At 42.1% G+C, this 139,970-nt stretch overlaps 11 protein-coding genes and 2 pseudogenes across 30 annotated transcripts in view; 4 read left to right on the plus strand and 9 right to left on the minus strand.

The window, feature by feature from the left end:
- Nucleotides 1-962: 962 nt before the first annotated feature.
- Nucleotides 963-2,564, plus strand: LOC148103808 (tripartite motif-containing protein 16-like). 3 transcript variants are annotated; one of them, XM_087833541.1, is made up of 2 exons: nt 963-1,311; nt 1,417-2,564. In XM_087833541.1, exons 1-2 carry the CDS (start codon nt 963-965, stop codon nt 2,562-2,564), a joined length of 1,497 nt encoding a protein of 498 aa, XP_087689667.1. The 3 variants fall into 3 exon arrangements, with proteins under 3 accessions (XP_087689667.1, XP_087689673.1, XP_087689664.1); XM_087833547.1 differs by having other exon boundaries at nt 963-997; nt 1,133-2,564; XM_087833538.1 differs by having other exon boundaries at nt 963-2,564.
- Nucleotides 2,565-15,149: 12,585 nt separating this feature from the next.
- Nucleotides 15,150-16,649, plus strand: LOC148103809 (general transcription factor II-I repeat domain-containing protein 2B pseudogene; annotated as a pseudogene).
- Nucleotides 16,650-25,162: 8,513 nt separating this feature from the next.
- LOC148103810 (tripartite motif-containing protein 16-like) lies at nt 25,163-33,778 on the plus strand. 11 transcript variants are annotated; one of them, XM_087833869.1, is made up of 3 exons: nt 25,163-25,197; nt 25,333-26,443; nt 33,386-33,778. In XM_087833869.1, the coding sequence occupies exons 1-3, from the start codon at nt 25,163-25,165 to the stop codon at nt 33,776-33,778; spliced, it is 1,539 nt and encodes a 512-aa protein (XP_087689995.1). The 11 variants fall into 11 exon arrangements, with proteins under 11 accessions (XP_087689995.1, XP_087689980.1, XP_087689976.1 ...); XM_087833881.1 differs by lacking the exons at nt 25,163-25,197; nt 25,333-26,443 and adding exons at nt 32,105-32,846; nt 32,973-33,039 and having other exon boundaries at nt 33,157-33,778; XM_087833879.1 differs by lacking the exons at nt 25,163-25,197; nt 25,333-26,443 and adding exons at nt 32,105-32,139; nt 32,275-32,573 and having other exon boundaries at nt 32,646-33,778.
- Nucleotides 33,779-37,948: 4,170 nt separating this feature from the next.
- Nucleotides 37,949-39,031, minus strand: LOC102785939 (tripartite motif-containing protein 16-like protein). Its single transcript, XM_006806106.2, has one exon. The coding sequence runs from the start codon at nt 39,029-39,031 to the stop codon at nt 37,949-37,951; it is 1,083 nt and encodes a 360-aa protein (XP_006806169.2).
- A 2,797-nt stretch (nt 39,032-41,828) lies between these two features.
- LOC118455441 (tripartite motif-containing protein 16-like protein) lies at nt 41,829-43,425 on the minus strand. The gene has a single exon (XM_087833909.1). The coding sequence runs from the start codon at nt 43,423-43,425 to the stop codon at nt 42,343-42,345; it is 1,083 nt and encodes a 360-aa protein (XP_087690035.1). The 3' UTR covers nt 41,829-42,342.
- Nucleotides 43,426-54,789: 11,364 nt separating this feature from the next.
- LOC148103811 (tripartite motif-containing protein 16-like protein) lies at nt 54,790-55,974 on the minus strand (annotated as a pseudogene).
- Nucleotides 55,975-58,812: 2,838 nt separating this feature from the next.
- LOC148103812 (tripartite motif-containing protein 16-like) lies at nt 58,813-60,318 on the minus strand. The gene has a single exon (XM_087833890.1). The coding sequence runs from the start codon at nt 60,301-60,303 to the stop codon at nt 58,813-58,815; it is 1,491 nt and encodes a 496-aa protein (XP_087690016.1). The 5' UTR covers nt 60,304-60,318.
- A 4,884-nt stretch (nt 60,319-65,202) lies between these two features.
- Nucleotides 65,203-67,527, minus strand: LOC148103813 (tripartite motif-containing protein 16-like). Of its 2 annotated transcripts, XM_087833904.1 has the most exons (2): nt 67,512-67,527; nt 65,203-66,899 (listed from the first exon to the last, which is right to left on the minus strand). In XM_087833904.1, exons 1-2 carry the CDS (start codon nt 67,525-67,527, stop codon nt 65,254-65,256), a joined length of 1,662 nt encoding a protein of 553 aa, XP_087690030.1. In that variant the 3' UTR covers nt 65,203-65,253. The 2 variants fall into 2 exon arrangements, with proteins under 2 accessions (XP_087690030.1, XP_087690025.1); XM_087833899.1 differs by lacking the exon at nt 67,512-67,527 and having other exon boundaries at nt 65,203-66,954.
- Nucleotides 67,528-72,953: 5,426 nt separating this feature from the next.
- On the minus strand, nt 72,954-74,982 carry LOC102787419 (tripartite motif-containing protein 16-like). Of its 3 annotated transcripts, none has more exons than XM_087834266.1 (2): nt 74,682-74,982; nt 72,954-74,534 (listed from the first exon to the last, which is right to left on the minus strand). In XM_087834266.1, the coding sequence occupies exons 1-2, from the start codon at nt 74,976-74,978 to the stop codon at nt 73,374-73,376; spliced, it is 1,458 nt and encodes a 485-aa protein (XP_087690392.1). In that variant the 5' UTR covers nt 74,979-74,982; the 3' UTR covers nt 72,954-73,373. The 3 variants fall into 3 exon arrangements, with proteins under 3 accessions (XP_087690392.1, XP_087690390.1, XP_035770338.2); XM_087834264.1 differs by having other exon boundaries at nt 74,619-74,982; XM_035914445.2 differs by having other exon boundaries at nt 72,954-74,982.
- Nucleotides 74,983-76,491: 1,509 nt separating this feature from the next.
- anapc10 (anaphase promoting complex subunit 10) lies at nt 76,492-80,225 on the minus strand. Its single transcript, XM_006806090.3, has 6 exons — nt 80,071-80,225; nt 79,410-79,525; nt 79,071-79,161; nt 78,777-78,897; nt 78,607-78,660; nt 76,492-76,988 (listed from the first exon to the last, which is right to left on the minus strand). The coding sequence occupies exons 2-6, from the start codon at nt 79,522-79,524 to the stop codon at nt 76,809-76,811; spliced, it is 561 nt and encodes a 186-aa protein (XP_006806153.1). The 5' UTR covers nt 79,525; nt 80,071-80,225; the 3' UTR covers nt 76,492-76,808.
- Nucleotides 80,226-80,249: 24 nt separating this feature from the next.
- On the plus strand, nt 80,250-94,750 carry abce1 (ATP binding cassette subfamily E member 1). Its single transcript, XM_006806089.3, has 19 exons — nt 80,250-80,399; nt 81,472-81,613; nt 81,697-81,782; nt 81,903-82,000; nt 83,437-83,554; nt 84,383-84,520; nt 84,609-84,678; nt 85,078-85,174; nt 85,297-85,386; nt 85,460-85,581; nt 85,708-85,832; nt 86,214-86,310; nt 90,406-90,465; nt 90,538-90,596; nt 90,864-90,974; nt 91,265-91,407; nt 91,841-91,963; nt 92,043-92,154; nt 94,365-94,750. Exons 2-19 carry the CDS (start codon nt 81,511-81,513, stop codon nt 94,410-94,412), a joined length of 1,800 nt encoding a protein of 599 aa, XP_006806152.1. The 5' UTR covers nt 80,250-80,399; nt 81,472-81,510; the 3' UTR covers nt 94,413-94,750.
- A 1,373-nt stretch (nt 94,751-96,123) lies between these two features.
- Nucleotides 96,124-120,969, minus strand: otud4 (OTU deubiquitinase 4). The gene is made up of 21 exons (XM_087833925.1): nt 120,593-120,969; nt 120,109-120,192; nt 116,590-116,640; nt 116,461-116,507; nt 114,311-114,383; nt 113,954-114,035; nt 111,039-111,201; nt 110,650-110,701; nt 110,468-110,564; nt 107,295-107,359; nt 107,085-107,185; nt 106,900-107,000; nt 106,655-106,820; nt 106,304-106,436; nt 105,039-105,110; nt 102,504-103,179; nt 100,340-100,990; nt 99,816-99,856; nt 98,743-99,400; nt 98,559-98,635; nt 96,124-98,107 (listed from the first exon to the last, which is right to left on the minus strand). The coding sequence occupies exons 1-21, from the start codon at nt 120,731-120,733 to the stop codon at nt 97,682-97,684; spliced, it is 3,957 nt and encodes a 1,318-aa protein (XP_087690051.1). The 5' UTR covers nt 120,734-120,969; the 3' UTR covers nt 96,124-97,681.
- Nucleotides 120,970-131,359: 10,390 nt separating this feature from the next.
- The window catches only part of LOC102780375 (uncharacterized), a 20,260-nt gene continuing 11,649 nt past the window's right edge, over nt 131,360-139,970 (minus strand). For all 5 annotated transcript variants that reach the window (XM_087834025.1, XM_087834039.1, XM_087834030.1 and 2 more), the window contains 3 exons: nt 138,838-138,892; nt 135,951-136,136; nt 131,360-135,359 (listed from right to left, as the gene is read on the minus strand). In XM_087834025.1, the coding sequence (XP_087690151.1) occupies nt 134,678-135,359; nt 135,951-136,136; nt 138,838-138,892 (923 nt within the window). In that variant the 3' untranslated portion in view covers nt 131,360-134,677. The remainder of the gene's footprint in view (nt 135,360-135,950; nt 136,137-138,837; nt 138,893-139,970) is intronic.

A 139,970-nucleotide genomic window follows, 5' to 3' on the forward strand; every position in this document is an offset into this window, starting at 1 on the left:
CTATGCCCAGCACTTTGAGCTTCTAAGATCCTGGAATTACTAACACAACAAGGAGCAATTTCTCTCCACCTTTTGCAATAATAAGGAACCGAGGCTTTTCCTGTCGATCTGGTTAAAAACCCTCCCCAAATCAAAACAGCTCACAGTTCCAGATTATTTGCAGTCCCTCTCTTGGTTTGTTAAAGATTCCTGCATGTGTGAATCGCTGAACATCGCTGAAGCACACCTTCTTTTTTGAAAACAATTTTACCTCAGGATGGCCAATCACTGCGTGCCCGTGATTCAGCTAAACTTAACCGAGGAATCCTGTTCGACAACACCAAATTGTTATGGAAATGTTAACAATAACCTGCAACACACCCAGTGAGCATTTTGAAATGGTTTAATAACATATTGCAATATGGAGAGAAACATCCCAGCCAAAACCCTAGGGCGATCTCTGAATTGTGGCCGCCGCCCTTACATCTTATATACCCAGAGACAGACAAAGACATTCGACGGAAGATCATATATCCCTATAACTTCAGTCCAGCTCATCCTTGACCCCCTCTCACTCTAAGAAAAGTTACAACCACCTGAGAAAGTCATATTACTATTACTAATGTGATATGATTAAAATATATAATTAATACATCAGAAAAGAAATCTGCCACCACACTATAAAAGCAAACAAAATTAAATAAAAGATCACAGTATTGCTCTCAAACCGCTCCTCTTTATGGAATGAAGCACAGCCCGATAACCCTCCCTCTTCTTCCAACTCATAAACTCTCTGTCCACGTTTCCTTGTTCCCTCTCCTTCAGATCTTCACTTTGAAGATGGGTGTAACCAACATGTGGTGACAAGTAAGAGCTGACAGGCTCCATTCACTGCAGAAATACAGGTTGTTGAGATCAGAGCTCAGACTAATTTTTGTTATAAGGAAGAGAAACTCACACAGTCACTGACACTGAGAGGAGAAATGGCGCAGAAAGGAGTTCAGCTGGACCGAGAAACCTTCTCTTGTTCCATCTGTTTGGATCTACTGAAGGATCCGGTGACTACAACCTGTGGACACAGCTACTGCATGAACTGTATTAAAGGTTTCTGGGATGAAGAGGACAGGAAGGGAATCCACAGCTGCCCTCAGTGCAGGAAGACTTTCACACCGAGGCCTGTCCTGGAGAAAAACATCATGTTAGCAAATTTAGTGGAGCAGCTGAAGAAGACTGGACACCAAGCTGCTCCAGCTGATCACTGCTATGCTGGACCTGAAGATGTAGCCTGTGATGTCTGCACTGGGAGGAAACTGAAAGCCATCAAGTCCTGTTTATCTTGTCCAGCCTCTTACTGTGAGAAACACCTCCAACCTCACTATGATGCAGCTCCATTAAAGAAACACAAGCTGGTGGCCCCCTCCAAGAAGCTCCAGGAGAACATCTGCTCTCTTCATAAAGGCCATGAAACAGTCCCAGCTGCAGCAGAAAGGACTGAGAAGCAGAAGGAGCTCGAGGTGAGACGACTAAACATCCAGCACAGAATCCAGGAGCGAGAGAAAGATGTGAAGCTGCTTCAACAGGAGGTGGAGGCCATCAATGGCTCTGCTGATAAATCAGTGGAGGACAGTGAGAAGATGTTCACTGAGCTGATCCGTCTCCTCCAGAAAAGAAGCTCTGATGTGAAGCAGCAGGTCAGATCCCAGCAGGAAACTGAAGTGAGTCGAGTCAAAGAGCTTCAGGAGAAGCTGGAGCAGGAGATCGCTGAGCTGAAGAGGAAAGACGGCGAGCTGGAGCAGCTCTCACACACAGAGGATCACAACCAGTTTCTACACAACTACCCCTCACTGTCAGCACTCAGTGAGTCTACACACTCATCCAGCATCAATATTCGTCCTCTGAGCTACTTTGAGGATGTGACAGCAGCTGTGTCAGAGACCAGAGATAAACTACAGGACATTCTGAGAGAGGAATGGACAAACATCTCACTGACAGTCACTGAAGTGGATGTTTTACTGTCACCACCAGAGCCAAAGACCAGAGCTGGATTCTTAAAATATTCACGTGAAATCACACTGGATCCAAACACAGCAAACACACATCTGTTATTATCTGAGGGGAACAGAAAAACAACAAGAATTAATCAATCACAGTCTTATTCTGATCATCCAGACAGATTCACTGAGTATTCTCAGGTCCTGAGTAGAGAGAGTCTGACTGGACGTTGTTACTGGGAGGTGGAGTGGAGAGGGGGTGGAGTTGATGCAGCAGTTGCATACAAGACTATCAGCAGAGCAGGAGAGTCAGATGAATGTGGATTTGGATTCAATGACAACTCTTGGGCATTATATTGTGACACAAACAGTTTTCAATTCTTTCACAACAAAGTCCAAACTGTCCTCTCAGGTCCTCAGTCCTCCAGAGTAGGAGTGTACCTGGATCACAGAGCAGGTATTCTGTCTTTCTACAGCGTCTCTGAAACCATGACTCTCCTCCACAGAGTCCAGACCACATTCACTCAGCCGCTCTATGCTGGACTTTATCTTTATGGACTTGGATCCACTGCAGAGTTGATTAAAGTCAAATAGAGAAGACAGGTTCATGTTGATCTCTGACCATTATATGTACTTGTGTAGTTTCTAAATGAGGCTTTACATTTTAGAAGCTGAGAAGTTCAGTGGTCCATTGATGTGTGAAAATAATATTGCACTGATTCAAACTGTACTTACATTTATATACTGTTACAGCCCTAGCTGGGCCTCCTGATACTGCCCGTGTGTGGGCGTGGTGTTTTTCTCCGCCTCCTCCTCTCTTGCTCTTCTCTCTCCCCAGGACATAGCCGCTGCTCATTGGACTCATTTACCACCTGGGCCCAGTCAGCAATTACCTCTCTGAGGTCATATAAGCTGGGGATGAGCTGTGAGTAGTGTGTGGTTTCTCTGGTGTTCCCATATTGGGTGTTGAAGTTGTTGGGAGAGATCCTATAGTGTGGAAGCAGTGCAGTGTAACTGCTTCACGTGAGTAGTGTGGGCTTGTGGGCCTCGGCAGCAGTAAAGCTAGCTGCTGCTAGTGATAGGGTGAGCTTGTGGGGCCCTGGAAGTGCCTCCTCGTGGTGTGGAGTTTTTGTTTGGTTGTTGTGTTCTTTGTTGTTGCAACCTTTTTTCCTTTTTCCAAGTGTTATTGGTAAAACGGTGTTGCCGGCTCTTTATGTTAAGATTATCTATAATAAAGACTATTTTATTTACTAAAAACACCTGTCTGTTTTTCTTTCATTCTGTTCTGGACTCATTTGTTACTGATCCCCTCCCTCGCATGCCTAGACCCCTTCGGGGGGACGTAACATATACCTTACATCAATATAAATCTGAATTTGTTGTTATGGCTGATAATCATGTGAGTTTAAATGATACTACTCTTCATATTCAGCATGTTTGAAATCTGTCATCAGTCTAGTTAGTGGTTTTATTCTGTAGTTGCTGTAGTGGGTTGTCAAATGCAACAATATATTGGAGCTGCAGTGATTCATCAGTTAGTCAATGATTAGAGAATTGATTGTTTTATCATTATTTTAGTCACCTGTGCATCGAGCTGATGACAGCACCATGCAAAAGGATCTGGAGGAGGTTTGGACACTGCTTTAATGTTTTTTTGCTATTAAAAGATAACAGAATGAACGTTTTATTTATACTAATAGTTGTTAATAAATAGGTTTTGCTCAATCAAATTATGTTCTCATATTGTTTTATCATCATTGTTACATAACATTAATATCGACATTGTACACATGCAGTTATAGTGATGACAGACAGTGTAATTTGTGGCTCAGCTGCAGGGGAGGGGTTGAGCAGTGGGTTCAGGGTGTGGTTTCAGGGAAGCCTGGTTGTTCCACCCAACAAGTATCATCTAATCATACCTTCTCTGTTTCAATAAGTGAATCAAAAACAATGAAACAAATGAGATTCATGGTATAATCCAGAGGATTTCTGAAACAGGTTTGCAGCCTTAAGTTTCCAGTTTGAAATAATGACACATTCTCTGAATGTCCTTCATCAGCTTCCAGCTAAAGCAGAATAAAGTGTAACACAACTGTTATATGTGGTGCACAATTCCCTAGATCACAGCAAGTCTGTTGCACAAAGTCAGAAACTTTTGGTGTGGGAAGCAAACATTTAACAGGCGTGCACTGCTTAGTGTTTTTATGTGATGGGAATGAAATAAGATGTGTTAACACTTACAGTCTGACCATTTGTGTCTCATAGCAATCATGGAAAACACATGACATAAATGATATCATGACCCTGCTCACGTGGTGGGTTTGGGCAGTGTGAATAAGCTTCACATTGCTGCAGGGGAATCAACAGGTGTAATCCCGCCACTATAGGAGCTGAAACACTTTTTATGGGGGAGGATACTTACACACTTCATAAACCAACAAGAAGACTCCCCGGTACCAAATAAAGAAAGGGACAAGGACCAAATGGCTATCCCAAAATCTTTGAAAGAGTAGAGAAAACTAATTTCCAAAACTGATGAAGCATTGAACATGTCCAGAACATATGTAGAAGGGTGGCTGTAGCCTGCTCACATTTGTCACAGGTAGGATCCAGATCTGGTCTAAGTCTTGAAATTTAGTCTTTGACCAGTGTAGTCGATGTAGAATTTTAAACTGAATAACAGTATGACGTTGGCAAATTGAAGATGAATAAATCCTTCTTATAATTTTCAGCCAGTCTTCCCCTGAGATTTCAACGTGTAAATCCTTTTCCCACTTTACCTTTAGATGATTAAGAGTGGTTGAGCTAGTGTTGGATAAGTTTATTATACATGTTACCCATAATTTGTTTCTGATCGAATGCAACTTTTAAAAATATCACCACTTGGATGAGAGGGGAAGCAATCAGTACTCAAGGATACAAAGTTTTGTGGTTGTAAATATCTAAAAAAAGATTATATTTGGGTATTAAACACCTGTTTACCAGCTGCTTGAAAGAGGCAAATTTGTTGCTTATATAAAGGTCTTATATTGACAGAATGCCATTTTTACACCAAATCTGAAAGCCTCCACCTGACAAGGAGGGGGCAAACATATTGTTTCCAATAATTGTAGTCTAAATGATCAATGTCACACCTCCAATGGAGCAGTACTCTAATATTGGCTGACCAATAATAAAACTGAAGGTTAGGCAGAGCCAGCCCACCCTGTGGATGTGACCTTTGCAGGATGCTCTTTCTTATACGTGGGTTCTTCTTGTTCCAATTATGATATTAACTTGTCATAACTTGTCTAAAGGGCTGAAGAAATGTTTGTTACAAATATAGGGATAGGTAAAGGAGACTTGGCAACACATTCATTATAAATAAGTTAATCCTCCCACAGAGGGAAAGGGATAATAAATAAATGGATGTCCTTTTTCCAGATTCTCCAACATTTGCAGGTAGTTTGCTTTATAAAGATCTTTGTAACAGCTGGAGATCCCGATTCCAAGGGATTTAAACTTCTTATTATTGATTTTGAATTAGATGGGATATTTTTTTGCAGCTGTACTGATTGGGATGAATTCACTTTTCTGAGGATTTATTTTGTAGCCAGACATTGAACCAAACCTTTGCAGAGAGCTTAGTAGTTTTGAGGTGTTTAGTGTGGGGTCAGTTGTAAAGAGCAATAGATCGTCTGCGTAAAGTGAAACATTGTATTCTTGGCCTCCTCAGACGACTCCACTGATACTAGTATCTTGCTGTATGGCTGATGCTAAGGGCTCTATAGCGGTGACAAACAAATGTGGAGATAGGGCAACCCTGGCTAGTGCTCTTATAGAATTTAAAATAACAAGAGATCATATTATTAGTATGCACAGCTGCCATTGGTGAATTATAGAGAGTTTTAACCCATGATATGAATCTGGGGCCAAAGTATAGAAAAGGTAGTCCCACTCCATCCGATCAAAGGTCTTCTCATCAAGTGCATCAAGCATCAAGTGACCAGATCAGGTGTATCAGTTGAGGGAGAGTCAAGAATTATACTTAAGAAACGTCCAATGTTAAAGAAAGAGTATCTGCCCTTGATAAAGCCAGATTCATCTGTGGAAATGATTGTTGGTAACGCTACCTCTAAGCGCTGTGATAAAATGTTTGCAAGAATCTTCGCATCGGTGTTTAACAGTGAAACACATTCACATACCTTCATATGGTTATAGTCTGTTATTGTGTTGGGTTTCCTCTTTCTGCCGTCACCGATTGTCACGTCTTGGTGCATGGAACTTAGAACACACACAGTCTTGGTTTTTTTAGGTCCATAAATTGTCAAGGAGACATCGCCACTTCTAAGCACTGAAGTGGAGAATACCTCTCACTTTGCAGTATCTTTTGCAAGTTGAGGAAGTTCACGCCGGACTTTATTCACCGTGCCCAGTAACGTTGTTTTCGCTGCAGCAGTCTGTGCGACAGTAACAGTGAAGTAAAGAAATTGTCCGTTGTGACGTTTCTCCCATCATCCAAAAACGGCTCCATCAGTTTCATGACCACGTTCTCTGCCAGCCTCTCTCCCTTCTGATGACTGGGGTCCTTTCCCAAGTAAGGAGATGCACTGCAGACATATTTGGTGTCCAAATCCGTGGCCATCCAGAACTTGATCCCAAATTTGTCTGGCTTGGTTGCAATATATTGTGTGCATGGACAGTGAAGTGAAGCACGAACAATTTGCTACTGCACTGGGCATTCCAATGTCCTCCTCAACCCACACAGTGCCGTCTTTTGCCGTGTGGCTCTGGCAGGGCTTCCCCGAACCACGGGGCCTCTTCCGTGGAGGCATGTTGGGTTCTTGTTCCATCTCCTTTTCAGATTCTTCTGAGGAGGTATCAGTGGCCTGCTGGACAAATGAAACCTCTCCTCCATCGGAATCTGCTTCGTTCCTTTCCTGAAGCAAGGCCAAAGCCTGTTGCGCGGAGAGGTTCTTCCTGCGTGGCAGTGATACGGAGGCCATCCTGATGTGCGTTCTCAGAAATGCGAACAAGAAATCATTCTCCCGCCTTGGTCGGTCTGCTTTTATGCACAGCACTGTGCTGTAGTCAAGCAATGCCACTTCCTCACATACACAGTGACAATGGAACAATGGAAGATCTGTGCTGAGAGTCAAGGAAGGTGTGAATGTGTGTCTTTTATATTTGCAGGTCAGTCAATGTGTGAGATATTTTGTATAGGTACGGCAGGCATTTCTGAAAGTTGTAACACAGAGGTTTGGCCTGACTTGGATCTGAGCAACTCTGAGTGAGCAAATGCAAATGTACCAGGCCTCAAGGATTGTGGATGGTTTGCACAACAAAGGCTGGAGGAGAAACAAGCTGACAACCTGTGAAAATCTCAGCAGGGGTGCTTAACACCTCGGGACTTGCACCAGAAAATAAAAAAAACAGTAATTCTAGGGGGTGTTGGGTTTAGGGAAGTTACGCAAATTTGCGCAGGTTTAGTAAATCTAGTGTTAAAGAAACACAAGCTGGTGGCCCCCTCCAAGAAGCTCCAGGAGAACATATGCTCTCGTCATGATGAGGTGATGAAGATTTTGGATTGGCTTGTAAAGAGCGAGAAAGAGGAAGAGAGAGAGACAACGAGTGAAAGTAAGAGAGCGAGAGAGAGAGAGAGAACGACAGAGAGAAAGGCAGCGAGAGAGGTATGCTTCATGCACTTGATAACGTAATGCTGAATATTACTGCTAGCCACTCACAACTTTTACAAAACATTTTTTATCAAAAGTAGTATTTTGACCGACTGTTTTTGGATTTGAAGTTCACAGCTGTTGCACTGCAGATTCAAATCTGGATCTCTGATCATGTAAAAGAGGGCGTGGTCTGCATGTAAAAACAAAGGTCAAATGAGGACAAGTGAGTGTGCCTGCAGTTAAGCTTAATGTGCATTTCTGCTGCTTTGCGTAATAAATGAACAATGTAATGATGCTATTTCTGACACCTCCCACTGTCCTGTTTCAGTCACTGTGAGTGGGTCAGTGTTTATATCTTATTAATGTACATCATCTTCACCATCATCATCCTCGTGGAAAAGCCTGGTAAATAATAACCACAGGGAAAGAAACACACACAACTAATAGGTACTATCTAACGCCAGTGCAAAAGATGCATATTCATAGAAAATATCAATATGACTCATGTAATGTTCAGTAGAAAACCGGTGTGTCTCATGGAGTAGCCCCGAGAAAACATGAGTGAATGTTGTATATCAGTCAAACAGGAGATCTTCTGTCACCATCAGGTGACACAGTTATTAAACAGTTAATTAAATGTCATCAAAGTTGTTACTTTATCATTTCTATTAGTGTTCCCTTACCAATGTCTTTTTTTCTGAGTATTTCTACTATGTCTACTTCTAGTTGTTATATGGCTGTCTATGATGGTACTGCATACTGTTTTTGGTGCATATATCTGTGTTTCTCATGTCTGTTACCGGGATTTTGTTCACCTGGCTTTTATCCTGTATGTTTCAGTTGTTTGTATTAAATTACACTAGTATTCTTTTCCTCTTTAATAAACACGTGGAACTATTTTTTTAATAAGATAGCGCTGGAGTTTTCTTCCTTTTTGAATTTTTCAATGCATTTTTGTCATGTTACAATGCACAGCTTATGGTGGAACGGGAACATGTGATATCAGATGGCGTTGATTTGTGTTATTGTCCGACGAAGATCACGAGTGCTGGAAACATTTGCAAAACAACTAGTAAAGTTGGAAACTTGCAGTGTGCGAGCTGTTGATTTTTTTTTCATGTACATTGTTAACTATGTTTCAGCTCAGTAACTGCCTCATTTGTTTGTTTGTTTTGCGTAGATGTGCATGTATTTAGTTTATTGTTGCTCTGTTTTGACGTTGCTAGTTTGAGATGCTGTCATCTCTGAGATGACCATTTCTGTACCTGATCTCTGGGCAGGAACAATAAACACGACTAAACTGATATTAAAAACAATGATTTGTTCTAATCCAGATGTAGTAGCTTTATGATAGTTTCTGCAGGTTGAAGAACAGCTGGAATCATCATCTGAACATTTAACTCCTGTAAGAGCAAAACAAAGATGCAGAAACAGGCTCTCTCTCAGTGTCGTTTTACAAATGTTACAGCTGCAGTAAAAACAAGATGAAAATAATCAGGGTGAATTTAATTGTTACTGAAACAAAATGTGAGGTCTTCACTAAATGTCTCCCCATCTACAAAACACCACTGCAAGCATCACAGGGAAACATTAGTGCAGGCACACAGTGACTGTTTCACTTTCAGCTTCTGCAGCCAAGCAGAAAATATGCAAATGAGGAACAAAATCCAACAGATTTAACAGAAGTAATGACCTTTTCTTTCTGTCTTGCTAAAACACATCACTAATAGCAGAAACATTAGTCATGCTTGCTTAACTAAAGGTGAATCGCAGAAAGAATCAGGACACCAGCACTTAAGCAGCTAACACATAATAAAGGGAGCTGCAAAGGAAAAACAGGGAGAATAAAAACACCATAAACAACATCCTGACTCATCTGCATGAATCACAGCAGGTTCATCTGGAGTGTGTTTGTTTTAATTGTTGCTCTGAGTTCACACTTGAGCACCTGTGCACACAGAAGCATCTCTGTTGTTTTGTACCTCTGGTCACATTAAGATGGGCAGTGGGAGACTTTGGAGGGGCTTGCTCACAAAAAAACAAATACAGTTGAAATAATCTTCCAATAGCAGACTCTTTATTTCTGGATAAATTAAAATCAAAGAGTTGAACACCTACACAGCATCTGAACATGTACATACCGTCCTCACAACAGTCCCAAAGCTCATCATCTTGTTATGACTTATGGTTCCACAACAGGGTGTCAGTTCTGGAGTTTCCCCAAAATTACTGTTAACAGTACATATTCAGTCATAACCACACAGGCACTGCCTCTAAATAAAACTCAGTATCTGTACCCCAACTCTGACAGTGTATCTGCTCATTTCCTGTTGTTTACACAGAGAGCTGGATTCTTGGTTTCCCCCCCAAAAAACACCCCACGATGTGAAGATGATAGTAATGAGTTACACACACCATCAGAGGGGGCAGAAGTACAGGCGCTCTTTACTTAAGTAGAAGTACAGATGCCTGTGTTAAAAAATACTCCAGTAAAATCACTGAAGCAACTTCTTTGAGTAAAAGTGAAAAAGTACAGTTTACAGGTTACAAGGTAACTAAAGCTTGTGCTATATTAATATAAGAATATAATCATAAAATATTATTAGTTCACAAGAATACAAATATTATTCTAATCTAAATTCTAATTCTAATGAATGTGCTTATTTTGATTTGAAAGATTTCAAAACAATAACTGTTTCCTGTTTCCTACTTTGTAGAGGGTGACTTTGCCTCTAAACAGGAAAATGAGCAGTCAGGGGTTAAAGTGAATTCAGCAGCTGGAGGAACTCTTAAATTAGTAATGGCGCTCAGTGTGGGGAATAAATGATGGCCCACAATAATTTCTGATGTAAACTTCATAAAGTTTTCTTAGTGTAAAGGCTGCAATCAGCTGACCTGCTGCTCTTTGTGGATTTACACAACTGAACTTAACAACATGTACGCAGTTTCACCAGCTATCATATCAACGTTTCATCCCCTACACTCAAAAAATGTGGTTTACGCTGTGTTCACACTAGACAGTATACAGCTGGTACAAAGTTTCAATTCAGTTAAATAATCTAAGCATCATTATCTTAAATGCACATTCATTTCTGCCACACTTCATGTAATCATAAGCAGTCCAACAGTGTTTTATAGTGAATTCACCACATGAACGCAAACTAACCTGTTTTTCCAGCCCACTTTAATCCCTGAATATAAACGCTAGATGAACTTAAAGGAACACGTCTGTTTTGGAAATGTAAAGAGGAGAAAGTACAGATATTTGTTTAAAAATGTAGGCAGTAAAACTAAATACTCAAGTGAAGTACACATACATGAAAAATCTACTTAAGTATTTGTACTTTATTAACGTCCCACCTTTGCAAACCATACCAGCATCAGTAAAACTTTATTAACATCCATCTTTAAATATATAGTTGGTACATGGAAAAAAAATTTAAATGATGAAATGATTTTCATTGTTTTACTCTCATTAACACATTAAACTGGTCACAACAATTAATTTATTAATCATTTTTCTTTCTCCCTTTGTTTTTTAAAAGACAAAATCAGTGTGTTTTCATCAGAACACTCTCACATCTACAGGAAGGTTTTTCCCTTTCCAGAATGTTTCATTTGACTGTTTTTCTACACAAACACGACCAACTGATGAATTTTTTTTTATTTCTACAGGTCTACATATATTTCAACACTAATTTTCTCTTTGCATTAGCAAAGACAAACAGAGAAAACCACAAAAAAATCCACAAGTCAAGAATAAGTTTTCATAAAGAGGAAAAAGAAAATCACTCCAGACAATATAAACCACATATTGTGGGATTTCTATCAAACAACTAACTAACTAGTGAAGTCAGCAGGGTCTCCATGATTGATAAAAAGATGTCTGAGGTGGTAGTCTGTAGCACTGGGGCCCCACAAGGAACAATACTCGCCCCTTTCCTCTTCACCCTGTACACTGCAGACTTCAGTTATAACACGGACACTTGCCATCTCCAGAAGTTCTCAGATGACACCGCCATTGTGGGTCGGGTGTCGGAGGGAAACGATCTGGAATACAGAGGGGTCGTCAATGAATTTGTCAGCTGGTGTGAACAGAACCATTTTAGCATCAATGCAAGCAAGACCAAGGAGCTGGTGATTGACTTCAGCAAGAAGCCACACCGGTGAACATCCAGGGTTTGGACATTGAAACGGTGGAGGAGTATAAATACCTGGGTGTTCATCTCAATAACGAACTGGACTGGTCCACAAACACAGATGCACTTTAAAAAATGGGTCTAAGTCGTCTCCACCTGCTACGGCGGCTGAGATCCTTTGGGGTGAACAGGACACTCCTAAGGACATTTTATGACACTGTGGTGGCGTCTGCTATTTTCTATGCTGTGGTCTGCTGGAGTGGTGGAATGGCAGAGAGGGACGGGGGAAGCTCAACAAACTGGTCAGGAGGGCCAGATCTGTCCTAGTCCGCTGAAGTCCATCGAGCAGGTTGGGGAGGACAGGATGTTGTCTAAGCTGACATCCATCATGGACAACACCTCCCACCCTGCATGAGATTTTACGAGCATTGAGCAGCTCGTTCAGCAGTGGACTTTTACATCCACAGTGTAGGAAGGAGCGCTACCACAGGTCATTCTTACCAGCAGCTGTCAGACTCTTTAATGCAGCTTAACAATCTTTTGGTCATCTTACTCACCAACTCGTTTGTTTACTGTACATTTTATATATATCTCCATACAAATTTTTCAATGTTTCTATACATATTCTGTACATTGTTACCTGTATATACAAACTTTGGTTGTTTATGTTTATAGGACCACCTTGTGTTTTTCCCAAAATTTCTCATCCATGGGATAATGAAGGTTTATTCTATTCTATTCATTAATAGAGCAGCTGAGTGCATGTGAGCTGGACTCTGGAAAGTCATGGTTCAGCTGTAGAAAGACAGAATACCTGCCAAGTATTTCATGGATGTAACCATTTTGAGATATTATGTGAGAAAAGCATACTGATTCTTTATTCAATAATCATTAATCAATTCAATAAAAATTTCTAATTAGCAAATGAACACAACAGCAGTTGCCTCACGGCGCTTTACAGAGGCCCGGGGATCTGAAGACCATTTAAAGGTTCCTGGATAAATACTGCTTGTTTTTTAGGAATCTAACTGAATTTTCAGGATTTTACTGTACTAATAAATTCTGTTCGTGTGTTTTTGTAGATTTTTATTAAAACCTTTCAAACCTGTGGTGACTGTAGCAGACGAATGACAGTGAAATACTGCCTGTAACACTGTGTTTAAAGAAGAAATTTAAGAAAGTTCAACAAATCAACCAAGTGAAGTATTCCACTTTAATTACAACAAGTCAAAGTGGACACAATTCTTGGAAACTATCCCCAGAGACCAAACCAAGCGTTATATCAGACAGTAAGATGTTTATTTTTGCTGTAATATTTAATACAACATTTTCACACGAGAATCGCTTTAAGATTTAAGTAACTCAAAGAGAAAGGAAGTGGATCAAACCACTGTCAGCCATATGATGGCTGTTGTGAGTGAATTCAGTGCCTGAAGATGAACACTAACAGCTAATTGTGATTTAATTAAGACAAACGGCAACAGTCCCCCCCCTTTGCCTTTTGCCTGGTAATGTTGACTTCAAAACAGCTTCCCTGGCTCCCTCCGCAGGTTAAACTGTTGAACTGCCACATTAACAAGTTGATTCTGTGACCTGTGAGGTCAGTTCCTTCATCATTAATATGCATTAATACTAATAATACCAATAATAACAACTTTTTCTAATGATTTTTCTTATTTCTATATTTAAAATATAGATATAATATGTATAATACAATATATATTAAAAGTATACACTTTTCAGTCGAATTAGTAATTGTGTCTTTATTAAAATAAAAACATTTAAAGTAATTAAATATTTAGAATAATGATCATCTAAACCTTTGCATTAAGAAGTAAGAAGTCTTTTCTTTTTTGTTGAATACCCCCGATTTAAAGCAACACTTACTGTTGGCTTCATCAGAAATTCCAGGACAAAAGCTCACCACCAAACAAAAATGTCACAAAAAGCATTTCGATAATATCTTCCACTCACACGTGGCTTAGCAGATTTGGCTCAGTTTGTTCCCTGAATGCCTTTTTTGCTTGCTTCTGACCACTACTCATGCTATGGTCTTCATCTGGGTCAGAATTTTCTCCAGGACCCAGGTCAGACTGACTACTTTTTCTCTTCAAATATTTATCTATTGTTATTACGTGCTGTGTTGTCTCACCCACAGCATAACTATTATGTAATTTCTTCTTTGTCTTCCTCTGTTTTACTGGCAGTTGGCAACTCATATAATTAGAGCTGGTAATTGTACCGCCCTCTAGTGGAAGAGAATGTAATTGTTCTGCCCATTACTCACGCTGGTCGCTTAGAGTACCAATCAGGTACACCTATGTGTTTTGGCACAGTGGTTGGGAAACACTGGGTTAGGCATTAGGATAAGCAGCTAGTGAAAGCATTATGTCAATTAGATGTCCCCACAAGGATATGAAAACATGACTCTGTGTGTGTGCTGCATCTTCTACAAACCCTCACAGTTTAATGAGTCCCAGCCGGATGTTTTGATGTTGAGTTTTACTGTCTGCGAGTCAGGCTGAGAGCTTTTCCCTGACTTTATTAGATGTTTTAATCCCTCATACACACACACAGCAGCAGCCTCTGATATCGATAGCTTTCTGTTGAGTATGTGTGTGTAACCCATATTTTATTTTTGTAGCTTACACTGAGGGCTGATTGATTATGTACTGTGGTGTGTTTGTTGACCTTCTTATTGTAAGCGACACAGACAGGGAAGCACGAACTGGAATTACAGTTCGTTACGTCAATTCCAAATTCTCAGCCTAGCTGAGACATATAATCTCTCCAGCATGTCCTAGTTCTATCTCTAGCCCTCCTCCCTGTACAACAGGCATGTCCAAAGTCCGGCCCGCGGGCCAATCACGGCCCGCGGTCAGATTTCATGTGGCCCACAGCTTCAGTCTAATTATGTATAATTTATGGCTCACTTTCTAAGTCTGAATAAATAAATCCTGGCTTTAAATGTGTAATTCCTTTTTTAACCACATGGTGGCTGCACATTTTTTCTGCTACATGCACCTGTGCTGCGAGCCCGCCCTTTTCTGCTCATTTCTGCCATGGCGACTGTACGAAAAAAGAGAAAGGTTGATGGTGAGGGCCGCCGCTTTCAGGAGCGGTGGGAATTGCAGTATTTTTTTACTGAAATTCGAGGCAATTGTGTTTGCCTGATTTGTAAAGAGACTGTTGCCTTGTTTAAGGATTTTAACATTAGGAGACACTACGAGACTAAACATGCTGCAACATATAACAAGCTAACAGGGAGTGAGCGCGCTGAAAAAGTGAAGCAACTCCAAGCTGCTCTGGCTTCGCAACAGCGATTTTTCACGCGGGCCTGTGAGACACATGAAAATATCACGAAAGCCAGCTACGAAGTGGCTATGTTAATAGCTAAACATGGCAAACCTTTCACTGAAGGAACGTTTGTCAAAGACTGTGTCATGAAGATGGTGGAGAACATTTGCCCCGAGAAGAAGCAAGAATTTCTGAATGCTTGCTTGGCACGCAACACTGTGGCACGAAGAGTTGAGGATATATCGTCAGACATTCACAGACAGCTGCGGGACAGAGGAGTGGATTTTGATTATTTCTCATTAGCCTGCGATGAAAGTACCGATGCATCTGACACCGCGCAACTGCTGATTTATTTACGAGGAGTCGACGACAAGATGAACGTGACAGAGGAGCTGCTGGATCTCAAAAGCCTTAAGGGTCAAACCAGAGGAATGGATTTATTCATTTCTGTTTGTGAAGCTGTTGATGATATGAAGCTACCATGGAGTAAAGTTTCTGGGATCATTACTGATGGTGCACCTGCCATGGCTGGTGAGCGAAGCGGATTGTCCACACTGATCTGCAATAAAGTCAGCGAAGAAGCAGGTAACGCTGTTAAACTTCACTGTATCATTCATCAGCAGGCTCTCTGTGCCAAACATCTCAAATTTGATGATGTTATGAAACCAGTAGCAAAGACAATCAACTGTATTCGCTCTAAAGCTCTGTACCACCGACAGTTTCAGCAGTTTCTGCATGACATCCAGGCTGAATATGGTGACGTATATTATTACAATGATGTGAGGTGGCTAAGTCGGGGGTCTGCACTACAGCGATTTTTCTCTCTCAGAGAGGAAATCAGACAGTTTTTAGATGAGAAGGGACAACCAATGGAAGAACTGTCTGATCCTGCATGGCTGGCAAATCTGGCTTTTTTGGTTGACATTACGAAGCATCTGAATGCGCTGAATGTTAATCTTCAAGGAAAAGACGCAGTGGTGAGCCAACTATACGCTCACATCAAGGCCTTTGGAACCAAACTGCAACTTTTCCAAAGACACTTGTCCCGAACAGAGCCCTGTACCGCACATTTCCCAGCTTTGAAAGAGGTTATTGACAGTTTCCCAGTGGACATTAATGTCCAAATGAAGAGGTACGAAACAGCTATCGCGTCTCTTTCTGGAGAATTTAACAAACGCTTTCAGGACTTTGCAGCTATTGAAAAAGACATGCTGCTTTTCTCATCTCCCTTCTCCGTGGACCCTGATGATGCTCCTCCGCAGCTTCAGCTGGAGCTCATTGAGCTGCAGTGTGACGATGAGTGCCGCGGAAAACACCGGCAGTGTTCTCTTGTTGACTTTTATCGGCAGCTAGACAAAGACAGGTTTCCTGAAGTGCGATCTCTTGCTAAGAAAATGCTGAGCTTATTTGGTTCCACATATTTGTGTGAGCAAACATTCTCTGTCATGAACTTAAACAAGAACCGATTGAGATCAAGGATGAGTGACTCCCACTTGCGTGATATTTTGCGCATCTCAACCACTGCCCTCAAACCAGACCTAATTGCTTTATTAAAATCTAGATCTCAGTATCACCCCTCTCATTAGTCCAGGGATGCCCAAATTCTGTACTGGAGAGCTGCTTTGCATGTTTTAGTTCTTTCTGGTTTAGCACAGTTGAATCAAATGAAGAGCAGGCCTCCAGGAGTGACATCCCTGCATTACTCATGTGTTCCTGAACAGTAAAAAGCATAAAGCACGCTAATGCAATACACAAAAGGAAACGTATTTTGTTAAACTCTTAAGATTTGGTTTTAACTGTTGATGTTATGCTCTTAATTCATAGTTGAGTGTGTTGTGTACATATTGTGTAAATTTACAAATGTGTTTATTTCTTGCGGCAAGTGAACTTTCAGTTGTGCAATCTTCCAGTAGATGTGAAAAACTTTGGCTTCCTGAAAGGACTTGTAAAAGTCAAAGGGTGAAATTCACTTAAAAAAAAAAACTTTATTGATAACAGAACACTTTTCATTACTTATAACTCCTGTTTAAATGTTCATTAGGCAAAGATATTGCAAACGCATGGAAATTTAGGGTATTCTATACAGTTTGTTCAATGTTGTCTGACTCTCCAGATATAAATGAAAGGCGGAATTGTGTCTTTAGAGTTGTAAATGCTTGCCTGAGTGTCTTTTATTTAGGTACATTTTTATTTTAAAAATAAAGGTAATTGTGACTATTAAAATTGTTCTTCATTATATTTTCATGTAACTTTGTTATGGAAAAAAAAGTCAAAAGGAACCATTGGCCCCCAGACATCTTCACTTTATAAAATTTGGCCCTCTTTGCAAAAAGTTTGGACACCCCTGCTGTACAACATGCATGGAGTTTCTCGTGAGGCATTCTAGTCAGATGGCCAAACCTGTTATGGTCCTGGAACTTTCGACCCAGTGTTTTGAGTTTTTGTGCATGTTTTTGTTAAGTCCATTTGTTCTTAGGTTATTCTGTTCAGTCTTGTTTATTGGATTTTTTCCCGTGTGTCTTTGGCCTCTGCGTCTTCCTTTGTGTGTCTGTGTTTAGTTAATTGTGTGGGTTCTTGTGCCTTTTCCCCCCTGATGTTTTATTCCTTTACGTTTATCTATGTTTCCCCAGACCGTCAAGATTGTCCTCATCCCGTGTTCCCTTGCTCCCTCTTGTCTGCCTCTCCTCCTCTTGCGCATCACGTTTCCTGTTTTGCGCATCAAGTCCCATGTTTCTTTGTTCGTTCTGTTCAGTTTAGCTTCCCCTGTTTTGTTATGGTTATTCATGTTAGCTGTGTTCCTCGTCTGGTCTCACTTCCTTGTTATCCCTCTGTGTATTTAGGTCAGCGTCTCCCTCAGTCCTTTGTCGCGTCCTCCCTCATGGTTGTGTGTGATTCTCTGTGTGCCTTCCCGAGGGTTCAGTTCGTTAGGTTTCCCAGTTTAGTTTTGTGTTGTTTATTTCCCCTTTGTGCAAATAAAGCCATTTTTGTGTTTAAGTCACCTTTCCATGAGTCTGTATCTGGGTCCTCTCCTGTCTGCACACAGCTGGATTATGACAAAACCACCTCAACTGGCTCCTTTTAGTGTGGAGGTGTAGCAGCTATACTCTGAATAGAAAAGAATAGAGTAAACCTTTATTATCCCACGGATGAGAAATTTGGGTGTTACACAGCTCTTGTAGCAAGGACAATATGAAATATAAAAGGAAGACACAAAGTGTCCCTATATACATAAGAAACTAAAGTTCGTATATTCAGGTAACAATGTACAGAAATATGTACAGAAATATTGTACGGAGATGTGTGTAAAGTGTATAGTGAAGCCCTCTTGAATTACTGCACTCTTCACCCGATCTCTACGAGAGAGGAAGGCCACCCCTTGATGAAAGCTTTATAGTCCCTATAAACAGTCAATAGAAATGTGCAAATCTCAGAAATCACTGGAGCAGTGTCCTGGTAGTGTGCTTGCCTTCAGTCAGCACTTGTCGGACATTTTTCAGCAATGAACCCTGGAAATTTCACTATAAATGTGAAACTCACATTTTTCCTGCTTGACAAAGAAATGGTTGTTGTGTAATACCTGGTGGATGTGACATTAGTGGTTGGTGAGGGTCTTTGAAAGATCAGTATGTTGTCCTGAGAGAAGGCTGTCTTCTATTCCCGAGATAAACATTCAAAAGACAACAGAGGCAACAACAGAGCAAGATAAGCATATAATACCTGCTTTTAGGGAGTAACAGATAGGGCTTTGGAGCGTAATGTCACGGGAGTTGGCGTGGCCAGGATTTTTGTTTGAGGCGCCATATTTCTGGGCCAAACAAAGCACTAGCGAAAGAGGAGCGATAGCACGATAACACCAGCTATGGTTCGTTCTTGCTGTGTTAGATTGCACGACCAGCAAAGGAATAAGCTTGAAAATGGGCTATCTTGTCATTGTTTCTCCACCTGGAAGCAACATGAGGAAGCTTATCTTTCGGATGTTACCAAAAGAAGGCGTCAAGCCTGGATAGCAACTGTGAGACGAGCTGATATCCAGTACTCAAACAATCTCCAAATATCTCTTGGTGTGCTCCAGACATTTTCATTCCAGTTCAGCCCTTTGGATTTGGTATAACGTGGATATCCTTTGTTCCAGCTCGATCACTTTTTGGCTCAGGTTGATGCAGCTTTCACAACTGGATGTTGAGGTAAGTGGTGCCATTCCGAAATCTCGTAACGGCGACAGCGTCCAGAATGTGGGGCCTCCCTGCTGCTGCGGAGTCGGGGCGGTCTGCTTCTCCCCACCGCAGGGAAAAGGGTAGCACCACCTGGGTCTGGGTGCAGTTCCCCCCTCCAGGGGCAAGGGTACCTAGACCCGGTTCGTAGAGTACGTTTGGGGAGTGTGATTGTATGTACAGCGTCTCTTTATATCTGTCTCCACGTTGGTTGAGTGTTGAGTAATTGCATATGAGAGCATGAGGGTGGGAATGGATGTTTGTATCTGTGTGTGCCTGTATGTCTGTGTCTATATGTCAGGTTGGGTATCAGACGCCACCTCTCTGAGGACATCTCAGGCCCTCCAAGGTTTGGAGGCCTATCTCACCCCACCACTTCCCCTGCCAGTGGCAGACGCCCTCAGACATCGGTGCGTTGGTGGTTCTTTGTGTCTGGGGATGGGCGTCCAGGTACACACCAGCTCACTCCTTGGCGGCTGCTTATCGGGGCCTGGAGCCTGGGGCTCGCTTGGGCCACTTCGGAGGTGGGGTGCCCCCGGCCTCTCGGCCTGGGGCTCGGCCACTCAGGCACAGCTGGCTGCCGGCGGAGCTCACGGGCACGTCACTGCAACCCCCCCTGGCTTCTGCTCCGTGGCTGCTGAGTGACCCCTCATCTGGGACTCTCCTCAGCTCTTTCTGGGACAGTGGCGCAGCTGCCCCTCTGTTGGTCTTCCTTGGTCTCTTGTGTTCTGGGGGCCTCTGGATGTCTGGAGTTTTGATCTCCTCCATACCTGCTTCATGCCCTGGAGGACGGGGCTGTGGCTCCCCACACCCTCTAGCACAGACGTTCCCAAAGTGTGGGGCCCGTCCCCTAGGGGGGGCGCAGAGCCATTGCAGGGGGGGCGCAGCATGAAAAGGGAAAAAAAAAACAAAAAACAACGTTTGGACACTGCTAGCACGGGCGCGAACATTTTTCTTGTAAAACAAGGGGGGCCCAGCAAAAAAAGTTTGGGAACCACTGCTCTAGCAGATCATTACATGAAGGAACCTTTTAAAAAAACAAGCGCGTCCATGCTCACAAGTGTACACACAGGTGCTCACACACACAAACGATTTTTGCCCTTTTTGGCTCCTACCTAAAAGCACACTGTGCGCTGTCGATCTTACGTGCTGCACAATAATGTTTAATATTTAGTATTTACTGTTATATTCCCATATATCATCGTGATGTTGTTTATTGTATTACTCTCGTTTTCTTGTGCTTGTTTTCTTTTTTTCTTTCTCAACAAGTGATCCAGGTGATCGATATATTTATTTATTTATTTATTTTTTTTGTCTGCTTATTTTGTTGGTTTTTGTTTTTTGCCCTTCTCCCCCGTCACTCTTCTCAACTGTTTTTCTTTCCCTCTTTCTTTCTCCCTTTTCTTTCCCCCAGTCAAGTCTGTCCCGTATTCAGCAAGTGAAAATAAAATAAATAATAACTCCTCCGTGAATCGCAACCTTATCGTGGTGGAGGGGTTTGTGTGTCCCAGGGATCCCAGGGGCTATGTTGTCTGGGGGCTTTTGCCCCCTGGTAGGGTCTCCCATGGCAAATTGGTCCTGGGTGAGGGACCAGACAAAGAGCGATTCAGAAGACCCTTATGAAAAGAACACCGAGGGAACAGTTTACCCTGCCCGGGATAGGGTTACCGGGGCCCCGCCCTGGAGCCAGGCCCGGGGAGGGTGCCCGAGGGCGAGCATCTGGTGGCCGGGCCTTAGTCCATGGGGCCCGGCCGGGCACAGCCCGAAGAGGAGACATGGGCCCATCCTCCCGCAGGCCCACCACCTGCAGGAGGCGCCATAGGGGTCGGGTGCATTGTGTGCCGGGTGGCGGCCAGGAGCGGAGGCCCTGGCAGACTGACCCCCGGCTGCCAAGACTGGCAATAGGGACATGGAATGTCACCTCTCTGGTGGGGAAGGAGCCTGAGTTAGTGCGTGAGGTTGAGAGGTACCGGCTAGATATAGTCGGGCTCACCTCTATGCATGGCTTGGGCTCTGGAACCAGTCTCCTGGAGAGGGGCTGGACTCTGTCTCAGTCTGAAGTTGCCCCTGGTGAGAGGCGGCGGGCTGGGGTGGGTATTCTAATATCCCCTCGGCTTGCTGCCGGTACGTTGGGGTTGTTCCCGGTAGACGAGAGGGTTTGTTCCCTGCGCCTTAGGGTCGGGGAACGGGTCCTGACTGTCATCTGCGCTTATGCGCCGAGTGGCAGTTCGGAGTACCCAGCCTTCTTAGAGTCCCTGGGGGGGGTGCTGGAAGGTGCTCCACCTGGAGACTCTGTTGTCCTGCTGGGAGACTTCAATGCTCACGTGGGTAACGACAGCGAGACCTGGAGGGGCGTGATTGGGAGGAACGGCCTCCCTGATCTGAACCCGAGCGGTGCTTTGTTATTGGACTTCTGTGCTAATCACAGTTTGGCCATAACGAACACCTTGTTCGAACATAAGAGTGTCCATAAGTGCACGTGGCACCAGGACGCTCTAGGCTGTAGGTCAATGATCGATTTTGTAATCGTATCACCAGACCTGCGACCATATGTTCTGGACATTCGGGTAAAGAGAGGGGCTGAGCTGTCAACTGATCACCACCTGGTGGTGAGTTGGATCAGGTGGCGGGGGAGGACGCTGGACAGACCTGGTGCACCTAAACGCGTAGTGAGGGTGTGCTGGGAACGACTAGCAGAGGCCCCAGTCCGCGAGATCTTCAACGCACACCTCCAGCAGAGCTTCAACAGCATTCCGAGGGAGGCGGGGGACATTGAGTCCGAATGGACCATGTTCAGCGTCGCCATTGCCGAAGCTGCTGCATTGAGCTGCGGCCGCAAGGTGGTTGGTGCCTGCCGTGGTGGTAATCCCCGAACCAAATGGTGGACACCAGAGGTGAAGGGAGCCACCAGGCTGAAGAAGGAGTCCTATCGGGCTTGGTTAGCCTGTGGGACTCCGGAGGCAGCCGACAGGTATCGACAGGCCAAGCGGAACGCGGCTCGGGCAGTGGCTGAAGCAAAAACTCGGGTGTGGGAGGAGTTCGGAGAGGCCATGGAAAAAGACTTTCGGACTGCCTCGAAGAGATTCTGGCAAACCGTCAGGCATCTCAGGAGGGGAAAGCGATGCTCTACCTGCACTGTGTACAGTGCTGGTGGAGCGCTGCTGACGTCGACTGGGAAAATTGTCAGGCGGTGGAAGGAATACTTCGAGGACCTCCTTAATCCCACTGACGCGTCTTCCGAGGAGGAAGCAGAGTCTGGGGATGAGGGGAATGACCCGCCAATTTCTGGGGGCGAGGTCACTGAGGCAGTTAAACAACTCCTTGGTGGCAGAGCCCCTGGTGTTTATGAGGTCCGCCCCGAGTTCCTGAAGGCTCTGGACGTTGTAGGGCTGTCTTGGTTGACACGCCTCTGCAATGTTGCGTGGAGATCAGGGGCAGTACCCCTGGACTGGCAGACCGGGGTGGTGGTCCCCATCTTTAAGAAGGGGGACCGGAGGGTGTGTTCCAACTACAGGGGGATCACACTCCTCAGCCTCCCCGGGAAAGTCTATGCCAGGGTGCTGGAAAGGAGAGTTCGTCCGCTAGTCGAACCTCGGATACAGGAGGAACAATGCGGTTTTCGTCCTGGTCGCGGAACACTGGACCAGCTCTTCATCCTCTCGAGGATACTTGAGGGTGCATGGGAGTTTGCCCAACCAGTCTACATGTGTTTTGTGGACTTGGAGAAGGCATTCGACCGTGTCCCTCGGGGTGTCCTGTGGGAGGTGTTGCGGGAGTATGGGGTGTCTGGCCCATTGCTACGGGCCATTCGATCCCTATTCAACCGTTGCAAGAGCTTGGTTCGCATTGCTGGCAATAAGTCGGACTCGTTCCCGGTGGGTGATGGGCTCCGCCAGGGCTGCCCTTTGTCACCGGTTCTGTTCATAATTTTTATGGACAGGATTTCTAGGCGCAGCCAAGTGGCAGAGGGCTTTCGCTTTGGTGGCCTCAGAATCTCATCTCTGATTTTTGCGGATGATGTGGTTCTCTTGGCTTCATCGGGTGAGGGCCTCCAGCTCGCACTGGAGCGGTTCGCAGCCGAGTGTGAAGCAGCAGGAATGAGGATCAACACCTCCAAATCTGAGGCCATGGTTCTCAGCCGGAAAAGGGTGGAGTGCCCACTCCGGGTCGGGGATGAGTTCCTGCCCCAAGTGGAGGAGTTCAAGTATCTCGGGGTCTTGTTCGCGAGTGATGGGAGAAGGGAGCCGGAGATCGACAGACGGATTGGGGCTGCAGCTGCAGTAATGCAGACGCTGCACCGGTCCGTCGTGGTGAAGAGGGAGCTGAGTGTAAAAGCGAAGCTCTCAATTTACCGGTCGATCTACGTCCCTACCCTCACCTATGGCCACGAGCTGTGGGTAGTGGCCGAAAGGACGAGATCGCGGACACAAGCGGCGGAAATGAGCTTCCTCCGAAGGGTGGCTGGCCTCTCCCTTAGAGATAGGGTGAGAAGTTCGGCCATCCGGGAGGGGCTCAGAGTAGAGCCGCTGCTGCTCCACATCGAAAGGAGCCAGCTGAGGTGGTTTGGGCATCTGACAAGGATGCCCCCTGGGCGCCTCCTGGGTGAGGTGTTCCAGGCATGTCCCACCGGGAGGAGGCCCCGGGGCAGACCCAGGACACGCTGGAGAGATTATATCTCTCGGCTGGCCTGGGAACGCCTTGGTGTTCCCCTGGATAAGCTGGAGGAGGTGGCTGGGGAGATGGAGGTCTGGGCCTCTTTGCTTAGGCTGCTGCCCCCGCGACCCGGCCTCGGATAAAGCGGATGAAGATGGATGGATGGATAAAAGGTGAATCAAATGGACCATTACGGCAAAGCTGGGATGGTCAATTTGGTAAAGAAAATCCGTTGGGCATCTTTCTTCGCCTTTAGACAATAATTCTGATGGCAAAAGAGCCAAACGGGACAGGCAAAAAAAAAAAAAAAAAAAAAAAAAAAAAAAAAAAAACTGCCACTTTAGCTTACGTTAGCTAGTTGTGGCAGTTGCTAGCATGCGTGCATGCAGTCCTGCATTGACTAAAACTTAAGGAGTGTTTGTTAACTTCAGTGATAACTCTGACATTTATAAAGGGTTTTATATAGAAGAAAGTGTTAACACGTTTAAAAGTTGGGGTGAGAAGTAAATAAAAAAGGTTAAACACACAGTATGGTTCTCAAACTGCTCCTCTGTGAACCACAGCCTGATAACCCTCCCTCTTCTTCCTGCTCTTAAACACAGCACCTCCTCTCTGTCCACGTGTTTCCTCGTTCCCTCCACTTCAGATCTTCACTTTGAACATTGGTGTAGGGTAATTTCCAATAAACCAAGTTCAAAAAAGGGGAGTCTATGGCTGACGCGTGTTCCTGGTTTCCAAAAGAAATGCTTCCAGTTGCATTATGATTTGAAGACTGTTTATTTATTACAAACTGAAGATGTAACAATGAACTACTTCCTAAATAAGCATAAAAGTTCCAAAAAATAGCAGTTATCCAGAACTACCTGTGCACACGGTCAGAAAACCGTGAGACTCCTAACCTCTCTGTCCATGCTCCTCCCCTTCCCTCTTTTAGGTTCCAATCCCAAAACAGTGACTTAAAATTACTTTATGTAAACACATATATTTTCACATTTATTAATCCTGAAAAGATGACTTATGTAATGAATCTATGAGTTATAAAACAAACATTAACTCAATCGTAAATAAAAAATATAAAGCAGACGTCTGGCGCTTACAATTGGTGTAACTAACATGTGGTGACATGTAGGATCTGATAGGCTCCATTTACTGAAGATTTTGTTCAGATCAGAGCTCAGACTAGTCTGAGTTATACGGAAGAGAAACTCACACAGTCACTGACACTGAGAGGAGAAATGGCGCAGAAAGGAGTTCAGCTGGACCGAGAAACCTTCTCTTGTTCCATCTGTTTGGATCTACTGATAAATCCGGTGACTATAGCCTGTGGACACAGCTACTGCATGAACTGTATTGAAACCCACTTTGACGAAGAGGACAAGAAGGGAATCCACAGCTGCCCTCAGTGCAGGAAGACTTTCATACCGAGGCCTGTCCTGGAGAAAAACACCATGTTAGCTGAGTTGGTGGAGGAGCTGAAGAAGACTGGACTCCAAGCTGCTCCAGCTGATCACTGCTATGCTGGACCTGAAGATGTGGCCTGTGATGTCTGCACTGGGAGGAAGCTGAAAGCCATCAAGTCCTGTTTGATCTGTCCAGCCTCTTACTGTGAGAAACACCTCCAACCTCACTATGATGCAGCTCCATTAAAGAAACACAAGCTGGTGGCCCCCTCCAAGAAGCTCCAGGAGAACATCTGCTCTCGTCATGATGAAGTGATGAAGATTTTCTGTCGTACTGATCAGCAGAGTATCTGTTATCTCTGCACAATGGATGAACATAAAGGCCATGAAACAGTCCCAGCTGCAGCAGAAAGGACTGAGAAGCAGAAGGAGCTCGAGGTGAGACGACTAAACATCCAGCAGAGAATCCAGGAGCGAGAGAAAGATGTGAAGCTGCTTCAACAGGAGGTGGAGGCCATCAATGGCTCTGCTGATAAAGCAGTGGAGGACAGTGAGAAGATGTTCACTGAGCTGATCCGTCTCCTCCAGAAAAGAAGCTCTGATGTGAAGCAGCAGGTCAGATCCCAGCAGGAAACTGAAGTGAGTCGAGTCAAAGAGCTTCAGGAGAAGCTGGAGCAGGAGATCGCTGAGCTGAAGAGGAAAGACGGCGAGCTGGAGCAGCTCTCACACACAGAGGATCACAACCAGTTTCTACACAACTACCCCTCACTGTCAGCACTCAGTGAGTCTACACACTCATCCAGCATCAATATTCGTCCTCTGAGGTACTTTGAGGATGTGACAGCAGCTGTGTCAGAGACCAGAGATAAACTACAGGACATTCTGAGAGAGGAATGGACAAACATCTCACTGACAGTCACTGAAGAGGATGTTTTGCTGTCACCACCAGAGCCAAAGACCAGAGCTGGATTCTTAAAATATTCACATGAAATCACACTGGATCCAAACACAGCACATACGAAACTGTTACTATCCAAGGGGAACAGAAAAGTGACAAAAATGAACCAACAACAGTCTTATTCTGATCATCCAGACAGATTCACTGGATGTTTACAGGTCCTGAGTAGAGAGAGTCTGACTGGACGTTGTTACTGGGAGGTGGAGTGGAGAGGGGGAGGGTTTATGTAGCAGTCGCATACAAGAATATCAGCAGAGCAGGGTTTGGCAATGAATGTTTTTTTGGATATAATGACAAATCTTGGGCATTAGATTGTGACACAAGCAGTTATACATTTTGGCACAACAATCTCCAAACTGTCCTCTCAGGTCCTCGGTCCTCCAGAGTAGGAGTGTACCTGGATCACAGAGCAGGTATTCTGTCTTTCTACAGCGTCTCTGAAACCATGACTCTCCTCCACAGAGTCCAGACCACATTCACTCAGCCGCTCTATGCTGGACTTTGTTTTTATCCTTCTGCTGGAGCCACTGCAGAGTTGATTAAAGTCAAATAGAGAAGACAGGTTCATGTTGATCTCTGACCATTATATGTACTTGTGTAGTTTCTAAATGAGGCTTTACATTTTAGAAGCTGAGAAGTTCAGTGGTCCATTGATGTGTGAAAATAATATTGCACTGATTCAAACTGTACTTACATTTATATACCTTACATCAATATAAATCTGAATTTGTTCTTATGGCTGATAATCATGTGAGTTTAGATGATACTACTCTTCATATTCAGCATGTTTGAAATCTGTCATCAGTCTGGTTAGTGGTTTTATTCTGTAGTTGCTGTAGTGGGTTGTCAAATGCAACAATATATTGGAGCTGCAGTGATTCATCAGTTAGTCAATGATTAGAGAATTGATTGTTTTATCATTATTTTAGTCACATTTAAAGGTGGTTCCAGTTTCTGAAATGTGAAGATTGTTGATTTTCTTGATCAGATATGACTGTAAACTTAATGTCTTTGAGGTTTGAACCTTTAAAATGTAACAAAAATTAAATACTTAATGTTTGACATTTAATGTCATTTTTTCAGATGTAAGTTTGATCACTCTCGATCATTTATGAATGTAAGTATAAAAAGTAAATAACACAGGCCTGTATATTGTGGAGGATAGATATGTTTCTTTGCCCTGAGCTGTGTCTGGCAGGCAGAGCGTCTCCACAAATCTGATGCTTCTGATTTGGAGAAAATGAGCTGAGGGAGACACCTGGTGGACAAACACAGACATGACAGGAAGAAAGACTAAAGTGCAGAGGGGAGACAAACAACTGGAAATACTTGTTGGAAAGGATTGTCATGCTTCAGAAAAACACACAGCACACACTCTAACAGTCCTTTATTTGCACTGAAGGAGACACGTGAAGAAACCAAATCACACAATAATGAAGTGAACACATTTATAGTCAGTGTTCAAGATGATGGATAGAAATGAAAATCATGGAGCATTTATGCATTTTTATGTCTGTCTTACAGCAGAAGCAGCATTTACGTGAACTCACTGGCCTTTTTCCACTGAACACTCTCTTCTTCATCACTTCATCTTCCTCTTCTGACTGATGCTGAGCTCCAACCCTTTTTGCTTCCTGGAGATGATTCATATTCACTGAAATTTCAATCATGACACAGAAACTGAGCAGCTATTCCCCATTTATTAGTCCATTTATTACGAACCTCTGTTGATTTTATATGTAAAGGATTTTTCCTTCTGCCACTGAACCATTTAACGTTTTTCTCATCGTAATTTTGGAGAGTTTTTAATGAGATTTACAGCTTCAGAAACTGCTCACATCTTTTTAATATCAGATCAGAGCGTCTGTCCAACCCTGGTGTTTGATTAGAGTTGTTTAGTGCATTACTACATGTTATGTAGTGGTGAAAACTTGGTGGTGAAAATGTTTTCTTTATGGTCTCTAAACATCAACCACATCATGGACTCACCATCTAAGCCAGACCTTCCCAAAGTGTGGGGCCCGCCCCCTAGGGGGGGCACAGAGCCATGACAGGGGGGGCGCGGTATGAAAAGGGGGGCAAAAAAACAAAACGCTTGGCCACTGCTAGCACGGGGCGCCTACACAAACGCAAAGCAGGAGATGAAGCATCACTGAATATGTTTCCAAGCCAACTTCATTCTAAGCCAAAGACTAGAAAATATGGTGAAGCAAATCTGCCCTTTGGCTTCACCTGCACAAGTGCCGAGGTAGGTCTCCCCTGGAGAATTGGTTTTCCCTTTGTCGGGAGCAGCGCTGGGCTGTTCAAATCACGGACAAACAGTATCCCACAGTTGTTCATGTTTTTAAACCCATTTTGCACTAAGAGGCATTTTTTGATTTGATTGTTGAATATTATTACACAAGGAAAAAAAACCCAACTACACTTAAAATAATCACACCGTGACGCCTCTGCCTTTGTAAATGGAGCAACAGTAACTGCGTGTGTATGTAAACTGTAAAAACTGAAGATAGTCAGATTAACAGTATTTTGTCTCTATCTGCCCTTCTGCAATTCATCTCATGTAAACAATAACGTGGCGCACAGTGTGACGTGAAAAAAGGCACAGACCTTTGACGTTGCGTGACAAACTCTGTATTCCTCATCCACACGTAAACGCAACCCGTTTACCCACCTACCCGTGTAGGTGTGGGTGGGTGTGGTTGGAGGATGTGTGCGTGCGTGTGGGGCAAAGGGGGGCCTAGCAAAAAAAGTTTGGGAACCACTGATCTAAGCAATCGTGAAGAAAACAAAACCAGGCAGATTCTTGTTCAGTTCTTCTTCATAATAAACAGACACACTCTGGAAGCGGACCAAGACCAAGAAATGGCCATTGGCTTTATAGAAGATCTCTTCAGCACTGGCAGGTAATTGTGAGCTTTGCTTTGGCCAAAGATTCAACCAACAAGTGCAGCTGGGAAATGGGCTGACCCCAGATGTGTTGTCAGATACACTGGTGGATAAACAATAACCTAGTGAGGAGGCTCAAGGTATTGCTTGATATCTAATCTGGGCCTCTGGAATCCATCCTGTCCTCCCTTTCAGAGGAAGCAAAAGTACAGACTTTTTTTTATACTTAAGTACAGATACCTGTGTTAAACGCTATTGCGGTAAAAGTACCGAAGCAACTTCTTTTCTTAAGTAAAAGCGAAAAAGTACAGGCTCTGAAATGTATTCAAAGTAAGAAAGCAAAAAGTAGCTCCTTGAAGGAAAATTCTACTAATCTTTTTTGTAATTAAACCTTGTTCTATATTAATACTATAATCAAATGATAGTAGCACATGAGAATACAAATCTAAATTCAAATTCTATTGAATGTACTGTTGAGTTAGGGCATGGTGGTTAGCACTGTTGCCTCACAGCAAGAAGGTCCTGAGTTCAATTTGACCATCAGGGTCTTTCTGTGTTGAGTTTGCATGTTCTCCCTGTGTTTCCGTGGGTTCTTCCAGGGTACTCCAGCTTCCTTCCACAGTCCAAAGACATCCACTTTTACAGCTGTCTTGGGTTAATTGCAGTTTCTTCATTCTTATACTTATTTAAAATTTCTTTTTTGAGTTTTATTTTAAACTGGTTTATATCATTACTGACCTTTATTTCTTCATTTAACTCATTCCAGAATTTAACTTTGCTAGTGAAATAGACATCCTTTTTCATGTTGTTCTTACTCTTTGTATTTTTAAATTCCACTTCCCTCAAAAATTATACCTCCCTTCCCTCTCTAAGAACCATTTACTTATTTCGATTGGGAGCATCCCTTTCCTTGCCTTATATATTATTTGCACTGTTTTAAACTTCACCAGATCCTGGAATTTTATAGCTTGTGGCTTAATAAAGAGTGCATTTGTGTGAGCTCTATACTCCTCCTGATTTATTAGTCTAATAGCGCTTTTCTGCATTATGATTATAGTCTAGGGTGACCATATTTTGATTTCCAAAAAAGAGGACACTTGGCTCAGTCATGAAGAACTTGCTTAAAGAAACATTTAACATATTTAAACGATGCCTTCTCTGTGCGGTTAATGAATTATGAAATAAAATATGTCATATATGCTTTTACAAGTCAACAAGTGCAAAAAACAAACAAACTTAAAAACCTCTGGAATTAAATAATGGTACAGAAATAATGCCTCATCTGCATAAGAAAAATTACCAGTACTGGGTCAGTATGAGGGCTGAACTGGGACAAAAAATTGACCAGGGCATTTTGACTAGAGACCGGCCCACCAGGTATTATAGGAAAAGCCAAAAAAGCCTTTGAATGAAAACAAACGCTGTTGTGACAGTGATGTACACTGTCTTGTTGGTATATGTATGATTTCTATACATTTTACATCAGATGGAAACGTTGGTTGTAAGATTCAGGAAATTATTTATTAAAAGCGAGACATTTTAAATGAGAATAAGAAAGAAAAGGATTTCTTTGAGCCCCCTTTTCCCTGTTAAAATATTTCAGTCTCTAGATTTTGACTCAGGGGGCTGAATAATTGCACACACCCCACTTTGCAGTTATTTATTTGTAAAAAATGTTTGGAATCAGGTATGATTTTCGTTCCACTTCTCACGTGTACACCACTTTGTGTTGGTCTTTCATATCCGTGTCGAGCCGAGTGTAAATCCCGAGGCTGAACGGCCTTTGTATAAGCACACACGCTTCTTAGCAGGGCGAAGCTATGAGCTAGGAAAATCCAGGCTGGCAGACAGCCTGTGTCAGACCAACCAATCAGAGAGCTCCTTACATCCCACGGTGTGGCTAATTTGAATAGCAGCAGGATTATTAAAATGAAGTTGTTAATCCAACTGCTAATCCACATGTTAATCCCTGAGCGAACAGGAAAGGGAAATGGATTTTGAAATGAGGAGTGGAATCACCATTTTAAAAAGCATTTTGAAAATCACTTTATTAAATTCATTATTTAAGCACAGAATTCTTTATTTTGATACGCGTGGCCACAAGCCAAAATGTGTTGGTCACTTAATAAAACTGTTCCTTAATACTTTAAGTGTCGCTGGAGTCTTCAAGTCATCAGATCTTTGATTTCTCTATGAACTTTGGAAGTAGGTGAAGTTGTGCCAGTAAAGTGTGTTGTTATTTTTATATAAAGAACATGGTTATTTCTCTTGCAGCAGGTATTATAAATGCAAAACCAAAAGATAATGCAAGATTCTTTTGACTTTTTGCAGAAATATCTGTAATTATATGTGCAGACTCTGCTGACTTTATACTGTTCAAAGCAATGCAGTGGCATTTATCAGCCCTCATCTTGTTACAGAAACATGAAAAAAAAACCTTGGACAACAACAATATGTCTGCTAACATATCCATGCTATATATATGCTTTCATTAATGCAGCAGACTCTGACAGTTACACGTTTAGAATCTGGTCATGTGACTATAACCATGGGACATTTATGTCCAGAGTTCACTAATGTTGGACTTTTCATTTATTTATATAGAAGAAAGGGTTAACAAGTTTAAACGTTGAGGTGAGCAGTAAATAAAATGGTTAAACAAACTGCTCCTCTTCCTGGAGTGAAGCACAGCCTGATAACCCTCCCTCTTCTTCCTGCTCTTAAACACAGCACCTCCTCTCTGTCCACGTGTTTCCTCGTTCCCTCCCCTTCAGATCTGCACTTTGAAGATGGGTGTAACCAACATGTGGTGACGTGTAAGAGCTGACAGGCTCCATTCACTGCAGAAACATGTTGTTGAGATCAGAGCTCAGACTAGTTTCAGTTATAAGGAACTGAAACTCACACAGTCACTGACACTGAGAGGAGAAATGGCGCAGAAAGGAGTTCAGCTGGACCGAGAAACCTTCTCTTGTTCCATCTGTTTGGATCTACTGAAGGATCCGGTGACTATTCCCTGTGGACACAGCTACTGCATGAACTGTATTAAAACCTACTTTGATGAAGAGGACAGGAAGGGAATCCACAGCTGCCCTCAATGCAGGAAGACTTTCATACCGAGGCCTGTCCTGGAGAAAAACACCATGTTAGCAGCTTTAGTGGAGCAGCTGAAGAAGACTGGACTCCAAGCTGCTCCAGCTGATCACTGCTATGCTGGACCTGAAGATGTGGCCTGTGATGTCTGCACTGGGAGGAAGCTGAAAGCCATCAAGTCCTGTTTATCTTGTCCAGCCTCTTACTGTGAGAAACACCTCCAACCTCACTATGATACAGCTCCATTAAAGAAACACAAGCTGGTGGCCCCCTCCAAGAAGCTCCAGGAGAACATCTGCTCTCGTCATGATGAGGTGATGAAGATTTTCTGTCGTACTGATCAGCAGAGTATCTGTTATCTCTGCACAGTGGATGAACATAAAGGCCATGAAACAGTCCCAGCTGCAGCAGAAAGGACTGAGAAGCAGAAGGAGCTCGAGGTGAGACGACTAAACATCCAGCAGAGAATCCAGGAGCGAGAGAAAGATGTGAAGCTGCTTCAACAGGAGGTGGAGGCCATCAATGGCTCTGCTGATAAAGCAGTGGAGGACAGTGAGAAGATGTTCACTGAGCTGATCCGTCTCCTCCAGAAAAGAAGCTCTGATGTGAAGCAGCAGGTCAGATCCCAGCAGGAAACTGAAGTGAGTCGAGTCAAAGAGCTTCAGGAGAAGCTGGAGCAGGAGATCGCTGAGCTGAAGAGGAAAGACGGCGAGCTGGAGCAGCTCTCACACACAGAGGATCACAACCAGTTTCTACACAACTACCCCTCACTGTCAGCACTCAGTGAGTCTACACACTCATCCAGCATCAATATTCGTCCTCTGAGCTACTTTGAGGATGTGACAGCAGCTGTGTCAGAGACCAGAGATAAACTACAGGACATTCTGAGAGAGGAATGGACAAACATCTCACTGACAGTCACTGAAGTGGATGTTTTACTGTCACCACCAGAGCCAAAGACCAGAGCTGAATTCTTAAAATATTCATGTGAAATCACACTGGATCCAAACACAGCAAACACACGTCTGTTATTATCTGAGGGGAACAGAAAAGTAACTAGAATGAAAGAACAACAGTTTTATTCTGATCATCCAGACAGATTCACTGAATATTGTCAGGTCCTGAGTAGAGAGAGTCTGACTGGACGTTGTTACTGGGAGGTGGAGTGGAGAGGGGGAGGAGTTTTAGTAGCAGTCGCATACAAGAATATCAGCAGAGCAGGGAGCATCGATGAATGTGTATTTGGATTCAATGACAAATCTTGGGCATTACATTGTGACACTAACAGTTATACATTCTTTTACAACAAAGTCCAAACTGTCCTCTCAGGTCCTCGGTCCTCCAGAGTAGGAGTGTACCTGGATCACAGAGCAGGTATTCTGTCTTTCTACAGCGTCTCTGAAACCATGACTCTCCTCCACAGAGTCCAGACCACATTCACTCAGCCGCTCTATGCTGGACTTTGTCTTTTAGCTGATGGAGCCACTGCAGAGTTGATTAAAGTCAAATAGAGAAGACAGGTTCATGTTGATCCCTGACCATTATATGTACTTGTGTAGTTTCTAAATGAGGCTTTACATTTTAGAAGCTGAGAAGTTCAGTGGTCCATTGATGTGTGAAAATAATATTGCACTGATTCAAACTGTACTTACATTTATATACCTTACATCAATATAAATCTGAATTTGTTCTTATGGCTGATAATCATGTGAGTTTAAATGATACTACTCTTCATATTCAGCATGTTTGAAATCTGTCATCAGTCTGGTTAGTGGTTTTATTCTGTAGTTGCTGTAGTGGGTTGTCAAATGCAACAATATATTGGAGCTGCAGTGATTCATCAGTTAATGCTGCGGTCGAGGTACTGCAACTACATGACTTGGATGTGTGTGAAAAAGTACTCTGGAAATCTTCAGAGATACCTGACTCTTGAACGATGGGGGGATTATGAAAAGATTGTAGTGACTTAAATGTGCCTGATGGAGTTAGTCAGGATGCAGCTGTGCCTCGAGCTGATGACAGCACCATAGAAACGGATGTGTTAGTGGAGGTTTGGACACACGTCTGCTTTAATGTGTTTTGCTATTAAAAGATGACAGAATGTTTTATTTGTACTAATAGTTGTTAATAAATCGATTTTGCTGAATCAAATTATGTTCTGATATTGTTTTTTGTATCATCGTTACATAACATCAATATCCACATTGTACACATGCAGCTATAGTGATGACAGACAGAAACAGGGTGTATGTTGTTAACAAAATGACAAACCAAAGCATCATTACCAAGAAGATCAGTCCCATAAACATTAATCAGGTGTCTATAAGATACACCTTTTTGTATCTGGGACAAAAAAAGCACAAATTTGTCTGCAGGTTGTTGAGAAATCACTCTGAACCTGTCTTTCAGAAAACAACATGGATGTGCAGTTTTTCACTAGAACATGTTTTTATCTCAGATGTAAATTTATCCAGTGAATCGTTGAAACTGTGAAACAAACAAACAAACAAACAAACAAACAAACAAACAAACAAACAAACAAACAAACAAACAAACAAACAAACAAAAAACGTTGTTTGTGTTTAGTGATACAAAACACAACCCAGTGTTTCCAGGTAAAGTAGAGAGATCTGTGTTCACAACACTCATGTGTGGAAATGTATCAATAGTGTGTGTTAGGAGCTGATAACAAGCAAATACAGCCAGGAAATGAGTTTCCTTGATAACTGTTCTTTTATCAGTGCAGGGGAGGGTGGAGCAGTGGGTTCAAGGTGTGCTGTCAGGAGAGGCTCCTGACAGCAAGCATGTGCACTGCTTAGTTTTTGTGTGTGATGGGAATGAAATAAGAAGATGTGTTAACACTTACAGTCTGTGTCTCATAGTGATCGTGGAAAACACATGACATAAATGATATCATGACCCTGCTCACTTGGTGGGTTTGGGCAGTGTGAATAAACTTTACATTGCTGCAGGGGAATCAGCAGGTGTAACGCCGCCAAACCGGAAGTGAAACATTGTTTAAAGGGGGGGACGTAGACTCTTCATAACCAGCAAGAAGACTTTTTCCCAGAAATAGAGTTTTGATTAGTGGACTCGACAAACAGTTTGAGGCTGATTTGGCTGATATGGGTGAATATTGTGCAGATAATGATAATGTGAGACACTTACTGACATGTACAGATGGATTTTCTAAGTATGCATGCAGGTGTCTTCAAACCAAGGCAGGAGCATCTGTTGCATCTGCTTTTGAGGATGAGTGAGGGACGTGTACCTGTTAAACTTCCAACAGATGAAGGCGAGGAGTTTAATAATAAACATTTCCATCAACTGATGGTTCAGTTTAATATCACACATTGATTAAACCAAGTTTTGTGGAACATTTTAACAGAAGCTTTAAGGACCGTATGTGAAAATACTTCACATCTGTTGACTTATGAAGACATGTAAACGTGGTCCAGGACCTTGTGCTGTCAAGGCCAAGCGGCTGGTGTACAAAGGTTGGAGCCAAAAGCTGACTCAGCACACGTCTCTGTTTGATTTGAAGGAAAACTTTAGTTATCACATGGATCAGAAAGGCTGAGGTGGAGGAAATTCCACGGAGCAGGACTCACTGTAACAGAAGGAGAAGGTGAGTTATTTCCTGATGAGGTTTAAGGTGAGTACGACGTGAGGTGAGTGAAAGGAGATTTTGCTTCCTTGTATTACAGGCTGAAGCAAAGCTACAGAGACGGGAGTTTCTCTGGGTGTGTGGTGGAGTAAGGAGAAGAACAACATGTCTGACCCTTCCTTTTTTAGAGCAGAGGTGTGTTGTGGCAAGCAGGAGGGCAGGCAGGTGACTTTTCAGATTTACTCTGGGAACCAGAGAGCAAGAGCAGCAGCTGCAAGCAGGTAAGTTTCCAGCAGGCAGTGAACAGACGAAGAGGATCAGCATCAAAATGCCCCCTCAGAGGTGAACAAAGATCATCTTCAGAGGACATTTCTACCAGTTATTTTTGTGTGAAGCTAACTGAACAGATTGTGCTACAGGTATGTAATAATAAAATAATATTAGTAGATGTCACAGCTGGGGTGGCAGTTGTGTGGGGTTGAAGGGAAAAGGACCCAATAACAGGCACTGATGATGCAATGAGTGAGCTTTATTTAAATGAGGTGATAATACAGACAGAGCAGAGATGGGGATAGAAACTAAAAACAAACCTAAACTGGGACAACTTAACCAACAAATCTGAGACCATAACTCACAGGGTGGAACACAGGTTGACATGTGGAGGTAACACAGACAGACCAGTAACAGGCAGAAGAAAACACAGGGCTTATGTACACACAGGAGCAATCGGGGAATGGGAGACAGGAGGGAAACACAGCTGGGAGAAATCAGAGCTGATGAGACAAGGGGAAGCAAAACCAGACACACTACACACAGGACAGGGACTATCAAAGTAAAACAGGAAATACAACAGGTATGCACAGACATTAGCTTAACACAAGACATCATACTTGGCAACAGGAGGAAACACAGAGATGTGGGACCAGGACATGCACAGAGACACAGAACATAAGGAGCTCAAAATACAAACAGAAGCCAAACCTAAGAACAAGAAAATCCTAACAAGAATTAACCTGAAACATAAGATAATAATCAAAACCAAAACCACTGAGTCCACAGGCTCAGGACCATGACAGTAGATGGGAATACAAACTTTATTTTTGTCGTCACAGCCGTGTGGAGGGGTGAGAGGAAGGACCCAAGTCCAGGCACTGACGAAATACTTATTGCAAGTGAGCTTTATTTACAGTGGTGAGATACAAACAGAAGCAGGGCAGGGACAAAACTAAGAAATACCTAAACTAGGAAAACTAAATATGACACAAAGGAACAAAATCCTGGAACCAGAAACACGAAGTATGAAACATAACAAACATAAAAACCCGAGGCGGGGAACATCGAGCATGAAAACTGGTGAGCATGAGCAGAGAAATTTCTTTTAAACGGCTCTATTTTCTTTTGCCTACACTGTAGAAGGGGACTTTGCCTCTAAAGAGGAAAATGTGTGGAGTCAGGGTTAAAGTGGATTCAGCAGGTGGAGGAACCCTTAAAATGGTTGTAATGGCTGTAAGAGTCTAGAAAAGAGTCGCAACTCACAATAATTTCTACTGAGAGCTCACATAGGTTTTCTTAGTGTACAGGCTGTGATCAGTAGATTGAAACAACAAATTATTTCATCATCTGTTTTAATTTCCTTCTGCACCATTTCTCTTCTTAGTAACAATGACGTGTGGGTTTGTCTTTATAGAAGTAAAACTAGTCTGAGCTGAATGGGAGGGAATGAGGAGTCGTGGACAAAGAGGAGGCGCTGTCTTTCAGGAAAAAGGGGAGGAGTTACCACTCTGATGTATTCCAGGAAGAGGAAGGATTTGAAGCAGACACTGTGTTTAACCTTTTTAATATATCGACAACACACGGTATAAAAATATGAGTGATGAGTTACATGTACCACACCAGCATCAACAAAACCCTGTTAACATCTGTCCAAAAGACTCAAATGTAAAATGACTTTATTTGCAGATCTGGCAGGTTAAGAAACAGCACATCAATGACGTCTGAGCAACAACAATGTAGACCAAAGAAAGTGGAAACTAGAAAAACCTGTTTTAACCAAGTGTCCTTCAATCATTTCTGTCTATTTCAGTTTAATGAACTCTGCAGTGTCACTGTCATAATAAAAGAACCGAAGTCCAGCATAGAGCGGCTGAGTGAATGTGGTCTGGACTCTGTGGAGGAGAGTCATGGTTTCAGAGACGCTGTAGAAAGACAGAATACCTGCTCTGTGATCCAGGTACACTCCTACTCTGGAGGACCGAGGACCTGAGAGGTCAGTTTGGACTTTGTTGTGCCAAAACTGAAAACCATTTGAATCGTAACGTAAAGACCAAGATTTGTCATTGAATCCAAATTTGCATTCATCAGAGCTCCCTGCTCTGCTGATAGTCTTGTATGCCACTGCAACACCAACTCCTCTCCCTCTCCACTCCACCTCCCAGTAACAACGTCCAGTCAGACTCTCACTATTCAGGACCTGAAGCCATCCAGTGAATCTGTCTGGATGATCAGATGTTGTTGGATGTCTTTTCACTGTTGTTACTTTTCTGTTCCCCTCAGATAATAACAGATGTGTGTTTGCTGTGTTTGGATCCAGTGTGATTTCATGTGAATATTTTAAGAATCCAGCTCTGGTCTTTGGCTCTGGTGGTGACAGTAAAACATCCTCTTCAGCAACTCTTGATGAGATGTCTGTCACTTCCTCTTGTATATCTGAAACCATGCAGATGTTCTCCTGGAGCTTCTTGGAGGGGGCCACCAGCTTGTGTTTCTTTAATGGAGCTGCATCATAGTGAGGTTGGAGGTGTTTCTCACAGTAAGAGGCCAGACACACCAAACAGGACTTGATGGCTTTCAGCTTCCTCCCAGTGCAGACATCACAGGCCACATCTTCAGGTCCAGCATAGCAGTGATCAGCTGGAGCAGCTTGGAGTCCAGTCTTCTTCAGCTGCTCCACTAAAGCTGCTAACATGATGTTTTTCTCCAGGACAGGCCTCACTGTGAAAGTCTTCCTGCACTGAGGGCAGCTGTGGATTCCCTTCCTGTCCTCTTCATCAAAGTGGGTTTTAATACAGTTCATGCAGTAGCTGTGTCCACAGGGAATAGTCACCGGATCCTTCAGTAGATCCAAACAGATGGAGCAAGAAATGTTTTCTTCATCCATTCTCTTTTCTTAGCAACAATGACTTGCTGGTTTGTCTTTTGCAGAAGTGAAACTATTCTGAGCTGTGATCTAATCAACAGGTGTTTACGTGGGAAATGGAGGCTGTCTGCTCTTACACGTCAACAGATGCTGGTTATGCCCATCTTCAAAGTATAGACTGAATGGGAGGGAATGAGGAAACAGACAAAGAGGAGGTGCTGTCAGGTAGAAGGGGAGGAGTTATCAGTATCTGGTGTATTCCAGGATGAGGAGTAAGTTTGAAGTAAATACCTTTAAAAAATGTTAGTGAGCTCAGTTTTTAGGTGGTAAATTCAGTCATCACACAATCATTGGAAAACCCGTAAAATTGTTACTAAATGGAATCAGAATGGGCTCTCTGATAGGAGCAACACTTAAATGAGGTAAACAAACCCATCACTGCAACATTTACAGTAACATCTTTAAATATATAAATGACTTCTGAATGAAACTAGAGAAATATCTACAACCACTGTAACAGACACTTATCAGAAAAACTGCAATTGCAACTAAGTTTGTTACTGAGATTGCAAAAACTACAAAAAAAACCCCTCATGTTTACAACAATGGCTACAGCTACACAAGGCAACTCCCACAACTAATCAGACACTATAGCTAAACTAACCTGTGACAATAATGCAACACCTACAATGAAGAAAGTGACCACTGACAGTACACCTGCAACTAACAATGCCAATGTCAACAATAGCAACAATAGCACAACAACAAGGATCACTTTGGCAACTTTTGCAACTTTATTTGAGTTGCAGCAACCTTAAAAACATGTGACTAAAGATTCCAACTTGGATAACAAATGTAAAACAAGCACAAAAAAACTGTAAGTAAGCATAGCTACTGCAACCCAACAAACACACTGAAGCAATGGCAACATCTGCAACTAATTCAATGACTGAAACTACAAGCAATATCATCAGAAAAGTATAGTAACAGTTTTAACCAAAAAACCTGCAAACTACAGCAGCATCTTCTACAAAACATGGTAACTTCTGCAATTAAACTAGCATCTGAAACTACATATAGCAACTGCAGCAAACCAATTTCATTATCAGGCCGGGGTCTTTCTGTTTAGAGTTCTCTTCTCCTCGTGTTTGTGTGGTTCTCCCCGGGTACTACGGCTTCCTCCCACAGTCCAAAGACATGCAATTAGTGGGGACAGGTTAACTGAAAACTCTAAATTGCCCATAGGTGTGAATGCAGGAGTGAATGTGAGTGTGAATGGTTGTCTGTGTATGTGGGTTATCCCTGGGACAGATTGGCGACATGTCCAAGGTGTACCCTGCCTCTTGTCTTAAGACAGCTGGAACAGGCTCCAGTGCCCCCTCGACCTTGAAAAAAGATAAGCGGAAATGAATGAAAGGATATGATTATGATTATCAGTTTTACTAGCAGTGATGTAATAGCAGTGATAGCTGTGCATGGTGTAACAGTAACAGATGGATAAACATAACTGTATTTATAAATGGCATAGTAAGAATGAAGCACCTGCCAATACCTCACTAATACTTACTAGTGGGGCATTATTATAAAGTGCTACCCAAGTATTGAACTGTTATTTGTTGTTCATAATCCATATGCCTCGTTGATGTGAGCGTACATTACCAGTCAAAAGTTTGGACACACCGTCTCATTTAATGTTTTTTCTTGTTTTCATGAGCAAAACTATGAATTAACACATATTGAATTATGCAGTAAGCAATAAAATGTGAAATTACTCAAAACATATTTTAGATTTTAGATTCTTCAAAATAGCCACTCTTTGCTTTGATTACTGCTTTGTACACTCTTGGCATTCTCTCGATGAGCTTCGATGTGTAATCACCTGAAATGTTCTTCCAACAGTCTTGAAGGTATTCCCAGAGATGCTGAGCACTTGTTGGCCCTTTGCTTTCACTCTGCTTTTCACTTTCCCAGTTCATACTTGAATGTTTCAGGCATAACTTGTCCTGCCATGATATGTTGCCGAGATCCTTATGCCATATTTAAATAGCATCCTTGGCCATATACTGTGTAAAAGGGCAGCATCCCCTAAAAGTGACTAGATGCTCATCAACTGTGATGTTTGGATTGGGTTAAAAATGAGGGGCAGGCACGCCATCCACTGGCTGCCAGCTTGTCTTGTTGATGATGTTGATGGTCTTGAATCACAGTTGTTAAAGTGAATCACGCATGGCAACGTGTGAAATTCCTTGAGTGATATGTTGGCCCAAAAGATTGTCCAGCCAGACTCCGCATGAACTTCTGGTAGATTCATTTCTAGATCTGTACAAATCAAATGACTCGTGTATGGTTTCGTGTCTGTCTGGGTTACCTCCTTCCAAATGTCTTTGTAAATCCATTTCACATCCAAGTTATTTGTGTTTACCACTATGACTTCAATAGACTCAGTCAGGAATAGTTCAGTGCAGGATGTGATGTGATTAATCCAGGATACAACATATTTTTTAGGTCCTGGGGCAGAAGTGTGCCAGATTAGGCACCGTGGCAGCTTCCACTGCTGTCGGGGGTGGCTGAGATGGCGGCCCTGATTTTCCCGCCAACCTCGCGGGTCAGATTCACAGACGTCTGCAGAGCTGTGCTGGACTAAATGGGCCTCACTCCAGACGATCATCACCGGCACTTCCGGCCCTGAACTATTGAACTATTATATCAGTCTGATCAAGTTAACAATATTTTTCAGAGATAAAACTTTTAACTCAGTCAAATTTGACTGGAACACAATACAACGATTAACTGAGGAAGTTTTATATAAGGTGTCATTTTATTCCATACAAAGTTGTTTGAGTGCATATTACTTCTTCTTTTCACAGGGTTGCACATATTTCAATGGTTATTTTTCTTAAACAAAAGAAAAAGGAACCAATGAGATAATAACACAAAAACACCCAACCAAACTGACCACTTCTCTAAATTAAAACATGACAGTGCACATAAATGAAAAATAGTTTCCCATAAAGAATAACTTTTGTGTAGAAGATATAACAAACTAGAAATTGGATGTTTTACATTAAATACCTTAATTAGAACAACATACAACATTTACAAAGATATATGAGGCTGTATTGTTTCTGCAGAGTGAAACACTTTTCCTTCATTAAAACAAAGCCAATCATTAACTAGACAACAAATAATGCAATGTCAAAGTCGTACCAATAAAGTGTTACTGACAGGTTAAGCAACAGCACATCAATGATGTCTGAGCAACAATGAAAGAGACCAAAGAAAGTGGAAACCAAAAAACCTGTTTTAACCAAGTGTCCTTCAATCATTTCTGTCTATTTCAGTTTAATGAACTCTGCAGTGTCACTGTCATAATAAAAGAACCGAATTCCAGCATAGAGCGGCTGAGTGAATGTGGTCTGGACTCTGTGGAGGAGAGTCATGGTTTCAGAGACGCTGTAGAAAGACAGAATACCTGCTCTGTGATCCAGGTACACTCCTACTCTGGAGGACCGAGGACCTGAGAGGACAGTTTGGACTTTGTTGTGCCAAAACTGAAAACCATTTGAATCGTAACGTAAAGACCAAGATTTGTCATTGAATCCAAATTTGCATTCATCAGAGCTCCCTGCTCTGCTGATATTCTTGTATGCCACTGCAACGCCAACTCCTCTCCCTCTCCACTCCACCTCCCAGTAACAACGTCCAGTCAGACTCTCACTATTCAGGACCTGAAGCCATCCAGTGAATCTGTCTGGATGATCAGATGTTGTTGGATGTTTTTTCACTGTTGTTGCTTTTCTGTTCCCCTCAGATAATAACAGATGTGTGTTTGCTGTGTTTGGATCCAGTGTGATTTCATGTGAATATTTTAAGAATCCAGCTCTGGTCTTTCGCTCTGCTGGTGACAGTAAAACATCCTCTTCAGCAACTCTTGATGAGATGTCTGTCACTTTCTCTTGTATATCTGAAGCCATGCAGATGTTCTCCTGGAGCTTCTTGGAGGGGGCCACCAGCTTGTGTTTCTTTAATGGAGCTGCATCATAGTGAGGTTGGAGGTGTTTCTCACAGTAAGAGGCTGGACAAGATAAACAGGACTTGATGGCTTTCAGCTTCCTCCCAGTGCAGACATCACAGGCCACATCTTCAGGTCCAGCATAGCAGTGATCAGCTGGAGCAGCTTGGAGTCCAGTCTTCTTCAGCTGCTCCACTAAAGCTGCAAACATGACGTTTTTCTCCAGGACAGGCCTCGGTGTGAAAGTCTTCCTGCACTGAGGGCAGCTGTGGATTCCCTTCCTGTCCTCTTCATCCCAGAAACTCTTAATACAGTTCATGCAGTAGCTGTGTCCACAGGCTGTAGTCACCGGATCCTTCAGTAGATCCAAACAGATGGAGCAAGAAATGTTTTCTTCATCCATTCTCTTTTCTTAGTAACAATGACTTGCTGGTTTGTCTTTTGCAGAAGTGAAACTATTCTGAGCTGTGATCTAATCAACAGGTGTTTACGTGGGAAATGGAGGCTGTCTGCTCTTACACGTCAACAGATGCTGGTTATGCCCATCTTCAAAGTATAGACTGAATGGGAGGGAATGAGGAAACAGACAAAGAGGAGGTGCTGTCAGATAGAAGGGGAGGAGTTATCAGTATCTGGTGTATTCCAGGATGAGGAGTAAGTTTGAAGTAAATACCTTTAAAAAATGTTAGTGAGCTCAGTTTTTAGGTGGTAAATTCAGTCATTACACAATCATTGGAAAACCCGTAAAATTGTTACTAAATGGAATCAGAATGGGCTCTCTGATAGGAGCAACACTTAAATGAGGTAAACAAACCCATCACTGCAACATTTACAGTAACATCTTTAAATATATAAATGACATAAATAACATTGCAAGCACACTAATCCTGTAATGACGACTTCTGCATTGTAATTCTTTAGCTGGCCCACATTCTCATTTAGATTTGAAAGCATTTCACATACGTAAAGGCAGATGGCATAAGCATGAATTAAGACAAATGTTTGGGGAAGGCCTCAGAGCAGAATAGCAGTGGTGGCTCCCAGCCCAGGCAGATTCGCATATAGTAATGAGAGGAGAGTGAATTGAAATATAGTCCCCTGTAGCTTCTGCACCGTGGCTGCTGGGTCACCCCGAGTCTGAGGCTCTCCTCAGCTCTTTCCAAGGGAGTGGCACCTGCTAATTAATGTGACTTCTGTATGAAACTACAGCAATGCCTGGAAATCAGTCATATGTTTGCATCACTGTAGGGTCTTTATAGTATAAAGCACCTTGAGACAACAGTTGTTGTGATTTGGCGCTATATAGATAAAACTGAGTTTAATTGAGTAGCTTGTGTAACATTTTCATATGTCTTTGAGCATTGGCTAAAACCTCGGAAAACAGTGAATATAGGAGCCGCAGTTTGTATTAAACAGAATACACATAGAATACATGTAACAATGTTGGTCACCTCAGGTCTTAGTTTGTAATTTCTGATCAATGATCATGCAATCATTGAAAATCTGTCAAACTTAGAATGAGGAAAAGAGGAAGACCACATACAAGATTCTTATTTGTCGTTAAGGATGTGACAGAGGAGGATGCTAGGGACTGGATGAGATGGTGGCAGAGGATCTGCTGTGGTGATTCCCTAAAGGGAGCAGCCAAAAGAAAAAGATGTGCTGACGTCATGAGTCGGTGAGTATGCTTAAAATACCAGTTTTCTAACTGACTGTCAGCTTTCACTGTGCAAAATGTAAATATTTTGATTCCGCACTAGGAGGAAAACATTTAGGAGTAATGGTCATGTGCACTCTGCACCTCCCGACCTAAACACTATGAGAAGCTTTTAAAGATTACATGTGTCCAACTCCAGTGTTGTCAGAGTTCCTAAACAGACTCAGGCGCAGACGAGGGATCCTTGCAGAAAAGACAGTGAATGTATTTACAGTGACAACACCAAGTGATTATATATACAATGTGCTAGAGGGGCTCCAGGGACCGTGGGGGAAAAGGAAGGGATCAAACATGCTCCACTCCTCTCCAAATCACACTCCACTCTCCTCAGCTGGCTCTCACGCTTCCACACACTCGCTTGCAGGATTTCAGGTAGGCAGGGACGGGTCTAGGAAAGATCTACACAAAGAAGCGTCAGTTAGTAACAGACTCAAAGACGACTCAAGGATTCTAGTTTTCATATTAAAGGGTGACTGACACAGATTGCTCAACGATGAGTAGCGAAGCACTACTGTCTTAAGAAGGGCTCAAGATTAGTGGAGATCAGCAGCAGGTGGGGAGATTGAACGCAGGTGCGTGGGCCAAGGGCGGGAGCCCGTAATAAGCACCGCCCTGGCAGAGGAGAGAGAGAGCAGAAAACAAAACATGTTGCCTAACAAGGGGTCAGCTGGAGAGGCACGGGGACCATGACAAATGTGCAGTTGTCCTGTCATTCACAAGTTAATAGATTAACTCAGAAATAAATAGGAATACTCACTGCATGAAGATCACGAGTGCTGGAAACATTAGCAAAACAACTGGTAAAGTTGGAGACTTGCAGTGTGCGAGCTGTTTTCATGTACATTGTTAGCTATGTTTCAGCTCAGTAACTGCCTCATTTGTTTGTTTTGCGTAGATGTGCATGTATTTATTTTATTGTTGCTCTGTTTTGACGTTGCTAGTTTGAGATCCTGTCATCTCTGAGATGACTGTTTTTGTACCTGATCTCTGGGCAGGAACAATAAACACGACTAAACTGATATTAAAAACAATGATTTGTTCTAATCCAGCTGTAGTAGCTTTATGATGGTTTCTGCAGGTTGAAGAACAGCTGGAATCATCATCTGAACATTTAACCTTTGTAAGAGCAGCACAAAGACGCAGAAACAGGCTCTCTCTCAGTGTCATTTTACAAATACTGTAATGTTACAGCTGCAGTAAAAATAAGGTGAAAATAATCAGGGTGAGTTTAATTGTTACTGCAACAAAATGTGAGGTCTTCACTAAATGCCTCCCCATCTACAATCCCTCTCTAATCAGTCGTGTTGATAGGCTGTAAAGCTGTAAAACCATAAAAGTCCACAAAAACACCACTGCAAGCATCACAGGGAAACATTAGTGCAGGCACACAGTGACTGTTTCGCTTTCAGCTTCTGCAGCCAAGCAGAAAATATGCAAATGAGGAACAAAATCGAAGAGATTTAACAGAAGTAATGACCTTTTCTTTCTGTCCTGCTAAAACACATCACTAATAGCAGAAACATTAGACATGCTTGCTTAACTAAAGGTGAATCACAGAAAGAATCAGGACACCAGCACTTAAGCAGCTAACACATAATAAAGGGAGCTGCAAAGGAAAAACAGGGAGAATAAAAACACCATAAACAACATCCTGACTCATCTGCATGAATCACAGCAGGTTCATCTGGAGTGTGTTTGTTTTAATTGTTGCTCTGAGTTCACACTTGAGCACCTGTGCACACCAGGGTTTTAATAGTTTTGCAATTTTCATTAGTTTTTATTTAGTTTTGACTTCAGATTTTCAATTTTATATCAGTTTTAATTAGTTTTTACCAATTGTTTGCTAGTTTAGTTTAGTTTTTATTTTTTGAAAATCCTTAGTTTCAGTTTAGTTTTGATTAGTTTCAGTTATAGTTTTAGTTGTGTTTGCAATAATTAAGTGTAACAAAAATCCCAGTTTCATCATATCAGTCATTCTGCTCATCCTTGGGTATGTTGCTATTCCAGCTACCCTGCACCCTGGACAGGTCGCCTGTCTGTCGCAGGGCTAACATGCAGAGACAGACAACTCACATTCCCACCTATGGGTTCTTTAAATAAATAAATAAAGGCAGATGAACAACCATTGATACCAGGCAACTATAAAACGTATATCTTGGCCCCAATGAGACTATTAACTCTCGCAGCACCGGGTGTTCGTAATTGTGGTTCAAGTGAATTGATAAACTTTTTGAAGGTAATTGACTCACACAGTTGTGTAGATATCCCCGTCCTGTTGTCTCGGGATGCATCACGCTGCCTTGCCTGGGGTTAGCTTCTGTTTTCTGGGGATGAGGGTTGAGTGTGCTCCCTTACCTTCTCAAGGTAAGCTAGGTTAGCCTTGTTGTGTGAGCTTTTCAAGTGCACTTTAAGGTTTGTGGGATTTTTTTCCCTTTAGAAATGTCCCTCATAATTTGTCTCTTTCCACTACAAGACACTTGCTTTATCCAAAACACAGTCATATTCAAAGTAATCCCAAATTGGACTCTGGCGCTTTCTTCCGAGCGTGGACGGAGCAGCAACACAGACGACTCGACTAACGTACTGCCACCTGCTGGCATAATGAGACACAGCAAGAAAAAAATCTGGAAACTAAACTTCATTTTCACCCTTGACTCTTGTATGACACGCACACATCAATGAAAACTAAACACATTTTTGCTATAAATTAAGGTAATTTTAGTTAGTTTTGTGAACACTCATTCCAGTTTTAGTTAGTGTTCCTTTTTTTGTTTTTATTTTTATTTCCGTTAACGAAAATGTTTTTTCACTTCTAGTTTTCGTTATTTCGTTAGTTTTCGTTAACGATAATAACCTTGGTGCACACAGAAGCATCTCTGTTGTTTTGTACCTCTGGTCACATTAAGATGGGCAGTGGGAGACTTTGGAGAGGATTGCCCGCAAAAACTCAAATACAGTTGACATAATCTTCCAATAGCAGACTCTTTATTTCAGGATAAATCAAAATCAAAGACTTGAACACCTACACAGCATCTGAACATGTACATACCGTCCTCACAACAGTCCCAAAGCTCATCATCTTGTTATGACTTATGGTTCCACAACAGGGTGTCAGCTCTGGAGTTTCCCCAAAATTACTGTTAACAGTACATATTCAGTCATAACCACACAGGCACTGCCTCTAAATAAAACTCAGTATCTGTACCCCAACTCTGACAGTGTATCTGCTCATTTCCTGTTGTTTTCACAGAGAGCTGGATTCTTGGTTTCCCCCCCAAAAAAACACCCCATGATGTGAAGATGATAGTAATGAGTTACACACACCATCAGAGGGGGCAGAAGTACAGGCGTTCTTTACTTAAGTAGAAGCACAGATACCTGTGTTTTTAAAACATATTCTCCTGTAAAATCACTGAAGCAACTTCTTTGAGTAAAAGTGAAAAAGTACAGTTTACAGGTTACAAGGTAACTAAAGCTTGTGCTATATTAATATAAGAATATAATCATAAAATATTATTAGTTCACAAGAATACAAATATTATTCTAATCTAAATTCTAATTCTAATGAATGTGCTTATTTTGATTTGAAATATTTCAAAACAAAAACTGTTTCCTGTTTCCTACATTGTAGAGGGTGATTTTGCCTCTAAACAGGAAAATGAGCAGTCAGGGGTTAAAGTGAATTCAGCAGTTAGAGGAGCTCTAAAATTAGTAATGGTGCTCAGTGTGGGGAATAAATGATGGCCCACAATAATTTCTGATGTAAGCTTCATAAAGTGTTCTTAGTGTAAAGGCTGCAGTCAGCTGAGCTGCTGCTCTTTGTGGATTTACACAACTGAACTTAACAACATGTACGCAGTTTCACCAGCTATTTGTTTATTTTGTTTATTTATAAGGAACCCCATTAGCTTCCACAACAGTGGTTGCTAGCTATCATATCTGATGTCCATCCCCTACACTCAAAAAATGTGGTTTATGCTGTCTTCACACTAGACAGTATACAGCTGGTACAACTTTTCAATTCAGTTAAATAATCTAAGCATCATTATCTTAAATGCACATTCATTTCTGCCACACTTGATGTAATCATAAGCAGTCCAACAGTGTTTTATAGTGAATTCACCACATGAATGCAAACTAACCTGTTTTTCCTGGGCACAACAACACACTAGCTGCTTTGAAGTTCCACAACCATAACTCCAGCCCACTTTAATCCCTGAGTATAAACACTAGATGAACTTAAAGGAACAAGTCTGCTTTGGAAATGTAAGGAGTAGAAAGTACAGATATTTATACACAGTTTAATAATGTAGGGAGTAAAACTAAAAATAAATACGCAAGTGAAGTATTTGTACTATGTTAACTTTCCACCTTTGTAAACCAAACCAGCATCAATAAACCTTATTAACATCCATCCGTAAATATAGTTGGTACATGGAAAAATAATCAAATGATGAAATGATTTTATGTGCAGATTTTTCATTGTTTTAGTCTCATTAACATGGACTCACAGCAGCTCATAAACTGGTCGCAACTATCGATCTATTAATCATTTTTCTCTCTCCCTTTGTTGTTTAGGCTTAAATAATTAAAAGACAAAATCGGTGTGTTTTCATCAGACTGCTCTCACATCTACAGGATAAAGTGTTTCCCCTTTTTAAATGGTAAAAGTCCAGACTGTTTCATTTGACTGTTTTTCTACACGAACGAGTACTTTTTAAAATTTCTACAGGTCTACATATATTTCAACACTAATTTTCTCTTTGCATCTCTTTGCAAGACAAACAGACAAAACCACAAATAAATCCACAAGTCAAGAAGTTTTCATTAAGAGGAAAAAGAAAATCACACCAGACAATATAAACCACATATTGTGGAATTTCTATCAAACAACTAACAAACTAATGAAGTTAGCAGGGTCTCCATGATTGATAAAAAAGTCCAGCACAGAGCAGCTGAGTGCATGTGGTCTGAACTCTGAAGAGTCATGGTTCAGCTGTAGAAAGACAAAATACCTGCCAAGTATTTTATGAATGTAACCAGTTTGAGAGATTATGTGAGAAAAGCATAATAATTATCCATCCATCTGCTTCTCCTTTCCACGGTCGCAGGGGGCACTGGAGCCTATCCCAGCTGTCATAGGGCAAGAGACGGGCTAACACATAGAGACAAAGACAACCATTCACACTCACATTCACACCTATGGGCAATTTAGATTGGCCAATTAACCTATCCCCACTATTGCATGTTTTTGGACTGTGGGAGGAAGCCGGAGTATCCGGGGAGAACATGCAAAGTCCACACAGAAAGACCCCGGCCTGATGGTGGAATTGAACTCAGGACTTTCTTGCTGTGCAGCAACAGTGCTAACCACCGTGCCACCGTGCTGACCGCATAATAATTGTTTATTTAATAATCATTAATCAATTTAATTCAATTTTTTAATAAGCAAATGAACACAACAATGGTGCTTTATGCAGGCCTGGGGATCTGAAGACCATTTAAAGGTTTCTGGATGAACACTTCTTGTTTTTTAGGAATTTAACTCAAGTTTTAGGATTATACTGTACTAATAAATTATGTTCGTGTGTTTTTGTAGATTTTTATTATTTCTATTAAAAAAAAAACTTGTGGTGAAAGCACCATGAGGCTCCTCGGTAGCAGAGTGTGAAATGCTTCCTGTTTCCCAGTCATTGATTGTAAATCTCTAAAATGGTCAGTAAATACAATCAGATGACACTGTGTTTAAAGAAGAGATTTAAGAAAGTTCAACAAATCAACCAAGTGAAAAATTCCACTTTAATTACCACAAGTCAAAGTGGACACAATTCTATCCCCAGAGACGAAACCAAGTGTTATACCAGGCAGTAAACATGTTTATTTAACCTTCAGACCGTTTTATCATCAAACATTATATAGTGTTATTTACAGTGATTCATTTCCATGTACATTGTTTTCCAGTCCCCTTCAGCCTCACCACCGTTGTTATGGAGGAGCAGTGGTGATGAGCTTCTGGGTCTGCTGAGCTCTAAAACTAAAACTGGTACTCGGAACCTGAAGTTTGAACAGTGGGGCAGCCACACAGCTTGTTATGTCCAGGTTAACAGTCCTCACAGCTGCAGAAAAACCAGCGAACATGTTCCCCTTTTGTGAATCTGTTGGACTGTTGCTAGTAAGTGAATTAAGTGCCTGAAGATGAACACTAACAGCTAAGTGTGATTTAATTAAGACAAACACTTACTGACTTCAGTAGATTCAGTTACTACGGCAACAGTCCCTCCTCCTCCCCCTCTGCCTGTTAGTGTTGAATTCAAAACAGCTTCTCTGGCTCCCTCTGCTGGTTAAACTGTTGAACTGCCACATTAACGTGTTACCAAAAAGTTGATTCTGTGACCTGTGAGGTCAGTTCCTTCATCATTAATATGCAATAATACTAATAATACCAATAATAACAACTTTTTCTAATGATTTTTCTTATCTCTATATTTAAAATATAGATATAATATGTATAATACAATATATATTAAAAGTAAATGAAATAAATAAAATAAAATCATTTAAAGTAATTAAATATTTAGAATAATGATCATTTGAACCTTTGCATTAAGAAGTAAGAAGTCTTTTCATTTTTGTTGAATACCCCCGATTTAAAGCAACACTCACTGTTGGCTTCATCAGAAATTCCAGGGCATTCCTAATATTTTGGCCAGTCTATCACCATACATGAAGGGGAAATCATGTTAGTAACTCATTTCAACAAGAACCTGGCACAGGGGCACGTTTATCACCTCTTTCTTTAACAGTTGCTGTAGTTTTGAAAGCATGATTGGAGTGCTCCATATCATTTATTTCATTTAAGGTACGAGTTTCTGTTGGCCAGCAAGGTGTTGGTGGAAACTGTGCTACTGTAGGCCAAAGATGAAGCGAGATGAGAGGGGGAAGGTTTGTTAGGAGGCAGAGAGAGATGTTAAAGGAGCCTCCAGGCAGGCGGAAAGGAAGATGAGTCAATCAACATGCTTAAGTTATCAGTTTTAAAACAACAATCAGTGATCGTTCTTTTTAAAAGCATTTGACAATAATTAAATGCTACACTTTAAAAATTAGAAGTGGCTCATGGTGAAAGCAGCCAATCATTTGACCTTAATCCTTGATTTGCTTTGTGACTGTAAGGTCTGGCTAATAGTTGTAGTTTCTGTTTATTGTTTTCGCTCAGCTTTTCAGCTCAATCTTTTCACCACACACTGAACCTTTCCTACAAGCTGGGGATGGGCTGGTCAAGTTAAGAGATTTGATTGGGCAATCCAGTGTCAGTAATGAAAATGAATGAATGGGCTGCTGTGAGTGGTTGTACAGCTGGTGCAAGCCTTTCAGGCCTCCTCTGATAATTTCAATGACAGATGACGAATTAAATGAGACATCAAACATCAATGTCCTTTAATAATTACCACTGTCACTGGTTTAAAGGATTTCTCAAACCAGTTAATGAAGGTTTATATACACAACAGGTTACAATTGCACAAGTGCTGCTGATTGGCTGAGGAAGAATAAAGTAGTCATGGTAAACTTATCACATGACCAAGTTAAGATGAAATAGCAACAAGATGCTACCCAAGACAACCCTGAGTGTCCGGACGATCTGATATCCTCGTGTTGGTGTTGTTCCCTCGTCATCATAAATAATGTTGTTCCAGGTTCAACATTGCAAGTGACCAATCACCTTCTCCTGACGTCATCCGCGACCTCGAAAAAAACAAACGCCTTCAAAAAATCTACTTCACTTGCGAGAAGAGAAACCACCTCTGTAAGGACAATATGTATAATGCTTACCGTTTATTAAAGTATCCTGAAATTCAAAGAATTCAAGTTCCTGGATCAGCGGACAGAAGCGGTTTCTCCATTTCTGTGTTAAAAGTGTGGACTTCAAACTACCAGTTTTTAAATTGTGTTGATAGGTAACATAAAACCAGAGTTATGATTAAAAATATGGGCAATGTTTTTTTCCCTGAATACTAACGTTGTGTTTACAGCAGGAAGGGAAGCACTTGCAAGTATTCTCTGCTTGTGACAAAAAAACAAACAAACAAAAAAAACAGAAAGAAAAAACCTTGGTTTCCTATTAGTGGAAAAAAAATTGACTTTTTTATACTCGAGTTTTATGTTTTTTGTCTGATTTGAGATCAATTGTTTTAATATAGTATTTCAAAATGAAAAAATAGCTGTAAATTTTGACATGTTAAGGTGTGCTGAAAAGAATGATACCAAACAAGACAAGATAAACGGTTTTTAAAGGTGAAATGTAGAAGTAAAATCCAAAGCAGACAAAAATACCTATTATACCTAGTATTCAGTCACTTTTATAAAGGTTTTATGAACCCATAAATTGAGGGAAAAAATACTGGGCCAAGAATGGACCCCTGAGTGATTCCACATAAGAGCAGGGTTTTTATGAGGAAATTTGTACCCCAGCCTAACAGTAAAGTTAACTACTGTGACATTTCAGTTCTGTGCTGTGCTTTATAACTTTAAATAATTTGTAATATTTTTTCTAATACAAGTTTCAACAGGACTTAAGTAAAATGGAGTTTATAAATCTGTCTACAGTTGGATAAAACTTTTGGAACAATATTTATTGTTAGCAGGAACAGTGTGAAGCCTTCTATAAATAACACTGCGTGAAATATCTTTCAATTTGCGAGAAGGAACAATGTCCTGGATTAATTGTGCATCGATCCATTGGTAATTCCTCAGGGCTCCACTAGAGGGATTTGCGCCTCTTGTCCTTCACTCTGTAGACGAGTGAAAGCGAGCGCTTTGTGTCAGTATCATCATCTCTCCTCACCGTTTCCCATGTTTAAGGTAACTGCACGCACAGAACTCTGTGAACTCTGTGTATTACAGTTGACTATTAGCCCATCATCATTGTTTATTGTAAGGAAAGAGGTGAATTGTGGACAGTTTTTGCTGAGAAGTTTTAGCTGAACTCCGTTGCTGTTTAAGCTAGCTTTAACTGGTGTCCCGCCTTATTGAATGACAGTTTTTCTGCCACTATCTGTATTTAAGTTAACTACTGAAATACATATACAACGCATAAAGTATTATTTCATTACTGTTGAAAGTCAGCGAATGTGTCAGCTAACATATGTGAGTTAAAAAGATGTATTTACCTTATGTTACAGTTCAAGTTGTGCACCGTCTAAATACTCTCATCAGTTAAAACAGGGCAACTTAGTTTGGAAACTGTGGTCCTGAGACTGAGTGTATCCATGCAGAGAGAATATGGCTTGGGTTGTGCTGTTTTTGTAACACTCAATACAGACAAGTGAAAACGAGATCTGCGTGTCACTATCATTCATTCAGCTCTCATCATTATTTCCACTTTTTAAGGGCACAAAAATACCAGCAATCTTTACAAAATGTTTTGTAAGTTCGCACAAATGGGAATAATGGTGTTAAATGTTTTTCAGTAACTTTTCAGTAACAAGAAAATGCAGTGCGGTCAACACACAGAGGATTGAAGCTGTCTTTAGTCCACAAATATTTAAGAGAAACCGGCCAAATTATAAGCCTGAAGACAAGACGTTATTGAAGAACACAGATGTAAGAGCGGTCAGACTCAGGACAGATAACTGGCAATTTTTTATTATAACTCTGTATGTTGGAAGGACTGAAATAATGTTTCAGTATCTAACATTTGATCTGTGAGTTTATTCTCCCAAAACAATACTTTTATTTTTTTTGACATTTACAAACTGAGGTTATTTTTTATTATGAATTTACTGTTAAATAACTTTTTGGTGGTATATGTAACATTTAATTAGTACAAGAACAACATTTAAATGGCATATAAACGTAATGTTAGGAAAATATAGAAAACGGAAAACAAAAGGTCAAAGGAGCATCTATTCAGTGTGACTGACAGGTGATCTCCGTGCAAAGTAAAAACAGCACAACTGTGAGCTCTCAGCAACTCCCATCTCAACAATGATGGAGACAAAAAAAAGTGGAAAATAAAACACACATTTTAACCAATTGTCCATCAGTGGCTTCTGTCTATTTCAGTGTAATGAACTCTGCAGTATCTTCATGATCCAAAAAATCAAGTCCAGCATAGAGCGGCTGAGTGAATGTGGTCTGGACTCTGTGGAGGAGAGTCATGGTTTCAGAGATGCTGTAGAAAGACAGAATACCTGCTCTGTGATCCAGGTACACTCCTACTCTGGAGGACCGAGGACCCGAGAGGACAGTTTGGACTTTGTTGTGCCAAAATATATAACTGTTTGTGCCACAACAAAATGACGAAGATTTATCATTTAATCCAAATATACATTCACTGAGGCCGCCGCAACTGCTACACAAACTCCTTCCCCTTTCCAGTCCACCTCCCAGTAACAATGTCCAGTCAGGTTCTCTATACTCAGGACTTGACAGTAATAAGTGAATCTGTCTGGATGACGAGAATAAGACAGTGGATAACTCATAAATTTTGCTTCTCTGTTCCCTTCAGATAATAACAGATGCGTGTTTGCTGTGTTTGGATCCAGTGTGATTTCACGTGAATATTTTAAGAATCCAGCTCTGGTCTTTGGCTCTGGTGGTGACAGTAAAACATCCTCTTCAGTGACTGTCAGTGAGATGTTTGTCCATTCCTCTCTCAGAATGTCCTGTATCCCATTTCAGCCTCTGGGGAAGCTGTAGGGACTGTCAAGGTAACTTTCTTGACCTCACCGATCCTTTAATATCACAGCTGGAGAAGAAGAGTCAGATGAGGCTGTAGTATCCTTTTATCAAAGCTTTATTACCAGTGCGCATTGGGAGATCCTGCTACATGCAGCCACGGCAAGCACTAAGTGGATCTGAAGAGCACTTTCTCAGTTTGTTCATTATAAAGGCGTTCCCTTAAGGGGACTGCCCCTATAGGTACCCCAATTGCGTCAATTTATGTTGGGGAGGTCAAAGTCGGGTCAAATGTGTTCAGTGCCTGACGGGCTAACACATGCCTCCTACGGTGTCGTTGTTAGCCTCTATCTATAGAGAACTATCAAGGACTATGAAATTAAAGACACAAGAGACAAAAGAGCAGAGCTAACTCAGTAGGTAAAGTGTTCGCCTCATGATTGGAAGGTCAGGGGTTCAAAACCACCAATTTTTAAATATGGTACCTTCAGGTACCCCTGAGCAATGTACCGTCTCTACACAGTACTCCCGGGGTGCTGGATTGGTGGCTGCCCACTTCATCACTGAGTGAATGGGTTAAATAAGAGAAGTAATATTACGGGATTAATAAAGTATACATTATTATTATTAGAAGACTTGACACAGAGACATGGAACCAAAAATACATGAACAACAATAATCAAGGAAAATAATTACAATGACTGACAAGGCTTTTTGCTTCAGGATCTGTGCTCGCTCACATAACAGTGAGCATTTACTGGTTTGTGCCTGCAATAGGACTGCTTTGTTCACATAGCGGAGGTAAACTGTGGACATTGTGACAAGACTGAGCAGGTGGATGGCAGTGCCTTTACTCTGCTCATTATTCCTTCCGTTTTGCAGGACTGTGATCTGTATTCACAACCAGCGTAACAAGGCCTTTTCTACTTGTTCCTGTCAGAGAAAATTTAGAGGAATGGGTGATAGAGATCTACAAATAAAAAGCAAAAAGATTTTGTTTTTGCTTTTTCTTTCAATAATATAAGAGAATAATGCTGCAGAGGTTTGTTCATTTAATCATCACAGTGCATAAAATGGTAGAATACGCCTAAACATATGAATGTATCTACAGGGTGGGCCATTTATATGGATACACCGTAATAACATGGGAATGGTTGGTGATATTAAAGTCCTGTTTGTGGCACATTAGTATATGTGAGGGGGCAAACTCCTCAAGATGGGTGGTGACCATGGTGGCCATTTAGAAGTTGGCCATCTTGGATACAACTTTTGTTTTTTCAATAGGAAGAGGGCCATGTGACACATCAAACTTATTGGTAATGTCACAAGAAAAACAATGGTGTGCTTGGTTTCGACATAACTTTATTCTTTCATGAGTTATTTACAAGTTTCTCTTTGTTCACAGCCATTGACATGTCGAAGAGGTTAACACGTGAGGAGCGGATCGAAATTGTGTTGATATCTGGTGAACGCAGTAACCGGGTCATTGCAGCAGATTTCAATGCAAGACACCCTACGAGACCGCCCATCTCCCATGTTCCAACTGCTTGCCAAGTTTTGTGAACTGGTTCAGTGTTGGATTTGCCAAAATGCGGACGCAAGAAAACTGTCACTAATGAAGAAACATCAGTGGCTGTCCTAGCTTCATTCAGCAAGAGCCCACAGCGTAGCACTCGCCGCATGTCACTGGAGAGTGGCATTAGTCGAACATCCCTTCGGCGGATATTAGCTACTCACAAATGGCACCCTTACAAACTCCAGCTACTGCAGCATCTCAACGAGGATGACCCAGATCGGCGCACAGAATTTGCAGAATGGGCAAAACAAAAATTGGAACAGGACCCTCAGTTCACGCAGAAGATTTTGTTCAGTGATGAGGCAAACTTTTATGTGAATGGTGAAGTTAACAAACAAAACCACCGCTATTGGTCTGACACTAACCCACATTGGATGGATCCCTCCAAGACTGTTGGACCAACAAAAGTGATGGTTTGGTGTGGTATATGGGGTACAACGATAGTGGGTCCATCCTTCATCAATGGAAACCTCAAGGCCACTGGATATTTGAAATTGCTACATGATGATGTGTTTCTCTCTTTATGCACTGAAGCTGACACGTTCCCTGAGTTTTTCCAGCAATATGGTGCACCACCACATTATGGGTGCCAGGTCCGAGCATTCCTAGATGAACAGTTTCCTGGAAAGTGGATTGGTCATCGTGGGCCAGTTGAATGGCCCCTAAGGTCTCCCGATCTGACCCCCTTAGACTTTTATCTTTGGGGTCATCTGAAGGCAATTGTCTGTGGTGTGAAGATACGAGATGTGCAGCACCTGAAACTACGGATACTGGATGCCTGTGCTGGCATTTCTCCTGCGGTGTTGCTATCAGTGTGTGAAGAGTTGGAGAAGAGGGTTGCATTGAAAATCCAACACAATGGGCAGCACACTGAACACATTTTATAAGTGGTCAGAAACTTGTGAATAACTCATGAAAGCTGATACACATGATATAATGACAGGATGGAGGAAGTAAAACTAGATACAATGAACTAGGAACAAAAGTCTCTTTCAAAATAAAACAGGAAACATGGAGACACAAAGACAACAGAAGCTTGACAGACCCAAATTACAAACAAAAGGTGCCAAATAACCCAAAACCTCTGGGTCAGAGACCCAGTGACACATGCTGGGGTTAACTGGAATAAAGCCAAAGCAATTACCTCTGATCATGGAAAGCATTGGCTGCTTGATGCACCGCAGAGATTACGAGGAAATAAGTGCTAAGTTATCAAAACACTGTTGTTTTTCTTGAACTAAATCAGTTTTCAATTAGAAAGCTTTTCTTGTTATTTTACCTAACAAATGCATATGATTTATCTTTAAACTGTCTCTTAACCATGACCTCTAAGTCACATAAATGAGGCTTCCATGTTTAGATGACAGCAAATACCTGGTTCATATCTACTCTCATCTGTCTCATTTCATTGTCCTATTAATCATAGGAATGCAAATGTACTCAAATCAATCCTCTCAAAGGAAATAAAACAAGAATCAAACGTAAAATGATTTTATTTACATATTCCTCATAGTAAACAACTTTGACACAGTCAAAACATTGATTGAATTTTCTTTCTTTAAAACAGAGAAAAACAGTTCCTTTGATTTGAACAAAATTTCAGATAAATGTAAATATAATTTAGACATTTCTCGGTTAAAATCAATTAATTTATTAACTAGACAACAAACAATATGATGTCAATGTAGCACCCACAAAGTGTGACTGACAAGTGACGTCTGTGCAGAGAAGAAACAGAACAACATTGAGCTCTGAGAAACAATGTTGGAGAACAAAGACACTGAAAAGTAATCCAAACCAACTGTTCTTAAGTAGTTTTTTGTCTATTTCCGTTTTGTGAACTCTGCGGTGTCCCCACCAGAGTACAATATAATACTGTGAAAAAACCAAAGTCCAGCATAGAGCGGCTGAGTGAATGTGGTCTGGACTCTGTGGAGGAGAGTCATGGTTTCAGAGACGCTGTAGAAAGACAGAATACCTGCTCTGTGATCCAGGTACACTCCTACTCTGGAGGACCGAGGACCTGAGAGGACAGTTTGGACTTTGTTGTGTCGAAATTGAAAACTGTTTGTGTAACAGTTTAATGCCCAAGATTTCTCATTATATCCAAATCCACATTTATCTGAGCTTCCTGCTCTGCTGATATTCTTGTATGCGACTGCTACTTCAACTCCTCTCCCTCTCCACTCCACCTCCCAGTAACAACGTCCAGTCAGACTCTCTCTACTCAGGACCTGACATATTTTACTGAATCTCTCTGGATGATCAGAATAAGACTGTTGTTGCTTCATAAATGTTGCTTTTCTGTTCCCCTCAGATAATAACAGATATCTAAATGCTGTGTTTGGATCCAGTGTGATTTCACATGAATATTTTAAGAATCCAGCTCTGGTCTTTGGCTCTGGTGGTGACAGTAAAACATCCACTTCAGTGACTGTCAGTGAGATGTTTGTCCATTCCTCTCTCAGAATGTCCTGTAGTTTATCTCTGAGTTTATCTCTGGTCTCTGACACAGCTGCTGTCACATCCTCAAAGTAGCTCAGAGGACGAATATTGATGCTGGATGAGTGTGTAGACTCACTGAGTGCTGACAGTGAGGGGTAGTTGTGTAGAAACTGGTTGTGATCCTCTGTGTGTGAGAGCTGCTCCAGCTCGCCGTCTTTCCTCTTCAGCTCAGCGATCTCCTGCTCCAGCTTCTCCTGAAGCTCTTTGACTCGACTCACTTCAGTTTCCTGCTGGGATCTGACCTGCTGCTTCACATCAGAGCTTCTTTTCTGGAGGAGACGGATCAGCTCAGTGAACATCTTCTCACTGTCCTCCACTGCTTTATCAGCAGAGCCATTGATGGCCTCCACCTCCTGTTGAAGCAGCTTCACATCTTTCTCTCGCTCCTGGATTCTCTGCTGGATGTTTAGTCGTCTCACCTCGAGCTCCTTCTGCTTCTCAGTCCTTTCTGCTGCAGCTGGGACTGTTTCATGGCCTTTATGTTCATCCATTGTGCAGAGATAACAGATACTCTGCTGATCAGTACGACAGAAAATCTTCATCACCTCATCATGACGAGAGCAGATGTTCTCCTGGAGCTTCTTGGAGGGGGCCACCAGCTTGTGTTTCTTTAATGGAGCTGCATCATAGTGAGGTTGGAGGTGTTCCTCACAATAGGAGGCCAGACAGACTAAACAGGACTTGATGGCTTTCAGCTTCCTCCCAGTGCAGACATCACAGGCCACATCTTCAGGTCCAGCATAGCAGTGATCAGCTGGAGCAGCTTGGAGTCCAGTCTTCTTCAGCTGCTCCACTAAAGCTGCTAACATGGTGTTTTTCTCCAGGACAGGCCTCGGTGTGAAAGTCTTCCTGCACTGAGGGCAGCTGTGGATTCACTTCCTGTCCTCTTCATCAAAGTGGGTTTTAATACAGTTCATGGAGTAGTTGTGTCCACAAGTTGTAGTCACCGGATCTTTCAGTAGATCCAAACAGATGGAACAAGAGAAGGTTTCTCGGTCCAGCTGAACTCCTTTCTGCGCCATTTCTCCTCTCAGTGTCAGTGACTGTGTGAGTTTCAGTTCCTTACAACAGAAACCAGTCTGACCTCTGATTTCTGCAGTGAATGAAGCCTGTCAGCTCTTACACGTCACCACATGTTGGTTACACCCATCTTTAAACTGCAGATCTGAAGGTAAGGGAACGAGGAAACGTGTGAACAGAGAGGAGGTGCTGTGTTTCGATGAGAAAGAGGAGGATTATCAGGTCTGACTTCTTCCAGTGGTTCCTTATCCTTTACTGCACCATTAAGTTACCTTTCCAAGGCTTCAGCAAATCTGGAGAGGAGAGTGGTGCAAGTTAAATAAGACAACTGGTTTCTGAGATAGAGAGAGGAGTGAATGGAGGAGATAATGTTAAAGAATATATATAAACATTAACATAACAGAGAGACATATCTCAACATTTTCTCTATTTTCAGGCACCAGTTCTGCTTTTAAATTTTTTGTTATTTAGCTACATCTTCTTCATTTGCAGAGCTGCTTTTATCAAAGCTCTCCAAGAGATCTCAAATCTCTGTTTTCTGCAATATTCATTTGCTACTTACCCACCAGTCTACCGTTGTTTACAGTGCTGTCGGCTGCTGTCTTTTTTTTTTTTTTTTAACTTAAATGACCTCGGGCAAGAAAGCCTAATTTCTGCTGTTCAATAATGAAGAAATTTAAACTTTTTAAAATTATGCAAAATTGCAGAATATTTTTAAGGTTATCTGCTATAAAAAGCCAGGCCAGGAAAATCTCCTTCATGTTTTTCTGTTTTATTCTCAGTTACTTTGACACAAAGGCATCTGCTTTGATGTTCACACCTCTGATAAAGTCTCATAGTAAGTCTCAGTACTGATAAATCATCAGAATTATAATATTTCTGACTGTCTGAGGCAAAATTGAATCGAATCAAATGTGGGACGGCACTTGTGAATCAGAATCAAATGGATTATAGAAATCAGTGATGATACCCAGCCCTTGTGAGTAGCCTTGGCCCGACAGAAGTGGATGTAGCTGTGGGTAATGAGAAAAGATAAAAAGAACTATTGATAACTTTTTTGATCCATCTGAAATTCATAGCCAGCTCTGATACGGAGCCGTCAGTCTCTGAACGCTGAAAAAACACAGTGTATCGAGAAAACACATTATATGCTGCAATAAATGCACTGCCCAAGTGTCCCCTCTCCCCACAGCCTTTCAGCGGCAGGCAGCAGCAACCAGGTCGTCAGAGGAGGCCGAGATGATGATTAAGTTTAACATTTTCTACAATATTGCCAAAGAGTGCCAAAGCACTTTAAGCACAAGCAGTTTTTCAGCAACTTATCTTTCTTGTAGAAATGTGCTCCAAATAAAGAACTTTGTGTTGACAAGATTGTTAGTTAATCATTTACAAATCAATATTGTCTGTATGGACAGCAATTTTCCCCCAAAAAAGTGCACATATAAAACTGTGGTTTTACGCGATGCGGTTGAAAAATTTGGGTGCGCTTAACTTTTGCACTGGTGCGCCTAGGCGTGGCAAAAAGTTAGCCTACGGCCCTGCACCTGGAGCTGGTTGAGGCAATTAGGCTGGGAGATTTAAGCTCCACACTGACATCCCTTCTCTGCCAGGTATGGACTACTATACGTTGGTAACCAGGTCTTATGGGTCATGTTTCTTACCTTAGGTGCTTACCTTGTTGTTTTGTGCTTCAGTTGCTCCCTGACGCGCCACGGTTCTGAACAACGAATCCTTTTGGATTGTGGATTTACCTCTCTGTTTTCTGGGATTCACTCCTTGCCTCACCTGCCTGCCCTCCTGCTGTCCCTCAGCCTCGGAACCAAAGGTCCTCAGGTCAGCCAAATCCACATCGTCAAAGTCACCCGCACCTACGCAGCCTCTCCTTCATTTAATCCATTTCCCTCCATTAAATGTGACCTTATGTACCAGTCCCACTCCAGTAATCTTCTCAGTCCTGCCTCTTTGTTTTGCCTCAGCCACGTTGCCACGCCACATTTACCAAGCCCTTGTGTTGTTTGTCATTGCTGATCAATAAAACGCTGTTAGGACTTTCCCTCTGCCTCTGCTCTTGGTTTTCTGTGCTTGGGTTCAGTTTCAGTTACCGGCCTTCGGCCACCTGTGACAGAAACAAGACATCATGTAAAGTAGATGAAAATTTTATGCATTCAGCGCCATAAAGCACATTAAAGGGAAAAGTTGATGCATGCACACACAATGACAGCTTCTCTCTCATAGAGAAATCATGCAAATAACATTAAAGCTCGAATGAATTTAAGAAAATGACCAACATTTTAAATTACTTTCTTTTCCTTTACATTTACAGGAATCATTGTCTTAGGTTAAAGTCACCTGTACCCAACTGAGCCTGTCAAACTCGACAGATGAAAGCAGGTTGGAGAACTCGTGTAGGAGATCAGTCGAGGATTCAGGAGGCTGGTAGATATTCACACACCAACCTAGATTTTCACAAATGTAATTTTAGACAATAATAAGTCAAACTGGCTGTAATACAGTTTAAATTACATTTGAAAACAACTGCTATTCCCCCACCACAGCCCGAGGACTTCTGGGCATTCAAGAATTTATAATCAGCAGCCCTATGGTTTCAGCTAAGTCTCCGTAACACAGAAGATTTCTAATTTCTTATAATTATAGGGATTGGAAAACTGTTGTATCAGGAGAATAAGTGATTTGGAACTAGGCATAGCACGACTGTGACAGTGGTCATACATGTCAGTAGGTGAAAGGCTGTTTGATAATAATGGTAGGAAAACAGCTAGACCTGTACTGGAGAGACAATAGGTGGGAATTTCAACATGTCACACTGTGGTGGTCTCACCTGAATCAGTAAAATCATCAGTAAACACAATCAGAAAGGACTCCCAGATAAGAGTTTATTTAAAAGGAGCTTCAGAAGAGTTTAATTACTATGTTAGTGCAGGCAGCTAGAAATAATAAATGGGCAGCTAATGGGAACACAGGAGGTAGGAGCAGCTGACTAGTCCCTCGGGTTGAGGAAGTTAGTGTTCACCCTCTATAATCCCTATATACCTTATTTCCATCTTGTTAGGCTGCTCATTTAAAACAGTAGAAAAGTCAACAAAAACACTGTAAATAACAGCTCAACACCATAACGCATACACAATGGAAAAGTTAATAAAGGCATCCAGTGACGGCTTCTGTATCAACATCCTGCAACCAAACAGACAACATGCAAATCAGGGGAAATCTTCAACTGAAATAACGGGAATCTAAAAAGCCAGAAGCAACAACGACAAATGAACAGCAATATGAAAGAAACCACAATCAATATACTGAGTCATCTGCACGAGTCAGAACAGGTGTGTGTGTGTGTGGGTGTGTGTGTGTGTGTGTGTGTGGGTGTGTTTCTCTGAGTTTATAGTTGAACATACACACAGCAGACTTCAGAGACAGGCTCTAAGCTGATGACTCGGTTAGATGTTAGAAAATGTACTCGTGTTTTCTGAGCTGAATTTTCATCAACTGGTTGAAAAAAATAAATTATTATTTTTCTGCACTTTTGATTAGATTGTAAAGATTATGAGAAGTAGCTTAGCAACAGGTTTTTGTGACTGAAAGTCATGTGTACCAGACACAATCTTCCACAAACAAATTTTTATTTCAGCGTAAAAGAAAATCAAGAGGACCTTTTTAATACAAGCCTCATATCACATTAAAGTTGTTCCATAACACACTGTCCAGGTCTGTAATTTCCCCCAAATTACCGTAAAGCGTACATATTCCTGGTACCCATTCACAGCCACACCTGACTTAACTAAATCCTTATAAATGATGATTAATACACACTTTAGAAAAAAGTCTGTTATACCACACATGATATAAAAATACAAGAGTAATGAGTTACATAACCACACCAACATCAATAAAATACACAAAAATCCCCAAAATTTAAAAAAAAATCCCCAAAAACATTTTCTCAAAGAAAATCAGCATGCATCCGTTCAGAATATGTAACAAACTCCACAAAGCAGGATTTACATTTAATAACTCTTCAGACTGACTCTCTATAAAATCCTTTACAAAGAAACAACAAACACTGAAATTTTTTCCATCACTATACGTGTAACTGTGTGTGAAATCATTTGTCTTACTCAGTGCGTAACATGATCTGAGCTTCATGTGTTTTAGTTTTCACAAAACAATGTTTGAAAAACAACAACAAAAAGCCCCCGAAGGCCAAGGTTCATTTAATAACATTATGATCTTCTGCAGAGTACAAATACTCTTTGGTTTGGCAGAATTTACTTTCTGGTGTCACTTTGACGTCATTCTACAATGTCTTACAATTTCATTCAGTACAATAAGAACATTTTTTTAAAGAATGTGATTGTAATTATAGATTTATGTGATCAAGCGCAACAACAAAAAATGAGCTATGAAACACAGCAAGTGCAGTGTGACTGACAGCTGATCTGCAGAGAGGAAACAACAATGAGCTCTCAGTGACAATGAGTGGTACCGTGCACCTCGCTTCTACTGGAGCTAAAATCTGTGGACACTGTTTATATTGTTAAAAAGAAACTTGGTTTGGTTTGATATAGTTTCATCTGTTTATGCTATTTTAATTTGGTCTATACCTATTTCTGTATTGTAAAGCACTTTGTGAATTTTGTTCTTCACATGAGATAAATAAATCTTACCAAGAAACTGGAAAGACAGACACATATTTTAACGAATTGTCCAATACTGACTTCTGACTATTTCACTTTAATGAACGCTGCAGTGTCTCCATGATCTAAAAGCCGAACTCCAGCATAGAGCGGCTGAGTGAATGTGGTCTGGACTCTGTGGAGGAGAGTCATGGTTTCAGAGACGCTGTAGAAAGACAGAATACCTGCTCTGTGATCCAGGTACACTCCTACTCTGGAGGACCGAGGACCTGAGAGGACAGTTTGGACATTGTTGTGCCAAAGAACATAGCTGTTTGTCTCACAACATAATGACCAAGATTTGTCATTTCCACCAAATGCACACTCATTTGAGATCCCTGCTCTGCTGATATTCTTGTATGCGACTGCTACATCAACTCCTCTCCCTCTCCACTCCACCTCCCAGTAACAACGTCCAGTCAGACTCTCTCTACTCAGGACCCTCTCCGATTCAGAAAATCTGTCTGGATGATCACAATAAGATTGTTTTTGTTTCATAAATGTTGTTTTTTTGTTCCTCTCCGATAATAACAGACGTCTGTTTGCTGTGTTTGGATCCAGTGTGATTTGACGTGAATATTTTAAGAATCCAGCTCTGGTCTTTGGCTCTGGTGGTGACAGTAAAACATCCACTTCAGTGACTGTCAGTGAGATGTTTGTCCATTCCTCTCTCAGAATGTCCTGTAGTTTATCTCTGGTCTCTGACACAGCTGCTGTCACATCCTCAAAGTAGCTCAGAGGACGAATATTGATGCTGGATGAGTGTGTAGACTCACTGAGTGCTGACAGTGAGGGGTAGTTGTGTAGAAACTGGTTGTGATCCTCTGTGTGTGAGAGCTGCTCCAGCTCGCCGTCTTTCCTCTTCAGCTCAGCGATCTCCTGCTCCAGCTTCTCCTGAAGCTCTTTGACTCGACTCACTTCAGTTTCCTGCTGGGATCTGACCTGCTGCTTCACATCAGAGCTTCTTTTCTGGAGGAGACGGATCAGCTCAGTGAACATCTTCTCACTGTCCTCCACTGCTTTATCAGCAGAGCCATTGATGGCCTCCACCTCCTGTTGAAGCAGCATCACATCTTTCTCTCGCTCCTGGATTCTCTGCTGGATGTTTAGTCGTCTCACCTCGAGCTCCTTCTGCTTCTCAGTCCTTTCTGCTGCAGCTGGGACTGTTTCATGGCCTTTATGTTCATCCATTGTGCAGAGATAACAGATACTCTGCTGATCAGTACGACAGAAAATCTTCATCACCTCATCATGACGAGAGCAGATGTTCTCCTGGAGCTTCTTGGAGGGGGCCACCAGCTTGTGTTTCTTTAATGGAGCTGCATCATAGTGAGGTTGGAGGTGTTTCTCACAGTAAGAGGCTGGACAAGATAAACAGGACTTGATGGCTTTCACCTTCCTCCCAGTGCAGACATCACAGGCCACATCTTCAGGTCCAGCATAGCAGTGATCAGCTGGAGCAGCTTGGAGTCCAGTCTTCTTCAGCTGCTCCACTAAAGCTGCTAACATGGTGTTTTTCTCCAGGACAGGCCTCGGTGTGAAAGTCTTCCTGCACTGAGGGCAGCTGTGGATTTTCTGCTTCTCATCCTCTTCATCAAAGTGGGATTTAATACAGTTCATGCAGTAGCTGTGTCCACAGGGAATAGTCACCGGATCCTTCAGTAAATCCAAACAGATTGAACAAGAAAAGGTTTCTCGATCCAGCTGCGAGAAGGCGTCCAAGTCCAACTTAATCCTTTTTTGTTCCATTTCACCTCTCAGTAACTATGGCTGTGTGACTTTTTCTTACAGAGAAATGAAAGTAGTCTGAACGGGGAAAAAAGTTTTCACACGTCACCACATGTTCGTTACACCCATCTTAAAATGGCAGGTGTGTGTGTGTGTGTGTGTGTGTGTTGGGGGGGGGGGGGGGGGGGGGGGCAATGAAGCGTGTGGAAAGAGAGGAGGTGCTGTGTTTCAAGACAGGAAGCTAATAGAGTGGTTATGGTTAATACTTTCTTATATATATATATATATATATATATATATATATATAATGAAAATACTGAATGAAACCTCAATTATTTCGATTGAAACTCGAAATATATTGAATGAAAAGCTCATTATGGCGCCATTATGTGTTTTAAATGTGTAATATTAATTAAATGTAATTTTTAATTCAATTTTGTTTATACAGCGCCAAATCACATCAACAGTTGCCTCAAGGTACTCCCAGTGGGAGTATCCCCCCAAAGAGGGACAAAAGGACCCCCTGATGATCCTCTAATCACATGAGCCAAGGTGTGAAAACGGGCCTTAACGCCCACTCACATCCTGGGCCATCTGACCTCAGGAAATTGCATGATAAGGTGGGGCCAGGTTTCACAATGAGCTCTCCCGAAACCCTAGCTGATTGGGACCCACGCCCGTTTTCACACCTTGGCTCATGTGATTAGAGGATCATCAGGGGGTCCTTTTGTCCCTCTTTGGGGGGATACTCCCACTGGGTTTAAATCTGGGACTCTCCACCATTTGACCTTAGAACTGAAGAAACCTCTCGGATGAGAGGTGAAACGTCTTCAAGCAACTTGAAGAAGTCCAGACGCTTTTCTTTGCAAGCTCCTTTGACTACGATGACCTGGATGACTGAGAACCTTCACAGACATATCTACCTGCTGAGCTATCCCCCCCCCCCCCCCCTTTTTTTTATGTTACCTTTTGACTAAAGGAGTCAATAGATCTGAACCCTCAGTGTCACCTGATCCAGCCCTAAGTATATGCTTTAGCAAACCAGAACATTTTAAGCCTATTCTTATAAGTAGAGATAATGTCTGTCTCCTGAATTCAAACTGGAAGCTGGTTCCTCAGAAGAGGGGCCTCATTCTACATTTCTACTCTAGGAACAACAAGTAGGCCTGCAGTGAGAGAGCGAAGTGCTCTAATAGGGTGATATGGTACTACAAGGTCATTAAGATAAGATGGGGCCTGATTATTTAAGACCTTGTATGTGAGGAGCAGTGTGGGTTTGTGTGGGTTTGAATTCAATTCTGGATTCAATGAAGGGAAGCAAACACTGCAAGTATAAAAATCTGTAAATCAACACCTGGAGCTAAACCAACAACTAGATTACAGCAACATTTGCAATAAAACATGGTAACATTTGTTCCATCTACTAACCAGTGAAACCATAGAACTACCAACAGCTAAATATGGTAACTATGGCAACCGAAGAAACTGCAGCATCTGTTAATAGACATGACAACTTCTTCATCTCAACTTCTTCAGCTAAGCAAACAAGGTAAACTACAGCAACATCTGCAGTAACACATGGCAAATTCTGCAACTGAGCTAATGACGAAAACAAAAGCATCAGCTGCTAGTAAATTTGGCAACATCTTCAACTGTCAGCCAGCATGACCAAGCATGATAGCCACGGCAACTAAACAAACCTCAAATCACATCAACATATGCTTTAAGACATAGCTACTTCTGCACTGATGCAACAACAATAAAAAGTAAGAAGTGCTGCAACTAAACAAACTTCAAACTACAGTATCTCCCATAACACAAAGACACTTAAGTGAGTAAATGAATGACTGAAACTACAGCTAGATCTGCTACTAGACATGGCAACTTCTGCAACTCAGTCAGTGACTGAAACTATAACAGCATCTGCAAAAAACAAAAAAGAAAAACAAACAAAAACATGCCAATTTCTGTTTGGTTTAGCTGATGCAAAAAAAAAATTGACAATTGAAACTACATCTGCAGAAAAGTATTAAAAATTCTGCAACAAATGAATGAAAGAAACTTTAGCAACATCCACTACATGGCATGGGAACTTCTACAACTAAATAAATGACTGTAAAATAGCAACATCCACCACTACTACTAACCCTTCAACTACTGCAACTACCACTAGAACCACTACAACTACAACAATGTCTGCTAGAAGATGTGGCAACTACTGCAACAAAATGAAAGCCTAAAAATACACTAACAACTGCTACTGTGCACGGCAAGTTTTGCAACCAAATTGGCATATGAAAATAAACCAGCATCTGGTAGAAGATATGATGACTAAATAAAGAACTGAAACCACAACACCCCTCTGTGAATCGCTACCTTATAGTGGCTTGAGGGGTTTGTGTGTCCCAGGGATGTCAGAGGCTATGCTGTCCAGGGGCATTTGCCCCCTAGTAGGGTCTCCCATGGCAAATTGGTCCTGGGTGAGGGATCAAACAAAGAGCGATTCAAAAGACTCTTATGAGTACATGATCAAGGGAACTGTTCTGGGCTCAGAATCTCATCTTTGCTGGAACCAGCACTCCTGGAGAGGAGCTGGACTCTGTCTCTGTCTGGAGTTGCCCTTGGTGAGAGACGACGGGCTGGGGTGGGTATCCTAGTATCCCCTTGGCTTGCTGCCTGTATGTTGCGGTTTTTCCCAGTGGACAAGAGGGTTTGTTCCCTCCATCTTTGGGTTGGGGAATTAGTCCTGACTGCCGTTTGCCATTATGCGCCGAATGACGGTTCTGATTAGCCAGCCTTCTTGGAGTCCCTTCTTGGAGCCTCCCAGATCTGAACCCCAGTGGTGTTTTGTCATTGACCATTACCATGCGGAAGGACCCATGGGAGAACAAATCAGGGAGCGCTAAGTCTAAACCATGGCATCTCCCCATTAATAGCCAATCACAAATATTACCTGTTTCCATGTGTCCAATATTTACTTTGAATTATGAACTGTCTGGGAGTTTTCCATGCGCAAACTGCCTGACATAGAGAAGTCCACAGCTTTGCAAGCCGAATCTTAGCTGCCTGATAATAAAATAATGTGAACTGCTAGATTGTCTACATTGTCTCTTGAACTTTTCTTAGCAAAAAAGAACTCCACAGTAGCCAAGTGGCCGAAGGCTTTGACTTTGGGTGGTCTCAGAATCTTATCTCTGCTTTTCGCAGAAGATATGGTTTTGGTGGGTTCAACAGGTGATGGCCTCCAGCTTGCACTGGAACAGTTGTACCCGAGTGTAAAATGGGGGGAATGAGAATCAGCAGGAGAGCTGAGTGTAAAAGTGAAGCTCTCCATTAACCGGTCAATCTACACCCATACCCTCACCTATGGTCACGAGCTGTGGGTAGTGACTGAATAAACAAGATCATGTGGGGCTTCCTCTGAAGGGTGGCTGGCCTCTCCCTTACAGAGCCTACCGGGCAGAGGCCCTGGGGCAGACCCAGGACACACTGGAGAGATTATATCTCTCGGCTGGCCTGGGAACGCCTTGGTGTCCCCCTGGACAATTTGGAGGAAGTGGTTAGGGAGAAGGAGGTCTGGGTTTCTCTGATTAGGCCTAGATAAGCGGAAGAGGAAGGAAGGAAGGAAGGAAGGACGGACAGACAGATACCACAACATCTGCAGAATGGCTACTTCTGCAACTCAACCAGTGACTAAAACTATAAGAACATCAGCAGAAAACAATGAAGAATTCTGTAACTTAATGGATCAATGAAACAATAGCTGCTATAAGTATTGTCTACTTTTGTAACTAAACAAACCTCAGACTACAACATCTCCTGTAATGAATGACTGAAACTACAGTATCATCTGCAGGAAAGCATGGTGACTTCAGGAATTAAATCAGTGGCTGAAAATATAACATCTACAGGAAAGCATGGATAATGCTGTAACAAATGAATGAAGGAGACTACAGCGATATCTGCTATAAGTCATGGCAATGTCTGCAACTCTGCTACTCCAAGTATAACAACATCTGCTATATGACACAAAACTTTCACAAAACTAAAACTACAGCCACACCAGCAGCAAAGAGTGATTGTAACTAAACAAGCCTAAAACCACAGCAACTTCTGCAACTAAGTTAATAATTTCTTTCTTTTTTTTCTTTTTTCTTTTTGCCTGTCCCGTTTGGTTCTTTTGCCATCAGAATTATTGTCTAAAGGCAAAGAAAGATGCCCAATGGATTTACTTTACCAAATGGACCATCCCGGCCCTGCCGTATTGGTCTATTTGATTCACCTTTGCTTTTATTGTTTATTTTATTTTATTTTATTTTATTTTCACTTGCTAAATACGGGACAGACTTGACTGGGGGAAAGAAAGAGGGGAAAAAAAACAGCAGGGAAGAGGAATGGTGATAAAGGGCAAAAAACAAAAACCAACAAAACAGACAAAAAATACATATCATATATCAATCACATGGATCACCTGTTGAGAAAGAAAAAAGAGAAAACAAGCAAAAAAAGACAGAAATATAATAAACAACATCATCGCGATGATCTATGTGAATATAACAGTAAATACTAAATATTGAATATTATTGTGCAGCACGTAGGATCGACAGCGCACAGTGTGCTTTGAGGTAGCAGCCAAAAAGGGTGTAGTTTGTGTGTGTGAGCACCCGTGTGTGCACCTGTGAGCGTGAGCGCGCTTGTATTCAAAAGGTTCCTTCATGTAATGATCTGCTAGAGGGTGTGGGGGGCCACAGCCCCGTCCTCCAGGGCATGAAGCAGGTATGGAGGAGATCCAAACTCCAGACATCCAGAGGCCCCCAGAGCACAAGAGACCAAGGAAGACCAACGGAGGGGCAGCCGCGCCACTATCCCAGAAAGAGCTGAGGAGAGTCCCAGATGAGGGGTCACTCAGCAGCCGCGGAGCAGAAGCAGACTGCCGACTCCGCAGCAGCAGGGAGGCCCCACATATACTTTGTTACTATATTTGAATTTAATATTTAATAATTTCAAATATAGTAACATCTGCTTCTACTGTTGACACTGGAACTACAACTAAACAAATCTATCTATGATAAGATACAGCAACTACTGTAACCATAAAAGTCCTGGATATAACAGTCGTGTGGCAAAAAAAAAAAATCATACAAGCACGCAGTGACAGTCTCTCCTTCAACTTCTGCAGCCAGAGGAAATTTGTAAATGAGAGACAGTCTCCAACATATTTTTGTTTGTTTGTTTTTTGCTAAACACGTCACTCATGACCAACGAATCAAACCTGTTTGCTTAACCAAAGCAGAGAAAGAGAATCAGGATTCGTCCAAAAGCAGCTAAACAGGAAGGACACAGAAAGATACTGAATCATCTGCATGAGTCAGATCAGGATTTAGAGTGTGTGTGTGTGTTTCACTTGTTGTGCTAAGTTCATGGTTGAACACCTTTGTACTCTCGGACAAACACATCAGTTTCCTCATCTGCGTAATCACTGGGAGACTTTGGAGGCGAGCTGTAGGCTACTCACCCAATCACATGTCAGAAACACTACATTGTGCCTTCTGCTGTTTTTTCCAACACGTTCTCATCCCAAAACGTAACATACTACGCTATGAGACAAATTTTTGGTATGTTACGCTTTCAGCCACTCAACACGTCTCTATATTATGCGTTCAGAAACAGGAGAGAATATGAGAACCGTCTGGACATGTACATTTATTTTACTTTTTTTTAATTTTATTTTATCATGAATCACTTTGGAAAACTCTATCTAACATGATTAAGGTTGTGGTTAAGGTTAGGGATAAGAACACAGAAAACAGACCAGCAGAAAGTCTAAGTTATAGCCACACCTGATATATAAACAAAATACCAGTAATGAGTTACATACACCACAGCAGCAAAGGATTCAAATCAAGATTTTCATTTCAATATTTCTTCAAATAACCAAATAACTCCTCTGTGTTAAAACACAAAAATCAACAACAAAAAAAGAAAGAAAATCAGCATGTATCAGTTCAAACATGTAACAAACTTCACACAGGAGGGTTTACATTAACCAAGTCTTCAGATTGAGTCTCTATAAAATCCACATCTTCTCTAGTAGAATACGTGTGACTTTGTGTGCTGGAAGGACTGAAATTAAAAGTCTTATTCAGAGTGTAACATTTGATCTGTGAGCTTAGACAATACTATTCATAATAAAACAATTATATTTATAATACTAGTGTCTTCTTGATATAAAACTGAGGTTCATTAATGTTTGTTCATTTTTATTAGATTTTATGATCTTCTCCATACAAGCTAATTATAAATTGTTTTCGGTCTAGCAGAATTTACTTTCAAAGAACTTTCTGGTGCCACTCTGACCTCTTTTCAAAATCTCCATCACTGTTGACAACAATGATGGAGACCAAAGAAACAGGAACTAGCTGACCCTCAGTGACTTCTGTCTATTTCAGTTTAATCAACTCTGCAGTGTCTCCATGATCAATAAAAAGACAAAGTCCAGCATAGAGCGGCTGAGTGAATGTGGTCTGGACTCTGTGGAGGAGAGTCATGGTTTCAGAGACGCTGTAGAAAGACAGAATACCTGCTCTGTGATCCAGGTACACTCCTACTCTGGAGGACCGAGGACCTGAGAGGACAGTTTGGACTTTCTTGTGCAAAAATTTGCAACTTTTTCTGTCACAGCTCAATAACCAAGACTTGTCATTAAATCCAAATTCACATTCATCTGACTCTCCTGCTCTGCTGATAGTCTTGTATGCAACTGCTGCATCAACTCCACCCCCTCTCCACTCCACCTCCCAGTAACAACGTCCAGTCAGACTCTCTCTACTCAGGACTTGATAATAATCAGTGAATCTGTCTGGGTGATTAGAGTAAGTCTGTTTTTGTCTCATTAATGTCACTTTTCTGTTCCCTTCAGATAATAACAATTCTCTGTGTGCTGTGTTTGGATCCAGTGTGATTTCATGTGAATATTTTAAGAATCCAGCTCTGGTCTTTGGCTCTGGTGGTGACAGTAAAACATCCTCTTCAGTGACTGTCAGTGAGATGTTTGTCCATTCCTCTCTCAGAATGTCCTGTAGTTTATCTCTGGTCTCTGACACAGCTGCTGTCACATACTCAAAGTAGCTCAGAGGACGAATATTGATGCTGGATGAGTGTGTAGACTCACTGAGTGCTGACAGTGAGGGGTAGTTGTGTAGAAACTGGTTGTGATCCTCTGTGTGTGAGAGCTGCTCCAGCTCGCCGTCTTTCCTCTTCAGCTCAGCGATCTCCTGCTCCAGCTTCTCCTGAAGCTCTTTGACTCGACTCACTTCAGTTTCCTGCTGGGATCTGACCTGCTGCTTCACATCAGAGCTTCTTTTCTGGATGAGACGGATCAGCTCAGTGAACATCTTCTCACTGTCCTCCACTGCTTTATCAGCAGAGCCATTGATGGCCTCCACCTCCTGTTGAAGCAGCTTCACATCTTTCTCTCGCTCCTGGATTCTCTGCTGGATGTTTAGTCGTCTCACCTCGAGCTCCTTCTGCTTCTCAGTCCTTTCTGCTGCAGCTGGGACTGTTTCATGGCCTTTATGACGAGAGCAGATGTTCTCCTGGAGCTTCTTGGAGGGGGCCACCAGCTTGTGTTTCTTTAATGGAGCTGCATCATAGTGAGGTTGGAGGTGTTTCTCACAGTAAGAGGCCAGACAGACTAAACAGGACTTGATGGCTTTCAGCTTCCTCCCAGTACAGATATCACAGGCCACATCTTCAGGTCCAGCATAGCAGTGATCAGCTGGAGCAGCTTGGAGTCCAGTCTTCTTCAGTAACTCCATCAACTCTGCTAACATGGTGTTTTTCTCCAGGACAGGCCTCGGTGTGAAAGTCTTCCTGCACTGAGGGCAGCTGTGGATTCCCTTCCTGTCCTCTTCATCAAAGTGGGTTTTAATACAGTTCATGCAGTAGCTGTGTCCACAGGGAATAGTCACCGTATCCTTCAGTAGATCCAAACAGATCCAACAAGAGAACATTTCTCGATCTAGCTGATCTCTTTTCTGCGCCATTTCTCCTTCACAGTAAGAGTGACTCTGTGAGTTTCTGTTACATAGTGGTGAAACTATTCCAGAAAATATGTGGACAGACTGGAGCTGCTGTGCTTCAGGTAGAAGAGGGAGGAGTTAACATACTTTAGCTTTTACCAGGAAAAACAGTTTGAAGTAGACACTGTTTAGTAACTTTAAACATCATAGGTCTGTGTGTAGTTTGCATTTTTATCCGTTACCTCCTAATCAGTTAAAAATCTGTAAATACATAATCAGCAAATGCAAACAACACTTGCAAATAAATATATATTCAGCACCCAATGAGGCCACAGCAATATGTACAACTGCAACTCCTGCAAATGAGTCAGCCTCTGAAACTACAGGAATTATAAAACTGTATCTACAGTAATGGCGAAAACTAAACATGGCAAGTATCTCAAGATTTGCACACTAACGGGTGAATGAAGCAACCATTGACACTATACCTGCAACTAACAACACCAACATTGTCAAGTTAGTGAAACTGAAATGACTGAAACTGGTGCAACTAAATGAAATACCCAAGCTACCTCACCATCTGGTGCTAGTTATGGAAACTTCCACAACTTAATCAAACACTGATACTACTGAACATCTGAAGCTACAGATGGAAAGTTAGGCAGCTAAACTGCAGCAAGATCTAGTAAAAGTAAAGCTAGAGCAACTACTGTGACTACAAACTGCAGCAACATGTGAATCAGGCAACCACTTATGTGACAATAAAAAACAGAGATTTTAAGTTTATGCCTTGCTGCAGAGTTTTGTTCCAATGAGTTTTTGTTTAGACATATAAACAGTGAGTTACAATAGTCCAAACATGGTGAAACAAATGCATGTATAACCACCTCCAGTTCAGTGTGTTTGATAAGTGATAAAAGAAAGACCGAACCAGAGATTTGAACATCCAAAGTGAGAGCAGAGTCAAAAGTTACCCCAAGGGTCCTGATAGACAATTTCACAGATGTCGAAAGGGGACCTAGAGCTTTCATCATCGTATGTCTGCCAGGAACACATACAAGGACTTCGGTTTTTCCTTCATTAAGTTGGAGGAAGTTGTCAGTCATCCAACCTTTAATGGAGTCTAAGCCCTTATTCATAATCTTCAGCTTAGAAACATCTTGGGGCTAAAAAGAAATGTATAACTGAATTTCATCTGCATAGCAGTGATAGCAAATTTCCTCAAAGGGGCTCAAAATATGCTGAAAAGGAAGTAGATATGTTAGAAACAATAAGGGCCCCAATACAGAACCTTGTGGCACACCATAGGTAAGGGAAGTGAAGGATGACCTGCACTTAGAAACCATATCAAAGGCCGACGTGAGGTCCAACATCAGCAGAATAGAACATTTTCCTGCATCATCAACGTATTACCATTTTCAAACCTCATTTTCTTCAAGTAAAGCAACAACATCTGTGACTAAACCAAGAAGCATAAGACTGAGCACAGCTACAGAATAAAGTTATAGTTTTCTACACGAACACAGTCACATTCTGGATTTTTGAAACATTTATTTTTACCTTTTTATTAACAATCCACAACAGGAAACAATGTGTAGGCACAAAAGTTTTTTTTTTTTTTTATACTGCGAGAGACAAAAAGGTTAAATTTAGGAACCAAATTCATATCAAAGCATTCACTCTGTGTGGAAACTCATTGTTAAAGCATGTAAACCAACACTGACTGGGTCAATGACTCTGACTGAACATCTTTAAATATTCGACACTGGCAGCTTCACTGGTTTCCCTCTTATTGATAATGATCTGCAGCAGCTCCAGATATAAGTCTGTTGAGGTTCCTGGGTCACGTCCAGATCACCTGATGGTCCGGTACATCATAAAGTCGACCGTGGTGCATCGTGGGAACTTGCCGATCGAGCTCTCCTCCACGGGTGTGTAAACTTTGATCTGCCTCATGTGCGTATCTCTCCCATTCTGGTGGTTGGCCAGCACGGCGATCTGGATCATGAATGTGCTGATGGGCTCGTTTGTGCGCTGAAAAACACACAAACGCGCACACACACACACACAGAGTGACTGATCATCAAGCCACTTCTTTAAAGATACTTATAATCTGCCAATTTTAACTACAACTTTCACCACCAGGAGGCAGCGTTTTACCAGCAGCTGCTGTTCTGTTTAAGTTCAATGTTTCTGTTTTAGGTGCTCCCATTGAGAAGAATGTGCTGCTTAAATAAATATTACAGCAGCAGTCCCCGACCTTTTCTATGCCATGGACCGGTTTATGTCCAGCAATATTTTCACGGACCGGCCTTTAAGGTGTCGCGGATAAATACAACAAAGTAAAAGCAGTATCATTACCAAAAAAAAGAAAGAAAAAAGAAGATTTATTCATAACACATGGGAAAAGACCCAGAGAAACAAAGTTAACCATAAAAACGATGAAAACCATAAATTTCACACCTGAGCCTCAACTCTCGTGGCCCGGTGCCAGTCGGTGGCCCAGAGGTTGGGGACCGCTGCATTCGTTAGACTGACTCACTGCTCCATCTTGTGGTACAAACTGGTATTACATAACAACAACACTTGCTTTTCTTTTACATTCTGTTAATGTTGTAGTGACATTTTAAACATTTTTAACCATATTTAAACACAAGAATTTACAAAAACGTATCTCTAGCTCCCCTGAGTTGAAAAATAAACAAACCAAAACACTCAAGTTTATATTCACTGTCCAATCATAAGAGCTGTAGGTTACTGCACTTGGTGGCATGTAAAGACCCCCACAAGTCTTAGGTGGAGAAGCGCTGCCTTATTTTTCTGCATTATGTCTATTTTTGCAGGAACAGTGCTTCACAAATTTATCAGACCACCGGCCAGTGTAAGGTTTATGCCACCCTAAATGAACAGTATTTATAATTATCAAATTCACTTTTTATGTTTCTGTAATGGTTAAGTCACCAATGTGTGAAAGCAGAGGCACCCAGTGCTCATAAAATGTTCATTTTATTGCTAATAAATAATTTTTGCTGTTATCCATGCATTTTTTTTTTTATTTACTGTCTTACCAAAAACAAAGAATAAAAGTGTAAAGCACAATATTATTTTTGAATCAAGATTTTAAATTACATTTATTTGCTTGCATTCATGAACATAAAAAGTTTTTTATAGTGGTCGAATGTTATGTCTCAGTTCCGGCTCAAGTTTAGGTACAAAAACATGAATTCAGTCATTTTTAGTTTTGTTTGTTTGTTTGTTTGTTTGTTTGTTTGTTTGTTTACACATTTTTACAGAACTTCTTTATTCTCTTGATTTTAAGATAAGCTAACTCTTATTGTCATCGCACAGTCACACGTTGTACTAAAATACAGTGAAATTAGCACTAAACACAACAAAACACAACACAATAAACTTTAAAGTGGATAAAAAGTGCAAAGAAGGTATGAATTAACGAATGAATGTTCATTGCACAATGAACGAATAATTTTGTTATCCGCTGTACATCATCATAACCACAAACCCTTCTGAAAGCCTACTTCTACAACCTGCAGAGACAATTGGAAAAGCAAACAGAGACCACAGAGCAGGATGTTACAGAGTCCTGTTTTGATAAAATGCAGCATTTAAAGGTTGGAAAAATATTAATTCTTACCGGATTCATGAGAGAGATGTGAATCCATCCACTGGGCTCCACCATCTCTAGCTGCTGCAGAGGGGAAGACGAGGAAGAGGAGGGTCTGAGTGGTTTTGAAACCTCCAGATGAAAACCAGACTATTTTTATTAATTATTCTTTTTATTGAGATATATACACTAAGCTTTACCCTGATTTCTTGAAGATTGTGGAAGTTGTTGCCGACTCGCACCGAGATCTTACTCGGGGTGTAGCTCTCGTCTGACTTATAATCAGCATAAATGCACAACATCTTCACTGTCGTCCTCCTCCTTTACTCCACAGGTCACATATTAAAGAAAGTGAATTAATGACAAAGCAAAAGAGTAAGGTTCTGTCAGCAGCAGCACACACAAATAAAATTAACAACACCTTCCAGTTGAAGATAATGTACATTTTCCAGGTTTACTTTAACTTCTCTTGTACAGAAGCTGGAAAACGTTACCTGAACTGTATGTTGACCAGGTGAGGCTGCGACCCATCCGACTGCCAGTAGGTCTCCAGGTTGTCATCCCTTAGCTGATCCACTCCAAATCCTGGACACGTAGAGGGCAAACACATCAGACTAGAATTGATCCCAACGGCCACTGAAATTGATCCAAACGTGGCAATTGTGTAGTAAGGCAAACTGCTTACTACGCTGTGAAAATGTGGATATGCATATGAACAGCTCCAAGGAGAAAAATAACACAATTTCTGAGATTGTGTCCACTTCTGAAAGATGTTTACAGTCATCTGTTCACACAGCAGACTGTATGCAGGGGGGGTCTGAGGGAGTAGTTACCAGGTTTACAGGAAGAGAGGGACCACACCGCCTGGGAGCCGATCTCCCGAACCGTCCCGGTCCGCTCCAGCTGCTTCGGGTCAGCTCCAGGTGGTGTCTTGCTCGGTGTCGCCATACTTTAAAACAAACAAAAAAAAAAAACACAAGTTCAGCACACTCTGATGGAAAATCTGACGAGTTTTTCTCAAAAGGTTCATGGAGATCAGTAACCTAACACCAACGTCTATTCATGTTTTCGATATCTTAAGGGTTATTCACACTTAGTAAATACAACTTAATGAACGAAGCAAATATAACTGTATTTTAATAATAAGCTGACAATTAGGTAAAGTTCGGCTTATAAATATCACTACTGGTACCATCTATTTTAACTAGATTATAACCAGACGCAAACCTTTATGCATATTTTAAACATTTCGAGCTCTATTTCCATTTAATAGAAAATACAGAAAATGTAAGTCCTGTTTAGGAATAAGGGGACCTTTTGGTAAACTTTTTCGTATAAATGACAAAGCTAGAGCATCCATTTCAGCTAAAAAGTGACTTATTTGGGAGTTATTTATGACACTAGCTAGTCGCCAGCAGCTGACACTTCTCAACTCTAAACGCTCTCAAAACCCCTAAAACTCAATCTACGCCACAGTTATTGAAGCCGACTCACAGACGCGTTAGTACAGGTCTCCCGGGTGTCGTGTCAGTGCATCAGAAATACGGCTGCACGTCCAAAATAGTTTAAATCCGTTTCTATTTACACACTTCGAATCTCCCACTTTTTTGCGCTTGAGCGTCGCTTCTTATACACGTCACCAGCGCTGAGCAAGCAGTCGCATGCTATCTGCGATACTCCCGCCATCTTTCCTGCCGGCTTCCAGCCCGTGAGAGGAACACGTTGCTGGAAAAAAAAACAGAAGTTTCACCCCACAGTTTTTGTCTCTAAACGTGTCTTCTCTTCTAATCCCTTCTTAACCGGGTAGCTGGAGCCGGATAAGGGTGAGTTTGTTAACTCATCGCCCTGGATTTTATTGCTTTTGACGTTTTTATTGCCACAGAAACGAGCAGATGTCGGGCTGCTGGGCCTCCGCTGCTAATATCGTGAAGCTAGCCGTTAGCATTCTCCAATGAACATCCTAAACTTCGCTTCCACCGGACAAGCGTCTCTTTATAATTGGTCCGTTAACCAGTGTAATTGTATGGTTACAGCTTGTTGGGAGTCAGTTAGTGTGGTTTCCCCTGTTTGCTCGTATTGCTGAGAGACGGGCCCTGAAAATATTGCGTTTTCTTTTAACGACAGGATCATGCGCCAAATTCCATTCGTAAATCTTCCAAATTATGATGTTTCACATCACTCACCGTAGCAGACAGTCATGGGATTATAATTCCAAGACATTTTTAAAGTGTTTATGGATAGTTTATTAATTCGGCATATGTATGCACCACAGATCAGCACGTTATTGGAGGAGAAATCCCTAGTTTGATGCTCGTCGCCACCGCCCGTCATGCTAGAATACAGCTAGTTAAAATAATTAATATTATGAGTTAAATTAATGCCGAACTAAAAAGAAAGTTGGGCACAGATTGTTTAAATGAGTTGAAGCGGGTGTTTCCAGACACATGCGTACAGACGTGAAGCAACGATGAAAGGGCAGAATTTTAAATGGACCCTGGTGTGGCTCGCTCTTTCTTTACAAAAGACTGCAAAGCTCAAATGGGCCCGACTCCTGGGGGCCTAGATACGCACACACCAGACCAGGATCAGAATTAAAGACAGCAGGTATTAAATGCAGCCACAGGCTGGTTTAGGCAGGAGATCTGCAGCACTCTATTGTTGGATAAAAAGAGCGTTTGTTCAGAACCGAATGTGTTGTTTCAGCAGAGTTAACATTGTGCATGTGGACGCAGGTTTGACCCCGACTGCTGCACTCTACATTTAGAGACTTTTTGGATGGTTTTGGGCAGCTGCATGCTAATCATGACTCAGTTTATAAATTGTTCCTGTTTCTCTTTGTATGTTTAATCACATTTTCTCAAAACCAGCTCCTCAGATATCAATTTGTTTCTCCAGCTCCACAGGTGCTAACGTCCATCATTCCCGCCCTCAATCATGGCGGATAAGAACACCAGGATCGCCATCGTCAACCATGACAAATGCAAACCTAAGAAATGCCGTCAGGAGTGCAAGAAGAGCTGCCCAGTCGTCCGTATGGGTGAGTGTGGAGATGATCGCACCGACGGCACAAAGTAGAGTGAAAGAGAAATATGTCTAAATGTGAACCGTGTGTGTCTTCAGGTAAACTGTGTATTGAGGTGACTCCACAGAGTAAGATAGTGTGGATCTCAGAGTCTCTGTGCATAGGCTGTGGCATCTGCATCAAGGTAATCTTAGCGCCTGAATATCTAGCAGGAAATGATCCTTTCAGACTGCTTTTAGTCACAACGTTTAAACTATTAAGAGTGTGTTTTTGAAGTTTGTTTCGTGACTTTTTCTCCTTGCAGAAATGTCCGTTTGGAGCACTGTCGATCGTCAACCTTCCCAGCAACTTGGAGAAGGAAACCACACACAGATACTGCGCAAACTCCTTCAAACTGCACCGGTACGGCGATAAACCTCCAGTCTGTTTACCTTCACTTCACAGCTGAGCAGTGTTTCCTCTGACATGTTACAAAGGCCTCGGGAAACAGGTCGGAATTAAGTTCCAGCCTAGCTGTTATTCTTGGATCGCTCTGATCTGTTCTGATCACCTCCACCATGTGCTATGATTTTAATTTTAGTTATTACTGGTTAATAGATGGTGCTTTCAGTTTTTGTTTGGAGGGTCCACAGATTCTTAGCCTGGAGGCTGCACATCAGGTCAGGTGTGGTTTTGCAGCACTGTCCAACACGGACTTCTGTTGGAACATCTCGCGAGATCTGAGGAGAAACAAGTTGTTTTGTTCACACAAATAAAAGAATCTCCTTGACTTTACTACTCCATGGAGATGAAATCAAAAGTGAAGATCGCTCTTTTGATTTCCTGGAGGAGATTTAGGATCCGTGAAAGTGGATCGAGCTTCACGTGATGATCTCAACAGTAAACAGAAGTTTACGTCCACTCAGGTCTACAACCCTGTGAGTGTTCTCCTCACTTGATGCCCTCTATGTGGAAGCTGGACTCCTCAACCTGCTACTGCTCATAGCTGGAGAGCCAGCTCTGATGATCCAGACAAGTTGATGCTCATTCTCTGCACAACAAGAGGACCTTTAAAAAGTGAGAGGTTGACCTTGGAGGGGAGAATAATAAAAATAATGTTTCAACTGTTAATGATTTTTATGCTTTAAATAAAAGCAATAATCAGCTGGCTCTCCACTGAGGTCCTAACCCAGGGCTGTGAGGCTGCCGTTCGAGTCGGTACGACCATCGTACTCTGAATATACTCTGCAGACGCGAACAGCTGGAGAGCCGCTGTCCATGTAGTCATTCCTGAGAAGTTGCTGCGCTGTCATGTCAAGTTCTCTGCTGACGAGTCTGCGTGGTCACTGAAACAGAGCGGCATTCAAACGTCCGCACAGACCCTCGTCTTAACCGTCTGATGATGACATTTACGTCATTTTACGTAAGCGGACCCTAACGGGCTCATGGAGCTGGACAGAGTAATTCCTGATTAAAGAGAGGCAGCTGAATGACATCGAGGATCGTCACATCATGACAGGAAGCACAGCTCTAGTTCAATACCAGCAATTGGACTTTCAAAATAAAAGCATGGGAAGTGACACATCAGTCTTTAAGTCTCTGAAGTACACAAACATACCCAGGTATCCCATCTATGTAAAGAAACACTAAGACTTCGGGTTTAAGTAAGAGCTGCTTATTATTGCTCAGCAATGAAGTCATTTCAGAACCATGGCAGCAAAGAAAAGCCGTCAAACCAAAGCAGAAACACCTGAAAGGAAAGCTGACACTGAATGATGAAATTATTTGATTATTAGCTTATTTTAAAGTCTGTTATGGTGGGTCAAGATGTTTATAGTGTGTGTGTGTGTGTGGTGCAGGCTGCCTATCCCCCGGCCCGGTGAGGTTTTGGGGCTGGTGGGGACCAATGGTATCGGCAAGTCCACAGCTCTGAAAATTCTGGCCGGAAAACAGAAACCAAACCTGGGGAAGTTTGATGTGAGTGTTCACACATGACTGACACACACACACACACACACACACACACACACACACACACACACACACACACACACACACACACACACACACACACACACTCACAGGCCAGCAGTCATGTTGCTGCTGGCCTGAGAAGATAATGTTTGGGTGGAGTTGCCATTTTTGGTTTGCTGGCCATCAGTTTAGCAACAGGAAAAGATTAAGGTGTGGCTCCACCGACCGGTCGGGTAACTTTATCAAATGCTCTTCTCACTCCTAATGATGGTTGAAATCTTTAGCCAAAGCCAAAACTCTTGATTAGGTTCTAAAGTTCCATTTAAAAACAAAACTCCTCGTTTGTAATTCAGTTTGACTCATTTACTCATGTTGTTCAGCTCATTCATTGTAAACCCACAACTTACTGATACTTACTATAGTTTTTCTTGAATTTTTGTACTTATGTAAGTATCCTTACAAATCCCATATTTCCTGTTAGTAAAGTAGAACAATTTGCACATCTGTTCCATAAGACAGATGTGTTGCAAGGAACAGACTTCAGGGACATTTACATGGTAAACCATTTTGCTTGAAAAGCTACGAACCAATTAACTTGTGCAGGACAACACACCAAGTTATGTTTACATGGACTCTGTCAGCCCAGCTTTGCATGATTCACATTCAAAGTAATGCTTCTTTGTCTTATACTAGACCTCATTGCAGACACTCAGTTCATCATCCTGGATCTGATACAGACCCCGGAGTTTTTCACCCTCAGGGATCATTTCCACACATTGACCTCTTTGTCAGAAGCTTTGTGTTTTAATGATCCGTACTTTGAAATCCCAGAATCCTCCAGACTGGCAGGAGATCCTGACCTACTTCAGAGGGTCCGAACTGCAGAACTACTTCACCAAAATCCTGGAGGACGATCTGCGGGCCATCGTGAAGCCGCAGTACGTCGACCAGATCCCAAAGACCGTCAAGGTTCCCGACTTTTCCTTGAATATATCGTTCCTGTTGGCATGGGCGTTCACTCTGATGGCCGGTTGTAATTCTTCGTCTCCACCTACAGGGGTCAGTAGGGGCCATCCTGAGCAGGAAAGATGACACAGACACGCAGGACCTTGTCTGCGAACAACTTGGTACACACACACACACACACACACACACACACTCTTAATTACAAGCTGAAGAACCTTCATGTGGAAGCGTTTACACGCTGACTGTAAACAGTTTAGTGCCGTTATGAACAAACACAGTCGTGTGTTAGTATTTTTAGGTTGATACACACTCTTTACTCTTGTGAGGACCATGTGACACATCACAGGACCATTCATTGGAACAGATTTATTTCATGGGTCATATTTAAAGAAAGCATGTGTCTCCGTGTGGAGCTGATAAACCAGTTTGTGTGCAGAAACTATTCCTATTCTTAAAATAAGCATTTAATCCCAGGGATCTTCCCCCTGTTTTGGATTTTTTATTTTTTTAAAGCTGCGTATAAACAACATTTCTAATATCGTCTCTGTGTTTGTCTGCAGATCTGAGTCACCTGCGGGAGAGGAACGTGGAGGATCTGTCCGGAGGAGAGCTGCAGAGGTTCGCCTGTGCTGTCGTCTGCATCCAGAGAGCTGACATGTGAGGAAACAGCTCGAAAGCTTATTTATTTAATATTTAACAAACGTATTGTTTTGTCTGTGAGCTGAGAGCCGAGCTCGCAGACTGACCGCCGTCCTCTTGTTTCTGCTCGTCTGCTGCAGTTTCATGTTTGACGAGCCGTCCAGTTACCTGGATGTTAAACAGAGGCTGAAGGCCGCCATCACCATCCGCTCACTCATCACCCCCGACAGGTTTGTCACTTCAAAGCTTCGGTTTGATCCCTGGAGGTGCACCGCCGCTCTTAAACGTGACGTTGCGTTGCAGGTACATCATCGTGGTGGAGCACGATCTGAGCGTGCTGGACTACCTGTCGGACTTCATCTGCTGTCTGTACGGAGTCCCGAGCGCCTATGGAGTCGTCACCATGCCCTTCAGCGTCAGAGAGGGTAAAAACATTATTGCACCACACCTCTGTAAAAGTGTGAAGAAACAAGTGGTGGTATTTGTCCTTAATATCACCGTCGCTAAGTGGACCCAAAGCATGTCCTGATCTTCCTGCATCCTTCCTCCAGGTATCAACATCTTCCTGGACGGTTACGTCCCCACGGAGAATCTCAGGTTTCGCGAGACGTCGCTGGTCTTTAAGGTGGCCGAGACGGCCAATGAGGAGGAGGTGAAGAGACTCAGGCATTACCAGGTCAGTTTATGTGCCTAATCTCTGAATCACTGCTCATTTGCTTTGGCTCGTTGTTTTCTTTTTGTTTTTCCTCCCCTACCACTTCCATTTCCTGTCGTGTTTTTCTTTTCAAAATAAAAGCTTCGTCACACGGGGCTGTAGTTCTATCTGCCGATTCCTTTTCTTTCTTGAGCTTTTTCAGTCTTTGTTTAGAAATGTCGTCATTAACCCTTTAAAGCTCACCACAGGACCAACTCCGTTCATTATTGAGATACACAAATTTTTATGAAGTGCAAGAAAAATGAAAATAAATATTATTGTGCACAATTTGCAAAAAAGCAGCATAAGAAAATGAGCCGAGTTGCTTCTTTGTTCAATGTTTGATTGTTTGCTGTCGTTCAGTATCCGGACATGTCGAAGACGATGGGCGAGTTCACGCTGGACATCAAAGGAGGAGAGTTTACAGACTCTGAGATCATGGTGATGCTGGGAGAGAACGGTGAGCTGCGCTGAGGGTTTTAGTCTAAATCTCTGTGGTCAAGGTTTAAAAATGTTTTTAAATTGAACTTTTTAGATGTTTCCTTTAGAAGCAGCTTTGGAGGCCGTCACATATTTTATCATTTCCAAGCCAATTTTAAAAAATCTAATTTAAAGGGTGTGAACCTGTAATTTTTCTTAGTCAGTTATTTAATCGCAGAGAAGAAAAGTTGCAAAATATGAAAAATCTTGTAGCTCAGACGAGCTAATTTAAAATGGCACTAAAGGAAAATAATGAAACTATGAAATAGGGCAGGGCGATATGGCCAAAAATATTTATCACGATATATATTTGAAAATTTGCGATAACGATATAACTGACGATATAATTTCTGCAAGACAAAATACAACTCCACAACTTTACTAGCGCAAAAAAACCCCATCCATTTATTTTCACTTAAACAAGCAGCTGTATTTTTATGTGCATTAAAGCTATATAAACATTTAACAGTGCAAATGCAAATTCCTTGCTGAAAGTTTAACCAAAAGGCATTTCCAGTAGAAATGGGCTGACATATCCTGAGCATAACCATGTATAATATCCACTGAGGTTAAAAAGAGATGCTTTGCTACATTAAACTGCAGTGTGCCAAATAAAAAAGTAAAATATGTATTTTTCGGACCATAAGGTGCACGGGATTATAAGGCAACAAAGCAGTCAGATAAATCAAACCATTCAACTCATTCTTCTTGCTTCTTCCACTTCTGTACCATTTATTCATTAATGCTGTATTCTGTCACAGCTGCTCTATTCACAAGTTGTTGCACTATATTAATCACTAACCTTCTATTGTGGATGGATTATCTCAGTTGTTCTCCTGACTGAAGTTTGGTCCGTTTACAGCATCCTGCCATGAGATTGCATTTGTCTCTAACCATCAGGAACCTTCACGTTAACTTTTATCGAGTGGAAAATTGTTAGCGTTCATCCTCCAGCTTCACTGTTTATATTATGCTAACACAGCTGTGTCGCTAGCGATCACGTAGCACATCATTATATACAGTGGGGCAAAAAAGTATTTAGTCAGCCACCGATTGTGCAAGTTCCCCCACTTAAAATGATGACAGAGGTCAGTAATTTGCACCAGAGGTACACTTCAACTGTGAGAGACAGAATGTGAAAAAAAAATCCATGAATTCACATGGTAGGATTTGTAAAGAATTTATTCGTAAATCTGGGTGGAAAATAAGTATTTGGTCACCTCAAACAAGGAAAATCCCTGGCTCTCACAGACCTGTAACGTCTTCTGTAAGAAGCTTTTCTGTCCCCCACTCGTTACCTGTATGAATGGCACCTGTTTGACCTCATCATCTGTATAAAAGACACCTGTCCACAGCCTCAACCAGTCAGACTCCAAACTCCGCCATGGCCAAGACCAAAGAGCTTTCGAAGGACACCAGGAAAAGAATTGTAGACCTGCACCAGACTGGGAAGAGTGAATCTACAATAGGCAAGCAGCTTGGTGTGAAAAAATCAACTGTGGGAGCAATCATCAGAAAATGGAAGACATACAAGACCACTGATAATCTCCCTCGATCTGGGGCTCCACGCAAGATCTCATCCCGTGGGGTCAAAATGATCATGAGAACGGTGAGCAAAGATCCCAGAACCACACGGGGGGACCTGGTGAATGACCTGCAGAGAGCTGGGACCAAAGTAACAAAGGTCACCATCAGTAACACACTACAACGGCAGGGAATCAAATCCCGCAGTGCCAGACGTGTTCCGCTGCTGAAGCCAGTGCATGTCCAGGCCCGTCTGAAGTTTGCCAGAGAGCACATGGATGATACAGCAGAGGATTGGGAGAATGTCATGTGGTCAGATGAAACCAAAGTAGAACTTTTTGGTATAAACTCAACTCGTCGTGTTTGGAGGAAGAAGAATACTGAGTTGCATCCCAAGAACACCATACCTACTGTGAAGCATGGGGGTGGAAACATCATGCTATGGGGCTGTTTTTCTGCCAAGGGGACAGGACGACTGATCCGTGTTAAGGACAGAATGAATGGGGCCAAGTATCGTGAGATTTTGAGCCAAAACCTCCTTCCATCAGTGAGAACTTTGAAGATGAAACGAGGCTGGGTCTTCCAACATGACAATGATCCAAAACACACCGCCCGGGCAACAAAGGAGTGGCTCCGTAAGAAGCATTTGAAAGTCCTGGAGTGGCCTAGCCAGTCTCCAGACCTCAACCCCATAGAAAATCTGTGGCGGGAGTTGAAAGTCCGTGTTGCTCGGCGACAGCCCCAAAACATCACTGCTCTTGAGAAGATCTGCATGGAGGAATGGGCCAAAATACCAGCTACTGTGTGTGCAAACCTGGTAAAGACCTATAGTAAACGTTTGACCTCTGTTATTGCCAACAAAGGTTATGTTACAAAGTATTGAGTTGTATTTTTGTTATTGACCAAATACTTATTTTCCACCCTGATTTACGAATAAATTCTTTACAAATCCTACCATGTGAATTCATGGATTTTTTTTCACATTCTGTCTCTCACAGTTGAAGTGTACCTCTGGTGCAAATTACTGACCTCTGTCATCATTTTAAGTGGGGGAACTTGCACAATCGGTGGCTGACTAAATACTTTTTTGCCCCACTGTACCAGCTAGCCAAACTTCAGTAACCTTACAAACGTCACTGCTGTTTAGTTTCCTGTCTTCATTTATGTTGGAAGTGATAGCAGAGCTGTATGTTTGATTTTTTTTCAGAAATCTCTCAGTCAGAACATGCTATATCATGCTTAGGTAACTAGCGAGCTAACTTCTGCTAACTTCTAACTCCGTTAAATGTAATGAATTCTGTTTTCATGGATGCCTGGATGTTAAACATCATAGTTACACCTGGTAAAGCAGCAACGCTGATCGTTTTATTAAAGATGGAAGAATTTAGACAATTTTTAACTCTCAGTGATGTTCGTTTGGCTTCGGGACCTTAAAGGACAGAGTTTAGGACCCAGATTACTCCCAGATTTACGAGCATCTTAGTCCGACAAATACGGCAGCCGCTTGCATGTTCTACAAAAAATGTGCTTTGTTGTTATCTGACGGACAAACACCAAACCAGTTAGGTTGCACCATTTTTACAAACTAATTCTGGTTTATCCGTTTCACTCAACAATCTAATTTACCCATTCTCATTCTCCGTTTTACCCATATTGTATCGCGATATTTCATTTTCTTATCGTTGCCTAGCATTGTACCGGTATTACCGTCAACGGTATAATATGGCCCAGCCCTACTATGAAATATAATAAAAAATATGGATCATCTTGTTTCCTCTGACTGTTTCTCTCTAACGTCAGAACAACTGGTCAAAGGAGCTTGCAAAGAAAAGCGTCTGGACTTCTTTAAGTTACTTGAAAACGTTTCACCTCTCATCCGAGAGGCTTCTTCAGTTCTAAGGTCAAATGGTGGAGAGTCCCAGATATAACCCTAGTGGGAGTATCCCCCCACAGAGGGACAAAAGGACCCCCTGATGATCCTCTAATCGCCTGAGCCAAGGTGTGGAACTGGGTGTGGGTCCCAATCAGCCAGAGTTTCGGGTGAGTTCATTGTGAAACCTGGCCCCACCTTATCATGCGAATTCCTGAGGTCAGATGGCCCAGGGTGTGAGTGGGCGTTAAGGCGTCTGGGAAGGGATCTCAAAACTGGATTATAGATGGCAGAGAGTTGGTGTCGTAAACTACCGCCTCTGTTCAAAGATGGTCGCTCACAGTGGACATAGATGGCTTCTTTCACTCCTCTTTCAAACCAATTCAATTTTTGGTTCAATTTTTGGGGGTCCTTTTGTCCCTCTGTGGGGGGACACTCCCACCAGGTTTATATCTGGGACTCTCCACCATTTGACCTTAGAACTGAAGAAGCCTCTCGGATGAGAGGTGAAACGTTTTCAAGTAACTTAAAGAAGTCCAGACGCTTTTCTTTGCAAGCTCCTTTGACTACGATGACCTGGATGACTGAGAACCTTCACAGACACGTCAGAACAACTGCATTTCTCACAAAAATGAAAAAGCTGACACGTGCACGTCTGAAAGTGTGTATGTGTGTTTCCAGGCACAGGGAAGACAACCTTCATCAGGATGTTGGCCGGTGGGCTCAGACCTGACGGAGGAGGTGAGTCTCTCTCTCTCAGATGAAGCCGGATTAAACGGGACGCACCCACTGACCCTGAGCTCTGTCTTTCAGGCGAGGTTCCCATCCTGAACGTCAGCTACAAGCCTCAGACCATCAGCCCCAAGTTCAAGGTCAGCTCTCGTTTTCTGACCGCAGACCCATGACAGGATCATCCATCCGCCTGTTTCACAGCTTTCAGCCTGCTGATTGATTTTAGTCAGCAAACTGAATTTACACAAATCCAGGGTTCAGAGTCCAAAAAGTTTAAATAAAGTTGAAGCAGACTTTTACCATTGTTCATATTCTGAAAAACAAACGAAAATTTGATACATCAGATTAACGTCTGCAGCGACCAAGGTCCGGACTCTGATGGAGTCGAGTGTGTTTTACGTTTTCAGGGCAGCGTCCGAGCTCTGCTGCACGAGAAGATCAGAGACGCCTACACGCACCCGCAGTTCATCACCGACGTCATGAAGCCGATGCAGATCGAGAGCATCATCGATCAGGATGTAAGAGAGACACAAACATTCTCGTTTGGATATCTTAGTGAGGACATCTAATTAACCTAATGCTTTCCCTAGCCGCTTACCCTAACCATCAGCCTCACTGTAACCCTGACACTAAAACCACATCAATCTTTTTCCGTTTTATTTTGTTACTTGTGTGTCATCAGACTCAATTGAAACGTAATTAAAATAAAATGTAAGGAGACTTTTTGAGCCGACTGGAGGGTAGAAAGCGTTTTCTAATGAGATACGATGAGGACGGGGTGATGAAGCTGCCTCTGCTCCGCCCACAGGTGCAGAACCTGTCTGGAGGTGAGCTGCAGAGAGTCGCCCTCACGCTCTGTTTGGGAAAACCGGCCGACGTGTACCTCATCGACGAGCCCTCTGCCTACCTGGACTCCGAGCAGCGATTGATGGCCGCCAGAGTCATCAAGAGGTATGCGCTCCTCTCCCTGCTCCTCAAGCAGCTCCCTTCCTCCTGTTCATCCTCGAACACAAGCGTCAACGAATCCATCGAGCGGCTTAAAACTCAGGATTTCTTTTCCGTTTTACTTTGATACAAAGTCAGACGAGAGCGCGTCTTAATAATCATATTTCAGGTAATCTCCTCGTTTCAGCTTCATTCTTGGACTCTGTGAGTAGCTTTGCATGATTTACAGCTCAACAGTATTTTTGTTCTTTGTTATTTGATTGGTTAATCTTTGCAGCGGTGGAAGATGGTAAGAAGTGTCTGTCATGTCTCAAAATATGTAATTAAGGAGGAAAACTTGCACATTTGATGACCTGAAACGGTCTAATTAGGAGGCCTCGTTGTTGTCGCGTGTCTCTGCCCGTGTGTGGCGCTGTTGTGACACGTCTTTTATTCGCAGGTACATCCTCCACGCCAAGAAGACAGCCTTCGTGGTGGAGCACGACTTCATCATGGCAACCTACCTGGCCGACAGAGTCATCGTGTTTGACGGGATTCCCTCCAAGAAGACTTCAGCCAACACGTAAGATGAACCGCCAAGTCTGAGCCGCTTCGTCAGCTCGCCGGCCGCCGCCACGGTAACGCGATGTTTGTTTTTTCAGGCCTCAGAGTCTGCTGGCTGGGATGAATCGCTTCCTGTCGCTGCTGGAGATCACATTCAGGAGAGATCCGAACAACTTCAGGCCGAGGATCAACAAACTCAACTCCATCAAGGTAACGCCACGACCCGACCTCCATGTTTATTTGAACCTTTATTTAAACACACTGACCATCACACACGGACGGACTCTTGACACGAAAACGCAGCACTGAACTAATAATATTAAAAAGTAACTTTAATGACACATTAACACTTTATTTTCCATCACACTTCAAACGTATGTGTAGTTGACTCATCGAACGAGGTTTAATTGAAACATGAAACTTAATTTTAAAGGTTTTTCCAACAACTGCAGAGGATTAGAGACGTTCCTGTACTTGGGTCTGATGTTTAAATCTGTCTTTGAGCTTCTTCAGGTTTTTGGGTCTGTGTGAGCATCAGAGTATAAACAAGTGTCCATGATGACGCAGACAGGTGGCATGTCATGTATGTAACATGAGATGAAATGTGGTGAATTATGAACAACCCACCATCAGCGCAGTCACGGCGAGACTCGTGGGACATGAACAAATAAAACGTGTAACGGCCTCGTTAGAGCCTGTTTATACTCGCCGCACAACAAAAATGACATCTTGTCCATCTGGATGTCGTTTCAGCCAGTCGTGCATTTCCTGATCTTTGTAACCTGTCACAGGTGCCGCTGCAGCCGGTTTGCTGACGCAGTTTATGATTGTAGTTGTTTTTATCGGCGCTTTAGTGACGTCAGTGCAGAGGCTCAATGATCGTGCTGAGGGGCACCAGTGTGAGGCTTCTCCGCCTCCTCCGGGGTGATGTGGAGGTTTTATGTCAGTGGTGACACATGACGAGTCCTCGCCCGTCAACACCGGTATAAATGATACAGAGCTGTGGTGATTTCACCGTGACCTGTGCTCTGCCTCACAGGTGTCAGGGATGCACAGAGCTCCACACAGCAGAGTCCAGCTGTGATTGGTGCCGTGCTTCAGCCAGGCGGAAATCAGTTTTCTTCAGATCTGAGAGTCTTACATGACAAAGATGCAGCGGGTCGATCCATTAACTCGATTTATTTTGATTTACAACATTTCTGATTCAACCCAAAGGACGTTTCTTTAAAGCTGATCTAACAAATAAAACCCATTTGTTAAAAAATAAATCAAAGAAACTAAAATACAAATCTAAACCCGTACACTATAGAGAGGGAAAGCATTATTATATATTATAAATATATTTTTAATAAATATATTTAGTTCAGGCTCATTTCCAGCTCCATGTTTTTATTTCTTGGAGACCATTAGCTTTGCAGGTCAAAATAATCCTAATTTATCTTGGTCGCACATGCTCATGCTGCAGTGTGATTTGCTGTGTTTTAGTCCATTGTTGCCAGGCAACATGATGACATCATATGTCATGCATAACAAGTTTTGCATCAACAAGTTTTGTTGAAATTGAACCGATGCGATGCTGTTATAAAGTGTTGCTGGTGCATAAATACTCCAAATGGGTCATTTTAGCCCACTGGAAGGTGGTTGCTAGGCAACAAGATGACATAATATGTGATAAAGATGAAGCTGCGTACACGGTGGAAGCGACAGGGCGACCAGAGACCATAAAGTCAGTGACTTTCGACGAAATAACAGCTGGTGACATGAGGGGGGTGGGAACCAAAATAGACTTGACTCAACTTACAGGTGAACCAATGAGAGCGAAGAACACAGCTGACCGACATACTACCTGGTAGTAAAAGTGTTAGAGAGTTACCTAGGCAACTGGACCCTGGAATGTTCTCAGGCAATCGGTTGCCGGTTTCAAGGCGACGTGCGACTGGCTGCCAGCATGAAAGCAGCTGAAGAACCTCGTGGCCACCTCTTGATCGCGAGTTTGCAGAGACTGAGCACTTTTAGCTCCGCCCCTTCAAGCAAATGTTTTTTACGATTCACTGTTTTTGCCCAAAGCCTTGGATTTGAGCAGACGGTTCTAATCTCTTGACCTGCTCACAGGCATTTAGTATTTTCTCCTAATCTGTTCAAACCCGAGGAAGCATCACAGTGCTGCTCCGGTTTCACTGAAGACTCTTCTACCGTTACATGTGATCACTTTAGAGCTTTTACTGTGCTGAGCTGCAGTCGTCCACTCAGCTGTGGGTTAGTTAGAGATAATAATTAGAAAATGTAGCCCTCCCAGCATTATATATGCTGCTGCACTACATGGAAGTCTTTATGTAGGGGGGTAGACACAAAAATGGGAATGGTGATATCAGTGAGGAGGAATCAGTCCGACCTTTGACCTCTGCCTCATCTCTCCTCAGGACACGGAACAGAAGAAGAGTGGGAACTATTTCTTCCTGGACGACTAAGACCCACCTGACCAATGGCGACTACCCAGCCGCATCTTGGAGCCGGCGCACGCTCAAGCGTTATAACCTCAACATTTCATGGCCGGCCTGCCAAACAGCAGACATATTAAAACTTTAAATAAAAAAACATTTAAGAAAAACAAAGAAACATCAGCCTATATGTACCGGACTGCGTTCAATAGCCAGCAATGTTGTGAAGTGTTTAAAAATAAAGTGCATTGCGTTGTGTGTGTGTGTGCGTCAGGCTGAACACGCTCGGCTGAATTCAGAGGCAGCGAGAATATTTTAACACCCGTACATTTACAATCAGAATAAACTGATGCTTCCTGAACCAGGAATGCTCCGTGTGTGTCTTTGTTTGTAAACACCTCACAGACTCAAGGCTAACAACTCAATTCAGTTTTATTTACAAAAAAGATAAAGACTCTACAACAATACAGAGGAAACCCCCACAAACGCTTTGTGACAATGGGATGGAAAAACTCCCTTTTAACAGGAAGAGACCAGCAGGCTTGGGGAGGGACAGACATCTGCTGTGACCATTTGGGGGTGAGGAGAGGAACAGAGTGACAACTATTCAGACTGTGCTTGACACCTACACGCAATTTAGATTCACCAGTTAACCAAACCAGTCACTGCAAGTCTTTAGACTGGAAGTAAACCAGTACCCAGACACACCCCAGGATTTGAACCTTGTTGGTGTGAGGCAGCAGTGCTAACTGTGCAGACACCTAGGAGCTAAAATATGGTTTAAAAGCATTTTCATAAACTCTAGAGCAGAGGTGATCAATCAATTCTACAAAGGGGCCACATGAGAAACTGGGACTGTTGTGGAGGGCCTCACCAATAAGCTGGACTGTTTTTTGTTTTTTTGATAGTTGCAATTTATGGACGTTCCCTAAACACATCACGTTTTAGTCCTGGAGAAAGAGCAGCTATAAATAAACAACTAGTGTATGCCTGTTACCAGTTATCATTTCCTGAGCCCACTAGTTAAGTCATGTTGCTGCACATGGTGTGCAGAGACCGTCATGTTTGTTTCATGTTAGCTGGATGATGTTATGATACATATATCATCCCGCTTCCACTGGGTGGCGCTGTAACTGTGACCTGTTATTGGCATGTTGAGGTCTCCAGAGTAGAGATTAAACAATGTGTGGGGTTATTTCAGCGTTTATTGTGACGGCGTGCAGTCAGTGGCCTCAGGGTGGATTCAAAGCAGGCCTCTGAGTTAGCCTTGTGGCAGACAGAGAAAAGGAAATGGTAATGTTTGCGGTGACTTCCTCCTTCACTTATCACTGTCACAAGAATTTCAGAAAACTTGGCATTGAGGTTATGGTCACTGAGATTTTTAGTATGAAACTCCTACGTTCCCTTGTTCTCAAGTTGAACCTGCCCAAAAGTGACATTGAGCTAAACTTTTCAAAACAAGGTAGTTAATCAGAGATTTCATTGCATCATTTAAAAACTGCACATTGTACTTACTCATGTTATCTTTGTCTAATAATAAAGTTTGATGACCTGAATCAGTTCTTCACAGCACTGCAGGCGATGATCAAAACCCACGAAACCTGATCACCCCCCCTTCCCCAATATTTTTGTAAAGAAGTTTGTTGTGCATTGCAATAGTAACTACGATATGCTAATAATATGCTAAAAGATTCTGAAATTTTACTCACACAAAAACCAACCAACAGCTCCAGAGGCAGCATCTGAGCCAAAGGTTTATTTATTTAACCACATAGAAAATCAAATCCAAACAGCACGTTTTTGTTCTATACAGCAGTGTTTCTCCGAGCACAGAGAAGTAAACTCAGCAAACATAAGGCACTGGATCTGAGGTTAGACGACCAGAAACCAGCAGACGGACCTGAAAGAAAAATGTCCAAGCACAACTCACAGTGACCAACAGCCTGATGGGCGCTAACAGCAGCAGCAGTTCTTACTCTCCTTTCCAGCCCGCTCCCCTTGGCTTTTTGCCCCCCCGCACTGATCCACTGAGCTCCCAGTATTTATAACGACATAAAAAACAAACACGACAAATTTATCTTTGACTCATCAGAGGAAGACTTCTGCAAATAATTCTAGAGAGAGGAGCAGACAGAGCGCTTTGTGTCTGTGCTTACCTTAGCATAGAGACATGGGCACAAACAGCTAGCCGAGCACGCCCATTTAAAGCTTGTTACTGTATGCAAAAACCGAATCTGGGGATTGACGGGCTCACCTGTGCTAAGCTAGCTAACTTATTAGATGTTATTTATATACAAAAATGCTAACTTTCTCCCGACAGTCATGGCTTTTCCTATTGCTTTGTGCTCAACTAACTATCATGATGTAAAAATAGGAGTGGAAAGATTTTTTTTTAAAAAACATATGGTTTTAAGAGAGTTACTAAAAGACTGATTTATATAGGAAATAGGAAAATGCTACTTTATACCTCAAGGTTTTTTTGCTAAGCTAGCTAACAAGCTTTGCCAAGCTGTGCTAAATAACTATATGTACAAGTGAAAGAGTATGGTTTTATGCAATTTTTTTATGGATCATATAGAAAATTATACTTTACAGTCATAACTGATTTCCCGCTGCTAGCATTAAACCGTGATAATAGAAATAGAGGGGAGAGTATGGTTTTAAGAGGGTTACTAAAATGTATTTATATAGCAATTGTAATTTATGCCTTACTGATCCTTTTTTACTATATATCTTTATGAAATGAGTATTGTTCTATGCCAGTGTCATTAGATTGTTTTTTGTAATGTAGCAAAATGCTACTCAAAGTCTTCGCTGATTTTCCGTTGCTTTATGCTAAGCTAAGCTAAACTGCCACAGACATGAAAGCGTTTCCTCTCAGGCAAGAAAGCTAATAAACATATTTCCCAAAATCTCAAACACAACCAGTAAAGAAACCCATACATTCATCATGTCAACACAGTGGGTAACTTTTTTAAATCATTCACAATCCTCGTAAACAAACTTTGAGCTCGACATTCATTGAATCCATTCGTCTGAGTGATAAGAAATTGTGCTAACATGCTATGCTAATGCACTTAAAAGAAAAGAGGAGGATAGTGTTTATGTTTTGATACAAAGCAATAAGCTTGTTGATTTAGAGGCAGCAAAACACAAATGGAGTTATAGATTTTCCGACTCGGGTCCACACTGCATTTCCATGGCTGCCGGTCTACACCAATCAGATCTCCAGAAAAAAGCAAAAGAAAGAAAGAAAAAAAAAATCACCACCTGTGTCCTCTTCTCTCATTGGCTCAGAGCTAATACCTTTTCTCGCGAGCCCATCCCATGTGGGCAGGGTTAGGCTGCATATAGTTAAACCCCACCCCCATATCTCTTTCCTGTCTACTTCTGTACACGTCCCTGGTTGGATCGTAGCCACCCCTTCCTCTGCCTCCTCTCCCTCCTCTTCCTCTGTAGGGCCTCCTCTGCCCTCTGTAGTTTGGCACCATCGTTTTAAACCCCTCCACCTCCTCCCAGTCATCCTCCGTGCTGCAGCTCACAGAATGATTGTCCGTCACGGTGACAGGCTTCATGTAGCTGCCCCTCGGGCTCTGTTCATACACGTTGGTGGCATGGACCGGTTTCCGGGGACGGTATTGCGACGGAGAGCCGGGGCTGCTGCTGCTGCCTTTCATGGCTCCCATGGAGACGTCCTTAAAGTGCGGATCAGAAAGCAGAGCAACCTGAGAGCGAGACAGAAGGAGGTCCTGTTACAAGAGGATAAGATGCAGCATGACTTTCAAAATAAAACACCTAGTAATAAAAAGCTACCAGGAACACTCTGGAATGTCAGACTTTCTAAATAAAAGCCACAAGGTAGAGAAATTTAACTGGTTTCTTTAAACACTCAGATTTACATACAAGAGCCAGTTAGTTACCAGGATGTTAAAGGATGGGTTTTAGTGGGAGGGGGGGGGGATGATGAGATCTCAATTTCTTAAGATCTCATCAAGATGATTTGACAATGATAATTGATAATAAAAGCCAACACCGGCTTACAGGAAATTGAAGGATGCCTTTCAGTGATCTTTTAAAGATAAAAGCCACTTCTAACTACTTATTAGATATTAGTTTCAAAATCAAAACTCGAAGTTAATTTGATTACGTTATCAAGTTGCTCAGAAATATACGTACTATGGGCATGTCGTTAAGTGGCGGATCCACCAGGAGCACTGCTCGTGGCAAACTCTCCCCCGGATCTCTCTTGAAGCCTATCAGGAAAAACAAAATGAATTAAAAAAAATTTCCACCTGACAGTTAAAAGAAAGCCATAACACCTTGAAATGTAAGGACTTCATCTCCCAGAATTCCTGCTTACTATAATTGGATGGGACCATCACTGATCGGTTACTGTTGGTAGTGGGAATGTTAGGCGCAGCGGCGCTCTCCAGAGGACCGGAGATGTGGATGTCCCCGTTGATCGCCTGAAGCTGGTGCTGCTGCATCGCCCCCTGGCTCACCTGGAGTTCCTGGTGGGTGGATGCAGTTTGGTATGCCAGAGAGGAGGGGCTGTACGGACCCATGGCTGTGGGGTACACCGGGACCCCCGCGCCCTGATTTGGGTGGTAACCCTGAGATGAAGGCGGGGGACCCGGGTACGGCGGAGGTGGGGAAAGATACCCAACTGAGTAGCTTGGGTTTCGTGGAGGCATCTGTTGCCATGGCATCCTGGGGGGTTGTGGCTGGGTGATGGGGTACCTGGCCTGGTTGAAGGAGGGTTCAGCTGGACCGGGGGGCTCATCGAGCGCAGCCGGGTTGTCATACTGAGAGGGCACCGGTGCTACAGTGGGAGGGTACTGGTGAGGCGGATAGCCCTCCTGCGGGTTGGTGGGGGTGTTGCTAGGGGTGTTGCTAGGGGTGTTAGAGGGAAGGCACTGTGGGGACGGGGAACGGGAAGATGGCTTGGGCTGCATGGCATGGGCCTGCTGCAGGGGGACGAGGTACAGGTATGGTGGGTATATGGGCATGGAGTAGGCCTGTAGAGGAAGAGAGCAGAGGCAGGACTCAGCATCAGCCCCTCGTTACTTTACTTAAAAGTGCATCAAAAATAACTTTTAGCTCTTAAAAAAAGTTTTATTACTTTCATAAAATTAAAGTACATCTTGTAGTGCTTGGCATTATTTTTACATAATTTACCACATAATTTACTGTGTAAACAATATCTGTTGCTAGGCAACTGGGCATGCCGCATCAGAAGTCATTGTTTACGTGGTTGTATTGTTTTTATTCCAAATGTTCCCAAAATACAGCACACGATGAATCAACTTGTTAACAGGAAATGTGAGATGATGGGCTTTTATTTTAACACAACCCTCCATCCTCTTCTCCAAACCTGGTCTGTGTCTTGTACGTGTGCGTTTGTGTGTCTGTTGGTCCAGGCTTACGTCTTACCTTAACGCCCAAGTTAAAGAAAAACCTCAAGATGTTGACATCTGAGGAGAAAAAAACAAAACACACACAAGGTTACAAAATCCTGATCAGATATCTCTTTCATGGTGTTGCTCACTGCGCTGACACATCGCAGCCTCTACTTTTGCTCCATGAAAACACTGACTATTAACATACAAAACTAATCTCTAGTCTGCCTGTATGGTGGCCTTCGTGCACATCTGTGATCAGAACAAAGTATTTTCTTTGCCTAAATGGTTCAAAAGCAGTTTTTGTGGAAGGACAGGTGTTTCCAGCTGAGTCCGTGTAGGACGTCCAGTGCTGATTAAATTAAAGCATGTGGATATTTTCTCATGTTTTCAAATCTGCTGAAACACTTCTGACAGTCAGCACCGTCTTTGAATATAGAGCTGTGAGTCTCAGAGTACGACACAGTATGGCTCTGATGGCTGATCTGATTGTTCAGTTTTCTATGGCGACAGTTGACGTGGTTATTTATAATCTTAGGACTCTTTGGTGTGGCTCACCTGTGGGCAGGTCGTCCCCGGACTTGTTGGAAGAAAGGTTTGGAGTCGCGGCTATCTCGCCTCTCTCTCCCTGGGGGAATCCGGGATAAAGGAGGTCCTGGTAGAGCTGGGACATCTGCTGCAGGGGGACGGGTCCGGGGAGGGGCTGAGGAGGAGCAGTATGAGGGGGGTGAGGTGGGGATGGCTTCTCGGAGGCAGGTGGAGCTTGAGACTCGGGTGCAGACTGGTGCTGTTGTGCTGGGGCTTCGGTTTGAGTCTGGGGAACAATGGTGGAGGCAGAGAGAGAAAGGGAGGGATGTGGGACCTCGGAGGGGTGAGGAGCCTGGGCGGAGGGGTGGGGAAGGGAGACCTGGGGGTAGGAAGCCACAGGAGTGGGATAAGAGGTCTGAATGTGGGGCTGGAGGTCAGTCTGAGGCGGGACAGGCGCCTCTGTGGCAGACTGCGGCTGATCCTGGGGCTCGTTCAGCATCATGGGTGGGCCCATGATTTGTGGTAGAGAAGCCTGACTTTCACTCTGGATTTGGGGTAAAGAAGACTCTGCTTGTTCCTCAGCTGAGGGCACAGAGACCTGGGTCTGGACCTCAGGTGGAGGAATTTCACTTTGGAAAGCCTGAGATGGCATCAGAGGGCCTCCAGATTTTGGTAAAGAATCTGAAAGAAGACATGAAGACCAAAGTAAATTACTGACGTGCAAGCTGCTGATACATTTACCAATTATCTGCCTAAAAAAATACAAAACAGTCAAAATTAAGCACAAACTAAGGGGCGAGAACTAATATCTTTCAATTAAACTTCAAATATGTTTGTTATCTGTTAATCACGTTACTGATTTTCACTTTATGTTTATTAAAATCTCGCTGAAAACTGAAAAACAATCTTCAAGTTCCCAACAACAGAAATAAACCTGTTACAGTACAAAAATCCAATTCAGCTTCTTTGGATCATTTCACCCTTCAGAACAACTCTACCTGTATTTTCTTCTTTCATACGTCACCTGCTGGAGTTTTATAAAGGCTTAAAGTTGAGAATTATAAGGGGTGTGGCCACTTTCACTGTTAGCTGGGTGGGTACAAGCTAGGGCTGCACGATTTTGCATAAAATGAGAATCACGATTTTTTTGCTTAGAATTGAGATCACGATTCTCTCACGATTTTCTTTTCCAATATAAATATTTCTTGCACTTATTAACTGCACATAAACTGCGTAACAGTTGAGACTGAACATAAAAAAAAAAAATATGTCTCACATTTTGTCGTTGCCACAAAATGTTGTACTGCTTGAAATTCCGTCTCCACCGTTGCTCGACGCTGCGTGTATAGAGCAGGTAGTGCAACAATAGAAAAATAGTTGCGGGACGGCACTGTGTAGCGTTTGTCTAGGGTGTTGATCATTTTCCTAAATCCCTCGTTTTGCACAGTGTTGATGGGAGCCATATCTTTGGTCAGGTGATAAGTAATAGCCTCCCTAATTTCTTTGTGCCTGCGGGAGTTCGACGGGTATAGGGAAGCGCTGTATAAGGTTCCCGTTATTGATGCTTGGGTGGTTGACCGGGACGGATTTTCTCCTGTCACTTTCTCATCATCCCTGACGTGCTCTCCGTTGTTTTTTCCCTGCCAATTTTAGCAGCCAGCTTCTGTATCACGTGGTATAAGGCTCCGCCCTTGTCATTTGTTGAGCAGGAAGAGTGAGCGCTTGTTTTCATGCAGATTACGTCCCGGATCAAAATGCGGTACAATCGTCGTCTTTTTTTTTTCTTTTTCTTTTTTAAAATCGTTGTCATTTGGAAATGAGATCGCACATAAGTATGAATCGAGATCACGATTTTCTAACGATTAATCGTGCAGCCCTAGGACTAGCCCCAAAAAGCCTCGTCACACTGGCTATAGCCATCATTTAAATTGTTTACTACCAAACACCCAGAGCCTGAAACACCTGAGCAACCCTAAAAATGTTGGAATGGTAATAAACAAAGCTCTTATTTTGAAAGGCACATCTGATTCAAAAGGATTTTAACCCCCAAAATAAACTTAAAAATAATTTTTACTGGTTTAAACTGAAAATCTGTTACTCAGTGTCAGTCTGGGAATATCTGTGTATTTACTTCTGTGGACAGCCTGCGCTCTAAACTGTGACACGAGCCTGAAACTGTGAACAGATTTCTTACTTGTGGTTGGAGGTGGAGCAGGTGGAGCCTCCAGGACTTCAGCTGAAGGATGAATTAAGGAGGAGGAGGAGGGTGGAGTCTGAGAGCGGAGGAGAGAAGCGATAGGTGGAGAGGAGCGGGCAGCGGGGAAGCCTGGTGCAGCTGTGGGTGGGGAAGCGATGGGAGTGATGAAAGTGGGAGGAGGAACTGAGGAGGAAGGAGGTGGAGAGGTGGTTGGCTTAGGAGGAAGAACAGATGCAGGGGGGAGTTTAGAGGATGAGGAGGAGTTGGGTGAAGCTGCGGGGAGAACGGGTGTGCTGTAGGAGAAGGCGGATGATGGGACAGAGGGAGGCAGCGGTGCTTCGCCTTTTGGAGAAGGTTTAGCAGCAGGAGGAGCAGCAGGAGGAGGAGGAGAGCCCGGCGCAGCAGTGGCTGAGGCGTAGGAAGGTGTGTTTGTTTTAGCAGCCGGAGCTACAGAAGTGAGCGGCAGGCTGACAGAGGGGCTCGCATTTGGCATCAAGGCCTTGACAAAATTCAGCCCCGAGGGGGTGGAGTCAGAAGGTCTAGCAGCAGGAAGGGCGGGGCTGGTCATGGTGTCAGGTGTAGTGGTTGTAGAGGTTGCTGTAAGAGGTGGGGTGGAGGGTTTGGGTTTGTCCCCGGCAGGAGACGGAGCTCTGACATCTTCAACGGGGCTCTTCTGTAAAAGGACAGAGCAGCAGCGGTCAGACTCCAGGTTTTAAATTCCAGACGGTCCCTGAAGGTCTCAGGTAACAATTTAACGACCAAATGCACAGAAAAAACAGCTGCTCAGCTTCAGATTTGATAGATCATATATGGAGTGACCACATAGAGCTTCCTTACTGAAGTCCCAGGTATGAAGCAAACTAGTTCTGGAGAACTCGTGCACTCATAGGCTTTTTCTCATTTTCAGAGGTTTTTTATTGATTTAAAAATCACCTCATGGTCTCACTCTCACATCATTTCTCGTTGGAACGATTGCCGTCTCTCTTAAAGAGCATGGCAGCACAGCTTATGTTACATCTGAACAAAGTCAGCGCGGTGGTGGAGGGATGATGATTCAGGCACCAGTCATTGAGTCATACATGAAGCCATCTTTAAACAAAAGTGTTCTGGTGTAAATGTAGGAGCCTGTCAGCTGTCTGACACACAAACACTGTCATGCAACAGGACGATGATCCAAGCAAATTACAACCAAATGGCTAAAAAAAAAACGAGTCCATGGAGGGCTGTGGTGAAAACTTAAGAGCTTTGCATAAATTACCGTCTGCAAACCTCAATGACTGGAAGCAACGTTGTAAAGAAAATCAGGTCAAAACTGCTGCACAGTGATGTGAGAGAAGGACAGTGTCAAAGAAAGTTTGTCCTACAAGCTCCTGAATGCTGTGGTGTACGTAGTTTTCAGAGGACTGCAAACGCCTCACGAGCTGACAGCGTGTGATTAGTTCTTTTAATTTATTTTAACTTATATTTTGTATTTATCTTCTGTTTTATTGTTTTTAGTTTCCAAGTATTTTAGTTTTTATTCAGCAATCTAATTTTCCTACAAAGCTTCCTGATAGGCTTTTTAATTTGATTTTCTTTATTAGCATTTCATCTCATTTTCTAATTGTTCTCAATTTAATTTCATGTACTCTAATTCTACTTGCAGGCTTTTCAATTTTAATTTAATTTCTTTGATGTTTTGTGTTTTTAATTTGAGTTTCGTGTCACTGCTGATTATTTTCTTTCATCACTTTTTCTTCTGTCAGTCGTCTGTGTGAAAAGTGCTTTACAAATAAAGTTAGCATCAGTGTATCACTGAGCCTCGGCACCAGGATGCTTTTAAACCTCTTAAATGACGACACGAATGTTCACCGGCTGCTCCCATTAGCAGTCCTATACGCACTAACTGAGCCGGCGAAATCATTCACAGCTGAATGTGAACAATGTCACATACCATGCGGTGCCTTTTTGTGCTGGTGATTAATGTTAGGGTGTTTTAGCACCTCTGCGGTGTTTACTCTGTTTAAATCAAACTAGTTTTCCCCTTTTGACGAGGCTGTGCAGATGTGAACACTGTACAGAGAATATCACCTCCAAAGTACAGTTCACAACGAACAGAGCGGTTCGTTTATGGTGTGAACGCGATCCAACCCAACTACTATAAGCTTGAGCTACAGCACGCCCCGTAAGCTTGGGTTCTTTTGTATTCTTTGCTGGAAGGTCCTACAGATGTGCAGCGGTCTGTGCAGGATACCAACTAGCTGGGAAATGAATCAATTCTCCATTTTCTCACACAGCATCTTCTTCCTGTATTTCCTTTAGTTGCTTCCACACCAGACGCATCAGGCCAATGAGCAGACTGAAATGCTCTCACGTAGTTTGTAGTGATGCATTCTGGTCCGCTTGGACTTCACTGTGTGCAAACAAACCAAACTGCGAGGAAAAAGCTGTTTACAAACTCATCAGCTGATTCGGACAGAGGAAATGGCCCTGAGAGCGTTTCTGCATCATAACATGTCTCTCTGTTTGTGTCCGTTTGTGGTCTGAACTCACCGTCTTGTTCCTCTGAGATCGCTTCTTCTCTCCTTTCCTCTTCCCTCCCTCTCCCTGCGTCCCCGGCTGAGACTGAGGGGAGAAAAACAAACATTAGAAACATTAAAAACTGAAAAACATCTGCTGAACAAGAAACAGCGTGAGCATGACGAATTAAATCCAAACGCTCATCCTTCCCGGAGCGTCATGTATCAGCCTCTGAGGAACATTTTCAGATTTCGTCACCGATACGCAGCCAATAGCAGCTCTGATTCACCGGCTTTTACATGTCCTAACAGCGAGCCTGGAGCTCATTAAACATTTTTACCATATGGGCCACTTGCTGTGTTTTCTCTGTATCCCATCAATGCACTGTTCCCCGAGTCCGCATCAATACTTCGACAAAGAAACACAACACTGAGGAAAATGAAGGAAAGCAAACAAAGCAGTGAAACTGTGAAAATAGTGTCTGTAAATGTGAGTAACACTCCTGTCTGGCAGTCAGAGGTGAGCGAGGTAGAAAATAAACATAAAACTCTCAGTAAACTACGACACGGCGCCTGCATGCTCGTCGACAGGTCAGAATCCATGTCGGCTTCTGTTTCTCCAGCTTACAGATGAGTTTCCACGTCTTCTGTTGACCTTGCTTCTGTAGGAGACTTTGATTTGTTCTGCTTTAACTTCCTGTTAAAGTTTTCAGTAACCACCAGCGGCCATGTTTAGTAACACGCTGCATCAGCGCAAACAAAAACAAGACACTGCTGGTATTTACAAAGAGAGCACAGTGACACGATCACGTGTGAGAGGCACTGACCCCGTTTCATGTGCATGTCTGGGTGTGCTTTTCTCTGTAGGCTCCTCTTGTTGGTGTTTTTAACATTATTCACATGTGTAACACAGCAAAGCCAGAGCTGACAGGAGGAGCAGAAGCAGTGAAGAAAAGAAAAAACGGGAGAAAAATAAAATAAAAGTGTGGAGGAGAATATTTAAATCACATTTGCAACACACAGTTTTTTTCTGCTAACTCTACTATTTAATGTAATTAAAACAAAGAAAGAAAAAAGTCTCATCTTTTTGTTCTCGATATTAAAATGAACCGCCCGCGTCTGCGTTCAGCCGTAAAACTGAACACACCTCTCTGCGCTGTCTGAATCTGGCCCCAGATGTTTAAACATCAGCTCGCTGCCTTTCTAAAAGGGTTACGCGATCAAACCGGGCGACCCAGCCTCAGCAGGACGTTCAGGTTTATCTGGACCCATCATGAAATCAGCCTCATGTAAACTCACGCCGAGTGCGGGGAAGCTGTGCTCGTCTCTGAGCTGGATCTCCACCAACGCCACGTTCCTCTCCTCCTCCTCTTTGGCCAATCGCTGCTCCTCTGTCAGGCCGAACGCCACCTCCGACGTACCCACGGACTTCCTGTAGAAAGACACAGAAACGCAGAAGAACTTTATTTAATCTAAAGAGCAACAACAGCAGCGTAAAATGAAAAGAACTACAAAAATAAACTAAAACAGTCAATGATGAATTTATGCTTTATATAAACCATAGAGGAAGATTATGAAGGAGGGGTTCAGGGATCGTGTCATTGCACTGATACAAACAGCGATGACACACACGTGATGACACACACTGACCTGCTGGTTTTGGCCCCGCCCTGCTCCTCTACATTGGCCTGCGGGGGCCAGGAGTGCTGCTTCAGCATGCGGCCACCTGAGCCCGGCGCCGCTGCCTGAGAACCAGAGGACGACGATGGCCCGACGGACTTCCCCCTTCCTCGGCCTCTCCCCCGCTCCTCCCACTCTGAAGGAGAAAGAGAGTTTCCACAGACTGCACTCATGCAATAAACCTGTAACATACGTGTGCGCGCGCACGTGTTCACCTCCTCCGTGCCCGTTGCTGAGCCTCTTGTCACGGTTGCCCACCTTGCTCCACCCGCTGTCATCACTGGGAGGGCGGACACACCACAAAGGCACCACCTGCCTTAAAACACACATGACAAGATTTGTCACGTCTGTGCAACCTCCACGACGCTGAGCGTGTGTGCGCGCTGTTAGTGCGACCTACTTCCTGCCCAGATCTTCTATGTAAACGGTCACTGGCTGGTTATTGGCCGGCACCTCCTTGATGACGGCGCTGTAGAGCCGATTGGTTCCCTCGAGACGAACCTGCAGGTGACGCACAAACAGTGTGAAACATGCACTCGAGGAGGATCGATCCAACACACACACACACACACACACACACACACACACACACACACACACACACACACACCTGGCAGCGGTCTCCTACAGTGAACTGCATCCCAGCAGCGATGCAGTAATCCATCTTCTGTTGGGCTAAAAGAAAAAAAAGAAAAGAAAACGTGAAACATTCACTTTTAACTTTTGTTTAAAAAAATGATTTTCTGATCACTTTGAGTTCAAAGTTCCCCTTCAGATCTTTTATCCCCATCCTGACGTCTGTTTTCAATCTTCCTACAAAATCCAAAAACACGGCTGATTGTCACACTTTCAGCTTCTGCACCACCTGCTACACTGCCACTGTTTTGCATATTTAAACACAGGTTATCACATCCAGCTGCTGCTGCCTGCCAGCAACAGCTGTGTCCAGCTAAGTGGAGCAGTGGTCCTCCGCTTTAACGATCAGTCTGAGCACAGACGTCCCGCCTCATCGACAAGCCGGGACGGCGCTCAGAGCCAGTACCAGTCATTCTCTTAGTAGATGTTAAAATTGTACATAGCTTCAACACTTCTGCCCTCTGACCTCATCAGGATTCATTCATGCCTCGTTCTCGCGTTATTGACTATGTGCACGTTAGCATATGCTACTTCCGATGCAGAAACTCCTGTGGGGAGCTTTGTTTCCGGTGTCCTATTCGCGCCCTGTTTATGGTCCAAAACAAGTTAAGCAAGTGAATGAATCAAGCGGCGATTCACATTTCTATAGATGTCTCGGGCATTTACCCAATATATCTGTAAATGATGTTCATCGACTTGTCTATTTTTTCCCCTGCGCCTCAGGGCAAAAGAGAAAAACGATTCAAATGTTATATTTCTCAGCTGTCCCTCGTTTATCACGGGTGTTATGTTCTAAAAATATCCAGCGATAGGTGAAATCAAGTATCCAATTTTATTTTTTGATGGTGCAAAATGTTTCGTGGACATCGTGGACACACAGTACTGCACTTCAGAGTCACACTGCTAGTGATCGATGCAGCAATTCTGTACTGTACAGGAGAGACATCACGGAGGAGATCGTCTGCAGAGATCAGGACGCAGGACACAATGTGATGTAAAAATAAGCATGCAAACTTGCACTAAAAAAATCCGTGAAACAGCGAGGTGAAATGTGAACCGCGTTATAGCAAGGGACCACTGTAATTTTGAAGGTAAGTCACAACATACCCTTCGTAAATACTAATGTATAGAAACCCTTACCAGCAATCGTTCATTTTTTGTGTGGCTTTTTTCACGGTTTGTTAACATGCTGTGTGGGTGTGTACTTGACTAGCTGATATCAACAAAACGGAGGAAACATCTGGTTTGACTATTCTTCACCTGTAGTTTGAATGCTGAACATTTGCCTATTAAATCATGAGACCAGTCACTATACAGAGATGTGCTTCTGAATGTGGACGATGTGTCTTCTGCTGCAGTGATGCAGTTCTGCTTGTGTTGAGTGATGTAAACAACTGATCCATCTAAACTCTTTAAACGTCAAAATTGATCATTAGATTTTTTATGACACAACAGTGGTGAGTGTTCCCACCTTCTGCTCTTTGTAACTTAACGCGATCTTTCCGTTTTCGAGTTTTGGACATGATTTTGGAGGATATCTTCGCAGTAGCGATTGACCGCAAAGTAAAGCTACCGGAAATGTACAACCCCACATCCGGTCTCAAACCAGGAAGTTAGCATTTTCTCGTGCACAGAGTCAATTGCATTCACAAACTCAGGTGTCCACCTCACCTGCAGGTCCACTGGGGTTGTGACTACACCTGATCAGTTACGGCCAAGAGGTAAAAATGTAGTCGACATCGAGCCCCGACGTGCCGTGAGGAAGTTTGAACTCTTGTTGGCAAAGAAATAGTTTCAGAGAGCCGGCTGACCCGGACTTGTTGCCAAATGCAGCGCTCTGATTGGTCAGATCTGTTTATTCGTGTTTGAAAAAAAGATTAAAAAAATGGTTTGAAAAAATAAATGCCTCAAATCTGTCCAGTGAAGTGACGCAGTCAGCGTTAACAGCTGTAGTTAAGATCAGGCGAGTCTGAAAATGATTTTAACGCATGAAACATTCACACTAATTTTACATGTTCGGCGTGTGAAGGACTTTAGTTTATATTATATAATCACTGATGTACGAAGGACGCAATCCAAAAGTCAGTAGAGGATCAAAAGCAGTGAACGACAGCTTTGATAAACCGTGTCAGCATAACTGGCGCTTCACAGCAGGTTTATAGCCTCAGGTGTTTTCCCGTCTTTTGGAATTCTCAGGAATCTGGAACATCCCAACAGAATTCCATAACTGAAAGCTGTCCCAAACATTCAACTCTGTAATAAAGTGTCCACATTGAACAGTCTGACGATCAGCAGGCAGTTTGAAGCAGCCCCGAAAGAAAACCAAGCCCCCCTCGTGAATTAGAAGACGACAAATCTCAATAGTGAGTCTGTGCTGCTATTTTCAGTCTGAGTTTTCCAGGGTTTCCCAGCATTTATCCAGCACCACAGTAACACCTGAGAAACCTGAAACACTTCCTGCAGAGAGCTTTCTGTGGTTTCAGTGGGAGCTTCCCACACATTACCAGCACTCACTCAGGTGTGATGCACCAGCACAGATACACATCATGCACTCCCAGCATATTTCTAACAGTGGCGTCCCTGCAACACCACAGGAACCAGTGTCTGTCGGCTTCTCTCCTCTCTCTGCTCACATCGGTTTGCTTTCAGCTCAGCCAAATCCCCAACTAAACTATCCTCGCGTTTGCTTTTGTCAGACCACTGTAGGAAATAGTTCCACCAACATGGCCGGTTATAACCGATGCAAACCAGCCTGTACTTTTAAGCAGTCTTCCGGACTGCTTGTCTTCAATCATCCCACCAAGGTTCCTGTTCTTGACCCATACGTGACCATCAGACTCCTGACTGCTGCTTACATTTTTAATGTGCTGCATACCACACATCCCTCCAGCCCACGCACATGTGTAAACACAAGAATGTGTATTTAATTTTTAGTTTTTAAACTCATGTTGCTCTAGTTATTTTTATCTTGTGAAAATGTTCAACAAACATGTTTCATCATAACGTTGACCTCGTGTGAACTTACACACGACAAAACTGATAGTGAAGCAGGTCGTTTCTTTGGACATCGCCCTGGGATCTGACTACTTTTAGACGCATGCTTTGTTTTTCTCTGTGTGTGTGTGTGTCTGTCTCTGGGTGTGTCACCTCTCTTGGACTTGTGCCAGACATCGTACTCCACATTTCTGAGCAATGTCGGGTTCAAAGATCGCCTCACCCTCTGAGGCAGCCCACGCCCACGGCCCTGTTACACACACACACACACAAACAATTCAGTGACAGTACAACCCTGTGTGGTTGTTATAAAACATGTGTTTTATGATTGTTACCCTGTAGCTTTGGTTGTGTTTTGTGGAAGTAGAGCTGGCTCCATTTTCCACCCTGAGCCACAAAAACAGACATCATGAGATTATTAAAGCCTTAAAGTTTTACTGTGTTTGATAAAAGGAGCTGAGAACACTTACAAAGGAAATAAAGTTTCAATATGTGCAAATAAGTAGGTAATCAGTTTTTAGTGTACAAAAGTAAATCAATAACGATGAGGAAATTAAGTAAACAAAAACAGCAGCCTGTGAATTCACTGCCAGTAAATAAAAATGAAGTTTGAGTGCTCGTTTACTAAAAATCAGGCACAAGCTGCTGGATTTTGACTCATTTCCCTTCACAGTAAAAGTTATCATGCAGGTGAATAAACCGTTGCTTGATGCCAGTTTCTTACCACAGCGCCTCGTCAACATCCAGGTCGGAGTCGTCGCTGCTGGCGCAGGCGGGCATGCAGTCGTCGCTCAGGAGGTCGGCGGGTCGGCCGATCCGCTGACAGGAACCCAAATAGCTGCGGTCCACCTTAAACACGCCTTCGTACAGCAGCTCGTACAGGACGGCTGCAGGAGAATCACAGGAGGTCTAATTATAGACTAAAGTCTAACTTTTGATAAGAGGCGAGACAGAAATCCAATATTTGAACTAAGAAAAAAAAATGAGTGAATGGGTAACCCACGCTCTGTGGGCTCATTCAGTTTCATTAAACTGTAATCACTGACTTACTGTCATTTAGGGCTGCCACGATTAGTCGACTAGTCACGATTAGTCGACTATCAAAATCGTCGTCGACTAATTTAATAGTCGACGCGTCGTTTGAAACTTTGTAAGATCACAAAAGACGCAGGAATAAGTAGTAGGATTTAAGAGTGTAATAACGGACTGAAACAGAAGATGGCAGCACTGCATGTACAAGGATGCCAGCTGCCGTTAAACCCCGAAGAAGAAGAAGGAGCTGTGTCCCAGAATTCATAGCGCGGCCCTGCTCAGTTTACAACAATGGCGGCAGCTACTTAGTTTTAATGTTACTCTTATTATTCTTTCTGGGTCACAAAATAAACGATTAACATATTTTCAGGCGAGAATGTAGCTGTGTAAACCTCAAATATCTGCTCAGTTTATCAAGACACCACATATTTTCAAAAGCGCTCCGACGTTTTCGGAGACGTCTGTTACCCACCAGCTTGATAGCTATCCGGGGGCAAGGCTCACTAGAGCCGTGAGAACACCGGACTCCCGGCACATCGTTTTAAAACCCATCGCCGTCTTTCGCTACTCAGGTTAAACATATATAAGTCACTTAGATAACTTAACAATGTTATTGTTTGGCCTTTTTTTTAGTATTTTATTTGTTCCTGAGTAAATCGGTTAGGCTGAGATTAAAGTTATAGTTTTTACACAGCTGAATAAACGTCAAGCAGACAGCTGATTATCAGAAGTGTGAGATGCTTGAGAATATACTCCGGTGTCCTGTTATATTTTAGATAACAATGAGTTTATTAAACTTCACCGAAACAATATGCAAATGTCATTAAAATTTAACAAACTATCATCTTGTCTTTATTTTTAGTTAGCACATACCTTAAACACTTGAAGCTGTAAGCTAATGATAGTTATATAAGAGCAGATGCATGCTGTTGTAAGCTGTACGCTGTACATCCAATGGATGCATGATCTGATTAGTCGACTATCAAAATAATCGTTTGTGGCAGCCCTACTGTCTTTGTAGGCTGCATTTAAGTGGATGGATTGATTATGATGAACAATCACATAATAATAAAAGACTGTCATGTTGGGCGAGCCTCTACTTTGACTGCCACCTTTTTAACAAAGCATTAGACCCCTGCTGCGGGCCTATATGAAGAATAGCCTGTAGTCTCTTTTCCACTGGCATCTACTTGGCTTCACTCTACTTTGTTTCAGTCGTTTTCTATTACAACTGAGCGAAACCTCAATGTAGGCGAAGCAGTTATAGCAAGGCAGCCCGAAAGCCCCACAAGCTCTTTGTACGCAACACAAACACAACAATGGAGGGCATCGGGGTGTAGGTATACCTGCTGCTCGGTCCATGTGGCCATTAGCTGATATTATCCGGTACCTACTCAGCCAGGGTTTCAAATGTGCCGAGTCAAAAGACGGAATGTCACTGATTGGCCAAGAAGTGAAAACACCATATGAGTCATGAGCGTAACGCCTTCACAAGAATTTTTGAAACCCGACGATGAGGAAGACGGCTGCACCACAACATCGTGGTCCAGCAACAAGGTGGATTTTAGATGTCCTCCATTGCTGTGTTGTGTTTCTGTCGCACACAAATGACGTCAGGGGAGTTTCGGGCTGCCATGTTGAACTATGTTTGAGCTGTTACTCAGTGAGACACGCTGGGTGGATGTGGGCCATGACCCCACTCTACACCCCTACAACACAGACAGAACGCTACATAAAAAACTTGACCTTCACGTCAGAGGTAACAAATACGTTTGATAGATGATCCCGAGGTGAAGATTTAAGGGGGAAAGTGATACGAGGGCTCAGGCAGTAAAGCATCTACCAACCAGAAGATCGAAAGATCAATCTGTTCCTTTGGTCCAAGTATCCTGAACCCCCACGTTTTGACTGTGTTGTAATGTTAGATAAAGTGCCGCATGAATGTGTGTCTGTGACAGGGTGAGTGAAGTGAATCAAGTCTGTAGTACAGAAAACGTTCTGAGTCAGCAGACACCTGCGAGCTGTTCACACACTGAGTTTAATTCTGTGTTTATGCTGCAAAGTGTCAGTTTTGTCGGGTTGCTGGACTTCAGAAACCCAGATTTACGCTACAGGAAACACTACAAGCTTACGTTACATCAAATTAACGGCCAGTAATTAGACGACAGCTACTGTTAGAGATGTCAAACAGAGACATCAGTGTTAAACGCTGGACACACAGCAGCATGAATCTCAGAGGCTTTCCAGGCTCTCCTGTGATTGTTCACCTTTAGCAGAGTTAAGACAAAACCAGTTTGTGCAGCGCGGTTAGTGACTCACGCTGCTCCTCTTGCACACTGACTAAGGGAAGTGTTATGAAGATTTGAGCTGAAAGGGTTTCCTCGGAGTGCCGCAGCCTTACCCTGACTATGTGGTGTTTGGTTTATAATGTGGTCTCATTTTCTCTGTTGAGTGCCCGCATTTTGATTGATGTTCTCATCTGTTTGTTATGAATTCACTGAGACTTCTCTTCAGTGATGATTATCCTCCCTGAGAGGATCTGCAGGATCGGTTAAACTCTTTTCCAGTGTCCTTGTTTTACAAACAAATGAAATCACAGACACTCACACTGGCAGAGTGCGGTGTTCTTGATCCGGCTGATGGGATAAACGCTGTCATAGTGATTCCCGTTCAGGAAGCACAGCTGCACCTGTAGAGGCAAACAAACGGTTCGGCTTCAGTAAATAAAAGAGTGGAAATTGAAGCGAGAAGAGCCTGAAAGGCTTCGGGATGTACCGATCTTTCTTTTCCCTGCTTTAAAATGTCCGGTAAAGACAAAATAGCAAGCTGTGCCGTTTGAAAAATCGTTGTTAGCGTCTCAAAGCTTCCGCCTGACAGCTTGTTGTATTTTCTGAAAGTTTTCCTCCGACAGGAAATGCAAATCGTGTCTCTAACTAAACGCTCGGCCGATCGCGTCCATCTCACCTTGTCCTGGAAGTTGTTGCCTGTGATGTTGACGGCTGGCTTGCCGGGCTCCTGGAAGATCAGAAAATCCCTCCTGCAGGAAGAGATCAAAAGAGACGAAGAGAGAGAGGAGAGGATGAAATGAGATGACGAAGCTGTGGTGACTCATCGTTTTCACCATGTGATGCTAAACTCGGGGGCAGGAACGCAGATTCCTCCAACTATAAATGAGGACGAGCTTCCACACATTTGGACCCAGAGAGTCAAAGCTGTCACACCTCGGATGATTTCACCGCCACCTCGGGATGCTGCTTCATATCTGACTGAGATGAGCATTCCCGACGGGCTGCCCTTTAAAGCCTAACTCAGGGTTTAAGTGTTGCCGTGTCGACAGACTGATGGTCGTTCCCGACCTGTTAAGACCCCCGAGCCTCATTCACAAACATTTCACAAGCAGATCATCGTCAAACTCCGTGAACATCTCAGACTGTGCGTCCAAACAAAAGGTGAAGGTCTGGGTGTCTTAGAAAACTTAAATGCACATCTTTAAACTAAATAAAAATAAACGTTATTTGTCTCATTACGTGCAGTTTCCCAAAACAGCTGGCAGCGCTGCCCCTCAGCCTCCGTTTAGATGCTAGTGCCATTTGAAAGTGAAAATCTTTGGTGACTTCCTTCTTCAGTTATCGCAAGACTTTCAGAAAACTTGACCTTTGACCTTGAGGTCGAGGTCACCAAGATACAAACTCGTCCAAGACTTGTCATGACAACAATACCCCATCAGTCTTTTACAGCTAAGGGGGTAAAAACCCAAATATAATCCATCTATTCTCTTCTGCTCATTTGCGTCCAGGTCATGGGGGCAAAAGATTTTCATCAAGTTCAGCTTCAAAACCTTCTAAAAGTAAACGTGGCGCCTCTTTACAGCCACAGACAACGAGTTACGACCATTTTCATCAAAATCATCTGAGCTGTGGCAGTACAGTGTCACTAGGAACATTGCACACATCGTTATCGGAGCTTAGAAACTGCACTGCCATATGATCAAAAACACCTCACACGGCATTGGTCCTCTGTTCATCACCTGCACCAATGAAACTGGAGGAGGAAAGCTCGGAGCAGCACACACTCAAAAACACTAGTTTAAAACCTGGATGCTGACAGAGGTGATTTTAGCTTTTAACAACAAAACAAAATATAAATGTCTCATAAATTAGTGATTATTGTTACTATGTGAATAAAATATCCAAGTATCACATTTGCACTGGCCACTATATTAGATACACCTTGTTAGTGCCAGACTGGACCTGTTTGCCTTAATTCTTCGTGGCAGAGGTTTAAAAGGCTGCTGGAAACAATCCTCAGAGATTTGGCTTCAGTGACACAACAGCATCACACAGTTACTGTTACTTCTACCACGTCCTAAAGGTCCTCTGTTGGATGTCTGGTGACTGTGGAGGCCAGTAAGTATAATAAACTGGTTAAGAAACCACTACCATCTGAATGTTGGAGGGGAAATTGAGACTCATCAGGCCAGACAATCGTCTACTGTCCACTTTTGTTCAGCTTGTGTGAATTTCAGCCTCACCTTCCTGTTCTTAGCTGGGAGGAGTGACACCCAGTGTGGGCCTCTGCTGCCTCATGGTTTAATGTGTTGATGCTCTTCTGCATACCTTGGTTGGAATATGAGTGCTTATGTGGGTTACTGTTGCCTTCCTATCAGCATTCTCCTCTTAGATCTGACATAAACAAGGCGTTCTCTGCATATTCTGTCAGTTTTGAATTATTCTCTGTAAACCACAGAGATGGTTGTCGGGGAAAATCCCAGCAGATCAGCAGTTTCTGAACTACTCAGGCGAACAACCACACTATGCTCAAAGTCACTTAAATCACCGTTCTTCCTCATTCTGATGCTCAGTCTGAACTTCAGCAGGTCGTCTTCACCATTTCTCCACACAAACAGACAGAGCTGCTTTCATGTGATTGGCTGATTAGACATTTGTGTTAACGAGCATTTAAATAGGTATACTTAATGAAGTGGCCAGTGAGCGTAAAGCTTTATTATCCACAGTGAATACTTAAATAAATCTCAAACACTGTGGGAACTCCCACTAGGCTTTCTGTCGAGTTAAAGTGCAGCTCTCTGTTCAGAGACCTCTGATCTCACTCACTTGTACATGGCGGCCAGCGCGTTGATCTCCACCTCTCCCACCCATTGCTGGAAAACAGAGAAACTTTATGAGCTTTCATATTAAAATGACCCAGCATGTGAGAACAATAAGAGCGTGTGGTGTTTTTACCTGTGGATCCTGAAGCTTGCACAGGTAATCCTCAAAGTCACCTTCAATAAACTGCAAAACAAAAACAACAGTGACTTTTTTAGGCAATTTTTTTCCTCAGTTCTCCCAGTTATAAAAAAAACCCAAACATGATGTGTGAGGCTGAAAACAAAGCCAAAATAAAACCTCCTCTAAAGGATACGCGAGTCTGTCCCCACAGACTCCAGTGTTACCATGTTTAACTCTGCAGCAGAAATAAACATGTTTACAGCCGACCAGGCCACACAAAACCTAAAACACCGCAGTCAGAGGTAACTAAATTTAGCCGTTTAGCCAATGACGTGCTGTCAAAAGATATTTTTAACCTCCTAGGACCTGGCGTCCACATATGTGGACATCACATTTTGGGTTATTTAGACCAAAATACTTAATTTTGCTCTACAAGGACCTGATATCCACTTACAAGGACATTATACTGCCACTGTCCTATAGATATTTTAAATGAATATCCTCATATGTGGATCTAATTTTTCTTAGAAACAAATTTTGGTAAAAAGAAAAAATCTGGTAATTCTTTGTTTTTACATTCATCGGGCCCCAATGTGCCCAAATATTAAAGAGAAATTAAAAATGCATGCCATGGAAGAGTTCAGGTCTTAGGAGGTTAAAAATGAATTTAGAAAAAAAATCTATCAGACTGTACTCCCTCCATCAAGATATTTAAGAAGTAAACAAGTGAAAAACAAACAAACACACACAAGAAATTATTTAAAAGTTTTTACATGAAAAGGGACCTAAAACATTTCCACTCCTTCAGGAAGTGAAGACAGCAACATGACAGGTGGAGCTTTAATGCTGTTGATCCACCTCTATGCCCCATTCTGACAGCAGCTCGCAGCTCCTGCTCTGCCAGCTGCCCAAAAGGCATCCTGGGAAATGTAGTAAAGCCCTGCAGCAGAGCGAGTTTATCACCACTATTAAAAAAAACACCAGCAGCAGCTTTTGCTTTCATTTTCTCCTCATGTGTCACTCAGGGAGTGAAAACCCGCAGAGTCACTCAACCGTGATCTGTGATTCACAGAAGAGTAAATCGACTCCTCGACAGCAGTTTGAGGGTCCAAAACCAGCCAAAAATCTGCTCTCAGACAGGAAACGTTTGAGCCTTTTCTGTCTCACATTTGGTGTGAACTCACTAACTTTCAGTTCTCAGCTGTTGAAAACAAAAACATGACATTTAAAAAAAAGAAACTTGGTAATTTATATTATTTATCAACTAAACTAAGCACCGGTTAGTATAAAAAAATAACGAGCAGGATCATGATTACGTGCAGCTCATGCATTAAAACAAGACCGAAAGCTCGAGCTTTCACACGTTTTCTGCTATAAATAGAGAAGTTGCAGTTTGTGTGAGAGGCAAAAGCAGCTTCTTTTCTCAATGTTAGGCCACAGGGTGACGTCATTACAGAGAATAAAGCTAAACTAAACAAACAAAAAGAAAAAAAAAATTAAATTCTCTCACGTTTTTACTTGTCTTACTTTACAGACTTATGATTAACTCGACTGCAATTGAATAACAGCTCGGTCCGGCTCTTTAAGAGGAAAAACAAACCCTAAAAATACCAGAAATATTAACTTTCCTCAGCATCGTCACATTTGTCAAGACAAACAGTGTCAGGAGGCTTCGGTACATCTGCTTATTAAGACTCGGGACGCATTTGTTTTGATTTATTGTGAAGTCCCCGACAACCACCAGCCACACCATCATGAAGATAAATTACAACTGAACGTCTCTGAATAGTGAAATAAACGTTATTAACTAAACTTTGATACATTAAAACAATATAACAACCTCTCAGTTACAATAACAGGTTACAGATGGAGAATGCAATCACATGCTTAGTGAAAATTACTTCTAAATATAAGTTCAAATTCTCAGTGCTGAGCAAACATGGTGTAAGCACCTCTACATTTATTATTCATGTAATTTATTAGTTCGAAGTCTAATGTTTACACCTCCCAGGATTAATTATAACACACGGGTGGGACAAAACCGAGCCGCCTCATTGAAGTACATATCACCAGCTGAATTTATACTCACTGGCCACTTCATTAGGTACACCTGTTTCCTGCTTGTTAACAATTATCTAGTCAGCCGGTCACATGACAGCAGCTCAGTGCATTCAAGCATGTACACTGGTCAAGATGACCTGCTGAAGTTCAGTCTGAGCCCAGGGACAGGGAGGAAAGTGGATTCAAGTGACTTTGAACGCAGCATGGTTGTTGATCTGAGTATTTTAGAAGCTGCTGATCTGCTGGGATTTTTCAGCACAACGATCTCTGTGGTTTCAAGGTCCGAAAAAACAAAAACAAAAACAGAAAATATCCAGTGAGCAGCAGGTCTCTTGGTAAAAATGCCTTGATGATGTCATGGAGAGCCTGCTTCATGTTGATAGGAAGGCAACAGCAACTCAAATGACACCCTTAATACCAAGGCATGCAGAAGAGCATCTCTGTATGCAGAACACATGAAACCATACCGAGCACACTGGGTGCCACTCCTGTCAGCTAAGAGCAGGAAACTGAGGCTACAATTAACACAGGCTCGCCAAAAACGGTAAACAGAGGACTGGAGAAATATCACCTGATCTAATGCGAGTCTTGATTTCTGCTGCAACATTTAGATAGTGGGTTCAGAATATTTTCTCAACACTTTTCCTCCACAGATCTCAATCCAGTAGAGCACCTTTGTGATGCGGTTGAGCAGGAAATCAGCATGATGCCATCATATCAACATGAACCAAAATCTCTGAAGAATGTTTCCTGCTCCTTATTGAATCTGTGCCACAAAGTACTAAAGCAGGTCTGACGGCAAAAGGGGATCCAACCCTGTACTACCAAATAAAGCAGCCGGTAAGTGTATACATGGGTAAATGTGTAGATAAAGAACTGAAATTGTCCGTAATGTACAAAAATATACACAGTGTCCAACCTATATGATATACTGACTCTAAATTCTGTGGTTTTTGATGTCTTTTCATAGGTATGAGTGCAGTTATTGAAGTTTTACCCTTTGACTTTCACTTTAGTTTCCAGGGCATTTGCATGTTTCAGTTTAGTTTGACTAGTTTCAGTGTTTGTTGTAGTCGTTTTTTATCATCATCGTGTGAGTGTCATTTTCCAGGAGCAGATTTAAGAAGTTTACAAAAGATATTACAATGAAAATAGATTATCTCACGACACATGGACATCCCAGTGTCAATAAACATCAACACCAAAGCCTCCCGTTGAATACTGGGTTGACAAGTTTGCTTAAACCAATAAACCTGTTTAGTATTTCCCTTTAGTTACTTTTTAAACCACACAATATGGTTTCAGTTTCTTTTTAACACAATTTTCTCCTCCTTTCTATGAATTCTAATTCAGTAAATAAAAAATACTCCCTGGCAGCTATTTTTTACCACAAATCTACTTTCTAGTTCGAAAAGTAAAACCACTTTGCCCTCCCATGATGTTGTTTTATTTTGGTGACACTGTACATACCGCCTCATAGGTGTCTCTGTTCTGCTTCAGAAACTCCACACACTTCGCCCTGACTTTAGTATGAAGGCTTTGGCAATGCAGGACCTACACAGGAGGGGTCAAAGGTCAACAATAAACACAAACAGACATACTTAATATCAATATTCTCACATATATCGTGGAAATATTACATTTACAATTCGTTAAGAAGTTGTAAACAGCTGACCTTTGCAGTCAGAAGCCTAGCAGAGACACTTTTGGGTAAACAAGCCGGAAGTACGATTTAAAAAAGCCGCAATTAAAAAAATTTTCATCATTTAAAGTTTATTCATTTGTACATGTAGGTCTGAGTCTAAGCTGAAACCAGAGTTTGTGGGCATAACTTTTGTTCGGCTAACATTAGGACATCGCAGCTGCACACCAAACAGACCAAGCCCAGCTTCTCACCTGTGCTAAGCTAAAAACTTACTTAACGTTAGCATTTTCTGTAGTTTTCCCGTTTTACCTGCTCGGCGACAGCCCGAAACAAACAGGACCCGTCTTTGGCTATCTTCTTCCGATGCAAACCGATCGATTTCAAGTAGTCATCCATTAATTTCTCGACACCCCTCTCGTCAACACTCTGCATGCTTCCGCCGCCGTCCATGCTAGCAGGGGGCTAGCCGCTAAAGATACCTGCGTGTTTTGGACGTCAAGCGGGGCGAAACTTTGCGCTAAAAGTTGTCAATATCGCCACCAAAAAGAGTTACATAACGACATCTACGAGCTAAAATGAGTTAGCGTCAGCGGTGACAGCGTCCAGTTTCGTTTTCCTGGAAGCCCGGTTCATCCCGCTGACAGAATCCCAGCTTCAGAAAGTGAAAGTCAACTTTAGCTCTCACGGTTAGCACGCAGGCTAACAGCTAACAACACGCCCCCTGCACTGTCAAACTTGAACGGAACAGATTCTACAAAGTAAAAGCCTCCATTTGTCAATAACACTCGATTTATTCATCGTGAAATTAACTCCAAGACTCCTCGGTGTATAAAATTCGTTACTGAAGTGATGAATTTAATAATAGTACATTAGTACAACATAATAAAAAGTTCTGTTCGCAGGTTTTCTGACATAATTCATCATAAAACAAAGACTTCCACAGTTGCTATCAAAATAAAAGGATACAGGATACATTTATGGAAACATAAAAAATAATTTAAAAAACCAAACAAACAAACTCAATAAATACCAATGAAATGAAATAAAAATGTATAATAACAATAATAATAATAACAACAATAATACATTTAATTAAATCATTAAAATTTAAATATAAATAAAACCTCTGTTTTATAAATTCAAAGGAAAACGGAGTCTTTCAGAGTCACGTTTTATTTTATTACTGGACTAGGTTCAGCTTACTTATGTCTTAAGTACTTGAGTCATCTATCCTTAGGTGCATTCACTGACTGTATACAAAACGCAGAATTAAGAACACACAAAGGCTTCACATCGTCTTGCGTATAATTGAATTAAACTTTGATCAATGAGGTGAAAAAATTACACAATTTCAAAAAAAACCAACAAAAAACAAAAAACCGTGAAGGTATTTTTTAATGTAATTTCTGAACTGAGACGGGTGGGTATGATTATGACAAAGTTTTAGAGCCTTTAATTGATTTATCGTTTTTACAAAGAAAGATATATAAGAGCCTAAAATTATTTAGTTTCAAACTCTTCTTATGAAAAAAAAAAAATAGAAAGCTATTAGCAATAAATAAATAAACAAACAAAATACTCATATGAAAATGATTTATTTCATCCTGTTCGATTTAAATTAAAACCTGTCTTTTCCTTTATAGAGCCATTTTTGTTGTGTTGTATTCAGCTTTCTCCAGGGCGTTTTACTGTCATATTTTATCTATGTATTTATCTATGACCTGAACCAAATGTAAAATGTGCAGATCTCAGCAGCTCAGCATAGTCTTAATAAAGTATATAGAAATAGCAGGAAGCGCCTCAGTCACTTGACTCTTTCTTTTCTTTCTCTCAGTCCTTTTGAGTCCCCCTTTCACTTTTTCAACCCTCAGCGGTTCTTCATCTCTTCCCGTGACTCGCTGTGGTATCGATTTCACTCCAGTAGAGTGCTCGGAGAGAGGCTGCATGTTGACTGGCACTCTGTTCATGACTGTGCCTGCAGATTGCCATTCCAGCCCACGGATGCCTCTTATTTAGGCATGCATTAATTTAAAAGCCATGTTAACAATAAGCATTCTAGTTAATGCTAACCACAGTGCATGATAGGTGCACCATATCTCCAACCTCTCAGGCTTAGCAGGAATCCCAGTTAGTACATTAAAGCCTTGCATGTTTACCGTTAGGAGTGTATCCCAGCAACCACAGGGTGAGAGGCAGGATACAAACTGGACAAGTGTAACACAGAAATACAGACAGCCATTCACACCTATCGGCAATCTAGAATCACCATTTAAACTAAACCCACTAACTGCATGTCTTTGGACTGTGGGAAGAAGCTGGAGTACTTGGAGAGAACCCACGCAAACACGGGGAGAACATGCGAACTCCACACGGAAAGGCCACATGGTCAAGTGGAACTCACTACCTTCTTGCTGTGAGGCAAAAGTACTTCTGAAAATATACATTTTTGAAAAATGGTCCATCAACCCACTTTCAAGCCTTTTTGTTTCCAGTGAAATGTTCAAACTTTGTACCATACACTGTAAAATCGAATTAGTTCCCAGAACTCAAAAAAATTGAGGAAACTCGTTGCCTCAAAAAAATTGAGTAAAGCTTAGCTAAAAATGACTAAATTAGGATAACTTATTTATTTTGAGTACTCTGTACAAGCTCATTTGTTCCCAGAACTCAAGAAAATTGAATCAAGTTTACGTAAGATGACCAAGTTAGGGCAACTTACTCATTTTGAGTACACTGTACGGCCTTGTTAGTTCCCAGAACTTAAAAAAATTAAGGAAACTCGTTGCCTCAAAAAAACGAAGTAAAGCTTACTTAAGATGACTGTTAGGACAACAGCCATCATTGCAAGTCTGCAGTATTAAGAATAACTTGATATTTCTGACTGTACAATACTAATTGTTTACTTACTGACAAACATTTCAAGTTCAACTAAATGAAAAAACAATTTGTGGTAACCGGAATATGATTAAAAATAATTAACAACACTTTTTGTAATGATGTTAAAATCAGCCCAACTTTTATTTTCAAACACAACAAAGTATAACAGCCAACATACTGGACACTGTTCTGCTGAACAACAAACAATTATATCGCCATCACGGTTATAATCTAACAATGAAACAAAGTCTCAGATGTAATTATTCTGAAAATAAGTTTAGGCCTACCACAAGTTTGTTTTGTACTTACATTACTTATATAATCAAAATAAAACATTTGTTGTTCTGTCACAAGCGCAGTCTCTAATTTAAACAACACATTTGTTTTTCATTCCAACATATGAGCTGGAATGTTGTATTATTTTAAGGATGCTTGTTTCCAGTCCAGGCATTACTGCCTGAATGACTGTCATGGATCGAGGTGATCCATGTAGGTGCAGAAGAAAGTCTTTAACTTCCCTTAAGTACAGTGGCAGTGGATGTGGGTTGGAGATGCAATGAACTTGAACCTGCAGGTGACCATCTTCACTGACCACACCATCTGTGACGGAGGACTCATCTCTCCTGTTGTCCTGCAAGCAAACAATCATATTTTTTGGAACATGAACTGAATTGCTTTCTTAAAACATTTTTTTCTGCATTTGGTATAAAACAGACTCCAATTTGGACAATCTCAGGCTCCCTCCCCACCAGAGAGGTGACATTCAATGTCCCACTGTCAGTCTGGATAGCCCTGACCACCACCCAACACACAATAATGTCATGAAAGCATCATTTTAAAAAGGGCTGTGCAAACATGGCCAATAACTTTCATTCTAATGATCTGCAAAATGATTTGGGCACAAAACAAATTTTGCTGTTAGAAAACTTGCAGACTTCACTATATACAGTGTAGACCCTCTAAACTGAGTTTGGGGGATGTGATCTTTCAAGAAATGCAGACCAAACTGTTGTTGTTTGTTTACTTACACAGCATGTCTTGTAGAATTAACCAGCAACAGCATAGTGCAGTCATATCTCAAGTCTAATAACAGAAGACAGGAAAAGATCAGTAAAGAAACAACTTCCCCAAACCAAAGCACAAATAAAACAATAAGTAAAAACAGGCTGATCTAAAGTATGATTAAAGTTCAGCCTGATTAATATAAATGTCACTGACAGTTGCTAATATATTGGAAAACCAAAATACTTAGTGATGTCTTTCTGTCCAACAGCAGGAGTGCTGGTCCCGAGCCTCAAAGACAGTAAGAAGCAAGCAGAGGGAGAAAAAACAAAACATTTTTCAGAAACTGATTTGATCCTTAATGGCTGTGCAATTATTGTAACATACAGTTTGCTTATGTTGTTAAATAAAGTCTAGATTTGACATTAATAGATGCCACAGATGTTCAAAAGCTGCCACAAAGCATGAAAAAAAATGGACGTCTCCGAAAACGTTGGAGCATTTTTGCAAATATGTGATGTCTTGATAAATTGAGCAGACATTTGAACTTTACACAGCTACATTGTCGCCTGAAAATATCTTAAAAGTTTATTTTGTGACCCAGAAAAAGTAATAAGTTCTTTAGCCGCGCTCCTCCGCCATTGCCGCGCTTACACAGGCTCCAACAACCTGCCGACAAATGTGATCCTCCTTTTCCCCAGACTACCCTTTCTGGGTCACAAAATAACCTTTTAAGATATTTTCAGGCGAGAATGTAGCTGTGCAATGCTCAAATATCTACTTAATTTATCAAAATATCACATATTTGCAAAAGTGCTTCCACGTTTTTTGGAGAGCTCTGTTATCCACCAGCCCGATAGCTGACCGGGAGGTCAAGGCTCGATAGAGTCCGAGCACAGCTAACTCCTGGCATATTCTTTTCAATCCCCTGCACTCTTTTGCTACTCAGGTTAAACATGATTGATATATATATATATATATATATATATATATATATATATATATATATATATATATAATTAGTTAGTTAGTTAGTTAGGTAGTTATGGCTATGGATTGAAAATACCCCCCACACCCCACCCCTAACGGCTGCACCTCCCGAAGAATTTTGTCTGGGCTCTTATCTCACTTTTTTATTTCAAACAATCAACAGAAAATTTCACAGACATAGTGTTATGTAAGGTTTTTAAGGCTGTGGTGTTAATTTTTAAGTAACATGAGCTCAGCGGCAGCAGCAACGCTAGGCTAACACTAACTAGCTAGCAAGATTATAAACCTGGTGCTAAACTAAGAGAAGCCACAAAATCAGTTTGAATAAGAGTAAACATTTACTCACCAAGTCAGTGTATCAGGTAAAGATTCACAGCAATGACAATAATCTCTTGAGCTGACGCTTCTCCAGGTTTGCTCAACATATTCCAGAAAAAATGCTGGCACCATGAGGACTGATCCAAGAGGGAGGAGGACGGTAGTGATGGGGCATTTTCAAAACACATCTTTCATCCTTCCGCACTGAGAAGCAAAACTTCCATCTTACTTAGTTTCTCTAAGTAAAGACAAGAATAAACTCAAATAAACTGAGTTTATCAGCATTTTGCATAAAAAGTACTGGTAACTTATTTAAATTGAGTTCTGATAACAATTTTTTTTTTTAAACTGTGTGTTTATTGAGTTTTAAACTTTACACTGACACCAAAATTAAACAAGCAAACAAATAACCAAAACAACAACAACAACAACATAGCAGAACGAAACAAAACAGACAAAACAAAACAAAGAGACAGGCAACCCGGCTCATGAATACAAAGAAATAAGTGGAAAATCCAGACATTTTGATTATGAGATACGATTAACAATACATATATGTAAAATAGCAGTGATCTGCTTGCATTATACCAAGGCCCGTGAGAAAATAGCAGAAATATCCAAACCGACATACGCCATAAATGGGTCCCATATTTTATGAAACTTTTTGTCCCTACTATGTAGCTTGCATGTTAGGAAATCTAGTGACACATATTCCAATACCGTCCGATGCCATTGAGTCTTAGATGGGGCCGTGTCCGTGATCCAGTTCAAGAGGACACATTTCCTTGCACAGAATGTTAACAGTGCATAGAGCTGCTTTCCAAACGTCCCCCTAATTTTGTCGTTTGCCACTCCAAGTAGCATACACAGTGGATTGCATTCAGTGTCAGTGGTGAAGATCTTATCCAGTTCACACTTTATGACGAACCAGAATTGTTGTATTTTCCGGCAGGACCATAGACAGTGCGTGAGGTTGCCCACCTCTATTTTACATTTAGGGCACAGCGGAGAAAGGTCTGAATTATATTTATGGCGTTGAGAAGGTGATATGTGAGCTCTGTGTAGGATTTTAATTTGGATTGCCTTAACTTTATTACAGACACTCAGAGATTTAGCATTCTCCCAAACTTTGTCCCATACCTGAAGTTCTGATAACAAATTGATAAAAACTGAGTTCAGCCTATTTAATATTTTTTAAATAAACACAATATTACATTTTACAGTGTAAAACTTTCGTGCAAAGAAAAAGGAAATGATCAAGCAGAAAACTAGCTGGTTTGAAACAAAAAATTGGACCAGAGCCAAGACTTTACTACCAAAAACAGCAGTTCAGTTCACCTAACAGCCACTTGAGGCTGCCTGCAACAGTGAGTCACTCCCCACCGACTCCCATGTTAGGATGTGTAACTTTAGAGCAGAAATAAACATGTTTGCAGCCTGACACGAACAACAGTTTTGGTCTCTGTGGATACTTAAAACTGTGCAGGTGATTCATGTTTTTTTTTTTATCACTTCTAATGCATTATGTGACTAATATTATGGCATGTCAGAAAGCAGAGTCTTTATCTGTGACATTTCCTGAATGGCTTGATGTTATTTTCATGTGTTTTCTCAGCATATTTAAGTCAGACATTAATTTAGTAAGTATTTAGCAACTATAATAACCTTAGAATAAATGTAAAGTTACTTTTTGTATTTGCACAATTTAACTATATATTTCACCAGCAGGGTGCAGCATTTCACTGCTGTGCTGCTTTTTTAAACTTTAAAACTAATTTTTATTAGACACAGACTTTATCAAAACCCCAAATTGGGAAATTTACTTTTTCCAGCAGCACAAGGGTCATCGTTTACTCTTAAACTAATAAAAAAAATGTCAGCAACTGAAAAAACAAAGCAAACAAACATCTGTAAGAATATCTGGGCCTATAATGACGGCAACATATCCTGTAACTGTGAAGCCTATTTATGATATTTAGTACGTTAAGTTAGCAATTTTTTTGTTGCACTAATAACATGTTTTTGTTGCATTTATGAAGTTATAGAAGTGAAATAAAGTAAATTGTTTACCTTTAATTAAATTTTAATTTTAAATATCAACACAACAATGGTGAAGTGAAGGAAAAATAAGCATCTGTTTGCATGTTCAAGCAGACAACTTATCCAGGCCAGAATCTGTGTCCACCTTCTTTGCTTTCACTTCACCTTTGACCCCTGATGTTGTGATACATGAAAGGTACAGCCTGGCTTTGGCTCAGCTTTAGCTGATATCTCTACAGCCCCAACCACAGACACAGGAGTTATTTATTCACATTCTGCTGACAGATTTAGTCAATTTAAAAGATCTCAAGTCATTTTAAACACATTCATTGGCACTAAGTGCCTTTAAATGATTATTCAGTGCTCGTATTCGTCCACGTGTGAACATTTTCTGCCTCTGTGAACGCGTGAGGCGTCCTTGGCAGCCTGACTGCACCTCTAACTGACACGCTTCTCCTCCTCCTCTTCTTCCTCGCCTCTAATGCCATTTACTCAAATCTAATAATGACCTCTGTGTGAGTGCGGCCTTCACGCTTCTCCGCGATTCGCCGAGGCCAGAGCGGCTCCCGGCCAATAGAAGGGCCGCCCGCTCGCCGCCATGGGGACTTACAACATGCCAGGTAACCGTGGCAACCGGCGAGGAGGGGACAGGACCTGTGGCGATTGACACTTATCCTCCCACTCGCCTGGTGAGTGTGGTGTGTGACCTTCATCCCTGGTTTCTGTGTAAAAACTCTGCCCCTCCCTCTCTGCGCTGCCAATCTGACAGTTTATATTTCAGCTCCATGAAATTTTATTTATTTATTTTTAATTTGATCCAGGCGCCACGCTGAATCCCTGCCCCAGTTAACAGGTTCAGCTTCCTCTGTAACATGATCTTCCTCTCACGTGAGGGAGGAAGACACGAGGGCAAAGGCGAGTCAGATGAAATTAAGCTTCATTGATCATGGCAGCAAACAGTGACAGGATGCGGCAGAGAAAAAGGAAAAAAGAGGCAAAGATGAGCTCAGGGTGTCGTTGTATTTTACACTGCTTTGTGTGAAATTCAGCTGTTGAAGCAGACCCAATCTGAGTGATGAGGTCTCGGCCCCGTTTCTGGGTCCAAGCGTCCCCTGATGAGGCCCCTGCCTTGTTGACGTGCTGCAGTGCTTTACAAACACATTATATAACATTAGTATTGGTGAATGTTCCTCACTGGGAAGCGCTGGTGAACGTGATCTTAGACCTGACCTCCCCTCAACAAGCTGCCGGATCAGAGCTCAATTATAAAGGACACCTGTTGGCCTTCATTCACTCACTAAAGGTTTCTGAGGGAAGAGCGCCCAACATGTATGCATGGCATCTGAAATGAGCGCTGGTCACATGCTCTAGATACTGAGGATAGATGTTTCACTGCTTCCTTTATTTCCTCCTTTAGGATACACTGCATCACTGTGGAGGTCAGTGAGTGCAGTGACTCATTGTCATGTTCGAGATATCGCTTTTAAATGATTTGCCACATGGTGTGCTACCCTGCTGGCAGCAGCCATCAGAAGATGAGTACACTATGGCCATAAAGGGATGGACACAGTCAGCAACAATACTCAGGTAGGCTGTGGTGTTTAAATTATGCTCAGTTCGCACTAAGGAGCACACAGTGTATCCAGAAAATTGTTGATTATATTACATCACCATCGTCTTAACTGTCGATGCCAGACAGGATGGATCCATGATTTTATGGCGTTTAAATCAAATTATGGCCGAATGCTAAAGCAGAAATTGAGACTCAGACCAGGCAACACTTTTGCAGTTTTGTATTGTTCAATTTGAATTGTAGCCTCACTTTCCTGCTCTTATCTTGCAGACACCTGGTGTGGTCTTCTGCTGCATCATCCCATCTGCTTCATGTTTGACATGTTGTGCCCAAAGCGACTTCCACCGTGGTTCTACTATAAAAACATGAACAGACACAAATGGAGAATATAGTCCAGACTGCTCATTACTGACTCTGTTGAAGTTCAGGCTCTGGCTGCTGGACTGAAGTCTGCATGCACTAAGGTTTGTCATCACTCTGGGTTGCTTGCTAACTTTGTGTTAGCATGCTGTCTGTGCTGATGTTTGCAAAGAGCCAAAGTTGTGTTAGCGGCATAATGTGATTGTTTCTGTCCTGGGTGCAGTTTGCACTTCACCATTGTGCTCTCGTTCTTTCGTGCAATAAAAATAAAGGTAATGTCGATGTCTCTGCTGCAGACCGGCCCACTATTTTCCTCCTCCCACACATGAACTGAAATCACCTCAATGTAGCTCAAGTTTGCAGTTGTTTTTTCTTTCCGTCCACCCAACCTGCAGATAATTGAAAAACCTTAACGCAAGTTCATGTTTAACACATCACTGCCAACATATTATTGAATTTTGTGCAGTAATACACCACATTAAAATGGTAAATGGCCTGTATTTATATAGCGCTTTACTAGTCCCTAAGGACCCCAAAGCGCTTTACATATCCAGTCATCCACATACAAGCTACATTGTAGCCACAGCCACCCTGGGGCGCACTGACAGAGGCGAGGCTGCCGGACACTGGCGCCACCGGGCCCTCTGACCACCACCAGTAGGCAACGGGTAAAGTGTCTTGCCCAAGGACACAACGACCGAGACTGTCCAAGCCGGGGCTCGAACCGGCAACCTTCCGATTACAAGGCGAACTCCCAACTCTTGAGCCACGATCGCCCCATTACTGAAAAATGTAGTGTGATTACAGTAGCCACTGTTCTTCTGCATACCTTAGTTGTAATGAGTGATTCTTTGACTCACTGTTGCCTTCAAATCAGCTCAAAGCAGTCTGACCCTTCACCCCTGATGTCTGACATCAACAAGACATTTTCATGCAGAAAACTGAGGTTCACTGGATATTTTCTCTTTTCCATCTGTAAACCGTAGTTTAGAGATGGGCGTGAAGGAAAATCCCAGCAGATCGGCGGTTTGTAAAATAGTCCCAGTAAAGTGTCTGGCAAGTGTATATTACTCTTTTCAAACTTTGTCTTGTTGTGACCAGGACAATCACTTTTGTGAATTTAATTGTTTCCTAAAGATAAATGGCACGGTGAGTGCTTCCACCAGGTCATAAAAATAATCAAAACAGTGGAAAATATAACAAAATCATCATGTGCAATGAAATTTGGCTCTGATTTGGAGTATAAAGAAGTAATTGTGTGCCCAGACAATCTACAGGAAAGTCTTAATTTTTAAGCAAAATGTTATGTTTTATGAATAAAATAAGCTTTCGTTGTCATAACTAATAAAAATCACAGATAAGATTTTGATTGAATCCTGTAATCTGCAAGACATTTCACCCACTGTGAGGCCGCTGTGGCTATGCTATTATCAAACTAGGAACAGATAGAAGGGACAATCACCAAATAATCATAGTGGGCATTATTCTTCCTTTTAACCTCCTAGGACCTGGCGTCCACATATGTGGACATCACATTTTGGGTTATTTAGACCAAAATACTCAATTTTGCTCTACAAGGGCCTGATATCCACTTACGAGGACTTTATACTGCTACTGTTCTATTGAAATTTTAAATGAATATCCTCATATGTGGCTCTTATTTTTCTTAGAAACAAAAAATAGGTAAAAACAAAAACATAATTCTTTGTTTTTACATTCATCAGGTCCCAATCAACCTAAATAGCAAAGAGAAATTAAAAATGCATGCCGTGGAAGAGTTCAGGTCTTAGGAGGTTAAAATAATTTTTAAGTTAGCTTAGGTTGTGTTGTGCGTTTGGTAATACAACTTCAGGTTTTTACTGTCTTCAAACTAAAGCCGTTCCCTGCCTCAGGAAAGAAAGATGCTCTTCGGCTTTAAACTTTAATAAATAATACTCATTGAAAAAACATATTTTCGACACTTTATTGAGCAGCTATCCCTGCCCCATACCAGTCGTGGATCAGCTGTTAGTACTGGATAATTTAACAAAAACTGGATCCCCGGGACTGAATCTGCAGAGTAATTATTTGGCTGTGGGTTTCGACTTTTCCTTCGGCGACATTACAAAACAAACCAACACTTAAAGTGTTTTTGCAAAAGGCTAAAGTGTTCTAAACTGACTTTTCTTCTGTCTACATATAGTGCAACCTTAAATTAAGACATTTCAGACTCCCAGGAGCCCCATGTAGTCATGTAAACACAAATACATTATCAATATACAACACAAATATTAGAAGCATCATCACTGTCCTCCAGAAACCACGAATAACCCCAAAAATCCTCCAATATTGAAGTGGAAGCAGCAGACTGAAGGATGGTAACTTTAAATAATTCATGCAACCAGTCAAATAAAATAAAGCGTTCTCATCAAATGTGAGTATTTGTGAGCTTTCTGCAGTAATACAATACCAAAGTCAGACACAACAAGTGAAGATGGTCTCTCAGAAAATATAGACTTTACGATTAGAATGGCTAAGACAATAAGCAGCAGATTATGAAAAGTATACTGCGGCTGCAGCATCTGGTTTAAAATGCTTTCACTCACAGTTGTAGATGAACTCAGACAGTAAAACACCAATGATTTAAACCTTGAGTGGTTCTCTGAATTGGTCTGTTGGAAACATCTCCACATTTGTTGGCTGGATGGATTTACATGGAGCATTAAAGACTTGACACAAACATCCTGATGACTTTAACCAAATTCAGGATAAAATAATAATAAAGCTAGTAACATTTTCATCAGCTCAGCTAGATGCTCCGTTTAATGCTAAATGGCAAATGTTAGCATGTTTGCGCAATAAGCTGAGGACTGTTAGCCTTGCTGCGTGGTTTTTTTTGCTTTCATTAGCCAGTGTTAGCATGCTAGTACCCTAAGGTAATGTCTCATTCCAGTTAATTCAGAACTCTGGAGTGAAGTTATTCCGGAGTTAGTGTATTTCAGTACTAAAGTCAGAAAAGCGCAACAAACAGGATTGGTTTTGTTTCATAGCAAAGCAGAGTCATTCATGTCATCACTAGGAACACAGCATAATGTTTGGTTTTTGTGCTTAAAAATGTAGCTGCAGCACGTTCACGGACAGAGCGTTCTCACTGCTCTGTGTATGGCTTATTTAGCAAGTCAGTAGTGGCACAGATAGAAAGAATTACAGTTTCACTACTTTTTCCATTCACTGCCACCATTTTCGATTTCTATATAGGGGTTTCTCCCACTTTATCAGTTGGAACTCCAGGTTCAGGGGGTGTTTGAGACAAACATTCCAACAGGGAATTCTGAAAGTTCGACTTAATCTGGAATGCACCATAATTATATTCTCATTAGCTTCAGTGGAAATGATCATGTTAGCACCCTAAAGTAATGCAGTTTCAAACCCCCTCAGGAATATTGCGTGTGAATAGTACTAACTTAGAAAGTTATAGATACTAACATGCTACAGACATCCCTTTGAGCCTATACAAAACTGAAAGGTTAGCACGTAACACACAAAACTAAAGACATTCTCAATCCCAGTAGCATCAATAGCTTATTTTTATAGTGAATCCATTTAACTCAGAATTGGGTTGTCAATGCTGGGAGTGATGTCACTCCTCATTTGAATGTATTCCAGTACTAAAGTCAGAAAAGCAAGGGATACCAGGATTAGTTTTGCTTCTAAGCAAAGTAGAGCCATTCGTGCATCGCTATTAACACAGTGCAACGCTTGTGTTTTTGCACTTAAAACGCCCCTGCAACACATTTGAGGCTAGAGTAAGTCACAGATACACAACACTGGCAGCACGAATGAACGTTTTACGGAGCCATTCGGAGCCACCATTTGGGATTGAGAAGTCGGGTTGGTGGGGCTGGTCTCACTTTCTATTGGAAATCCAACTTGAGAGGGGGGTCCAATTCCAACTGGGAACTTGGAAATTCCAACTTCAACTGGAATGCATCATTCGTGCAAATTAGCATGATAAACTGATAATATCCCATCAGCCTAAGTGGTGATTTCTTTTAGTGCAAATTAGCAAAGGTTAGCATGTTCACATGCCACAGCAAGATATGGCCAACATTATCAATGCTAAAAATCAGCACAAGGCATTCCCATCAGCCTCACTTGTATATTGTGTTTAGTGCTACAGCATGTTAAACTAACACCCTTCTCATCAATTTAAGCAGCATTGTTTGTTGTGATAAATTGCAAATATTAGCGCAGTAACAATCTAAGTTAAAGACATATATATATAACCCTTAGCTGAACTGCATTTTTTTAGTATTAAATCGCCATCATTACCATGCTAAAAAGCTAGACTAAAGACATTTATACCGGGTAAAAAAGTTCGAAGTCTCAGCAGCAATAAGCAAATAATACAACAATAAAACTAAAGACATTCCCATTAGCCTCAGCGGTTAATTAGCAAAAATTAACATATAAGCATACCAAACTAAGGACATTCTCAGTAGTAGCAGTAGTTTGTTCTCACTGCCGATAATTAGCAAAAGTTAGCATGTTCACATAACAAAATAAGAACATAGAATACGATTAGCATCATACCTGCTATATTAGCATTGTACTGTGGAACAGTTAGCATGCTGAACTCAAAGTAAACAGTTAAGTAAACCTTCATATAGATATTGCCTTAAAGAGCTGCTAGAAATGCTGTCAACTCTTATTTTCTTCCTTTAATCATTTTTGTTTGAAGTCAGCTGCTTTTAAAAAAAAAAGTCTAAAAAACACGTTGTGTTTTAAAAGAAAAACAAACTATCTAACCCTCAACATTACCTCATCATCTCAATAAATTACCCTTACTTCACAGCATCTCGTGTTTCTGATTAGAACAATTTATAATAAAATGAGACTTTTTAAGTTCAAGGTTTCTGGAGGACAAGAGAGACAGGCAATAAATATGTCACACGGTTAAATAGCTAAGAGTTCAGTGATTATATGACGGGCTAAAGCAGGCAGGAATGCAGCAAAAATCACGAGCATGATGCAAAAGTTGAATAAATTCAAAAACGTTCCTTATCGGTGTGTTTTCAGTGCTGTTTGACATTCTCATACATAGTGCTGAGTGACAGTACCTTGGATACATTACAGAGCTTTACATCCATCGCTTTAAGAGTCCAGAGGATGGATAGAAGAGAAAAGGAAGAAGAGGAAGAGGAGAAATTAGAAGAGAAGGAGACGAAGAGAGGACGACCAAAAGCAGGGAGGCTTTACAAAGAAGTTGTCAGGCCGAGGTAACCAAGAAAAGAGTGTTTGGTAGAGAAAGATGAAGAGGAGGAGGAGGAAGATGAAGGAGAGCGCTGTTTCAGAGAGATGAGGGTCGTGATCGGGAGGAGAGGAGACAAATCCCTCCATCCAGCGCGGTTGGACAGCGATGGGTGAAGAAGAAGAGGAGGAGGAGGAACAGAGGAGGAGGATGCAGCAGTGTGAGCGCTTGGCGGTGTGTGCAGCCGCTGGACGTGCTTGTTCGAGCGCTGATTGTCTGCATGCACGTATGACCGGTGCGTATGCACGTCGGCGGGTGCGTCCGTCGCGCCCCCGTTGAAGAAGTGCGCAGCGTGTTTGACCTTGCAGTGCAGGCGCAGACTGTCCCGCCGCTTGGCGCTGTAGGGGCAGAGGTCACAGGTGAACGGTCGCTCCCCCGTGTGCACGCGCACGTGCTCCACCAGCTTGTTGGCTGTCCGGGTCAGGTGGCCACACCGGTCGCAGCGGTACTGGTTGCCCTGGCGATGACCCTGGAAGTGAACCAGCAGCTCCTGTTGCCCTGGAAACGACCTCTGGCAGATGCGGCAGCGATGCTCTGAGGTGCTTGTCTCCGGCTGGGTTGCCGTGGCAACTGAACGAGCACCGCTGCTGGAGGTGGAGGCTGTAGCAGGAAGGGTAACAGGGCATCTGGGAGTCAGGAAAGGTAGAGGGAGGAGTTAATGAGCCAAACATTACACGAGGATGCTGACAGAAAGCACACTCACCTGCATGTAACATCAACAAATTAGTTTTAAATCATTCAATGAAGAATTTAAATGTATCAATAAAAGCTCTACCTCTATCTTACTGGTCAGTTCAGTTTACTTCTTCATATCAGAGTTTATAGTCTGTTTCCACAGTAACAGAGCAAAGATTTAGAAACTGATTCTGTTCAGCCTCGACTTTCACCTTAAAGGCTTTTTTTATGTTTAAACTACGTTTTATTAGATGTTTTTTCCACACAGAAAACCTTTTGTAAGGTCGTATTAATGCCTCAAAGGAGTACTGCAGACATGATTATTTTTACTATTGATATGATAGATTGTTGTAACAAGATTGTCCAAAAGATAAAATATCATTATCGTCATTTGTCATATAAGATTTGGGGTTGTTTCGCTTAAAAACAACTCAAAAATCTGAGTAAATTTAAATTTAACGATGTAATCATGTGCTGACACGTGGATGTGTGGTCACGTATCCGGGGGGGGGGGGGGGGTCGTTAGGGATCCCTACACCTACCTCACTTCTACTGCGTCGCCCTGAATGTGCGTGCAGACGTGAGCCCTCATCTCTGCCTCCTGATTGGTCGAGTGGTCGCACACGCAGCAGTGCAGCGAGAAGGATCTGTGCTCCCATTGGCGGTGTTCGGTCATGTGACTCTGGAAAAGGGCCTGTCCTTCGGTCTCAAAGCCGCACACGTGACACCTGGAAGGCAAGGACACGACAAAAGCTTGTAACACATAAATGATGGTAACAGATATTTGTCTATGAATCTCCAAGCGGTCAAAGCGGGACTCACTGTGGGAGAGGACAGCAACCAATCAGGTGCAGGTTTTGGTTTTTCTAGCGTGCGCTTTGAACTTGTCTGAACTGGGAGGGTTGATGCTTTATATTCTTCTTCACTGTCCATTTTTAAGTCACCTCTTAAAACCCAGCTCTTCATCGGTTATGTATGTGTCCCCAACCTTTTTTGCACCACGGACCGGCTTAATGTCATGGAACGGCCTTTAAGGTGTCGCAGACAAATACAACAAAATAAAATCATACGACCAAGACAAAAACGGTGGTATTTTGTAAATATGATATTAAACACGAATTCACTGTGTAATTGTGTAACTTTATTAGCAGCGTCCTCCTGAAATGCGCCAACAACATTCCGAGTAACATCCTCCTCTCTGCCCCTTAATGCTCTCAGGTCGCTATGGTAACACGTAAATATTTATTTTAAAGTAAGATACACAACTACAACACGGGTAAAGATCCAGGGAAACCGAGTTAACGATAAAAACCCTGAAAACCATAAATTTCACACCTGAGCCTCAACTCTCGCGGCCGGTACCAAACGACTCATGGACCGATACCGGCCCGTGGCCCGGGGGTTGGGAACCGCTTATGTATGGTATGAGAGTTGGTTTTAACTTGTTATTATTTCGTTGTAATTATGCTTGAAATGCACTTTTGTTTTCAAATATATATGTATTATTATTAGTTTATTTATTTTTGTATTTTATTATATTTTTGTATTTTTACTCCATCTTTAATCTCAAGCACTTTGTTCAGCTGTTGTTTAAAGTGTTTTATGGATAAAGCTGGTTTGGCTTCATATACAGGCTTCAGATCTGAGAGGGTTTAAGAAAGCGAGCGGCGACAACTTCCGCTTGACCTTGTTCGTTTTTCCATGTCCTCTTAAAACTCACCTCTTCATCAGTGTTTCAGTGTTTCATATGTGGAATTAGTTCTGGGAGACAGGTGCTCCTGGTTTTGGAAGTTTTACGATGGTTCTCTATGAGAGAGGCGCTCAAAACCACAAGTCCCGTCATGAAAAGAGTAACGAAAACAAAAGACAAAAGTGTTTGGGCCTGAAACGGTGGGAAACTCTCCAGGCTGACGCCTCACAGTGGTCGGTGTCTTTAATGTGGAAAGCTGAGAGAAAAACTTAATTTCTCATTAAACGTAAACTGCAACTGTTTATAAAAACCCCATCGAGGATGTCAAAGTGCTGATTCAGTCCACCACCATGAAGCATGGCTGAGAGCTGGCGCTCAAAAATAGGCTCGGGTTTAACTCTGTCAGATGCACTGTAGTTTACAAGTTGTGTAAAAACGATGCAATAAATCGCTCCCAAAAGTGGCAGCACGCTAATCCTAATCGAGTCACACATCCTGATGTAAGAGTTCACGAAAAATTGTGGAGCCCGATTCACAGATAAAAATCACAACAGAAGAAGAAGGAGCGGGACGCCGAGTACAATAGCATTCAGTGCTTTTCACACTCTCAGTAACGGCTTTGTTAGTTTATAATGAAGCCATTTTTTATATTAAAAGCTTCTTTTTGAGTTGTTAGTGTGAGTGTAAGGTTTGTAGATGAAGTCAGCCCACTCTGATTTTTTATTTGAATTTGGATTTATTCAAATTGCAATTCCAATTTTATTTTTAAAGTGCCAAATCACAACACTTCAAAAAAAGGTGCTTTATATTGTGAAGTAAAGGCCCTAGAATAATACAAAAGCACTCAATTAGTTTAACACACTATAAATAGTATATGTGTGTTAGCCTGCTTACAGTATCCAGAGCGTACTTCATTCCTGCGTCACCTCCTGATCAAAGCCTTATTGCACACCACCAACACGTACACTCACTAAGAAGTTTTTGTGTCGTTTTATACACTTGAGTTCCTGCAGATCACAGACACACTCCATTTTAATCCACCATAATTTTCTTTGGTTGTGTCTCCAAAATCGAGCCGAGCATGGATAAAAACTTTTTTAAAAATCCAGAGCTTTGAAATCTTTGTACTAATTTCTTCCTGCTAATGAAAAAAAAAATCTCCCACCGGTTTGTTAAACATCTCCAGAAAGTTAATGTTCAAAGACGCCTTCGCTGGCAGAATACACTGAGATGGAGAATCCGGCAGAGCTGCAGCTATGCAGGAAGATAAGCGGGGACTTCAGTTTCTCCAGAAGGCCAGAAAACAACAGCTCGAAAGCTTTACTGCTGGATAAAATGCTGTGACATTTAGGATCACCGTTCACAGAGCTATAAACAAGAGTGAGTCCCAAAACAGGCTGAAACTCAAAGATTAGAGATAGCTATATAGAGTCAGCGAGGAAGTGCACTATCTTAAAGGGGGTCCTCACAGATATAGGAGTAAAGGTGTATGTGTGTGTGTACTTGTTTAAGCATCTTTGTGAGGACCAAAAGATACCACTATACCTGTGGGGACCAAGCGCCGTCCTCACAAATTTGAAGGCATTTTTGAGGCTCAAATATGTGGTTTTAGAGTGAGGTTACAATAAGGATATGGTTAGAGTAAGGGGCTAGGTAAAGCATTATGTCAATTCAATGTCCTCACTAAGATGTGAAAACACGCATGTGTGTGTGTGTGTGTGTGTGTGTGTGTGTGTTACCTGAAAAAGTAAGAGCAACCTGTGGTTTGGTGTCTGCTGAGGCTGGTTTGGGTTTCTGTGAGGAAAAAGAAGAGCATTCGTTTATTATTCTGCGTGATTTTTGCTTTTTATACACAGCAGAACTTCTTAATGATGAGGCCCTCTGGAAGCTATTATTGCTAAACCTCTGTGTGACTGTAGCCTCTGTCAGCGCACTTCACCACCATCTTTATTATTATAGACCCAAAGGGCACTCCAGTAGCAGCATGCATCCATAACACAGACAAAGGCAGCATGTAGTCATTAAAAAGTAATAATAATAGCAATAATAATAATAATGATGATACAGAGACAATGCAGGCAAACTGAACACACACATTCAGTGAGAGTGTTTGCTGAGAGCTGTCAGTGGAGGAGATCAAAAGTGTTTGTGGTGGCTAAGAGCCAGCCAGGCAGAACACAGAGGGTGATAATCAGAGCCAAATAAAGTCACGAGCTCAGACTTCATTTTTGGTCGAGTACCTTAAAAAGTTGAAGTTTTAAACTTTTGTTATGATGGTCATAAAAAAAAACAACTTCAAACAAAAAAACCCTCAGAGGTTGCAGTTCCTCAAATGGCCACTTGAGGCTGCCTCTAGAAGTGAGTAACTTCTCATAGATTTGTGTTAGAAACAAACACGTTTATTGCATCAAAATTTGCTTCTTATTAAGGCTTAAAGTTAAATACCTGACCTGATGCAAGCAGCTAGCTAACTAACAATGACTTGTGATTTTTATAAATTGTTAGCCAATGAGCACACACTTTAAGCGCTTATATAAGAACCGGTCCATTTAATGGTTTTATAATCTTGCATTTTGGTATTACAGGATTTACCAAAAAAACTCTTCTATTCTTCTATTAAACACAACCCAAAATAATAGAAAAGCTTTGACAGAGGTCAGATCGGAGAACCAGTTTCGAAACCACTGCTGGCCTTCAGGCAGAATGCAGGTTTTTCCAACCCCAGAGCTACGTCTATCCTCTTAAACAGTTTCTGCTTCACCCCCACTAACCTTAATAACTGAACTGGATTCTGGTTTCTAAAGGGACTTATCTGACAAAGAATACGGCCGGCTCTGTGGTTACTTGTAACCGGTGGTTACATTTTTTATGA

This window comes from Neolamprologus brichardi, chromosome 3 (assembly GCF_056152115.1).
Source record: "Neolamprologus brichardi isolate AB-2024 chromosome 3, ASM5615211v1, whole genome shotgun sequence".
NCBI classification, from domain to species: domain Eukaryota; kingdom Metazoa; phylum Chordata; class Actinopteri; order Cichliformes; family Cichlidae; genus Neolamprologus; species Neolamprologus brichardi.

Bases quoted from the DNA above. Each gene is read 5' to 3' on its own strand.
- LOC148103808 (XM_087833538.1), top strand. From the start codon at position 963: ATGGCGCAGAAAGGAGTTCAGCTGGACCGAGAAACCTTCTCTTGTTCC.
- LOC148103810 (XM_087833845.1), top strand. From the start codon at position 25,163: ATGGCGCAGAAAGGAGTTCAGCTGGACCGAGAAACCTTCTCTTGTTCC. The intron at 25,430-32,350 runs GCTGATCACTGC...CAGCTGAAGAAG, and splicing joins CTGGACTCCAAGCTGCTCCA to ACTGGACTCCAAGCTGCTCC.
- LOC102785939 (XM_006806106.2), bottom strand. From the start codon at position 39,031: ATGGATGAAGAAAACATTTCTTGCTCCATCTGTTTGGATCTACTGAAG.
- LOC118455441 (XM_087833909.1), bottom strand. From the start codon at position 43,425: ATGGATGAAGAAAACATTTCTTGCTCCATCTGTTTGGATCTACTGAAG.
- LOC148103812 (XM_087833890.1), bottom strand. From the start codon at position 60,303: ATGTTAGCAGCTTTAGTGGAGCAGCTGAAGAAGACTGGACTCCAAGCT.
- LOC148103813 (XM_087833899.1), bottom strand. From the start codon at position 66,954: ATGGAACAAAAAAGGATTAAGTTGGACTTGGACGCCTTCTCGCAGCTG.
- LOC102787419 (XM_035914445.2), bottom strand. From the start codon at position 74,978: ATGGCGCAGAAAAGAGATCAGCTAGATCGAGAAATGTTCTCTTGTTGG.
- anapc10 (XM_006806090.3), bottom strand. From the start codon at position 79,524: ATGGCGACACCGAGCAAGACACCACCTGGAGCTGACCCGAAGCAGCTG. The intron at 78,661-78,776 runs GTAAAGCTTAGT...TCCCCTCTGCAG, and splicing joins ACAATCTTCAAGAAATCAGG to CAGCTAGAGATGGTGGAGCC. The intron at 76,989-78,606 runs GTAAGAATTAAT...TGTGTTTTTCAG, and splicing joins ACATCTCTCTCATGAATCCG to CGCACAAACGAGCCCATCAG.
- abce1 (XM_006806089.3), top strand. From the start codon at position 81,511: ATGGCGGATAAGAACACCAGGATCGCCATCGTCAACCATGACAAATGC. The intron at 85,833-86,213 runs GTCAGTTTATGT...GCTGTCGTTCAG, and splicing joins AGAGACTCAGGCATTACCAG to TATCCGGACATGTCGAAGAC. The intron at 91,408-91,840 runs GTATGCGCTCCT...TTTTATTCGCAG, and splicing joins GCCGCCAGAGTCATCAAGAG to GTACATCCTCCACGCCAAGA.
- otud4 (XM_087833925.1), bottom strand. From the start codon at position 120,733: ATGGACGGCGGCGGAAGCATGCAGAGTGTTGACGAGAGGGGTGTCGAG. The intron at 111,202-113,953 runs GTGAGTGTCTGT...ATTCTCCTGCAG, and splicing joins GAACACCGCACTCTGCCAGT to CCGTCCTGTACGAGCTGCTG. The intron at 103,180-105,038 runs GTGAGTTCAGAC...GTCCTTTTACAG, and splicing joins GATCTCAGAGGAACAAGACG to AAGAGCCCCGTTGAAGATGT.